Here is a 144,179-nt window from a genome sequence, read left to right as displayed (position 1 = left end):
ATATTGACACAGTATTTTGTCTACAATTTTAAAATAAATAAGTATACATATAGTAAAAAAAAAAAAGAATATCTACATCTTCTAATTATCTGTGTGTGTATAACAGTTGATTGAAGCCTTATTAGTTCTAACAATTTGCCTGTTGCTTTGAATTTTCTGTGTAAACAATCATATCAAATAAATACCAGTTTTAGTTTTTCCTTTTTAATCCTGAATATGCTTTATTTCTTTCTGTTTTCTTCCAGTGCTGATTAGCATTCTGAGGTCATTTTACCACTCTTCCTGACTTGAAAGGAATTGTTTTTTTGCATAAATATTTTATTTCAGAACAATTTTAGTTTACAAGTTGCAAAGATAGGACACAGAGTTCCTGTATACCCCCACCCAATTTCTCCCACTGTTAGCATCTTACAGAACATGGTACCCATGTCAAAACTAAGAAGCCAAAACTGGCACGTTGATTTGAACTAAATTCCAGATTTTATTCAGATTTCAGGAGTTCTTCCATTAGTGTCCTTTTCTTGTCCCAGAATCTGAGGCAGGAAACCACACTCTGTTTGATTCCTATGTCTCTTTAGCCTCCTCTGGTCCATGATAGTTTCCCACTTGTCTTTCTTTGTCATGAGCCTGACAATTTTGCATACTGGTTGGGTGTTTGGTAGTGTATCCCTTCATTTTTTTTCTTTATAATGTATAATTTGGCTTTACAGTTGAGTGATTTGTCTAAGGTCAAAGAACAAAGTGTTCTGGAAACATCTTACTTTTTTCTGATAATAAAAATTAAAACAATGCTGAGAGAGAAGAAGGTGGCAGAGAAGTAGGTGGACATGGACTACATCTCTCTCCGTGGATACATCAGGAATACACCTTCAGACACAGACGTGCATGCCGAACACCTGCATATCTCAGCTGAGAGCGGACAGGAGTACCTGGCTAGTGGAAAAGAATATATAGAACCACGCAAAACTCGGCCGGATGAAGGAACTAGGTGCCGGGAGCCAGCGTGAGGAACTCCACCCATGGCAAAGGTCATGAGGAGGGAGGCTTGGCATACGCAAAGGCGTGATCAAGCCTCAGGAAACCGCCTGTTCCCGAGCATCTACCCCAAAACCAGAGTCTGTTTTATGCTCTCCCCCATAACCGTTTTTCTTGGAGAAGGAGTAAACGTGCAGCTCCAAGGCAATAAAAATTCCTGAGCATGACAAGAGTGTTTCAGCTTACGGACTCCTCTGAAGGTTATCTAGCCCACCTGTATAGGTCCGTCCAGCCACATGTGATTGTTTACAGCCTCCCAACCTGAGAGGCATGAGATGTTTTAGACTTACTAAAGGCAAATTCTTTTGGGGAGTTGGAAATTATTAGTATAGTGGGTTGGTAGGAATTATATTGGTGAAGGGTTTTCCATTTGTTGTGTCAATAATTGCTGCTAATTCCCTGCTCTGGGTGGGACAAGGATGTCTCAGGTCAAACCTCTCTGCTGACAGACTAGCTTGTGTGACAGGATTATCCATACTCCTGCCACATGATTGTTTACTACCTCTTAACCATAAACAGCACAGAGAGTTTGGGAGTATTTTGAGAGTCTTAATTAGCATAGGACTTTTTCTTCTTCTTGAGTCAATGATTGCCGCCAGGCCTCCATATCCTTAGGCACCTGGGAATATATTAATCAATGTATTTGGACTATAGAAAAGGAAATATAGTAGTTTTTAAGGTGAGCAATACTGGACTTTTTGGGTTAATGGATTTTCTCTTTTGTAATATTTCACTATACTTTGTTATAAATCACTGTGTCCTTGCTACGTAAAAATGTAACTTTATCACTATCTTAAGACTAAATAGATCTTAAGGGGAGCATTGGTGAAAGGATTTTGATTTGTTGGGTTGATGTTTGCTGCTAAATCTCCATGTTCCCTACCCTTATAATGAATATAACTAACATATAGGAGAAATAAGTATTAACCTTTAAGCATACAGGAGAAATAAGCATTAACCTTTAAGATTAATCATGTTAACCTTGGGTTAAATAAATTCCTTTCTTGATTGTAACTCACTACACCCTCACGCTATAGGAATGCAACTTTATTTGGAGGGTGGTGCCTGGTTTAAGAAAAAACACCCTTGGAAAAAATAAGTTTTTGGTTATCAGAAAGAAAGGATCATAAAATCCCTAAGACCTTTTTTTATACATTTATGTGAAGCACCTGATTTTGATAAAGGTCAGGACTGCTGACCCCCGCGTGACTCCATATTCATCCCTATGTGTAACAAAAGGTATATAAGCAAACCCCAAAATAAAGAAATCGTATCAGTTTCCAGAAAGACTGATTCCCCCATGCCGCTTCTTTCTTGCTCCCGTTTTTCTGGCTGAATTCCCATCTGGAGCATGGATGCTATTCCATGTAATCCAAGTTATGCAGCCTCTTTTTCTCCACTAATCTTCCTACTACACTATCCATTTCTAATCTCTCTATATCTGTAATTAAATATGTATTTTTTCAAAGAGGCTGACTCTGTCCCCCCACCTTCGAATCACCCTGGATCCACCACGGCTGGACCCCGGCAACTAGGGGAAAAAACAAGAGTGTTAGTAGGACTGAACCTCCCCTTTGCTGGTGGGGAAACTGAAGCAGGAGTCTGATCCCCACATGGGGGCAATTGTCTGAGTCAGAGGAGAAACATTTAAGGCTGAGAGTGAAACAGCTGATCTGTGGCAGCCTAAATGGAATGAGACTCAGACAGTCCTTGCCGCAGCCATATATACCCCAGACAGGAACGCTGGTCCCCTGGCAGGCACAGTGTCTGGGAGCTGGAGTTTAGGGATTGTGAAGCAATCCCAGGGCGAGGGCTGCTGTTGTCTGCGGAGAGAAGGATCGAGGGGATGTGAGGAAGGAAATTGTGGGGGGAAATGCCTGTGGAGGAAAGCCAGGCAGCCATGAAAGCAAGGTGATACTGCTGAGCCACACATAGGGGGTGGAGGCACCACCATAGCCTCTCTCTCCCTGCGCCAGCGTGGGCAGCTGAACAATAGAGAAGCTGGCCCATCAAGTTCCTGGCACTGAACTACAGAATAGGACCCCAGCCGGGGACCCCCACTATGTGTCTGACACACCGAACAACAGAGAAGGACCCCAGGCAAGGGAACCCTCTAAGTGCCTGAACGGGCAGAGCTATGGAGAAAGACTGGCCAAAGAGGCCTCCTGATCACCAGCTACAAGAGGCTCGAAAAAAAGACTGATAGGGCCATAACTCCTTCGGCAGAGGCAATCCATATCCCTGCACACTTGGTGCCGCCAGGGTCCCCGCTACCCAAGCAGCTGCACCACCTACATGCTCAACTCTCACTGGGGCAGAGCTGCCACAGGCAAAAAAGCCTTGCATCTGTGCACGCAGGGTTGCTTTGGTTGTGTCCGACTCTGCAACCTTGTAGACTGTGGCCTGCCAGGCTTCTCTATCAGGGAAGGGGGATCTCCAGGCAGGAATACTGGAGCATATTGGCCAATACTGGTTACCATACCCTTCTAGAGTACTATATTTCCTGCTGCCCTAGCCACCAACCCCCCCTGAGTACCTGGTGCTGCCAGAACCCCTGCAACCCAAGCAGCTGCACCACCTCCACACCTGGCCCTCACAGCGGCAAACCCAAGTCCTCCAGGAGCAAACCCCAGTGAACGACCCACTTGTAGAAGTGGAAATAAGACCACAATTGAAACCCAGGGGCAGTGTAGCTAAGGCAAGAGACCCAAAACCTTCCCACCAGCTATACAAGCTGCAGATTAAATCCACACAATCAGCTAGGCAGACTCTGTGTCTATGGAATATATAAAAGGTCATTGAGAGCTCCCACAAAAGAAAACACACTAGTTCTGATAGCTGCGGACAGGAGTAGGACCAGATTAGAGTCTGAGCTGCCCCCCCAGCAGGTCCAGAGATCAGCACAGTGTTGGAGGGCTTCCTAGGGAAGTGAGGTGGACTGTGACTCCCAGCGAAGGAAAGGACTCGACAGCAGTGACTTAAGAAAAACATTTATTATTCTTATGTTTTGACTTGTTCTGTAGAATCTTTTGGATTTTTTCCTTTTTTCCTCCCTGCCGCACCCCCCCACCCCAATTGTAGCTGTTGATTTTATTGTCACTCTGACATCCAATTAACCTTTTGAGCTTTTTTTCCCCTCAGTCACACTTTTTATTGTTGTTATAAACCTTTGCCTCTACATTGGGCTTTTGCAGTTCTGTGGAGTTTTCCTTTTTTCCCCCTTTTTTTTTTTCCATTCTTTTTTCTTTTCTCTTTTATATAATTTTAATTTTTTAAAAGCTATTATATTTTTTGACATTTATTCATTTATTTGCCTTTCCTACTCTTCTTTTCCCCTTGCAATTAATCTTTAATGTAAATAAGTCTTCTTCATCTACCTCTATGTAACTTTGCATATCTATTCTTTCTTTCTTTTCTTTCTTTCCTTTCCTCTCAACATATTTGCTAGTTTGGTATTCATTGCTTTATTCCCACTTGGCACCTTGCTTTAGTTTTGTTTTCCAGTTTGTGCTTTAGTTAGTTTTGTCCTTAACTGCTAAATATAAGTCTTGATTTCCTTTGTTTGCCAGGTCAATCTACTGTACTTTATTTTTGTTGGACTGCTTTGACTTTGCTCATGGGTGTATATGTATACATATATATTCCATTATTTTAATTATTATTTGCCTGATTTTGTAACTGCCATTTGTCTGGGGTTCATCTTTGGTCTCTCGTTTTTGGATATTTGTTTTAATTTCACTTAATGCCATATCAAACCACTTGTTGAATCTTCGTTCCTGACTAGAGATCAAGCCCTGAGCCTTTGGGGTGGGAGCACTGACTCCAAGACCCTAGACTACCAGAGAACTAACCCTAGGGAGTATCAAATAGTGAGAACTCACACAAAGGAAACCACTTGAATATGAGACCCGGCATCATCACCCAACCACCCGTAGCACCCTGTGCAGGATGCAAAAACAACAAACAAGACAAAAATTCAAACCAAATCATCAACAGACAGGATTACCACCTCACTCAGCCTTGCCCATCAGAAAAAAAATAAACAAAAAATCAGCACAAATCTCACATTATATGAAGCTTTCACAAACCACTGGACCAATCTTAGGAGGGCAGAAACCAAAAGGAAGAAAGAATTCAACCTTCTTCAAGGAAAGAATTCAACTTTCCTTGAAGCCTGGGAAAAGGAGACCTCAAAAACAATAGGTTAAAAAAAAAAAAGAAAAGAAAAGGCAGAGAAATACTACACAAATGAAGGAACAAACTAGAAACACAGAAGTTCAAATAAATGAAGAGGAAATAGGCAAACTACCTGAAAAAGAATTCAGAATAATGATGGTAAAGATGATCAAAAACCTTGAAAACAAAATGGAGAAAATGCAAGAATCAACTAATAAAGGCCTAGAAGAATTAAAGAATAAACATACAAAGACAAACAACACAATTACTGAAATTAAAAATACTCTAGAAGGAATCAATAGCAAAATATCTGAAGCAGAAAAAATGAATCAGTGAGCTGGAAGATAAAATGGTGGAAATAACTTCTGAAGAGCAGAATAAGGTTAAAAAAAATGAAAAGAACTGAGGATAGGCTCAGAGACCTCTGGGACAATATCAAAGGCACCAATATTTGAATTATAGGGGTCCCAGAAGAAGAGAAAAAGAAAGGGTATGAGAAAATTTTTGAAGAGATTATAGTTGAAAATTTCTCCAACATGGAAAAGAAAATAGTCAATCAGGTCCAAGAGGCACAAGGAGTCCTATACAGGATAAACCCAAGGAGAAACATGCCAAGACACACACTAATCAAACCAGCAAAGACTAAACACAAATAAAGAATATTAAAAGCAGCAAGGGAGAAAGCAACAAGTAACATACAAAGGAAACCCCATACACTTAACAGCTGATCTTTCAGCAGAAACTCTGCAGGCCAGAAGGGAATGGCAGGATATATTTAAAGTACTGAAAGGGGAAAAATCTACAACCAAGATTACCGTACCTGGCAAGGATCTCATTCAAACATGATGGAGAAATAAAAAGCTTTTCAGACAAGTAAAAGTTAAGAGAATTCAGTACCACCAAACCAGCTTTACAACAAATGTTAAAGGGACTCATATAGTCAAGAAATACAAAAGAAGAAGAAAGATCTATAAAAGCAACCTCAAACAATGAAGAAAATGGCAATAGGAACACATATATATAAATAATTATTTAAATATAAATGGATTAAATGCTCCAACCAAAAGTCATAGACTGGCTGAATGGATACAAAAACAAGACCCATATATATGCTGTCTACAAAAATCCCCCGTGGGGTCACAAAGAATCAGACATGATTGAGCAACTGATCTAAAGACACATATAGACTGACTTCAGACCTAAAGGCACATATAGACTGAAAGTGAGAGGATGGAAAATTATATTCCATGCAAATGGGGAGCAAAAGCAAGCTGGAATAGCAATCTCATATCAGACAAAATAGACCTTAAAGTAAAGATTACAAGAGATAAGGAAGGATACTACATAATGATCAAGGGATGAATCCAAGAGGAAGATATCACATTTGTAAATATCTATGCACCCAACATAGGAACACCTCAATACATAAGACAAACATTAACATACATAAAAGGAGAAATTTAGAGTAACACAATAATAGTAGGAGATTTTAACACCCCACTTATACCAATGGACAGACAATCAAAACAGAAAATTAATAAGGAAACACAAGTCTTAAATGATACATTAGGTGAGATGGATCTCATTGATATCGTCAGGACATTCCACCCAAATGCAGGAGAATACACCTTCTTCTCAAGTGCATATGGAATATTCTCCAGGTTAGACCACATCCTGGGTCACAAATCAAACCTCAGTAAACTTAAGAAAATTGAAACTGTATCAAGCATCTTCTCTGACCACAATGCTATGAGACTAGATATCAATTACAAGAAAAAGAAAATGTAAGAAACACAAACACATGGAGATTAAACAACACATTTCTAAATAACCAACAGGTTGCTGAAGAAATCAAAAGGAAAATTTAAAAACTTCTAGAAACAAATAACAATGAAAACACAACAACTCAAAACCTATGGGATGCCACAAAAGCAGTTCTAAGAGGGAAATTTTTAGCAATACAATCCTACCTCAAATAACAAGAAAAACATTGAATAGACAACCTAACTTTACACCTAAAACAACTGGAAGAAGAAGAACAAAAAACTGCCCAAATTAGTAAAAGGAACAAAATCATAAAGATCCAAGCAGAAATAAATGAAAAAGAAATGAAAGAAACAATAGTAAAGATTAATAAAACAAAAAGCTGGTTCTCTGAGAAGATAAACAAAATTAACAAACCTTTAGCTAGACTCATCAGGAAAAAAAAGAGAGAAGAATCAAATCAACAAAATTATATATGAAAAAGGAGAGGTTACAACAGACAGTGCAGATTTATAAAGGATTATAAGAGACTGTTATGAACAACTATATGGCAATACAATGGATAACCTGGAAGAAATGGACAGATTCTTAGAAAAGTTCAATCTGACTGAATCAAGACTGAACCAGGAAGAAATAGAAATTATGAACAACCCAATTACAAGCACTGAAATTGAAACTGTGAGCAAAACTCTCCCCCAAAACAAAAGCCCAGGACCAGATGGCCTCACAGAAGTCTATCAAACATTTAGAGAAGAGCTAATGCCTATCCTTCTAAAACTCTTTCAAAAAATTGCAGAGGAAGGAACACTTCCAAACTCATTCTGCAAGGCCATTATCACCCTGATACCAAAACCAGACAAAGACAACACAAAAAAAGAAATCCACAGACCAATATCACTGATGAACATTGATGCAAAAATCCTCAACAAAATTTTAGCAAACAGAATTCAGCAACATATCAAAAAGCTCATACACCATGATCAAGTTGGGTTTATTCCAGGGATGCAAGTATTCTTCTATATATGCAGGTCAATCAATGTGATACACCATATTAACAAACTGAATGATAAAAACCATATGATAACCTCGATAGATGCAGAAAAAGCCTTTGACAAAATTCAGCACACATTTATGATTAAAACCCTTCAAAAATGGGCATAGAAGGAACATAACTCAACACAGTAAAGGCAATATGTGATAAGCCTACAGCAAACATTATTCTCAATAGTGAAAAGCTGAAAGCATTCCCCCTAAGATCAGGAACAAGACAAGGGTGTCCACTTTCCCCACTATTATTCAGCATAGTTCTGGACGTCCTAGCTACAGCAATCAGAGAAAAAAAAGAAATAAAAGGAATCCAGATCAGAAAAGAAAAATAAAGCTCTCACTGTTTGCAGATGACATGATACTGTACATAGAAAACCCTAAAGATAGTATCATAAAATTGCTAGAGTTAATCAGTGAATTTAGCAAAGTTTCAGAATACAAGATCAATACACAGAAATCACTTGCATTTCAATATACTAACAAAGAAAAATCAGAAAGAAAAATTAAGGAATCAGTCCATTCACTATTGCAACAAAAAGAATTAAATATCTAGAAATAAACCTACCTAAGGAGGCAAAAGAACTGTACACAGAAAATTATGAGACACTAATGAAAGAAATCAAAGACAACATAAACAGATGGAGAGATAGATATTCCATGTTCCTGGGTAGGAAGAATCAATATTATAAAAATGACTATACTACATGCAATCTACAGATCTACAGATTCAATGTGATCCCTATCAAATTATCAATGGCATTTTTCAAAGAACTAGGACAAAAAAATTCACAATTCATATGGAAACACAAAAGACCCCGAATAGCCAAAACAGTCTTGAGAAAGAAGAATGGAGCTGGAGGAATCAACATTTCCCGACTTCAGATTATACTACAAAGCTACAGTCATCAAGACAGTATGGTACTGGCACAAAATCAGAAATATAGACCAATGGAAAAAGATAGAAAGCCCAGAAATAAACCCATGCACCTATGGGTACCTTATTTTTGATAAAAGAGGCAAGAATATACAATGTTGCAAAGACAGCCTCTTTAATAAATGGTGCTGGGAAAACTGGACAGCTACATGTAAAAGAATGAAATTAGAACACTTCCTAACACCATACACAACGATAAACTCAAAATGGATTAAAGACATAAATGTAAGACCACAAACTATAAAACTCTTCGAAGAAAACATAGGCAGAACACTCAATGATGTAAATCTAAGCAAGATCCTCTATGAGTAATGGAAATACTCCTAGAGTATTTCCTAGAGTATGGAAGTACTCCTAGAGTATGGAAATAAAAACAAAAGTAAACAAGTGGGACCTGATTAAACTTAAAAGCTTTTACACAGCAAAGGAAACTATAAGCAAGGTGAAAAGACAACCCTCAGAATGGGGGGAAATAACAGCAAATCAAACAACTGACAAAGGATTAATTTCCAAAATAAACAAGCAGCTCATACAACTCAATACCAGAAAAACAAACAACCCAATGAAAAAGTGGGCAAAAGACCTAAACAGACATTTCTCCAAAGAAGACATAGAGATGGCTAACAAACACATGAAAATATACTCAACATTGCTCATTATTAGAGAAATGCAAATGAAAGCTACAATGAGATATCACCTCACACCAGTGAGAATGGCCATCATCGAAAAGTCTACTAACAATAAATCCTGGAGAGGGTGTGGAGAAAAGGGAACACTCTTGCACTGTTGGTGGGAATGTAAATTGATACAGCCACTATGGAAGATAGCATGGAGATCCCTTAGAAAACTAGGAATAAAACCACTATAGACCCAGCAATCCCACTCCTAGGCATATAGCCTGAGGAAACCAAAATTGAAAAAGACACATGTATCCCAATGTTCATTGCAGCACTATTTACAGTAGCTAGAACATGGGAACAACCTAGATGTCCATTGACAGATGAATGAATAAGGAAGGTTGTGGTACATATACACAATGGAGTATTACTCAGCCATAAAAAGGAATGCATCTGAGTCAGTTCTAATGAGGTGGATGAACCTAGAATCTATTATATAGAGTGAAGTAAGTCAGAAAGAGAAAGATAAATATTGTATTCTAACACATATATACAGAATCTAGAAAAATGATACTGAAGAATTTATTTACAAGGCAGCAGTGGAGAAACAGACATAGAGAATAGACTAATGGACACAGGGAGGGGGAGGAGAGGGTGAGATGTATGGAGAGAGTAACAGGGAAACTTACGTTACCATATGTAAAATAGATGGCCAACGGGAATTTGCTGTATGGCTCAGGAAACTCAAACAGGGGCTCTGTATCAACCTAGTGGTATAGGGTGGGGAGGGAGATGGGAGGGAGGTTCAAAAGTGAGGGGATATACATAAACCTACAGCTGATTCATGTTGAGGTTTGACAGAAAACACCAAAATTCTGTATCCTTCAATAAAAAATAATTAAAAATAAAAACAATGCTAAAAATGCAATGAAAATTTAGGAACTAAAGATAGCAGAGACATCACTTTGCCAACAAAGGTCCATGTAGTCAGAGCGATGGTTTTTTTCAGTCATCATGTATGGACATGAGAGTTGGAACATAAAGAAGGCTGAGCACTGAAGAATTAATGCTTTTGAATTGTGGTGCTAGAGAAGACTCTTGAGAAGTCCCTTGGACAGCAAGGAGATCAAACCAGTCAATCTTAAAGGAAATCAACCTTGACTATTCATTGGAAGGACTGATGCTAAAGCTGAAGCTCCAATACTTTGGCCACCTGATGCAAAGAGCTGACTGGTTAGAAAAGACCCAGATGTGGGAAAGATTGAAGGCAGGAGGAGAAAGTGATGACAGAGGATGAGATGGTTGGATGGCATCACTAACTCAATGGACATGAGTTTGAGCAAACTCCAGGAGATAGTGAAGGTCAGGGAAGACTAGCATGCTGTAGTCCACAGGGTCACAAAGGGTCAGACACAACTTAGCAACTGAACCACAACAACAAGAGATAATCTAAAATTTCATCACCCCAGAGGAACGCTCACTTTATATGTTGGTGTATATTTCCAGATCTAGTTTTAGCAAAGAGCAAGTTTAGAAGTTGAACCCAGACCAGAATTAAGGCTTCTCAGTCCCTTTTAAGAGTATTTGCTTTTATTTATTGAGATATATTTCAAATCACAGTAAGTATAGACAATAGTACAAAAATCCGAGAAGTCAAGGCCCATATGTAACACAAGTTTGCATAAACTTCAGATACCTTTCGTTTTAGTAAACATGATGTGGCCGAGTTTTGATACCCTTCCCCGCCCCCAATCCTTTCCTCTCTTCTGGAGATAACTTCTCTCCTGAGGTTGAGTTTCTTTCCCATGTGTGTTTTTCTATTTTTCTATGTGTATTTGCATACTTAAACAATAAGGTATCATTTTAGTATTTTTTAAGATGGACACAAATTATATCAATACCCTTCACTTTCTTTTTTTGCATTCACCATTGTATTTCTTGCTTTATTCACGTTGACACATCTGTATTATTTTAGTTGCTGTATAGTAGCCCATTGTAGCAAGCATGCGTGCATTGCAGAAGGAAATGGCAACCCATTCCAGTATTCTTGCCTGGAGAATCCCAGGGACAGGAGCCTGGTGGGCTGCCGTCGCACAGAGTCGGACACGACTGAAGCGACTTAGCAGCAGCAGCAGCCCATTGAATGAATAGGTCAGAGTTCGTTTATCCATTCCCTTGCTGATAGGTTTTTAGGTTGGTTCTAATGTTTGGCTATTTCAAGCAATGTTGCTGTGAATATATTTTGGCCTCCTTGTGAATACCCATGAGAATTTCTAGAAGTGGAATTTTGCTGTTATAGTATAGGCACATGTTCAACTTTGTTAGATGTCACCACATTGCTGTCTAAGATGAGATTCAGGTATGAGTCCTCCAGGTCTGCACCTTCTCCCTGCATTTGGGCTGGAGTTGGAGTAGCTGTCACCACAGCTTGTGCTGTTCCATCTTGGAGCTGGGTGGCTGCTGTGTCTCCACCACTGCCCTCGGCCCAGGGCGGCTTGCGGGCATCAAGTGACCATGTGCACTCCTTATAAAGAGGGCGGGAATTATTGCTTCCCTGCCATATCCACACCCGTTGCCATGTGCCTGTCCTGTCCCTCCCATCCAGAGGCCTGTCTCCCCTTCCCTGAAGCCCTTGTGACTTCTTTGACTAATAAAATGTGTAGGAAGGACTTGTGTGACTCCTGAGCCTCAGCCCCAAGAGACCTTGCAGCCTTGTCTCCCCTCGTTAGAGCTCGATCCTGCCATGTTGGGAAGCCCAGGCTGCCCCCTTGAGGGTGAATGACCATGTACAGAGAGAGGCCCTGCCATCAGCCAACAGCTAGATGACTGAATGTAGCTGTCTAGACCACTCAGCCCCAGGTGAGCCCAGGTGAGCCACTGGATGCCTGTGGTTATGGAGCAACCCCTGGCAAGACCAATAGCGGAAACACTCCACTGCGCCCAGCCCAAGATGCTTGCCTGTAGTGTTGTGCTCTCATGAAAGCACTGTTGTTTTAACCTAGGGTGGTGTGCTCTGCAGCAGCACACACCTGTCACAGTGCCCTCCCACATGCCAACTGCCCAGTTCCTGCCTCTACCTGCTGAGATGTGGGAGGCTACCGGTGCCCATACACACACACCCAGAAATGGCAACTGGGATGCCAGGACCAGTGGAAGACGGGAGCTAGAGGTAAGTTCATCTCCCTTCTTCCCCTCGGGGGCACTGTCTGAGGATGGGTCTCACGTCATGTGGTCTCTCCACAGACGTGCTGCAGTTCTGAGCAACTGCTTTCTCGAGAAGCCATGGGCAACTTGGTGACAAGCCTCCTCATGTGTTTGCCTTGTCTCTTCCTGTTTCTCTTATCTTCAGTTCTGCTTCCCCCATTTCTAAGGAAAGTCTTAGCATTTAAACTTGGCTCAGTCTCTGTTTTCTAGGGATTCTGGGCAGAGACAATTCCCAGTGGGGCCCTAGAGAGAAGATCCTCAGGATGGATTTGGGAGTTGAATCACCTCCTGGTCTGAAAGTGCTGGACCCCCATCGCTCGTGGGAACAACCCTGACGTGCCCTGACATGCAGTGGCCACGCTAATACTTTTGCAGCACTGCAGGGAGATGCGAGTCAAGGTGCCCGGATATGCCAGTAGTTTCCAAACTGCTGCATGCTAGAATCATGCGGGAGAGCTTTCAACCCCCCACTTGGCCCCACCACTTACTTATTAAACCAAACTGTCTCTAGGTGGAAGCCAGGTGTCGAGAATTTTTGAAATTTATCAGGTGATTCTTGTAGGCACCAAAATTTGGGAACCCTTAGACTATGCATGGGCTTCCCAGGTGGCACTCGTGGTAAAGAACCTGCCTGTCAAAGGAGGTAGACATGGTTCGATTCCTGGGTCAGGAAGATCCCCTGGGCCTGACAACCCACTCCAGTATTCTTGCCTGGAGAACCCCATGGACAGAGGAGCCTGGCAGACTGCAGTCCATAGAGTCACACAGAGTCAGACACGACTAAAGGACTTAGTACATGGTCTATGCATGCACCATGGCTCTCAACTGGTGAAATGGGATAATTATAATGGTAAGGATTGAAATAGGTGCTGGCTGCTTTGGATGGCATTGCAACACTTGATTTAAAAAAATGTTTGGGACACTTTACTGCCAACTTAGAGCATGCTGGGAAAGCCAGGGTCCTCTGTGGCCACCCGTAACTCTCATCTCCTGAGTCCATGGTGCAAATTGTGCTGAAAATCAGCCCTGAGATCTGATCATGGTAGAGGCAGAGTTGCCAAGGACACTGAGTGGACAACCTGAGGTTTCCTGCAGCTAATGCATGGTTCTAACAGTGACAGAGTGGGACCCTGAGACCTGGGATGGAGACATTGACTGGAAGCATCTGGGAATCTTCAGCCCCCCAGTTTTCCTTAGTTCTCCGGGTCAGCAGAAGCAGGCCCCTCTCAGTGAACAGAGGGGTTCCTTTTGCCTGGAGACAATGTAAAGTCTTCCTCTGAAGCCTCACAAGCTGGTCCATGGACTCTTCGAGATCTGCCCCCTCCCCCTTACCTCACTCCAGGCCCTGGCTGCCTCCAGGTGGATTGCCAGGGGCAGATCTCAGCAGAGCTAAGTGAGGACACACAGCCCTGCTTCAGGAGGGCATGTTCACACACCATGTCATCCGGGACCTGGTGAACGTCTGCTGGCAGAGCAGTGGGTGCACACGTGACCGTGAGTCTGCAGAGGTGGGCCTGATGAGAGCAGACTGTAGCCGGACAAGGAGGACTCAATCGACATGGGTCACTCACCAGCGCCACGGGATTCAGTGTGCTGGCAGGGATGTGAGTCCCGAGTTTGCTTGAAAGTTACACACCACGAGGGTCTACAGTAGAGGATAGAGCACATCGGCTGGGAGTGCTGTGTGAATGTGTAACAGTTGTTGAGTGTATTTTGAGTGTGCGGATGTGAGCACATGTGCTTCTACTGAGAGAAGGCTTTAGCTTGCCTTCCTCCAGGTGGGCCAGGTGACAAAAACCGAAATTTCCCTCCATTCTTGTGCTTGGCGTTTTGACAGCTTTTGAGAGGTTTATATTCATAGTCTCTGAGAGAAGGGAAAAGTTTCCTCTAGACTGAGAACAGGGGTCTGTGAGCTGGTTCTTGCCTAGGACAGAGGTTTAATCACCAGACCCGGGGACCCAGCCTCGATTCTCACGGAGAACAAAGGCCTCCCAAAGGACAGAGCACCTCGGGGCACGCTCACCTGGCCTTCCAGGTGCCCACAGAGCAGGGTGGGTGGAGGAATAAGCCACGTGTTCATGTGAGGCACCCAGGGCTGACCTCGACTCTGAGCAGGAACCGAGGGGTGCCCATACCTGGCCTGCTGCAGCTGGAGCTCCACAGCCGCCCTCCCAGGCCCCGAGCTTGCTAAGGCCCTGCCTGGGAGGTTGCTGCAGGCTTTGGTTGCACACTGGGAACTGGCCTCTTGGAGGAGCCGCCGCCCAGCTGCATAATCAAACATTAGGAGCCCAAATGAGAAATCACAGCTTAGAATTACATCCAGAGCCTCCACCAGCTTCTCAAGTCATAAATCAAAGTCAGTTCTCCAAGAACCATGGGTCATGGGGCCCTCAGGGCACCTCACAAAAGAGCGATTTCAGCAGCAGTCAGAATGTGAGCAATGGGTAGGAAGCGAGGCGACACCCCACGGGGCTCAAATCCTCCCTGTCCGGGGAGAGAGGGGGTCTGTGTCGGTAAAAGCGGAGGGGGAGAAGCCCAGAGCACTTGGTCCTGGCCTTTCCCAAAGCCCAGCCCCCCTCTCCAGCTCTGTGCAGATGGAGGCCCACAGGGGACTCTCAGAGCTTTTACTGGAGGCCTCTCTAAAGTGTCTAATTTTAATGAAGAAATCTTTCATCTGCCGTCCTGTTTCCAGGAGACAAGTTTGGAAGGAATTTTCACAAGTCACTGAGGCCCTTGGAAGAGTGTTTGCGGGTGGAAAATGTAAGGCAGTGAGACTTGCGCAGGGATGGTCTTGCTGGGGTGGGGGCAGAGGAGGCAGAGGAGGAAACAGAACTCTGAGAAAAAATGCTCCGAGAGCCAAGAGGGGGAAGGATGCAGAGGTGCAAGCAAAAGGCGAAAGTGTTGGACTGGAGATGTGTAAAGAGTCATTCAGCCAGAAAACACAAAGTCCCTCCCAGGGGAAATCACATGCAGCGCCAAGAAATGCTGGGGACCAGAGGATGCGTGGGAAGGGGTGGGTGAACGGAGAAAGGGTGGGAGGGAACGTCATCCACAATGGAAGGAGGCAGAGAGCCTTCATGTGTAAACATAACACACCACACACACACACCACGCCCCAGAAAAATTCTCAAATTCACACCCTCTGGAGCTTTTTGAGCCAAAAGGAAAAAAACCAACCAAACAAAATAGCTGAACTGGAAAGTGGAGCAGTGTGGCGAGGGCATAGCAGGTCGGCTGGGTTGCATCTGTGAGTGTCAGGGAGGGGCTGAGACACAGCCATGCCCCTCTGGAGATGAGGCTGAAAGTTCTCCCGCCCTGCATTTTGCATGGAGGAAATGGCTCCCCTTGCCTCCATCTCTCCATCCCACAGTGCCTCCCAACAGCTGGAGGACACACTCGCCAGGACCCCGCCTCCCAATCCACAGGGGATGTGATGCCATCTTCGTAGGAGGTCAAAGCAGATGCCAACATGTTTAGCACCACCTGGTCCTTCCCCAGGCCTGTGGGGAAAGGGATGGGTGAACCTGTATGAATGCACACAGAGGAAATTTGGCAGATGAGGCTCTGAGATTTAAACATCAGCAAGAGCTAAGGGTGGGGAGGTATGAGGAGACAGGGAGACAGAGCTCAGAGCCCTGGAAGTGAGAGCTGATGGGGGTTTAATGGAGGTGGTCTTGCTGAGGCCAAGTGGCTCTCCTGGATCACTAAATCACAGGAAAGTCTCCTTCAAGGCTGAGACCTGGACTTGGCATTGACTTAGGCTTTTGCAAGCCTGTGAATTTAGTCTCAGTGGACACAAGAGTGTGTTTCCTTCAGCTGGTGGTGAACAAAGGAGCTGCTTCCTACCTTTTTCTGATTTACACTCCACACCAGCACCAAACAATGGGTGAGAAGGGAAGTGGCAGGCTAGCACGACTATAAAATATTTGGATGAAAGCATCAGTCTGATTTGCACACAAATAGCATTTTCAATGTGCTTCTGTTTACCCCATTTCTGCTAACGAGATACTACTTGTAGATGCAAAATTTCAAGGATGTTATCTCCAGCCTGGAGAGAAAGAAACTGTAATTTGCAGCTTTTGCTAAGTGATAACCTTATTAAGTAATGGGATTCGCTGATTAACTGCTGCTAACAAAACATCCTTGCCAAACCTGTTAGTCTGAAACCGGCAACAGAGCTACTGTCAGATCCACTTTTTCGTCACCTCCCAATCCCGGGAGATTTTACAGAAATATTTAAATAGCCCTTGCTTCTCAATAGATTTTTTTTATTGCTTCCACTAATAGGTTAACAATAAGTTTCCAGCTACTCCTAGATGGATTTTTGAATCAACCTTGGTGAAGAGTTCAAGGAGAAAAGCAATTTTCCCTAAAAAATTATTTTTTTAATGAAAGGGGTAATTGGAAAATGTGCAAGTTCATTGAGCACTAAAATGAATGGAAGTTCTTAGCCATCAGAAGGCAAGCTGTGTCCGCCCTCAGTGTGATGGTACTTTACCTTCCTACAGTGGAGCAGTATCTCTCTCACTATGTGAATCACTGTGATTCACATGGTGTACAGGAAATTCTCTTTTCTGGGAACTTGTCTGAGAAAAATCAGCTCCATTCTGTTCTCAAGAATAACTTCCCCTTGTCGATCCTTAAGGAGAGACCCTGACATAAGTTATCATCTTGGTCCCAGCTAATTAAACTCCTCTCTTCTCTACAGGGCCCCCACGGGTTTCCCACCAGCTCAGGACTCTCAAGATCTTGACAGGAGAATCTAGGCACACAAGGCCTTTCTATGACCAAGCCGCAGGCTCAGGGCGGCTGGAGTGGTCAGGGTGAGAGTGGGAACGTGGACCTTGGCTAGTCTAACACCCTTGGGGTCTGGAAAGTTGAAGTCATTTCCCCAACATCCGCAGCTGGTCGGTGGGAAAGTCAAAACTAAAACCCAGGCTGGGGTGGCTTCTGGTCCAATCTACTGATGAAATAAAATCCATCTTTTATGGCAAGACAAAAATTTAAATAAAATGTTTCTCTGCCTGCTTGGGTCTCCTCCTTCTCCTTTAGGTGTGTTTGTACATCTGCATTACCCGGACCTCCTTAGGGGACGACATTCCTTCTTCATTTCGTAAAGGGCTGTGATGACCCACTGCCTGCTTTGTACGTGCAGCTCTGGATTGTGTAATCTGTCAGAATGTCATTGGATGCATAACCTTTTGTCTCAAAAACGTACTGTTTTGACCTCTGATGGACAGACCCGTCTTCAGAGCTTCCTGGATTATAATACTCAGATTGGCTTGGATAAAAATTTTCCATTTCTTCCTTAGATTGACTACTGATTAATTTTTTTCATTAACAGTATCTTCTGGCCCTTAAGAAACAGAGAATGAGGCAGGGGCTGTGCATGCATGTAGACGCATTCAGGGGTTTACACGCCAGCTTCAGACCTGACCATGCACACCTGCTACACTGATCCTGCCCTGCAGTGATGTCTGCACACCATGTAGCTGCTAAAATCCCAGGCAAGATGCATCCCTCCATCGTGAAGTTCCCTCCTTGCTTTCCAGGTCTGGAAGTGTTCAGCTGGTCAAATCTATGTTCAGATTTGACAGAAAAGCATTTATTTCAGGATTTCTTCTCCACACGGACAGTTTATAATTAGGATACTACAGCTGGTACAAAATAGGAAAAAGCTAGTCGTGGAAGGTGGGTTTTCAGAGCTTTCGTTTAACAACTGGGGAAGAGCAGGCTCGGGGAAGGGATCCTTAGGACCTGGGTGCCTGGGTTTTCCTGGGGTAGCTCAGGGGCTCATGGACATGTGAGAAAGGCCACCTAGCTTGGTCTTGGACTGGAGGAGAGAGGGGAGAAATGAGTTTGAAAATGGTTGTGTTCAAGGCAGGGCAAATAGTAAGGTTAATATTTTCAGAGGCTGTTAAGTTTTAAGCAAACCCATGGCAGATAGTGGGAGAAGGCTTTGGAGGTTTGCACCCCAACCCTTCCCAAGAGCTGTCCCCAAACCTTTCTTGCTGGCTTTATCCAGCCTAGAGAACACTGACATGAGAGGATTCCCCATCCTGGATTGTTTCATTGAGAACCACGTTGCCCTTGTCAAGGATTATTGCAAAGCACCAGGGATGGGTGGAAGGCCTCTGGGCAGGGAACTGGCCACTCAGGATGAGGGTTGGATCAAAAACCAGGAGGAGTCATGATCCCCAAACAGCTACAACCAATGGGAGTAAACAGCCTGGAACAAGGGTTCCAGATTCAAAGGATGCTGTTTGAGGAGCTGTCCAAGCATTGCAATTTTAATCTTCCTGACTGTCACAGGAGGCAGCCCTCTTGTTCCTGATTACTGACCTTGAAGAAGATCCTGGTCTAAGAAGACCCCTGGGGAACCCTCACTTTGAGGCTCCGACCAGATTGAGTTTTCCTTCCCTGCCCAGGGGCCGCCCCGTTGTAGTCATGAACTGGAATTGGAAGGTCGGGGAGATATGAAGTGTACTCAGCAGAGACCCCCAGGCTCCTGTAACAAGTCCCTCCTGCGAGGTTGTGGGGCTGGGCCTCAGGCAGCTGGTGGGAGTGGCTTTCCAGACAGCTGTGAATCAGGCCTTTGGGGTCTTGGCTGTCAACAACCTTCATCTGAAAGACTTTTCCTTGTTAGCCACTTACAGGAACTAGTCCTAATGCAATAATAATGAACATTAAAAAGTTGATCAGATAAAATATACAGAGGCTCATAGAAATTCCATTCTTTATTAAAAATACAGAAATACTTTTAACAGCATGAACAGAAAATACTGCATTGTCTTGGAATCTTAGGATTTAGAAATTTTATTGAATCAGTCCCAGGTCAATGATACACTGTGCTAGAAAAAAAAAAATACTGCATCAAAAATGGGGGAAAAAAGCACCTGAAAATATTAAAATCATTAAGGCCAGTAGTGTTTATGTAATGAAACTGTACGTATCTATTGTGTACCTGTAGTGATCATTTAAGGGAATACATTAAAAACAGACCTCTAAATAATGAAAGAATTGTCAAAGGCAAAAAGTTACAGATAACCAAAAGGTTTTGAAAACTTTAAAGCACATTTTGATATGGTGTCCTACATGACAGTCCATTTGTTAATAGTCCATTTGCACTGTACACTGTGACAATTAAGCACATCAACTCACTCCTGAATGCGGTTCATCGGAGCCTGCATATTACAAGCAAGAGAAAACCTGTATAAATATGTGCGGTAAAAAACCATATATGTTCATACACAGATAATGCGTCTGTATGGACAATATGTGATGAAATTAAACTAGAGGACAAATAACTTTAATAAGATCTACACTTTGAGGCATGTGAGGAATAAAATTCATGTTCTTTCTAAGTTATGGACACACCGTCTTTTCTCCCCACATGTTTTTGTACCTTAGTGTAATGCTTATTGCATTTAACCTAGTTATCTTATGTTTGCATGCTTTGCAAACTGAATTACAGAACCAAATTGCCTATTACAATTTCCCACCATGTGACACAATTACACAGGAACACTTTGAGGTGAGAGGATTGTCCCAATGTCAGGAAACACTGATCGCAGCATGCTCGCAAAGAGCAAAAATTAAGGAGCCGCTCTTTCCCCAGGTGATAGAGCCTACCGCTCTAATGTAAATACTGTTCCCCATTACAATGAGTTCCATTCACTGATTTCTGGTCTACAAATTTAGATCCACTAGTATCTTAAAAATAAAAAAGCCAGATCCTAAGACAACATCATTTCCTAATCGAAGCTCTACATTCCTTGCACACTTCTAAATAAAGCAGTAAGTTGAAGTAATGTTCCAGAATTAACTTCTAACCATAAAAAGTAAAAGCACAGTGGATTTTCAAGTAATTAGAGTATCTGCATCACACTCACCAGGCCCTTCTTGCACACATGCCTCGGCACAAGCAAGTGCTGCAAAAACTTCCATCATCCAACAAATGCTGGATGAACTTTGCCTCAAATTTACAAACTCAGTCACAAGCACTCATGTGAATATCCATGCAAATGCACCCTTTCACAATCTTTCATTAGAAAGGAGGAGAGACCATCTAGGTAGAGAAAAGGGATGGAGTCAACCCTCTTTCTCTCTTACTGAGACGAGGGGATGGCCTACTTGCCACTACATTAAAAACAGAACTTCACCAGAGAAAGTGAGCAGCTGCAGCCAGTCTCCCAGGTGGAGAGCAGAGGGCCCCCTGTGTTGGCATACGGAGGTCCAGACATAGAATAAGGAGGTGGAAATGTGAAATTAACTAAGGCTGAGTTGAAAGAAAGAATCTGAATATAAACCCGTCAACTTACCAAACAACATTTCAATCATCATCATTCAATCTCGAGAGCTTAGTACACATAGATTTCCACTTACTCAGAATTCCTCATTATTTACCTAGAGCCTTGTCAGATAATCACAACCTAGCATAGCAGTAAAACACAAAACTTTCAGCCTCACGATGCTTCGTGATGTTATAAAGGACCTTAATGAAAAGTTCTCATTGTCAATGTGGAGAAAAATTTGCAACAGAATACAATTATGATGAAATTATTTTATTTCATCTATTGATTTAGTTTTCATGTGTATAAAATAAAAAGTCAATTTATCTATGGATGTACTTTTAGTATAAAATCTTTGTATTAATAAAATTATTTTATGTATATACAGGAGAGAAATAATCTAATCAACCGGTAATTATAAAATGAAAATATACACTATATAAGACAACTGCTATTTCAAAAGATCTGGAGGATGAGATAAAGAAGAGCTCATTTTAAAAAAATCCTCATGTGATCCAAGATAAAGCTGGAAGATGACAGAAAATTAAGTACTGTGACTTAGTAAACAGTGGAGAATGAAAGAAATCAAAGTTCTCCAAACTCTTTCACATTTGAGCAGAGACACTTTCAGTTCCTGGGGAGGCAAACAAGTTTGATTTCTAGAAAGACCTTGAGCGGGTGTGACAGTGCTAGATAAAGGCCAGGAGCACAGCATCCTTGTTCCAGAATTTTGCTGCCTTTCTCCCCCGTCGAAACCACATTTTCCTTTGGGAAATATGTCACCATCTTCCCCTACCGAGACACAAGCCCCTTAACACTGCACACATCTCATCAGACTTGTAAAATGCCTAGAAACAACCCGCACCCTAGAAGTGCTTCTGATGTAGGTCATTCTGCTTCTCCTCTCATCCTGGCCACCCTCCTCATTTAAACAGAGACCCTGGCCTGGCTCTGGTTGCTGGGAGCTGCAGTCCGTGCTCAGTGGGTCTGGACAAAGCTACATGTGCTATGAAGAACGGTAGGATGGCCAGAATTGCTTCTGGAGGGCAGAGTGACTCCATGCAGGCTACAGGAGCCAGCACAGCTGGGAGAAACAACTCATGCTTCTCAAGAGGCATGTGTGTCCCAGCGGCTCCAGGTCACTTGGCTCTGACCTTTGCGGCGGAATGAGGAGGGACACCTGACAGGGTGGGCACGAGGGCCGATGCTGGGCGAAGGCTGAGGAGGCCCAGGAGGGAAATGTCAGGGTGAATCACAAAATGAAGCCATTAAAAGGGACAGGACTCTTGTTCCCACACTCAAGGACAGACTGAGAGGGCAGGACCTTGAAGAGTGGAATGAGCAGGTGGAGATCAGGCCAGAAGCACCACAGAGCCAAGGAATGTTGTAGGTGGCTAATGATGGGATGGTGGGAGCCAGGCAAGGGCCAGGATGGCCCAGTTAGGCAGGGAAGAGGCTACTTGTTAATTCTTTATTTCCCTGTCCATTTCTCCTCTCTTTCCCTCAAGGCACTGGAGCTGATGGAATGAAGAAAAACAGAAAAGAGGAAACAAAGAAAGCACAGAGGCAGGAAAAAAGAAATGGAAAGTAAAAATAATGAGAAAGGATAGCACAGTCATACTTCAGTGGCTTTGAGGAAGAGCCATGGGACTGATGCTGAGGCTGAAGCTCCAATACTTTGGCCACCTGATGGGAAGAACTGACTCATTGGAAAAGACCCTGATGCTGGGAAAGATTGAAGGCAGGAGGAGAAGGGGACAACAGGGGATGAGATGGTTTGATGGCATCAGTGCTTCGATGGACATGAGCTCTGGGAGTTGGTGATGGACAGGGAAGCCTGGCTTGCTGCAGTCCACAGGGTTGCAAAGAATCAGACATTACTGAGTCATTGAACAACCACAATGGGCCAGTGAGAGAAGAGAAGGAGAAAACATCTAGACAAGGTCAGACAGGAGGAGAGGCAGAAGTGGGAAATCGTAAAACAGAATATGGAGGAGCCAACAGCACCACTGGCCTTTGCTGGAAGTAATAGCTGTAAATGCCTTTGAAGGACATCTGGATCCCACTTCTTTTCCAGATGAGGAGATGGGGCATGAGGCAACTCGGAGGGCTCATTTCTTTGCACTGCACCATAATCTGAACCAGTGGAAGAAGGCTCCCCCCTGGAGGTGAGCTGTCCAGGTGTCCCCCAAGGCTTCTTCCTCCCAGTTCCCCTGCCATTTGAGGTTGTAGGGACACTCACAATATCCTGAGCTTACAATGCCTAGAGATACAGCGGCGAACTACAAACGAGCTTTACAACAAACATTTTGAATGTTCATTCAGGTGATGTTGCCCTCCATAGCAGTCTCTGCAGTGCAGCTCCTTATATTAATATGTTCAAGTTAACAAATGAGTTGTGGCTGTTATTGTTCAGACCATCTGCATCCAGTAAGGAAATGTAAGCAAAAGACAAACTGATGAGTATGGAGACACACTGCTTGACATCCCAAGTCGATCAGCTGTGCTGCTGTGCAGACATGACCCCAATGCCTTTGACTCCAAAAAGAAAAAAGAATCCACCCTCAAGTGATGACAGTGGGCTTTCCACTTTGAAGAGAATGTGTTCTAGCTTCTAAAGTGAAAGTGAAAGTGAAGTCGCTCAGTCATGTCTGACTCTTTGCGACCCCATGGACTGTAGCCTACCAAGCTCCTCCCTCCATGGGATTCTCCAGGCAAGAGTACTAGAGTGGGTTGCCATTTCCTTCTCCAGGGGATCTTCCTGACCCAGGGATCGAACCTGGGTCTCCTGCATTCCAGGCGGATGCTTTAACCTCTGAGCCACCCCCAAAAGAGATGCACTAGTATGGGGGGGCCTGGTGGGCTGCCGTCTGTGGGGTTGCACAGAGTCGGACACGACTGAAGCAACTTAGCAGCAGCAGCAGAAATATTCTAAGCAGTGACAACATCCTTGGGACACATGCTCAGGCTTTTGAGCTGATTTCTTTGAAAGTGAAACACTCCAAAATTTGGTGTGGTTGTGGAAAAAAAAAGTCAGTCACATAGTTCTATTCTCAATGCTCCTGTTAACTATGTGGGAGGGAAAAAAGAAGCCCCTGATCTCTCCAAATCAGCTCTCAAGGGTGAAGATGGGTGAAGAGTGAAAAGGGCAGGAGAAGGTGGTCTCCTACCACCTCCTGTAGGGTGTGGCTTCCCAACCGGGCCACCATCAAGAGATGACAGAGTGGCTTGTGGGGGGCTTGTCGGCTCTGCTGACCTGCAAGGCACCGGGAGTGCAGGGCTCAGGGGACGTGCCCTCTGACTCCTGGGGATCCTGACTATCCTCGAGTGATTAACCAGCCCACGGAAACCCTACTCAGTGCTGAGAGCCATCACGGACTGAGAAGGAAAAGATGTCTTATTAGCAAACCTGGAAAGAGCCTATTGTTATTCTCTGATACGTTGAGCAGAACATGAGGCCACTGAGAATGTGAGATCCTAAGACGAAAAGAGGAGTGAGATGCGAGTCCACAACTGAGGGGCTGACCTCCCTGAGCGTTTGGGAAACTAGAGGAAACGAAAGGCTTCAGCTCTTCTTTTGGCCTCCTCCTTTCAGCACTTCTCCTTTCAGTAAAGATATGGTGTCCAAAAAGAAAATCAGTGGCTTTCTTGAATAAAATATGAAAACTAGTCAAGCATTCCTTCTTTCAGCCAATGAATATTAATAAGGTAACTTTTATATGGCAGGTGCCATGAGGCAAGGTGCTGGATGGTAGCTACTTTTTCCAAAGACCAAGTTTTAAATATTTTCGGAGAATCTGTTCCATTATCCAGAATTTTATCTCAGCAAACTACATAAACTATATGTTACTTTGGGATCTGATTTCTAAATCATTGCTCAATAGTTCTCCTGAATAAGAATGCTCTAGAAAGCAAAAGCTCCCTTTTGCAATCCCTTCTCATACCTTCTCCAATTCCCACCTCTTATCTCACTAGCTCACAAATACACAGTCGCTGGGGCATGCACACACAAGCATGAAACCCACTTGGGCTTGGCGTCATAAACTCCATCACTCTTGCTTCAATTCACAGCAGACCATGTTTACTTTTCTGTCATCAATTACAACTTGTTTTTGTCTAAACTAAAGCTTCCTTAGTTTATTATATTACCAGCGAGTACAATTAAGAGGTAGGACCTCCACGTCTTTTCCAGTTATTGAGGAACACGGACTTACAGATTTGTTCATGCAATCTTTTCTAACTCACATGCTTATGTGACCACAGCCAGATTTACAACTACAGTAAAGATTCTCCCAGGACACCCTCTTCTGTGTGTGTGAGGCCGCAAGAATTTCGATAGCTTTTCCTGACAGGGCTGATGACTCTGATGGCCATGACCTATCTGGGTCCCCCATTTATACACAGTGTCTGCTGCTCTACACTAATGTACTGGGGCTGGGGCCGACTTGCCAATGTCAATTTGTATTATAGGTGTGGTTACTGCACGGACAAGCTCTGTTGAAAAGAGAAAGATTGCAGAGTTGGCTTCGTCTCAAACGTCTGTGTCTGATTCACAGACATCTGTGTCTCCCTGAGAAATAACGTTTTCACAACCAGAGCCATCCAACAGAGAAATAAGCCACTTCCTATGGGACTGAACTCCCCCTAATGGGAAGTGGTCAGGCAGGGCCATTTCTCAGGGGTGTAGGGAAGGCATTCCAGCACCGGAGGGGGAGGTGGAGCCCACCTGAGGTTTGAGGATGCTACATTTACGGTGGAGGTAGCCTCCGGTCACATATGCTTACTGTAAAATGATACCCAGCGAGGGTCTGCTATTTCTAGTGAGCCGCTTGGAGAAGCAAGGCTTTGGTTGTGTGCCAAAGTAGCATCCAATAGAAGGCGTTTGTGTTGGCCTTTACAACAAGCATCTGATATGGGGAACAACACAAAGGCTCGGGCCATGCGATGGAGCTACAGAGCAGAGAACGGTGGGCCCGCAGCCCGAAGAAGGTCTGAGTGGTACGTCTAGACCCTTCAGAGGGAAGATGCCCACACTGTCTGGTGTCATCACCTTATCCACTCTGAGCATAGCTTGGCTCTCAGACGCATCTCCCCCCATCTTGGGCCTCGTCTGTTGATGGAAGCCCAGTGGGGAAGGCACAGCCCACACGAGGTGGACAGAAGACCACCTTCCACTGCCTTTTTCACTCCTGACTCTCTATTCACTCTGGGCACCGTGCACCGACCTGGAGCAAGGTGTCTCTCTTTAGCTCTGCTGGCTGTGTTTCCTCTGGAGGAGATCAAGCTCATTGCTGAGAGGGAGGAGAATCCCAGGCTCTCTAGGTGGGACTTGAAGAGCACAGGTCTGCAGCCCTGTTCAAGAGCGGAGAGTGAAGGAAACACACACCCTCCTCTAAAAAATGCTTTGCCCAGAACTGCTTCTAAGTGAGGGGAATTTCCTGCAGCCTGGGAGAGCCGGAGTGAGTGTTCTTCTCAAGTTCAGCGATTTGGTGAAGTCCGTGTGTGATAATACCACTGTAACCACAAAGGAATTCACCACAGGAAGTGTCCCAGCTGTTGCTTATTAGCATTAGAACAAATTACACGAAGCAAATTGTTAGCAGACATGTTTCCATAATATTTAACTGGTGGCAATAAATAAGAATGATTCTCTTTCAAGTAAATGCTAGATTTCCAAAAAATCCAGCTTCCAATTGTCCGTGAAGGAATCGTCTTCGATTAGGATAAAGGTTGGAGGGAAGGGCACTCTGGAAGCGGGGGCTCCCAGCCCTCTTCCTGGGGCAGTGTGGCCGGAAGTCACGTGAGAGGAGCCGCTGGGGTGACGTCACGAGATGGGAGCGGGACTCTTTGTACCGCTAGATGGCTGACCATCTGCGAGGCTCAGCACCCGTCTTCTCAGCACAGTCTTCCCCTGCCACCGGGGCTGTGGCATGCGGCAAGACTACAGCAGGGCTGTGTTAATTCTTGGAATGTGTCAGTAACTACAAACAAGCCTCGCCCACAGACAGGTGTTCATCCCTCTCCTTAACCAAAAATCATCTCCTCCTTCCCCATCTTCTGTCTCCCCCTCCTCTATGCCCATCAGAGAAGAGCTGAAAAACCACCGGTCAGAGCAAACATCACAACTCAAGTTTCTCACACGGATGGAAACCTCTCTGGTTCTTTAGAAAGATAACAAAGTGTCTCCATCTTTCGAGACCTTCTGACAATGACTAAATTTGGGTCCCTGGTCACTTCTGGGCATTTCCAATCATCTTCAGAGCTATAACAAAATCTTAAAACAATCTCAGAAAGTAATAAAAAAATAATTTTAATTAAAAAAGAAATATTCCATATTCCATACAGCACATAAATACAAAAATAGGTAATTGTAGCTGAAAGAGTTGGGCCTGTTAGAAGAGGTGTCTGCTTTCTAAGACTGTCACTTTTGGCTTCCTCTCCTCGCTGTTTCCTCCTCATGTACACCAACCTCAGCTCAGTCTTCCTTCCCAGTGTATTTTACTATCCTCTTTGTTTCTCTTGAGGAGCGTCCCATTCCTTTCTCCTGCTGTAAGGGAAAATACCAGACAGCCCCGCTGCCGGGAAATGATGGGAGTGCGTGGAGCTCTGGTGGGCACCGTACCAGGTGCTCACGATGCTCATTTCCTGCCCAGTGGGCTCCTTGGCGAGGCCAGTCCTCTCAGTCATGGGGAGCAGAGCCTGGGCTGGCTTGGCACGCCCAGTCAGTGCCTGACAGCGGGCAGATCTAGAACCTCAGCACCGCCCCCCAGCTGCCTCCCCGGTGCACCCTGCTGCCTGGGGTGGGCTCTAACTCAGTGCTGAAAACTGGGAAGGCATTAGAAACAAAGCAAATACAAGAGCGGATACATTCCCAGCTGCTCTCAAAGGCTCTTCCCACTTCACTGCCAGGGAGTACGCATGTGCCTGCGTGCATGTGCGCGCGCGTGCACGCACGTACACACACACATGCACACACACACACGAAATGCACATCTTTCACCTAAAATCTTCACAAAAGGAATAATGTGCTTTATAAAATATTTTATACGCCTTAGGCAATAATATTATCTCAGATTTTTAAAAAAGTGTTTAACAGACAAGTATAATTGGAAATGTTTCGAACATGAACGCACACGCCCGCGCGCACACACACTCTAATTTGAAATTATGCAAAACTATATCATTATTCACCACAACCTGAAGCGAAGCTACTGCCATGGAATAACAAGTACCACATCTGTACAAGTGCAAGGCCTCCCCCCATATAAGCTCCCATTTGGATTAGAGTGACACACACGGCCTGACTCCGTAAGGTCCGTGTAGAGGAGGTGGCCCGGCATGTTTTACATTTGCTAAGCTATTTATCTGCCTGGTTTGACAAGATTTTTGAAAAGGGTGAAAATTAATTATAATTGCAGGATTGGCAACAATAATTTGGCCGGCTAATTGCATTTCAGTGTAAAAACAGGCAAGGAAGAATTTCCTCCCTGGGTTATTCTCTAATGTGGCAGCATTCATTTTAAGAGTAATGAGATTTTTTAAAAGTCAAACCTTAAATATCATGGCTGCAGCAATCTGTCCTGCTTAAAGTTTAAAACAAAATAAGACAGCACCTCTGTGAGAGCAGATCCACGTGAACATGGACCCAATTTTCTCAAGATGGAAAAATCTCTCTCCCCTGAACACTCCTCCAAGCATCTCCTCGATATTGTTTGAGGATGATTTTCACTCGGCGGCACCAGTGTTGGTATTTTTGTGACAAGGGAAGCACTAGCAGGAATGGTAGAAAGTTTTGAAAGTTTCTGTATGAGGTACAGGGCTTCCCAGGTGGCTCAGTAGTAAAGAACCCGCCTGTCAATGCAGGAGATGCGGGTTTGATCCCTGGGTGGGGACGACCCCCTGGAGAAGGAAACAATGACCTATTCCAATATTCTTGCCTAGGAATTCCCATGGACAGAGGAGCCTGGCAGGCTACAGTCCATGGAGTCATAAAAGAGCTGGACATGACTTAGCAACTAAACAACAACAGCGCACGGGGTATATGTGGATGGAGGAGGCACCACAAGTCTCAGAGGGTTTGGACTGAGGAATATGGGTTGTTGTGGAATTTTTCTGGATCTCACTGCTTTCATACTGGCTGTTCTGAATATATACACTCCCCATGGTTTTCTGAAGGAGACTAATTCCAGACCAGCTGTGAGCACTTCATGATGAGCAAACTTAGAGAGACAGAGTCAGTTTATTGCTTCAAAATCTTGAAGACACTGTCCCAAGGCCCAATTCAGGATAGTTTAGTCACCGGCCGGGACCGACAGACATTCAGCTCTTCTGTAGCCTGATAACTCAAGCTCGGCTTCGTGGGCAGTTTTAGGACATTCTCCTCTGTCCCTTCTCTGTCGCACTTTAAGTCAGCCACTGTCTAAAAAGGATTCTGCTCTGATGTGCTTTCTCAAATATCACTCATTAAAATGGGTCTAGGAGCATGGCATGGGAGGTTTCTTCGGAATTTTATCCGTGGGATTTTTCAGACGAGAATACTGCAGTGGGTTGCCATTTCCTTCTCTAGAGTATCTTCCGACCCAGGGACCGAACCCGCATCTCCTGCACTGGCAGGTGGGTTCTTTACCACTGAGCCACCGGGGAAGTCCCAGTAGAGGGGTGAGAGGCTGCACTCACCTCCTGCTCTTCTCACCGGAGAGATACCCGTCCAGGTTGCATCCTGAGGGCGGTGTGCCTTTTCTGATCTTTGGGCCAAGTTAGGTCTGGAGTTATCGTTGATCCTCCCCCTCCCAGGGAACACAAAGTCTAGGATTCATCTCCTCATGTCCAACCACGTGGATTTCTTTTTCTTTTTTGTTTTTTACAGAAGAGGATATGCCCATGGCAAAGGTGAATTCATTTTGAAGATATGTTTCCTATTCAGTGAGAGAGGAAGGAAAAAGGAGACAGGAAAAGAGAGAAAGGAAAAGATAAGAAGAATGGAGATACGGTTCCCCTTCTGCCTAGTACATTGTGGATTCATTGCCCTTCCCTGGACACAGCTGCAAAGGGGTAGAAATCAATTTTTTTCTATTATTCCAGAGTGAGAAATGAAAATCGATTTGTAAACTGAATTAAACCCAATAATACCATGTCTGTGTACATGCTATTATTATTAAAATTAGCCACAGATACAACTATATAATCCCACAATGTAAGTAGAAATCAACACCTTCCGATTTCAAAGCTTAGTTGAGATATCTTTTTTCCTTTTGAAAGAAACGCTGTGGCTAAATGTCACTAAGAGTCTCTGGTGCGCCAATACATTGACGCCTCAGTAAGGACTCTGGAAGGGAAGAGACTCCAATGCCCCATCTGGGAAGAATGTGCTTCCAAATTTTTTCCTTTGCTGCCTGTGCATCTCAGTCAGTCGATAATGACTGGTTATGAACAAGAACTTTCTAGAAGATGGTTTCTTCCCACATTGCAATCTGTGGTGCTGACTGTGGAATAAATTCTCTGTGTCTGTGTAGGCTAGATCTTGTTCCCAGAAACCCTAATTCATCCACTGGGTACTGAATATCAGGCTGCTGCAGTGAGGGTCCTGAAATTACATTGGCAGTCTGCCCCCTAGTGGGGAAACACAGTACTTCAGATAACTAGGAATAGAAAAGATTTTTTTTCTTCTTCTCTTTCAGAGAGCAAAAGAATTCAAGTTTTCCGGATAGTGCAAGGTGAGGCATTTACCCTCAGAAGACAGCTTCCAGAGCTGAATCAAGCAAGGTTGACAATGATAGGTCTCCAGGTCAGAGTTAAAGACGGGGGGCTGCTGTGGTGGGCATCCCCACAGAGCCTGCAGAGACAAAGGTTCTTCCCACATGCTTGGAAATCTCCAAGGTCCTCCTTGGGTGATAGCCTTCAGTTCCCCAAATGCTTATTATAAAAACAGGACCTACCCTAAGAGCAACCAACCAACTAGAATGTTAAAAATAATGGGCCTTTTTGGGGTAATTTTTTGGCAAATCGTTAAAACAGAGGAACCTTTCAAAAGGGCCATGTTAAATTTTTTAAAAGGTCAAGAACTATGAATTTTATTAAAAAAAAAAAAAAGACCAAGTCTTTGTGATGGTTCTTTTTCAGAAGAGAGTCCTTGTGATGGTGGTGATGTTGGTAAGGCAGATGGTCTGGAGATTCTGCTGTCTGGACTTTGCTTGTATCTTTTAAACACCTTCAGAACTTGTCTTGCTTCAGTTTATCAATATGGTAGCAGAGTTTCAGTGCAGGCCCCAGCTTCAGGCCCAAGTATTTCATGATCATGTCACTCTTCAGCAACAAGAGGGCATTGCCATCAATCTCCTGGTGGAACAGGATGAGAAAAGAGAAAACCCAGAAGGTGGTCAAAGTAATCAAACAGTGGCCACGGCTAGATTGTGGTCAGGAAATAAGGTAAGGGAATATGGATTTACTTAGATGTATATTCTCCTGGTCCCACAGCAGTATCTTGAAAAAACAAATGAAAGCCCACAAATACTACGTGCTCCTCATGCCACATTCTCCCTGGGGTCATGATCCACTGGATCCTTCATATTACTGCTCTCTCCTGATAGAAGGAATCTAACCTAATCCCAGCCATATTCCCAATTCCATGCATATGTTGACCTCTTTATCCAATCTAGGGCTGTAGGAGCGAGAAAGCTTCAATGGACTGAATGTGTCCTCCCCACCTGCTCCCCAAATTCATATGTTGAAATCCTAACACTCAAGTGATGGTATTTGGAGGTGTGAGTTTGGGAAGTACATAGGCCATGAGGGTGGAGCCCTATAGAATGGGATTAGTGTCCTCGTGAAATGAGAAGACAGCAGTCCAAAACTGAATGAGGGCTCTCACTGAAAGCCGACCTTGATGGCGACCCAACCTCGGACTTCCAGCCTCCAGAACTGAGAAATGAATTGCCATTGTTCATAAGCCACTCAGTCCCTGGTACTTTGTTACAGCAGCTTGAACTGACTAAGACAAAGTATCATCTCGTGAGACCCTGAAACTAGTGGTTCCCTTTCCATTCCAGGTACCGGCATAAGGCCCTGCCTTCCATTCATCATCCTGATTGCTGGTTTCTTTTCTTGGTAAGCCCACCAGCTTTCAGCTGATTATCAAATTGCTAATGACAATCTAAAAGGGATTTCAGGTGCTTTTTGACCCTGTCAATAGTACTAGGTGGCACACAACTAAAAAATGCACCTGCTTCATCGAGGGTTTAGCACAAACACGTACTAAGGGAAAGCCAATCCTTTGAGATCCTGAAGTTGCTCCCATTTGTCTCTGAAAACGGTAACCCATCCAGACTGCATGTTGAATTCAAAAATTTCGTAAGGCTGTGTTTCCTCCTTCATCTATAGTGCTACTTTCAGATCACTAGAGAGAGAGGGTGGAGATTTTAGGTGCTCTGGTGGGAAGAAGAGGCACGTACAGGAGTCACATAATGTCAAGTGTTATCAGCCCCTCCCATTCCTCTAACCAGCCAGCCGTTCAGCCTGAGAAGCACCTACTCTGTGTCACTCACACTCCATGTCCTTCGTAGCAAGGCAAAGCTCATCTGTGAGCCCTCCCAGGGGCCTCATTGCCTAATGTTCTCTCTTTACCCACTGCCTAGACTTCTGCTGACTCCTCTCAAGCTGGAAGGAAGCCAGAGTCCTCCCACTCAGATCTGTCTAAACAACATCCCTCTGCGGTCCCTGCTCTCAAGGCCTCACTGTTAGCTGAGGTCAAATATATCCCTAATAAAATATGAGTGTTGGGTTAGACGACAATCCTCTCCAGGTCCGAGTGTATAATTTTTGTGATCTTCATTTCAAATAAAATAAAAGACAAGGAGCAAAAAAAATGGTAACACTGGTAGACAGAAGAATGCTCCCTCTCCTTCACATGAGATGTCTACATCCTAGTCCCTGAAACCTGTGAATATGGTAGGTTACCTGGCAAAGGGGAATTAAGGCTGCAGGTGGAATTAAGCTACTAACCAGCTGCATTTAAAATAAGAAGAGTGTCCTGGATTATCAGGGAGGGAGGGAGACAATACAATCACAGGGTCCTCAGAAGTGGAGGAAGAAATCAGAATAAAGAACCAAAGAGCTGGCAGCTTGAGAAGGACTCAGCTTGATGTTGTTGGCTCCAAGGATGAGGACGGGAAGGTAGGAGCCAAGAATGAAGGTGGATCTCGATGCTGAAAAGGCAAGGAAATGAATTCTTCCTAAAGCTTCCAGAAAGATGTCAGCCCCACCAACACCATGGTCTTCTCTCAGAGAGACCCCTGTCAGACTTCTGACCCACTGAATTGTAAGATAATAAATTTCTGTCGTTTTAAGTTACTGCATTTGTGGTAACTGGTTACAGCAACAGTTGTAACCATGACAGAGAAGGCTTGGCAGATAAAATACTAATTATTACCAGCAAAAAAAATTTACCATCTTTATGTATTTTAGAATCTCCTAAATAATGATACAAATGCCTGCTAACCAAAGGCCATCTTCAAGCCAGGCATTGTGCATTTTTTCATTTAATCCTCAAAGCAGCTTAAGAATAGGCACTGTTAGCTTGCTGGCACGTTGTAGGTGTGTCACCAATGTTTGCTGAATGCACAGACAAATAGATGGGCGAGGAAACAGGACTCCTGATAAAGACCAACTGAGGGAACAGACGGGACAAACGTGCCTTCAGTACAAGACTAAGTGGCTGTTCTGCTCTGAGAAACCTCTGGTCCCATCTGGCCTCCCTTGAGTGGAGCCCCCAGGGTGTAGTGCAGATGCTCCCCAGCCCCACAGCTCCCTGAACCCCACCCCCAAGGCCCACCACGGTGCATACGTGCTTCCGGAAGAGCTCCACATGGGGCCCCAGAGCCTGCGGGTCTGCGTCTTTCAGGAACCAGACCACATCCTCCACGGACCAGCTGGAAGGGTTCCTGCTCCTTGGCCGCCGGGCATCCTGCCTGTCTGGAGAAAGGTTTGAGGCTGGAGGGGAGAGCACAGAGAGGGAGGCCGTGAGGCTGCGGGCTTGGGCTCGATGCCCACCTGGTGCCGCCTGCCCCCTTGCCTGGCCCTTGAGTCCAAGGTGGCCTGAGTGATCTCCTGTGACCGAGTGAGGCTAGAAGCGCACCGGACACGGCTCACAGAGGCAGCCCTGCACCCCCTCATCTATACAGGGGAGAGCACTAGAAGAGGGGTCTCCTCCAGCAGTGGAAATGCTGACCCATGCTAGACTTCAAAGATCCCTCCTGACCACTTGTCTCTGTGGGCCCCAGACCTCCTGTGACCCAGGCCTTGGTGGCCAGAGAATGCTTATTATGATAGGCTCTGGAGTGCTGTGATGCCAAAATGACATCAGGTCCTGTGTGACTCCACTGGCATCACCCTGAGATGACATGGCAGAATGGCGGGCGCATGTCGGTGCTTGTCCTGGGTCTCTACTGCTGTGGTCTTGGAAGCCCTGTCTGTGAGAGGTCTGTATCCTGCGCCCACACTGAGCACCTCCCCAGCCCTCGGTTCTGCCAAAGCACTCACTCCAACCTCCCCACTAGATGGGGTTCCTGGACAACAGGAGCCTGGTCCCGTGCCTGGTCCATGCTGGTCAGGGACATGAGTTGCATTGTGGCATAAATGCTTTCCCCCCAGGGCAGATTAAAAGATGCAGGATCAGTGAAGGAGAAAGAGAGTAGGGGGTGTATTTGGGGGTGGTGTGTTTTTTTTTTTTAATGTCCCAAACTAATCCATTCTCTTTCTCTAGAAGCAGCATCTCCTCCTCTTCATGCTTCTGAAACCTCAGTGATCTCTCCTGTCCTTTATCTCCTGCTCGAATTTAATTATTCTGAAGCTCTTAGAAGGATGCCTCTCACAGGGATCTCCTGTCTTCCATCCCTGCTGATTACAGCATGGGATTCATCCAGCCCGGCATTTCACATGATGTTCTCTGCATATAAGTTAAATAAGCAGGGTGACAATATATAGCCTTGAGGTAGTCGTTTCCCAATCTTGAACCAGTTTGTTGTTACATGTCCGGTTCTAACTGCTGCTTCTTGACCTGCATACAGGTTTCTCAGGAGGCAGGTAAGGTGGTCTGATAGTCCCATCTTTTTAAGAATGCTCCACAGTTTGTTGTGATCCACACAGTCAAAGGCTTTAGTGTAGACAATGAAGTAGATGTTTTTCTGAAATTCTCTCGATTTTTCCATGATCCAACGGATGTTGGCAATTTGATCTCTGGTTCGTCTGCCTTTTCTAAATCCAGCTTGTACATCAGGAAATTCTTGGTTCATGTGCTGTTGAAGCCTAGCTTGAAGGATATTGAGCACGACCTTGCCAGCACGTGAAATGAGCACAATTGTGCGGTAGTTTGAGCATTTTTGGCATTGCCCTTCTTTGAGATTGGAATGAAAATGACCTTTTCCAGTCCTGTGGCCACTGTTGAGTTTTCCAAATTCGCTGGCATATTGAGTGTGGCACTTTCACGGCATCATATTTTAGGGTTTGAAATAATTCAGCTAGAATTCCATCAGCTCCACTAGCTCTGTCGTGACGCTTTCTAAGGCTCCCTTGACTTCGCATTCCAGGATATCTGGCTCCAGGTGAGTGATCACACCATCGTGGTTGTCTGGGTCATGAAGATCTTTTTTGTACAGTTCTCCTGTGTATTCTTGCCACCTCTTCTTAAGCTGTTTATCCTTCCTCCTTTCCAAAGAAGTTCTACTAGCCATCAAAGCCCAGGTAGACCCCTTCACAGGCAGCATTTCCATGTCCTGCCATCTGGAAGTCACCTTCCTCTACTTTTAACCCCCAAATCTTTGTTCTTCTCTTAAAGATGCTCTCCACATTCTGCTTAGTATTACCATTATGCACGTGCTTGCCTGTAACCTCCAGTTATCTTTTAATTCTTGAGGATGATCTTTTTCATCTTCCCCCTAGTCATCCACAGACACCTAATGAGCATCTCTTCTGTACCAGGTCCTGGGCTAAGAGTTTGGTGAAAAATGTAATCCTCCCATTATGTGCGTGCATGCTAAGTCACTTCAGTCGTGTCTGCCTCTTTGCAACCCTGGACGGTAGCCAGCCAAACGCCTCTGTCCACGGGATTCTCCAGGCAAGAATACTAGAGTGGGTGGCCATACCCTCCTCCAGAGGATCTTCCCAATTCAGGGATCCAACCCGTGCCTCTTATGTCTCCTGCATTGGCAGGCAGGTTCGTTACCACTAGTGCCACCTGGGAAGCCCAGAATCGTCTCATTACAGGGTTTATAATCATTGACTCCTCCATGGCTCCAAGCAAATATATTTGTAATATGGGTTCAATGAATGTAAAACAAATCAATACATTTCGCAAAAACAGTATTAGTAATTTACACAAAAGCTTTGTGTGTGTAATCCTTAATCTTATTTTCAGGCTCTGAACAATGAGGCAGCTTCCCTACAGAGTAATTCTAAGTTCGTAGTTGAGAAGACTTCCTTTCCGTTTATGTTCTTTAATCTCAGGGTGCAGCGGTTTTCTGCTGTCTCTTTTTTCCTCCTCTTTTCAATGTGCTTGAGAAGGGCACAGCTCTGCATTGGTGCTGAGAAAAATACATTATCACATTGCTGTGTCTATCCTCAATACAATGGTTTGGTTGAGAATTGGATTTTCTTTGAGATTTTCCCTGCCTTTTCCTTGTTAGACCTGGAAGGGTCCCCTTAGGTGATCTGGCATAAGGTGGGGGGGGTGCATTTTGCCAGGAAACTGTTAATGTACCCCGGGGCTATCTGAATGTGGATGCATGCTTATTAGAGATGATTTCATTGCATTTAAGGACATCTGCACTCAACAAGGGGAGGAGGAACCACGGAAATCGCATTTGCCTTTGGAGCCTGCCCCATCGGAGTGTCGGCAGTAATCAGGGTGATAATAGATGCTCTGATTACAAAGGCGGGAAGCCTTCAGTGCCAAGAATGATTTTTAGAGTGATCAGAGCAGAGGTCAAATCTAATTTCCCATGTTTGACAGGAAGGAAAAACACCAGACCGACTCACAACACCATCCGTGGGAGCCTAAGGTCCTCTGAGCAAGGCCAGGGAAAGGCTCTCTCTGTGAGCCACAGCCATGGGGTTGAGCAAGGGGTCTGGCTTGTCTTTAGGGTGAAGCTCTCCAGGCAATGAGTGTGGAGGGAAAGGGGCTCCGCTCCTGGCACCTGGTCCTAGCTGTGGGCATTTTCATGTTTCTTCTCTGAGGGGCCTTAGAGTCACACAAGACAGAGAGGAGCAGGAAGCTGTCACACCTAGAGACCAGCTCAGGATCCAAAGCGAACTAGCTCTAGCAGGGAGAGGGAGCTTTCCAGCCTCTGCCAGGCTCACACAAAGATAATAACCACACAGTCCCTCCAGCTGCTGTCAGACTGTCAGAAAGACACATGGGGCTGGGCTGACACAGCCAGGCTAGGCGGATGTGACTGCACAGTGGTCAGACATGATGGATGTGAAAAAAATCTTGTTCCTAAAAGAACAGAGCGTGCAAAGCACTTGCCGATTGCCTTTGTGAAAGGGGGGCGTTCTCCAGTGTGGAGAACTTGGTGCACGGTCAGGTCTGTTCCCTGGGTGCTGCTGGAGACATGTGCAGAGTGAAACCCAGCTGTGAATGGATGTAGGATGAAGATGGTGGTGGCTCTTTCGAATGCTGAATTCACACCCACCAGGAATGGAAGACTGTGAATCCATCTAAAGTAATTCCGGACACCTTCACAGCCCGGTCCGCCTGCGGCTGCCTGTGTATGACTCTGTCTCACACAGGCCCACAAGCACACGCATAATTTCCTTTTGCTCACTCATAATCCAGAAGACACTTTTTAACTCATGATAGAATCTGATGAAAGAAGAGAAGGATCAGTGAGCCAGGAGTCAAAGGCCCCTCCACCCACCACCGTGTGAGTGTCTCTGTGCTCCTCTGCTGGGAAATGAGGAGTTGGGAAGGATCACCAAGGTCCCCTCAAACCACAGCCTGTCCTGGGCAACATGAAGGCGCTACATTCTCACACCTCTGAAGCCTTATCAGCGTGTTTGTGTGCAAAGCGCAGTGAATGAGAGCCGGTGGCCAGGTTTCCAACCCCTTCCTGGACCTGATCATCTTATTCTTCATGGGCTTCAGGTTCTTCATCCTGTTTCTCAAGAGTATGGTAAGAATCATGTGATTCTGTGGCTTTGGGCTGGAGCCTGACAACAAGCATCCTGAGGGGAAGCCCATCTGCTTCCGAAAGGGGCCCCTCGGTTTTGTTTGTTAACCGTCTGTCTCTCTGCAATTGAAGACTGTCCGAGAACAGGGCCCATAACTGTCTTGCTCACAGCTCCACCCTTAGACCTTAGACAAGCATATCGTGCTCCGTGAGTAGCAGCCCAGGGTAAGTGTTCACGTGATACCTACCTTCTCACGCGGTCTCATACCAGTTTCTGATCTCTGCAGGTTTAACATTAAGGTTAGCACCACGGGGGAAAATCCATTTCTAGGTCCCTTCCAGTTTTATGACTTGGGTCAAACCCTCTTAAAGAAATATGGTTTCTTAATACCGACTGCTTCCATTTGGGATGCAATTTCAGAGCAATACCAAGCACCTCTCTGGGCAGGGGGAAAACTTAATAGCCCTCCAGAGGGCCTGCAGCAGCACCCAAGCTGGCTGCTAGGTGACAAATGTGTAGGATTTTCTCTCCTATTTTAAGCTACTGTCACTCAGTTTAGCATGGTTTATCTCTACGGTTTCCACATGTGTTTAGCTGCGTAAGCTCTGTTCAAGCTACACAAATGAAGAACCCCACTCTGCAAATGTGAAGAGGCCCTGGTTACAGAGGGTGGTGTTTGAGTCCTGTCTGCTCCCATCCTCTCCAGCCTTCCCCTAGAACCTCAGAGGGACCCACTGAGGCCCACTGAACATGTGAAAACCCCAGGCATAGTTTTTGAAAGCCAGATTTGGAGCCAGCTGAAGTCAAATCCTGGCTCAATGCTTGACTGACCTCTTGATCTTCACATGCTTTATTTGTAAATCTAATCTAATAATGCCTACAATAATAATATACGCCTGATATAATAATAGGGCTTCCCTGGTGGCTCATTTATAACTCATAAAAGTCATAAATAATGTGTGGAGAGTGTCTGGCCCATAGTAGGTGCTCAATACATAGCTATTTAGGCTATGCCTCAGACAGACCACTTTTCTGGGGCTGCAGAGGATTCAAATTAGAGTGAGAGACCTCATGAAGCTGAGAGCTTGGCTCCTACTGTGAGATGGAAGGGGAAAAGTACGAGAGATGAGGAGACAAAGCACCACAGGAGGAAACAGGCAGAAGGAAGGAACGTTTCTAATCAGCAATGGCTGAAAACTGCCAGTTACTGACCCAATCCACCCGCTAGGTGCACGGGGCATGGAGGCCACAGGGCACAGCAGAGCCACAAAACGGATGATCCTGGGTCTCTGAATTGTGATACACACACCAACTATAAAAACTTCTATTGTAGCTGAGCCACTGTACATTTTGGATTCTGCTTCTTCCTATAGTTTAGCCTACTCTCATACACCATTGTCTTTGCTTGTGGTCAAAGGTTGAAGTCAGTTGCCTTCAAGAACAACAAATTTCCACAAAGGGATTTGTGGAAACATCTAATTTCCCTGTGTTCCCACATTCAAACAGCCACAGTCCCCAGTCCCTCTATACTCGGTGGTCTCAGGGCAAGGGGAGAGGAGGTCAGGTCATGGGGAAGCCAGCCCATGCGTTACATTACCACATCTGTTTCCTTCAAGAGAGGTCCCATTCCTCTTGGGGCTGGAGCCAGGAGGCCGTAGCCCAGGTGCCGAGGGGCCTCCGGGGGACATGGGGCTGGTGCGGGGACCACCGACTGTGGTGGCTGAGCCAGCCCCAAGGTGGCCGTCTCCAGAGTTCTGCCGCTTGCAGTACAGCGAAGAGGAGGTGGGCAGGGAGCTCCTGTGGCTAAAGGTGGGGGAGGAGGGGTCCACGCCGTAGCGGTTCATGCTCGCAGGGTTCGCCAGGCACTCCTCGGCGGTGACTGTTTTTGCTAGGCAAGAAGGCAGAGCAGAGAAGCAGAGATTAGAGAGCAGTCAAGAGGCCACCAGGCGCTGGGTCTTGGAAAATCTTTCCCCAGCAGCACGGGTGCCATTGTGTGTGGGGATGACAGAGGAGAAGGAATGGACCCCAAGGAGTACACCCCAGTAGCTCAGCTCTCAGCAGAATGACACCTGCCTCTCCAACAAAGCAGACTTTAGTAGGGGTTAGGACATGTGGCCCTTCGTGTTCCAAGGAAAATGGGGTCATCTTGGTTATTGATGAAGTGTAAATAAAATTCAAACAAAGGTCTTTCTCCCTCTGTGGCTCTGCTCCTCCAGGAGTCTCTGCCAGCTTGTTGGAATCTCCTGGCTCCCTCTTCTTTCACCCATAACCACTGCCTTCCTCACCTGGCCCATGATTCCTGGGAGAGATGAAGCCAGAGTCACGGTGTCCCAGAGTCAGGAGAAGCAACTTTGGCTTGCGTTCTGGTACAGGTGTGGTGGTGCTTCCTCCCCACACTTTCAGTTCCAGTACACAGGAGGGCACTAACCTTCCACCAAGGTGAACAAACTAAGGACATAAATGACGATGTGGCTGGCCCCGTGGTCCTCCCCAAACCGTGCAGATAAGAGAGAAAGAGCCCATCCAAAGAACAGAGAGAGAAGAGAACCTGAAGAGTCTGCCAACCTCCTCCTCAGCTCCCTCACCCAAGCAGATCAGGACTGTCTACACTTTTAAAGCTCATTCTTACAGCCTGTTGAACTCTATCTGTGAGCTATACAAATGGTGTGGGGTGTTTTGTTTTGTTTGAAAAGACAAGGCCTAGAGGAATTATAGGGATAGAAAGAGGAAGAAAAATATTCTAGCAATTCCTTTTCTTCTTGACCCTAGACAAGACATATCTGTCTAACTCCATCAATAACCATCCAAATACCATACAGGACAAAAACAGATATCAGTTCAGTTCAGTTCAGTCACTCAGTCGTGTCCGACTCTTTGCAACCCCATGAGTCGCAGCACGCCAGGCCTCCCTGCCCATCACCAACTCCTGGAGTTATGGACATCCCCAAAGTGACTGTAAAAAAGAAAAACTAATGGACCCTCACCCCCAAGGCTGGTGATAAGTAAGCACATCTGGGACCACGAGATCCAGATATCTTCTTCTGTAAACAAGTATGGATTACTCCCACAATATAGGTATTAAAAGATAAAGACTTGATTTAATTAGGGCAACTAGCAGGTCTTTGATGCATATGGAGCTTGCCTAGAAATAAAAACCACTGCATATGGAATACAGCTAAAGCAGTGCAGTGCCTAGAGCAAATTTATATCTGTTAATATTTATACTTAAAAAGAAAAATCTTAAATTAATAACCTAATCTTCCTCAATAAAATACTGGGGTAGAGGAGGGCAAACCAAATCTAAAGCAAGTACAAGGAAGAAAATAATAAAGACTGAAGCAGAAATTAATTAAATAGAGGACAAAAAAATAGGGAAAATCATGAAACCAAAGCCTGGCTCTTTGAAAAGATCAACAAAATTGACAAACTTTTTTAGCTAGATTGGCTAAGAAAAAAAGAGAAAGGACTCAAATTACTAAACTCAGAAATGAAAGAGATGACAATAACACCAAACTCAAAGAAATAAAATGGATTATTTAAAAATATTACAATTATTGCCAATAAACTAGGTAAATGGACACACTGACAGAAAGAAATAGACAATCTGAATAGACATAAAGCGAGTAAAGAGATCAAATAGTAATCAAAAAACAAAGAAATCCCAGACTTATATGGCTTCAGAAATTAACTCTATGAAGCATTTAAAGAAAAATTAAAACCAGTTCTTCACAAAGTCTTCCAAAAATGGAGCGCTATGGACTGAATTGTGTCCCCCTCAAATGTTCATATATTGAAGCTCTAGCCCTGCCCCGGGGAACTATACTTGGAGAGAGGGGCCATAATGAGATAACTGAGGTTAATTAAGGTCTTAAGGGTAGGACCTCAAACCAATAGTACTGATTAAAAAGAAAGTACTGAGAAGAAGAGGAAGAGACATGAGGGAGTCTTCCTCTTCATATACACGCACAGAGAAGAGGCAACGTGAGGACACAGAGAGAGTGGCTGTCCACTAGCCAGGAAGAGGGGGCCACTCGAAACTAACCCTGATGACAGCTGGATCTCAGACTGCTAGCATCCAGAACTGTGAGAAAATAAAAAGTTAAAGCTACCAAGGATGAGGTTCCTATTAGGGAAGCCGGGCAGACTAATATAAGGAGGGAATATTTCCCAACTCATTCTATGAGAACACCAATACCCTGACACCAAAACTAGACAAAGACATCCCAAGAAAACTAGAGATCAATGCCTTATTAATATGGGTACAAAAATTCTCAACAATATACTAGCAAAACAAATCATAACATACAGAATAACTTATACATCATGATCAAGTAGGATTTGTTTCAGGGATGCAGGGTTGGTTTAACATCTGAAAATCAATTAATGTAATACATGACATCATCCATTAATGTAATACATGATGATGTCCTGCAGATGGTGACTGCAGCCATGAAATTAAAAGATGCTTACTTCTTGGAAGGAAAGTTACGACCAACCTACGCAGCATATTAAAAAGCAGAGACATTACTTTACCAACAAAGGTCTGTCTAGTCAAGGCTATGGTTTTTCCAGTGGTCATGTATGGATGTGAGAGTTGGATTATAAAGAAAGCTGAATGCAGAAGACTTGATGCTTTTGAACTGTGGTGTTGGAGAAGACTCTTGAGAGTCCCTTGGACTGCAAGGAGATCCAACCAGTCCATGGTAAAGGAGATCAGTCCTGAGTGTTCATTGGAAGGACTGATGTTGAAGCTGAAACTCCAATACTTTGGCCACCTGATGCACAGAGCTGAGTCATTTGGAAAGACCCTGATGCTGGGAAAGATTGAGGGCAGGAGGAGAAGGGGATGACAGAGGATGAGATGGTTGGATGGCATCACTGACTCGATGGATATGGGTTTGGGTGGACTCTGGGAGTTGGTGATGGACAGGGAGGCCTGGTGTGCTGTGGTTCATGGGGTCACAAAGAGTTGGACACGACTGAGCGTCTGAACTGAACTGAACTGACGATGTCCATTAATGTAACATACAACGTTGATAGAATGAAAACCAAAGATCATATGATTATCTCAATAGATGCATAAAAAGCATTTGACAAAATCCAACATTTTTTCATAAGAAAAACAACTCAACACACTAGGAATGGAAGGGAACTTCCTCTAACTGAAAAAAAAGGCATTCCACAAAAAACCCTACACTTAACATTATAGTTAATGGTGAAAGACTGGACACTTTTTATTCTAAAATCAGGAAGAACACAAAGAGGTCTCTATTCTTGCTACTTCTATTCAACACTGAATTAGAGGTTCCTACCAGGGCAAATAGGTAAGGAAAAGAAAAGGCATCTAATTTGGAAAGGAAAAGTTAAATCTGTTTATGTGGAAAATTCTAAGGAATCCAATAAAACACTATTGAAATTAAGAGATAAATTCAGCAAAGTTATAGGATACAAAATATGTAAATATCAATGGTACTTTAAGCTACAGTTTTTCCAGTAGTCATGTATGCATGTGAGAGATGGACCATAAAGAAGGCTGAGCACTGAAGAATTGATGCTTTTGAATTGTGGTGCTGGAGAAGACTCTCGAGAATCCCTTTTATTGCAAGGAGATCCAACTAGATCCTAAAGGAAATCAACCCTAAATATTCATTGGAAGGACTGATGCTGAAATTCCACTACTTTGGCCACTGGATGTGAAGAGCTGACTCATTAGAAAAGACTCTGATGCTGGGAAAGATTGAAGGCAAAAGGAGTAGAGGGGTGGCAGAAGATGAGAGACTTAGATAGCATCACTGTCAATGGACATGAATTTGAGGAAACTGCAGAAAATAGTGGAGGGTAAACGAGCCTGGCATGGTGCAGTCCATGGGGTTGCAAAGAGTCAGACACAAAGAGAGAGAAAAGCACACACAGAGAGAGAAAACTGGGACCCTCACACACTGCTGGTGGGAATGTAAAATTGTACAACATCTTTGGAAACATCCTGGCTCTTTCTCAAATGGTTAAAAATAAGTTCACCATATGACCCAGCAATTCTACTCCTAGGTATATATATTTCCAAGAAAAATGAAATTTCCACACAAAAACTTACACATGAATGTTTCCAGAAGCACTATTCATAAGAGCCAAAATGTGGAAACAACCCAAATAACTATCAACTGATGAATAGATAAACAAAACATGGCATATCCATACAGCGGAATATTATTCAGGCATAAAAGGGATGAAGCATTGATCCATGCTTTGAACTATTATGCTAAGTAAAGAAACCAGGCCACAGAATATCACATATTAAATGATTTCATTTGTATGAATTGTCCAGGATGGGCAAATCTGCAGAAACACAAAAGTAGATTAGTGGTTGCTGAGGACCTGGGGATTGGGGACACTGGGGGTCCTAGCGCCGCCTGCGCTCTGTGCGCAATCGCAGCCGCCCGCAGCGGCCGAGAGTGCCAGGCTGCGACAGCGCAGGAGCAGCTGAGAGGAGCTACCCCACGTCTGAGGTCAGAGGCGGCGGCGGAAGGAGCTACCCCACGTCCAACTAGCGGTGCCTGCGCCAGCGCAGGAGGACCTAGAGGAGCTATTCCACGTTCAAGGTCAGGAGGGGCGGTGGTGAGGAGATACCCCTCGTCCAAGGTAAGGAGCAGCGGCGGCGCTTTGCTGGAGCAGCCGTGGCGCTTTGCTGGAGCAGCCGTGAAGAGATATCCCATGTCCAAGGTAAGAGACACCCAGGTAAGATGGTAGGTGTTGCAAGAGAGCATCAGAGGGCAGACACACTAAAACCATACTCACAGAAAACTAGTCAGTCTAATCACACTAGGACCACAGCCTTGTCTAACTCAGTGAAACTAAGCCATGCCCATGGGGCCACCCAAAACGGGCTGGTCATGGTGGAGAGGTCTGGCAGAATGTGGTCCACTGGAGAAGGGAATGGCAAACCACTTCAGTATTCTTCTCTTGAGAACCCCACGAACCGTATGAAAAGGCAAAATGATAGGATACTGCAAGAGGAACTCCCCGGTCTGCAGGTGCCCAATATACTACTGGAGATCAGTGGAGAAATAACTCCAGAAAGAATGAAGGGATAGAGCCAAAGCAAAAACAATACCCAGTTGTGGATGTGACTAGTGACAGAAGCAAGGTCTGATGATGTAAAGAGCAATATTGCATAGGAACCTGGAATGTCAGTTTCATGAATCAAGGCAAATTGGAAGTGGTCAAACAGGAGATGGCAAGAGTGAATGTCGACATTCTAGGAATCAGAGAACTAAAATGGACTGGAATGGGTGAATTTAACTCAGATGACTATTACATCGACTACTGCAGGCAGGAATCCCTCAGAAGAAATGGAGTAGCCATCATGGTCAACAAAAGAGTCCGAAATGCAGTACTTGGATGCAGTCTCAAAAACAACAGAATGATCTCTGTTGGTTTCCAAGGCAAACCATTCAATATCACAGTAATCCAAGGATATGCCCCAACCAGTAACACTGAAAAAGCTGAAGTTGAACGGTTCTATGAAGACCTATAAGACCTTTTAGAACTAACACCCCAAAAAGATATCCTTTTCATTATAGGGGACTGGAATGCAAAAGTAGGAAGTCAAGAAACACCTGGAGTAACAGGTAAATTTGGCCTTGGAATGCGGAATGAAGCAGGGCAAAGACTAATAGAGTTTTGCCAAGAAAATGCTCTGGTCATAGCAAACACCCTCTTCCAACCACACAAGAGAAGTCTCTACACATGGACATCACCAGATGGTCAACACCAAAATCAGATTGATTATATTTTTTGCAGCCAAAGATGGAGAAGCTCTATACAGCCAACAAAAACAAGACCAGGAGCTGACTGTGGCTCAGATCATGAACTCCTTATTGCCAAATTCAGACTTAAATTGAAGAAAGTGGGGAAAAGCGCTAGACCATTCCGGTATGACCTAAATCAAATCCCTTATGATTATACAGTGGAAGTGAGAAATAGATTTAAGGGCCTAGATCTGATAGATAGAGTGCCTGATGAATTATGGATGGAGGTTAGTGACATTGTACAGGAGACAGGGATCAAGACCATCCCCATGGAAAAGAAATGGAAAACAGCAAAATGGCTGTCTGAGGAGACCTTACAAATAGCTGTGAAGAGAAGAGAAACAAAAAGCAAAGGAGAAAAGGAAAGATATAAGCATCTGAATGCAGAGTTTCAAAGAATAGCAAGAAGAGATAAGAAAGCCTTCCTCAGCAATCAATGCAAAGAAATAGAGGAAAACAACAGAATGGGAAAGACTAGAGATCTCTTCAAGAAAATTAGAGGATACCAAGGGAACATTTCATGCAAAGATGGGCTCGATAAAGGACAGAAATGGTATGGACCTAACAGAAGCAGAAGATATTAAGAGGTGGCAAGAATACACAGGAGAACTGTACAAAAAAGATCTTCACGACCAAGATAATCACGATGGTGTGATCACTCACCTAGAGCCAGACATCTTGGAATGTGAAGTCAAGTGGGCCTTAGAAAGCATCACTACAAACAAAGCTAGTGGAGGTGATGGATTCCCAGTTGAGCTATTTCAAATCCTGAAAGATGATGCTGTTAAAGTGATGCACTCAATATGCCAGCAAATGTGGAAAACTCAGCAGTGGCCACAGGACTGGAAAAGGTCAGTTTTCATTCCAATCCCAAAGAAAGGCAATGCCAAAGAATGCTCAAACTACCACACAATTGCACTCATCTCACACGCTAGAAAAGTAATGCTCAAAATTCTCCAAGCTAGGCTTCAGCAATACATAAACCGTGAACTTCCAGATGTTCAAGCTGGCTTTAGAAAAGACAGAGGAACCAGAGATCAAACTGCCAACATCCGCTGGATCATTGAAAAAGCAAGAGAGTTCCAGAAAAACATCTATTTCTGCTTTATTGACTATGCCAAAGCCTTTGACTGTGTGGATCACAATAAACTGTGGAAAATTCTGAAAGAGATGGGAATACCAGACCACCTGACCTGCCTCCTGAGAAACCTATATGCAGGTCAGGAAGCAACAGTTAGAACTGGAGATGGAACAACAGACTGGTTCCAAATAGGAAAAGGAGTACGTCTGGGCTGTATATCGTCACCTTGCTTATTTAACTTCTATGCAGAGTACATCATGAGAAACACTGGGCTGGAAGAAGCATAAGCTGGAATCAAGAATGCCAGGAGAAATATCAATAACCTCAGATATGCAGATGACACCACCCTTATGGCAGAAAGTGAAGAGGAACTAAAAAGCCTCTTGATGAAAGTGAAAGAGGAGAGTGAAAAAGTTGGCCTAAAGCTCAACATTTAGAAAACGAAGATTATGGCACCTGGTCCCATCACTTCATGGGAAATAGATGGGGAAATAGTGGAAACAGTGTCAGACTTTATTTTGGGGGGCTCCAAAATCACTGCAGATGGTGACTGCAGCCACGAAATTAAAAGACGCTTACTTCTTGGAAGAAAAGTTATGACCAACCTAGATAGCATATTCAAAAGCAGAGATATTACTTTGCCAACAAAAGTCTGTCTAATCAAGGCTATGGTTTTTCCTGTGGTCATGTATGGATGTGAGAGTTGGACTGTGAAGAAAGCTGAGCGCCAAAGAATTGATGCTTTTGAACTGTAGTGTTGGAGAAGACTCTTGAGAGTCCCTTGGACTGCAAGAAGATCCAACCAGTCCATTCTGAAGGAGATCAACCCTGGGATTTCTTTGGAAGGAATGATGCTAAAGCTGAAACTCCAGTACTTTGGCCACCTCATGCGAAGAGCTGACTCATTGGAAAATACTCTGATGCTGGGAGGGATTGGGGGCAGGAGGAGAAGGGGACGACAGAGGATGAGATGGCTGGATGGCATCACTGACTCGATGGACATGAGTTTGAGTGAACTCTGGGTGTTGGTGATGGACAGGGAGGCCTGGCATGCTGCAATTCATGGGGTCACAAAGAGTCAGACACAATTGAGTGACTGAACTGAACTGAATTAACTGGGGGTCCTAGCTAAGGGGTGTGTTGTGTTTGAGGTGTGGAAAACGTTCTATAACTGACTGAGGCGAGAGCTGCACAAATCTGTGACTATACTAAAGCTGTTGAATTTAAATGGATGAATTGTATGAAATATGAATTATATCTCAATAAAGCTGTTTTTAAAAACATCACAGAGGCCCCAGTGTTTGGCTGTGAACAGATTCCCGAGAGTCTGTGCAGTCCAGTCTGACAATGCCTTGGCCACTAGGACATGGACATGAGAAGCAAAGGGGAGGCTTGCGCGCCCCGTGCTCATCTTTTGTGGCTAACACAGTGCTGCAAGAGGTCTGCAGGAACCTGGAACCCTGCACCTCTGCCTGGATAGCCTCCATTTCATCATCCCTCCTGGTCAGAAGACATCAGTGGGAAGGAGCTGGCTATGAAGCTATGTACTAGGCTGCTTCTTGAGTGGAGTGCTGAAGAGGAAGACAAACATTTTTGAGAATCTACTAATATGGCCAGCACATTCCTAGCCAGTCAGCAGCAAGGCTGCCATTCCATTCCCTTTATCGAAAAGTATTCCTAGTCTGGGATACTAATCCTTTCTGTGGCCCCAGTAGCAGGTGCTTTGATGTATGTGAGGAAGCTACTCATAATGTCTGGCATGATGCTTGGCATACAGAAGGTGGTCAATAAATATTTATTAAGTAGACATTTGGGCACTAAGGCTGCTATTACAGAGAAGATGCATTAAAATTCATATTATTAAGAACTAAATATGAATGCTTCATGTGGATGCCTGACAAACAATGAAAAACTCTAAAACATTTATTCTGTTTATTAAGTATTTCAAATCCAAATTAAATATGCCTGTGGAAGTCTGACAATCTACAGTAGTGAATGCAGATAATTCACCAATCTGCAGTATGGCTGAAAAATACAGATGCAGATGGAATATTGTTCCCCTATGACAACGTGTAGAGATGCGGAACAAGGGAATGTGGACTGTATTGGTTTAAAAACTGCTGACAACCATGGGTGAGATCGAAGGTAATAAAAGTCAGCTTCTGGGCTATGATCCAAGTGAATTCATCATGAAGTAAAACTGACTTGAGAGAGCATCAAACAACAGCCCTCTACCAGGCAAAGGCTGTGCCAGTGACTCCGAAGGCGGTCAGGTGGACAGTCGTGGAGACGGATCACTAAGCCGCGGCCACGGTCCCACACAGCCTGAAGCTCCCAGGAGGCCCGGGAGCGCGCAGCATGCTCAGGTCACACACCAGGGCCGTTCCGAATTGAGGAGATGCACCTGCTCCAACCCAACTAAAACAGCCTTTTCCTCACCTTTGCAAATAGGGGTGCTGACACATCACACCTGAGGGTAAAACTAACTGATCCAGTGAAGGCCATCTTTCAACCACAGGACTGAAAAGAACCCTCACTGAGCACCCTGCCCAACATTTCCTCAAGTGTTAAAATGTGTCCCACTGACCCAGCAGGGGCTGATTCTTGGTGGTACTTAGGTGTATTCATTTCGGAAGGCTGCAGATATGACCACAAATCTGGTGACTTCAAACAACAGAAATCTATTGTCTCCTAGTTCTGGAGGCTACAAGTCTGAAATCAAGGTGTTGGCAGGGTCATGCTCTCCGAAGGCTCTAGAAGAAGATCCTTGTTTGCCTCTACCTGCTTCTGGTGATAGCCAATGACCCATGGTGTTCCCGGGCTGCAGACACAGCACTCCAACCGCGGCCTCTGTTGTCACATGGCATTTTCCCTGTGTGTCTGAATCTGTGTCCAAATTTCTTATAAGGACACCAGTCATTAGATTGGCACCTATAATCCAGTGTGACCTCATCACAACTTGATGACTGCAAAGACCCTATTTCCAAAGAAAGTCCCTTTCACAAGTATCTGCAGTTAGGACTTGAACGTGTTTCTCTTTGGAAGACACAAAAACTGGTGAGCGTTATATTTTTATGGCCATGTATTCTAGTGCACAGCAATAAAATATAATTAACCCATCAAACTGTGCTTCCACTGATAAGATATCACTGCTTGAGATGACTAAAGGCTAAGGTTAAAAGAAATGAATCCATTTAAAGGAATATCTTGAGTAAATACTTCTATAGGTTTCCTCAAACAAAGCAAAAATTACGAAGGTGGTAAATTAACGGAGGAACACCTGGAGCTCACTCCAAATTCTCTCTTCAGGCAGGGGTGGTGTTTGGAGAGGAAAATAAAGTAAATAGCTGAGCCTCTTATTTAAAAGCTTCCCCAAAGAGATTTTACAGTCTGCTCACAGTTAGGTCATTATGCCACAAATCTCACTGCCTAAAACTTCTTCCTTATATCTAACCCCAGTTCCTAGTGCTTCAGTTAAAAAGATGACTTCTGGATACATACAGTTTATACTCTTAAAACCATTAAGCCATGCAACATACAGGGAAGATGAATTACAGGTAAGCAGAACTTCTAGTAGTTTAAGAATTTAATGAAGTGTGGCTCATGAATTGTTTGTTACAAAATGCCTATTTGAAAAAGAAGAAGGACCAAACCTATCCTTGGAGACAGAACTATACTTTTCAAGCAGTTTTGTGGATGACTGGGGAGTGAACAGCAGATGGGGCCAGCAGACCTGGGATTGTCTGGTGAGAGTGCCTTATGAAGACCCAGCTCCCGCACGCAGACTCACGGCAAACCAGAGGGCTGACAGATCAACACATTCCTGGTCCTTTTCTCCCAGATGAGATGAGAGAGAAAATTCCTTCTCATCTGAAATGAGTTGTCTTGTCACCCTGGCATCTCTCATTAAACAGGAGGCAACAACCCAAGCCTCTAGTTAAAGCTGTTTCATCGCTGTGGACACCAGCACAGTAGGGTGAACAAGGGGCACTTGATGTACTTCTCTTCTATAAACCGTGCCTCTATCCAAGACACTAAGGATGCCACTTGTAAATCATTAAGTCTTTCCTCCCAGAAAGGGACTGATCTGCTTTTGTACGATCACAAGAGTGTGCTTAAATAGAAAGGCACAGGCACAAATGGCTCTCACAGAAGCCTGCCACATTTTCAGGATTTGGTGTCTTGGAAACTTTCAAAAGAGGCTGGTGTGCCTTTTTCACTGAGGCTAATCTGTGGACTACAGTTTCCCTCAGCTGCTACATATAAAGTCTGCCTATTAGGCCAGAGAATACTCTGCGTGCTGTGTGTGTGTGCAGTCGCTCAGTTGTGTCCGACTCTTTGTGACCCCATAGACTGTAGCCCTGAGACCAAACTATGGTGGAGGTAAAGAAGATGAGAAAGACTTCTGCTTTATTGACTACGCCAAAGCCTTTGACTGTGTGGATCACAACAAACTGTGGAAAATTCTTAAGGCGATGGGAATACCAGACCACCTGACCTGCCTCCTGCTAAAACTGTATGCAGGACAAGAAGCAACAGTTAGAACTGGACATGGAACAACAGACTGGTTCCAAATCAGGAAAGGAGTACGTCAAGGCTGTATATTGTCACCCTGCTTATTTAACTTGTATGCAGAGTACATCATGCAAAACGCCAGGCTGGATGAAGCACAAGCTGGAATCAAGATTGCCGGGAGAAATATCAATAATCTCAGATACGCAGATGACAACACCCTTATGGCAGAAAGTGAAGAAGAACTAAAGAGCTCTTGATGAAAGTGAAAGAGGAGAGTAAAAAGTTGGCTTAAAACTCAACATTCAGAAAACGAAGATCATGGCATCTGGTCCCATCACTTCATGGGAAATAGATGGGGAAACAGTGGAAACAGTGACAGATTTTATTTTGGGGGGCTCCAAAATCACTGCAGATGGTGACCATGAAGTTAAAAGACGCTTGCTCCTTGGAAGAAAAGCTATGACCAACCTAGACAGCCTATTAAAAAGCAGAGACATTACTTTGCCAACAAAGGTCTATCTAGTCAAAGCTATGGTTTTTCCAGTAGTCATGTATGGACAGTTGGACTATAAAGAGAGCTGAGTGCCGAAGAATTGATGCTTTTGAATTGTGGTGTTGGAGAAGACTCTTGAGAATCCCTTGGACTGCAAGGAGATCAAACCAGTCAATCCTAAAGGAAATCAGTCCTGAATATTCATTAGATGGACTGATTGCTGAAACTGAAGCTCCAATACTTTGGCCACCTGATGTGAAGAACTAACTTATTGGAAAAGACCCTGATGCTGGCAAAGATTGAAGGCAGGAGGAGAAGGGGATGACAGAGGATGAGATGGTTGGACGGCATCACCAACTCGATGGACATGAGTTTGAGCAAACTCCGGGAATAGGTGATGGACAGGGAAGCCTGGTGTCCATGGGGTTGCCAAGAGTTGGATGTGACTGAGCAACTGAACTGAACTGAGACTGTAGCCCGCCAGGCTACTCTGTCCATGGAATTCTCCAGGCAAGAATACTGGAGTGGGTTGCCCTTTCCTCCTCCAGGGGATCTTCCCGACCTAGGGATTAAACCCAAGTCTTCTGCACTGGCAGGCAGATTCTTTACCACTGAATCACCTGGGAAGCCCAAAGAATACTCCAGAAGAGTTCAAATCTGCTCAGCCTCAAAGGATACCCCTTTGCTCCTGAATCTGCACCAGGTCTAAGCCTCCTCGTTCAGGAAACACAGCTCTAGGGTCTGAGGAGTGTGGACTCCTCCTTCTGCCTGCGCCCCTGCAGAGGCTGGGGTGGGGTTTGGCGGGGGGTGGGGGCGGGGGGGGGGGGGAATGCCTCTGGATCCTCAGCTTCCAAAACACCCAGCACAGCACAGCCTGCTGCATTTCCAGGTCAACTGAGTGCCTGGAATGTGGAGAACCTCTGAGGAGAAGCAAGAAAAGGCAGAGGGACAGGAGGGACAAAGCCAAGAGCCAGGAGAGAAAGTCCGAGAGCAGCGGGAGTGGCCAGGGAGTTCTTTTGGGGGGTGTTGACCCATTTTCATGTAGGACACAAGACCCAACTGCTCACAGTTAAGTGAGCTTGGACTATTTAATTTATTTAAAGAATTTTAATGGCACTTAACTTGGATTCTCTAGCCAAACAAAGCCTTGAAAAGTGGCGAGACCACGATCTGCAAAATTATTCTCAAATAGGATCTCTACATGCAATAACAACCCTACACCCCAGTCTCAGACCCTGTTCTTCCCAGCACTAAACAGCTCTCTCTCTCCCCACCCCCTCTCTATGTCTCTCTCTCTCTCTATCTCACACACACACACACATACACACACACTCACCCTCCATTCCCCATCTTATTTCCCCACATCAGTCACAACTTTCCAGCCGAAGAACAGCTGCACAGAGTGAACCCTTTCTTCAGTCATCCCTGCTCCTGGCAGACTGATTGCCAGCAGGTCTGCCCTGCCCAGCCGGCCACACAACTCTGCCCAGGCTGGCAGGAAGGTCAGACCACAGGATTGTCCAGAGGGCTCCGTGTGTGCAGCCTTGGCTCTGCTGCATAACGAGATGGCAGCACCACGGATCCCTAGCCCTGAACCCCAGATTAGAAGAGGAAGTGATACAGTCAACCTGATTACACCGCCTCTTGAATCTGTGTGGTAACTATTCCCCTCTGCCTAATCAGGTGCCACCACCTAAGAAGCACAGCCAGTAAGCTCTGAAAAGCAGGGGAAGAGACCTGCAAAAAGAGAAACAGAGGTGGGGAGGAGGGCCAGGAAACCACCGCAGGTCCCAGTAGAGCTGCCCTCCCCGGCTCAGAGCCCGACACCTGGGTTCCTACCTTGAGTGGCTGCGTCTCCGCCCCCAGGTGCCTTAGGCGTGCTCCTCTCCAGCACCGCAGGTGCCCAGCACGTGCTCGGTGCTGTGGGACCTAGGGGGTACCTCTGAGGGACTGCCTGGTGTCAGATACCCCCAGCTTTCCCCTCTGCCTTCCTGCCGCCTTTCGCTGAGGTTCTCGCGGAGGTCTGCAGGTTTCCTTCTCTCCGGCTTGGTCCCGCCCCTTGTTCTTGCTCAGAGAAGCTCGTCGTGTTTTCCCTCAGGGCCCTTTGCAGCCTCTTGTCCCAGCCTTCCTGGTTCAAAGGGCACTGGGCCTCACCACCTATGAGGCTTAGCCTTTCATTCCCTCAATTACATTTTCCATTAACTTGGTCTCTGGCCAGTATAGATCTTCCCTTCAAGCTTGTCTCTAAGTTCAGATCACTCAGCCCTCAGAATCACCCTTATGACTCCCCTTGGGTCCATTCAAGTACATTTATACTTTTCCTCCCTAATGAGAGGTACAGAACCAACCGTAATTTTAATGCCTGGCACCTGAACTTCTTTAGTCCTTTCGAATGTTGCTGGTTTGCCTGAGACTTTGTTCGTTATGATTTAAGATCTCCTCTCACGGAAATTTTGCCCAAAGGCAATTTTGCCCAACGTCGGCCGCTTTAGAACAGTGAATGCCCTTTCAGCCTCCAGAGAACAGGTTCCCTCTCTGTAGTCTTTTCTTTGCAGCTTTGCCAAAGCCTCTACCTGGAGGCTTCTGGGAATTCCCAGGAGGAGGCGGAGGGTGAGAGTGGGGGGCCTTTTGCTGTCAAGCTCTGTTTCTTCAACAATTTTTGGGTCTTTCATAGGAAACTGGGGAAACTTAGAGTGACCCTTACTCAGGAAAATGCTGGAGTCCCTGGAATAGAGGACACCATACAAATTCTGGTTCCAAATGGACATCCTGACTTTCAGGAAGGCATTCCAGTATTTTTCAAGTGGGTGAAGTAGGCTGCCATGTTGTGAGCATCTCTGTGGACGGGCCTACGTGGCAAGGAATCAATGGCTCGTGGGAAGCGGAATCCTGCCCACAACCATATGAATGAGCTGGGGAGTGGGTCCTTCCTTAGCCAAGCTCTGAGGTGCTTGCCACCTTGTGAGAGAGCCACAGCTGGGGAACACAGTCAAGCTGCACCTGAATTCCAGATCACAGAAACTGTAAGATGATACATGTTGTTTTAAGCCACTAAATTTTAGGGTAATTTGTCACATAGCAATATATAAATATTACAGGTGGGAAAGGAATAATACATTCCTCTTGACTCTGCATATCTAGGTTGGAAGTTACAATTATTAATTCAATAGCAGTTAGGGTATATATGCTATAGAATATCTAAGTCTCTGTCAGGAAGTTTATGGAATTCTTTTTTTTGTTTTTTCAATAATCAAAGGGTTTGCTACTTATGTCTGAGACCCAGAAATGACCCACTAATAGGAGAAAGTCTGTGGAGTTTATCTTAGATGCCTGCTGGTTTCCAAAGTTGCTTCAGTTCCTCTTGACAAGGTTTACCATTTTATTCCTAGTTCTGATACATGGTCAGGACATACTTGTGTGGATAACCTGCAGCTATTACCTTAGAACATACCACAGAGGGTCAGGGTACAGGTCCAGAGGAGCAGCCCAAAAGATAGTCTCCAGTTACAGCTCCTGTGGGCCCTGGAGATTTGGGGATGGCCACATCTCATATACTCTTCCATCACAGGCAGGAGCCTCTTTGGACAGGCCTGCCAGAGACACAGAAGGCCTTCTGCAGCTGACCCAGATGTCCCCAGCATGATCTCTAGTTCTAGAGTGGCTCATGGGGGACTAATGGGTAGGGTGTCACCTGAAGGACAGTTAGCTTCATGGAACAAAGGAAAAGATTTCCAGTAGATTTCATTATTTGAAAAGAGGCATGGGGTTGGGGTAGGGGTATCTTTTCGAGAATTCCTGAGGCCAGCCTTGTGGGAAGAAAGAATCTACACCACCTCTTTTTTGACAGCCTCTTTTCTCCTCCTTACTCCCTCTTGGAAGGAGCTCTCCCAAACAGAAGAACGCCTACTAGGGATTTACAACCATCATCATTCTGCTCCTCAAGTCTTGGGTGTCTTTAATCCACAACATGACTTCATTTGTGACCTTGAAAGAGGAGCATTATCTTCATTTCTTTTTGTTTCATTTTAACATTAAAATTGGAGAAGGCACTCCAGTACTCTTGCCTGGAAAATCCCATGGGTGGAGGAGCCTGGTAGGCTGCAGTCCATGGGGTCGCGACTTTACTTTCACACATTGGAGAAGGAAATGGCAACCCACTCCAGTGTTCTTGCCTGGAGAATCCCAGGGACAGGAGCCTGGTGGGCTGCCGTTTATGGGGTCACAGAGTCGGACACGACTGAAGCGACTTAGCAGCAGTAGCAGCAGAAACATTAAAATATTACCAAATTGGTCAATGTGATTCAATACTGGGTTATTTATGTCATATTGAAAGTACCTTGAGTGACTTCCTTGGTGGTCCAGTGATTAAGACTCTTGCTACCAATGCAGGGGGCTGGGGTTCCATGCCTGGTCATGGAACCAGATGCTACATGGTGTAACTAAGAGTTTGCCCGCTGCAACTAAAGATCCCACATGCCAAAACTAAAAGAGACTGCGTGCCTGAACAAAGCTCGAAGATCCCGTGTGTCACAATGAAGACCTGGTGCAGCCAAATAAATAAGTAAAATACCTTGGGAGGTTCCAACAACTTAATTGGAGCATTCATTCATTCCTTTAACCAATAATTATTGAATCTTTGTGCTTCCTCAATATCTGTAGGATTTGAAAGAGAATCTAAGCCTTACAATGCAAAACAAATTGCTGAACATTGTAAAAATCTATTTAAGATTCTACAAAACCCAGTGTTTTACTTAGAGGTTACATTTTTCCCTTTTAGCTCAGTGTTTTAAAAAGTACAGACAGTATATTTTCATGAATGATATCATTGAAAATAGAATAAATAGCTTTTCCTAAACGAACTCATATAGGCATACAAGCAGAATTATGATCAGGAATTCTACACTGGCAATCACTCCCTCCCATGCTGTAAGAGCTCTGGCTGGGCTTCTCCTGGACATATCTGTCTAAAAATATAGGAAGACCTTTGTATTTTCTGCAGAACTGGTGGACATTCTATTTTTTTTTTTCCTGTGGCATATGGAACTTCCTTGACCAGAGATTGAATCTATACCTCTTGCATTGGAAGTATAGAGTCTTAACCACAGGCCTGCCAAAGAAGTCCTGGACATTCTCCTTTTCATGTGTCCATCAAGACTCTCTCAAAGATTTTTAAAAACTGAGCTTGGCACTGAGACTCCTTTCTCCTTCCAAATGACCCCAATTTCAACACATGGCTTGAAAATCAAACCACTCATTTTGTTCACATAGCCCATGGCTATAACAGGATGAACATAGCTCTGCAATATTCTGATCATTGGCCTGCGCATGCCTTCCTTCATTTCTCTTTTTTTAACCCGATCACTTCATGTATTATTTATAATATTGGGTTAAACCATGCCTGGGGCTTCCCAGGTGGCTCAGTGGTAAAAAATCCACCTGCCAATGCAGGAGATGCGAGAGACACTGGTTTGATCCCTGGGTTGGGATCCTCTGTAGTAGGAAATGGCAACCCACTCCAGTATTCTTGCCTGGGAAATTCCATGGACAGAGGAGCCTGGTGGGCTGCAGCCCATGGGGTCACAAAGAGTTGGACATGACTGAGTGACTGAGCACGCAAACCATGCCTAGTGTTAGTGGAGTAGGCCACTTTGTGTGGATTTTGTAGGGATGAGGAAGTTCTCCTGGTGTCTAGGATGATAGGTTCTGCCTGTCCTGTGGATGTCACCCAGCAATGATGCAACTAGGGCACGAGGATAAGGATGAGACACTCCTTGTGGCCAAGATATTAACCCAGAAGGAGAAAGGATAACTGATCTACCTAGAGTTCAGTTTCTGCCTAGATTTTGCTAAGTGGGCATTGGTGTTTGTTTTGTTCTTTTACATCTTTGCTAGAAGAAATGGCACAAGGGTACCACAAGCCACTTGTGAACATCCATTTTGTGTGGTCACACTTCTGAGCCAGGAAACAGGACATATACCCCACTCAGTGAGTGTTGGGTAATGAGGCCCTATCAATAGGCTTGGAAGGAAAAGCAAAGGGCCAGGGAGGAGACCTGGGCTCAGTTTCCACTTTGCTGCTGCCTTTCTGGTTGGCTTTGAACAAGTGGCCTCAGCTCTGCAGGCATCACAAGTAGAAGGAACTCAGAAAACATTTGCTGTCTGACCATATGGATGTTTCTATATAATGGAACTCATGCCACTTGGTATGCTCTATTGCCTTTTAGAAATAAACAACCTTTTGGAAAGAGATATTCTCTAGATAGTCATTCTTTTGTAGAGCTATTACATTAGACAAATTTGTAGTTCAACAAGGAAGCAGATTTGATTTCTGGATGCTGGGTATGCAGAAGGTACTGTGCGTGTCTGTTACTCCAAGAGTTTTCTGGTGCCTGTCTCCAAGACCACCAGCCAAGGAAGAAAACATCAAGCATCAAGAATCAATGGCTTTTCTCATCTCCCACCCTCACCATTTGTGTATCAAAAAAGCTACTCAACAAAAAGTAAACAATTTGTTCCCATCAAGTCAAAACTTCAGAAGGCAGGAAACCAATCACTAAATTAGATCTCGCAAAAGACTTCAGCTATCACATTTGCGGTTTCCAAAGAAGATCTCCCCAGGGCTTGGTGAGCACAGTTTGTTCTGTTGTGTCACACCGAATTGGAGTCAGTAAAATATTTACTGTGGTCTTGTGTTTCAGGCTTTCCACAAGTTCCCGCCCTCAAGTCTACCTAGGGAGATGAGGTCTGGACCTGGATTCTAGCAGTTTCAGGCAGAATTAAAAGCCATGTGTGCTGTGCAGACAAGGGTCTGAGAGAGTGGACCCCCAGGGTCCTCTAGGAATTCAGAAGCTTGGAAGGCAACAAAGACCCTCCTGCCAGTGCTGCTGGGGCCACACTGAGAAATGTGCCAGTCATCATTCTTTCCTTTCTTTCACCTTCTTACCCAGCACTGCAAACCTCCCTTTTCTCACCTGCATTTTCACCTGTGCCACTTTGCCTGACCACTCTGCCCCCTCACACCCATGGACATCTCATCCAGCTCATCCTCAGTGCCAGTGTTTCTACAGGGTGGCAGCATCCTAGAGTAGATAGGTATATTTTACTGAAAACCTGACATAAATTTCCCTCTGTGAGCAGGACTCCATCAGCACACATCTTCTCATTCCTTGTGTTCCTAAGCAGCAACGGCACAGGACATCCCTTGGGAGCCTGTCAGGAACACAGGCTCTCAGCCCACTCCAGCCATCCTGAGCCAGAGTCCATATTTCATCAGGATGCCCAGGTGGTTCCAGGGCACAAAGTGGAGAAGCACTGGCTAAAGCTTACTTACAACTGAGACCTTTTTTCCCCAACATTCAAAGTGAAGTTGCTCAGTCATGTACAACTCTCTGTGATCCCATTGACTGTAGCCTACCAGGCTCCTTCATCCACAGCATTTTCCAGGCAAGATTACTGGAGTTGGTTGTCATTTCCTTCTCCGGGGGATCTTCTCGACCCGGGGATTGAACCCAGGTCTCCCGCATTGCAGGCAGACGCTTTACCCTCTGAGCCACCAGGGAAGCCACCATTCAAAGGTAAAGTAGAATTGTTATCAAATCCAAATCCAGAACCAAAAATGTTATCAAATCCATGTTTTTGCTTCCACTTTCCTAAAGCACCCAGAGAGCTGCTCTCCACCCGATAACATGAACATTTGGCTGTCAGTTAATAGACATAGAGGAAAATGACTGAAATTCCCAATCTCAAGCCAAGAACTCCACGGTCCAGACTGAATTCAGGCAGCTGATTGGATCTGAAGCTTGTTTTCCCTGAACACAAGAGAAAGGTCATTTGATGAGAGAGTTTATGTTTGAAAGGTCTGAGAAAGAGACTTGGGAGAAGCATGCTCTCTGCTCCACTGTGAGCCCTTCTGCCTTGGTATCCTCATCCTCCCTTCTGGGGGATCCCACCCCAGGACTCCTGGGGGGCGCTCACCTCTTACTGTCTGTGGCTGCTCTCTGCCATTGCCAGCTGTGACTCTCAGCTTGGAAGGGACCAGAGGGGACATCTTGCCCTTACATCCTCTGGATGCCCGAGTTCAGCCTGATGGCCCTGACAAGTAGACATCTGCTTTGTCACCAGTAATGAGGAGATCACACCATCCAAGCAGCTCCATCTACTTCTACACAGTTTTGACTTTTCAAAGACCTTTACAATGTCAATGCCACCTGACTCCCGAGGAAGCCATCTTCTGAGAGTTCCACTTTGTTATTCAGCTGCCAGGTCTAGGAGAGTATTCCTTACACCCATACTTCTCAAGCTTTAGTGTGTCTTTAAACACCTGGGATCTGTTGTGAAGGAGTGAGGGAGGGCTGTTGGGCTTTTCCTTTCTCAGGTGATGGTGATGCTCCTGACCAGAACTTGAGTGACAAGACTTGAAGGTTAATTAGCTATATCTTCAGGACCATAGAGAACAAATCCATGTAACCTGCTGTCACATCCTAGAACAGAAAATCATTTCTTTCCCAAATCATCCTTTAAAAAAAAAAAAAAACCACAAACATCTTAGTTTCTGTGACAGTTCCTTGTGTGTCCTGGTTTTGTATTTTCTTAACTGTCTGATTTACTGTCTTCTGGAAACGCCCTAATGAATGCTGACAAACCCTCTAACTGTGTGGCACCAAGCCTGGAACACTCCAGCTTTGAATGAACAACTTTGGGGCAGAGCAGGATCTGGTTCAAATGAGTTCAAGACTGTATGATCTTGTTTAGGAATAACATGGATATGAAGCCTTAAGTCAACAAAGACCTCAGCCCTTGCCTCATAAATACACCTGCCTTTCTTGCCACAATGGTGGGAAAGTGGGTAATAAACTAATTCCTCATCCAAGGTAATAATAGCTTGATATGTTATCCTTTAAGGGAACTTTGGGGCTTCCCAGGTGGCACTAGTGGTAAAGAACTCACCTGCCAATGCAGGAAACATAAAAGACACAGGTTTGATCCCTGGGCCAGGAAGGTCCCCTAGAGAAGAGCATGGCAACCCATTTCAGTATTCTTGCCTTAAGAATCCCATGGACGGAGGAGCCTGGTGGGCTACAGTCCATAGGGTCACAAAGGGTTGGACATGACTGAAGTGACTTAGCATGCACACAAGGGAACTTTGACAAGGCAGTCCTAAAGAGGCAATGTCTTATTCTAAAGGCAAACTCTTTAATGGTATCATCCTAGGCCCCACGCAGACAGGTAGGAGAGGCATGTGCCAGGGGGCTGCTCAGAGCAATTTCCACAAGTTGGTTGATCTGGAGCAATTCATTTTTTCAAAGCATCCATGGGCTGGGGAAAGGTTCTTGACGACAACTGAAGTCATTGCTTCCAAAGCCATGACACCTAGGAAGGAAATCAGCTTTAGGTAGAAATACCTGCCCCAGTCAAGGAAAGAAACAAGGTGGCTACTTCCAGGAAAAAGACAGGAACTTCACTCAGCATGGTGGGTTTGGAAGGGGAGAGAATATGGTGGAAATCAAGGCAAGGGTTTCCTCAATGATCACTTAAGGAAAGCTGGAGGGTGGGTTCCTGGGATAGGATGTTAAAATGAAACTGTTTTAGTTTTGGCTGAAGTTGCAAGACAGTAGGATCCCCATACGACAGTAAAGTGTGGAAATCTTGCAAAAAGAGATGGAGGTGGTGGGAAGCCAGTGTAACAGCTACAGATGACCACCCACACACAGCGGCGCACCCAACTGCAGAGGCTGAAACGCAGGTTGAATAGAAGATGACTTGTGTAGGAAAAACTGTCCCATCTTCCCATGGGCTTCAGTGTGGCCCTGTGAATAGCTTGATCTCTGACCCTGGAACTCAAGAGACAGAAAGTATTATTATTTCATTTCCATGAGAAAAAAAGTCTGATGGAAGAACAAGGGAGAGGTGGTGCAAAGATCAGCCCGCAAGCCCGGAGTTTGTTTGGGCAAAGGATGTGTGAGTGTTTCTAAGAGACCAGATCTGAAGTGAGATTAGCTTAGATCCTTTCTATGGGACTATCTGGAGGCACAGGGGGCCTCAGGAAAGAGAAGCCAGAGATTTACCTGCAGATGCCTTGAGGCTGTGGGAAGAACTGTAAGTGACCAGCCAGAGAAGAGTCTTCGACAAGGAATGTGCAGATGAGAGATGGGGGAATCTCCAAAGGACCCATGGAAACAGTGTCAGATTTCATTTTCTTGGGCTCCAAAATCAATGCGGATAGTGACTGCAGCCACAAAATTAGAAGATGCTTCCTCCTTGGAAGAAGAGCTATGACAAATCTAGACAGTATATTAAAAAGCAGAGACATCACTTTGTCGACAAAGGTCCATATAATTAAAGCTATGGTTTTTCCAGAAGTCATGTATGTATGTGAGAGTTGGACCATAAAGAAGGCTGAGCACCAAAGAATTGATGCTTTCAAACTGTGGTGCTGGAGAAGACTCTTGAAAGTCCCTTGGACAGTAAGGAGATCAAACCAGTCAGTCCTAAAAGAAATCAGCCCTGAATATTCATTGAAAGGACTTATGCTGAAGCTAAAACTCCAATACTTGGGCACCTGATGTGAACAGATGACTCTTTGGAAAAGACTCTGTTGCTGGGACAGATAGAGGGGAAGAGCAGAAGGGGACGAAGCAGGATGAGATGGTTGGATGGCATCACTGACTCAATGGACATGAGTTTGAGAAAACTCCGGGAGACAGTGAAGGATAGGGAAGCCTGGAGTGCTGCAGTTCATGGGGTCGTAAAGAGCTGGACACGACTTAGCGACTGAACAATAACAACAAGAGCCCACAGGATGAAGAATCAGCTTGAAACACCCGCCAGAACCAGGGAGCCTCATGCCAGCTCACAGTGGGATTAGTCAAGCAAACACTCTCCTACCTCTTGTCTCTCCTCCTTCCCTCACTTTGATCAAGAAGGATTTGGAATCACTGCTAGCTCCATACAGAAGGGGCAAAAACACAGGACTAGGCAGGTGAAGAGAAGCCAACCATACCTTCCTTTTCTGCTGCAGGCAACTGGCCCAAAGCAGGGCTGCGCTGGGAATGGGGAGTAGTTACATCTTCGGGTGAAACTTAAAGTTTGATGATCACACTGACCTGGATATTAACTATTCACTAAAGAATGTTTTGTTTTCTGAAAGGAGCCAGAAAAGGCAGGAGATCTGCCCTAAATTTCATCCATGAACATGGAATAAGTGGTCTCACAGGCGACATTTATTTCAAGGAGAATGGGAGACATGAGTTCTATGACTTTATGATTATGTCCCATAGGTCATTGCTTATTCAATGTAACGATGACTTCGGAGTTTGTCAAATGAAATCAGTCATCTGCTGTTCTCATTGCAAGATTCACTGGAAGATACCTTAGCTTTACAAAAAGTTTCTGAGTCAACCAAGGTTTATAGGAGAGGCCAAATTCATAGACTGTCAGAACCAGAAGGTTATACATGAGCAACTCAACCCCTTATTTCACACAGGAAACTGAGGCCCAGAGACATGAGCAGACTTTCTCAAGTTCAGACATATAGAGACATCAAGAAAACACAGAAGTATATAGCATCTGCTCACACAGGCTATATTTAATTAGGTACCTTTCTTTGTAAAGGACAGATTTCTTCCTGTTTCCCAGGTCTCAGAGAGTTTAAAGTAAAATTGTAGACAAGGTTTTTGACATTATATGAGAAAAATCTATGCTAAGAATCTTCCCTGATGTCCTCCTAGGTTTAAAATATAGCCACTCTGATTATAAGTATCCTTCTACTGAACTCTCTAAACCTGTCTGTGAGCACATAACTGCAAATGTATTGGTTTTTTTAATTATTCACACTGGTCACTCAATACCTCAAAAACTTCCTAAGGTTACATATTTGCCTTATTCCAAGACAGGGTCTCACAAGGAATAGGAAAGGGGTCAGCAAATGTTTGCAGAATGACATAATGGCTAAATTTCAGTTTCACTATCTGTTTTCTTTATGTATCAACAACACTGCTTCCAGAGAGAGAAAACAGGCGACATGTCTGCTCATCCTTGAAACCTGAAATCTAGAATCTGGACTCGTGTTCAACTCTTTGCAAATCCATAACTCAGGGCCACTATGTGGGGGATGAGCAGCTCCCACTGGCACCTAGCCTATTGGGCAGACAATGGTGTGGCAAGTTTGTCCATGTGGCCTTGCCCTTCCCACCGACCACTTCCCTACACTGAGCTATTCTGGAGCTGGTGGTACAAAAGGCATTCAGCTCCTGGGATGCATTCCGTCCTGTGCACTGGAGGACATATATGATTTACAGCCAGGTCAAATTCCTGCCGTGATAGACACTCGATTACACCTTTTATTGACCTGGGTAGGAACCTGAGGCCCCCAGACAGGACCAATGTAATCAATTTGTTAGCCCTTGTTTCTTCAGGATTTCTTTGTTACTTAGGTTAGTAGTCCTTCAATTATTTGACAATGATGAATAAATGCCCAAGAGTCTAAATTAGAAGAGAGGAAAAAAGATCACTCATTACAAGTGATGCGGTCTCAGTGTCTACATTCTAATAACATAGGCCTAAAAGTTACAATGTCAGCCCTCAGTAGCTGGAGCCATCTCTTCCACTGCAGCCTGGGTGGGGACCATCAGGGTGTCCTTGGTCCTGGCTGGCTCTCACTGTGCCTTAGATGCCCAGAGGGGCAGCTCATGAACCTCTAGTGGAAGGAGGGAACCTTTAGCTCCTAGAGCTCCCAGGAGCCCCCTCAGTGGCAGCCTCCTCTGCCCTGGGAGGTCAGGGACACCTGGAACCACTTGCAGGCCCGGAGGACAGACGGCAAAAGCCTACCTGACTCCATCCTGCCTTCCTGGCTCTCGGGGGCATTGTCGGAGGCGCTGGTGCCCCTGGGGAAGGGCTGGTGGCTGAAGAGGTCGTCACATAGGAGACTTCGGCACAGCTTGGTGAGGAAGCGGAGGACGTACCCGACGCTATTCACCACGGGCAGGCTCCGCAGGTGCTGCTTCCCATCAAAGGAGGCGGAGACTGGAAGAGCACAGACACAGCTACTCAGAGCAGGACTCTGGAGAAAGCCACAAGCCCATCAGCTCTGGGGAAAAGGTCTTGGTGTGGTCAGTTCTGCTGTGCTTTTAACCAAGTTTTATTCGGATTTCACCTGTTTTTTCACTAACATCCTATTTCAGTTCCAGGATCTCATTTAGGAGATCACATTGGCTGTACCTGTTGTGTGAACTCGGTGTCCTCGGGTTTGTGACTGCTTCTGTCTTTTCTTGTTTTTCATGATCTTGACAGTCTTGAGTACTGATCACATATTTTGTAAAATGTTCCTAAATTTGGTTTGTTTGACGTTTTTCTCATGATTTGACTGGGATTATGGTTTTTGGGGAGCTTCCCTGATGGCTCAGACAGTAAAGAATCCATCTGCAATGCAGAAGACTGTAGTTTGATCCCTGGATTGGGAAGATCCCCTAGAGGAGAGAATGGCAACCCACTCCAGTATTCTCGCCTGGAGAATTACATGGACAGAGGAGGCTGATGGGCTACACTCCAGGGGGTCGTAAAGAGTTCAACACAAGTGAGCAACTAACACTTTCACATGGGTTTTTGAGGAGGAAGACTGCAGAGGCAAAGCACCCTTCTTGCATCAAATAGACACATGACATCCCTGGGATGTTAACCTTCATCTCCTGGCCAAGAAAGTGTTTGCTGTGTTTCTCCACTGTATTCTTCATATTCTGTTCCTGGGAAATAAGCCACATGGTCCTACCCACATTCAAGGGCAATAGAGGGATTAAGCTCTACCTCCTGAAGAGGGAAAAGAGGGAACAGTCCCTATATAATCTGAAATTCTTTCATAAGGAAGACTTGTCCCTTCTCCTCCACTTATTTATTTGTTTATTCATTAATATCAGTGTAGGCTCAATATATTTATGTTGTACTGTGGGTTGTCCAATACTATGTTATTTATTTTATTGCTAAATTATTCCAGTTTGTATCTTCTGGGAGCTTGCAGATTAACTCCTGTATCCCTATGACACACCCTCCTTTTTTAAGCAACTCTAGAGAAACAGACTTGGTTCAAAGGTGGGTCATGATAAATGTCTGTATCTAGATGTGTGTGTGTGTGTGTGTGTGTGTGTGTGTGTGTTCAGTCCCTTCAGGAGTGTCTGACTCTTCGCAACCCTATGGACCATAGCCTGCCAGGCTCCTATGTCCACCGGATTTTCCCAGCAAGAATACTGGATGGGTTGCCACGCCTTATTCCAGGGTATCTTCCCGACCCCGGGATTAAACCCACGTCTCCTGCACATCTCCTGCACTGCAAGCAGATTCGTCGTGCCACTGGGTATATATGTATATTCAAGTAAAACTGAGTTCATGCTGAGGTGTCCCACTCTAACCCAGGAGTCTTTATAAAAGAACTCCAACGGTGTTCTCTCCCCAGTGATGCTGGGTCACACTCAATTTCTCTAGGGTTACCAGAATTTTGAAGAAACACCCAGTTCCTCCAGCTGAGAACTTGTGTCTTTGTGTAATCCTCCTCACGGAACTCTGTTGCCACATGAAGCTCACACACCAGCTCCAGTGTGGGGAACACCTGAGAAGATCCCCAGCAGGACGTTGTGCTCCCCTTCTCCCGCAGGCACTGCCCTCAGTGCACACGTGCAGAAGGCAATCTAGACTTTTATACTGTAGCTCCCAAAGGCTAGCACACTGCAAGGGCTGGGACAGGGTGACCAGAGCTGACTTTGATTTCAGAACTGAAAAATAAACTCTCTCTCTCACACACACATTCAAATTAGAAATAAAAAGAAACATTTCTTTTATGTAACTTTTTATAATTTAACAAGAGCTTTCATGTCTATCACCTCATTTATGCTGTCTGACTGTCCTGTGAAGATAGTGGAAAGAAGGTTATGATCCCATAATGTAGACAAGGAAACTAAGAAGGCCTGGAGTGTTTTTCCAGCTCCTGTGGCCTCTAAGTGGCATTTGCCTGTCACTTTAATACTCCATAATAATGCCTCTGATTGGGAGGGTCAGCAAAGAGCGGCCAAGGTGCTCAGTAAGGAGGATCTTGACCTCTGGGACATGCTGGAAATTCCCTCTTGGGGGGAGGGGGAGCATGGAGGGGTGGGCACCACTGCTCTTCTCATACCTTAAAAGACTAGGTGAGATGGAGACTGACCACACAGCAGGAGGGTCTGGGGCATCAGGCCTGTGCCTTAGATCAGTGTGTCCACATTCCCAGAGATTCCTGAAAGCTCACACAGCGGGAAAATCCCACCTCCTGGAAGCAGACGTGTAATATGTGAGATCACAACAGCTACCCCTCTGGGAAAGCATGGCTAAGGTGGAGCATCATAACAGGTGTGCTGGGACTGGGCCGTGGTGCTGTGACATGGGACCTCAGCCTCTGGGATGGCCCGAGGCCCAGTCACGGAGGTTTCAGTTCTTCGGGTCCACGACGCCCGCACTAGTGTCACCATTTTCTACATGCTGTGCCCACGAGGATGTTTAAAAAGCAGTGTCTGAAGGCTCGGGTTCTAGGTGGAGAGCGGGGGAGCCTGGGTCTTTCTCCTTAAGCCCCTCTCTAAACCACCTTGGAGCAATCGTCATCTTGCTGGGCTTCCACATCACCACCAGAAAAGTGGAAGACCACTGAGCCGCTTCACAACCTCAAGGAGGAGGCTCCTCAGTGCCACTGCATTCTCCAAGACCAGGCACTCCACTCTGGCCTTCCTGGGAATCCCTCGGCCAAGGGAAACTTGACAGGGCTCTGCCTGCTCGGGCATTGGTGCCAGGCTCTGCAGAACCTCCTTACCAGTGCAGAGGCCCCTGAGGCCACAGAAGGGCTGAGCAGCAGACCAGAGAGTTAGGGGTCTGCCCTCCCAGCCCAGAGGGCAGGGCCACAAAGAACCTGGCTGGGGTTCACTCAAGAGGGAGGGGCACAGAGAGCAGGAAGAGCTTTCTCTGAGCACTGGTCTGTGTCTTGAGCACTGCTGTTTAGCCAGGAAAAGGACAAGGCTTTCAACCTTGGAGAGCAGTCCAGGTTCGAGAATCTGGCTCTCAGATCAGGAAATAACAGCCAAAGCCCACAGAGGTCTGACAGTGGGACTCTCCTCTTGGGCCCCTCTTGGTGCAGTTCTTCCTCCTCTCTTCTGCCCGCATCTGCTAGAGTCTCTTAGAAGTCACCCTGGGTCAGACACATGCACACGGATCTTGCCAAGTTCTGTTTTAATCAGTTACCAGCAAGACAGACCCAGCTTCCTTCTCAGAGGGAGCTCCAGAAAGAGGGCTGAGTCAGGATGAGCTGGTGAAGCTGTGCCGCAAAATCTCCCCACCTGCAAACCATGGTTATTGACCTGGAGTCCAGTAAAACACTCATGTTTTGGTTTTGCAGGACACAGCCACATTAGAGGCCCCTCTCTCAAATCCTCTCTGAGCCAGCCAGCAGGGTCACCTGTACTGCCCTGTGAATGGAAAGTTGTCTCCCTTTTGCCTGGGCATATGGAGGCTGTGTCTGTGATGCTGGGCCAGAGAAGACACCAGGCTGTCCTCTTGGATTCAAAGCATCTTGCAAAGGTCTGGAGCTCCCAGGGCTTAAGGGCAAGTGATGACAACCACTGTACACGTGGAGAGGACAGACAGAGTCTTGGTCAGGGGAGCAGCTAAAGGGGGCAGAGCTCTGAAGTCTGCCTCTGCCTGTGGTGACAACTTCCCCTCCCTCTGGATGCTGTTCGGTCAGGGTGGAACCTGGAGGAGTGTGCTGACAGTGGGAGGTGGGATTGAGCTCTTGTTAAATACAAACAAAAACATATCTAGTGAGATAGGTTGAGACCGTGGACTTCCCCCACTTCCCTGCACAGTGACAAGCGCTATGAAAAAGGAATGAAGTGGAGGAAGGGAGAATAAATAATGACAAAGGCTGATACGTCAGAGAGGGTGGTCAGGAAAGGGATTTTTGAGAAGGTGGCATTTGACTATAAATCTGAAGGAAGTCTAGGAGCAAGTCATGTGGACAGTTGGAGAAAGAACATTTCAGAAAGAGAGAACAGCAGGTGCAAATGTCCTGAGGCGGGAGGAGCATGGTTGGAGGACATAAGGAGGAAGCCACTGTGGCCAGAGTCAAGCGGGGGACTTAAGAGAAGTGATGAAAAAAAAGAGAAATGACCAGAGCCAGGTCACATGGGGCCTGGGAGCCCTTGTAAGGATGTGAGCTTTTTCTGGGAGTAACATAAGAGTTGCTGAGGATTTGGAGCAGAGGAGGGGCATGATCTGGCTTAGATTTGGAAAGAACCAAAGTGGTTACTGTGGGTCATGAAAAGTGGCTTGATTCTGAATGTATTTTGAAGTTAGAATAATAGGATTTATTGATGAGCTGGAAGTGGAGATGAGAGAAAGGGACAAGTCAAGGGTGAGGATTCAGATGTCTAGTCTTCTTACCCAGGTCCAGGAGCCTTTTCTTCTCAAGCCCCTTTGGCACACAGGCTCATTAAGGCCCCTGGAGCCCAGCAGATGGGGACAGACCCTGGCCACAGTCCCCCAAGCCTGATTCAGCTGCTTTCCTCTTTGGTATACCCATGGATGCCATGCTTAGTCGCTCAGTCATGTCTGACTGTTTGCAACCCCATGGACTGTAGCCTGCTAGGCTCCTCTGTCGGTGGGGATTCTCCAGGCAAGAATACTGGAGTGGGTTGCCATGCCCTCCTTCAGGGGATCTTCCCAACCCAGGGATTAAACTCAGGTCTCCTGCATTGAAGATGGATTCTTTACTGTCTGAGATACCAGGGAAGCCCAAGAATATTGGAGTGGGTAGCCTATCCCTTTTCCAGGAGATCTTCCCAACCCAGGAATCGAACCGGGGTCTCCTGCATTGCCCTCCTCATACAGCCCACTCCAGGGCCTTACCTGACACCATCTCGCCACCATAGCCCTGCTTGACCAGGGAGAAGACCAGCTTCTGCTGGTGGGCACAGTCGATGCACGCTTGCACAGCCTGCTGCAGGACTGCCGACGGCCGCTCGGGCCCGAAGTGCTCAGGGAGCTGCTGCACCTTCCTCCTCTCCAGGTACGGTCCTGCGTTGGCTTGCTTGTTGATGTAGAGGCAGACTGTGGAAACAGACCCACAAAGCCCTCAGTATCGAAGCACATCAGACCTGGGGTGGCTCCTGTATGCGGGGCTTGGGTGGGGGGCGGGCACGAGGCGGGAGCAGGATGCCTCAGCCATGTCCCCTTGGCTCTGGCCTTGGGAGAGCTGAAAAGGCCAAAGTGGCACCAATTCTGCCCAACTTGACAAGTAAAAGAGACAAGAGAGTCAATCACCTCCAACTGCCAGAGCTTGCTCTCAAGACAGTCTCCTGGTTGGGAAGAGACAGACAGGAGTATCCCCTCCGAAGTATTCAAATCTGAATCGTAGACAGTTATGGACCGTGTGTACAAATGTATTTCTATGCTGGGAACATACACATATAAAATCTTCCCTCTGGGCAAACTGAGAGAGTAGCACTGAAACATATGCATTACCATATGTAAAATAGATAGCTGGTGGGAAGTTGCTGTATAACACAGGGAGCCCAGCCTGATGCTCAGTGATGACCTAAAGGGTTGGGATGGAGTGGGAAGTGGGAGAGAGGTTCAAGAGGAAGGAGACAGATGATTACTTATGGCTGATTCATTGTGTGGCAGAAACCAACACAACATTGTAAAGCAATTATCTTCCATTTAAAAAAAGAAAAAAAAACCTTCCCCTCCTCCTCTCAAGAAGCTCACAAGCTATACATAATGTTTGGCATTTGCCATCATTGTTGTTAACCTTCAGTTAAAAAAAGAAAAAAGAAATCAACATGCTGCTAATCGATGAGTTCTAAAGAGAATTCTATCAACAATCTCAGGGATAATGAACACTCGGTAGTCCATTTAGGTGAGCCCAACCAAAAGCCCCTGTAGTTTTAGTTGTTTTTAAAATTTTTTCCTTTTTATTTATTTTTGGTTGTGCTGGCTCTTTGGTGCTGCATGCAGGCTACCCTCCAGTTTCAGTACACTGGCTTCCCATTGTGGTGGCTTCTCCTGTTGTGGAGCACGGGCTCTACAGCATGGGTTCAGTAGTTGCGGCACACAGGCTTAGTTGCCCCGAGTCATGTGGGATCTTCCTGGACCAGGCATTGAACACATGTCCCTTGCATTGGCAGGTGGATTCTTAACCACTAGATCACCAGCGGAATCCTCCCTGCAGTTTTAAATACATCATACTGGTAAAAAAAACTTTGGAGCATGTGTCCCCAAATGTGTTTATGTATTTATAGGTTATAGACATTCTCAACCATATTAACGTATTGCATACATTTAAAATGCAACCAAAAAATAGAAAAATTTAAAGGGTGATATAAAAAGAAATATTAATAGTAGGTATCATCTTTTCTTCCACAGGATGATGACTCCTCTTATGTCTTCCTATGTCCCCAGCCCAGGTATGAGCATCTTACCTTGGGGGCCACTAGTGCAGAGGAGTGTTGAAGAGAGACTTTAAGAGGAAACCAAACGAATTTTGGAAGGATTAAACAGTAATAAAGTTGGAGAAAATTAGTTTTTACTGAGCAGCTACTATATAGTCCAGGCATTGTATATACTTTATCTTGTTTGATTCTCAAAATAAACCTGAGAACTAAATATTATTATTTTGTTGGTAATGAAGAAACTGAGGTAAAAAGTGGCTGCTCAGAAAGTATAATTAGTGATGCAGCAGGGATTTGAACTCACTTCTTTCTGATGTCATGACCTGTGTGCTCTTTTCACTCTACCAGGTTTCCTTCTCCCCTACTAAGCCCAGATGATTCAGTAAAACCGAGTTGACAAGGGACCTTCATGCCAGACAGTAGTATGCTAGGCCCTACAGAGAAAATGGTGAACCGAATCTACACGATCCCTGGCTTCAGAGAGCTTAGGGCCCAGCAGAGGAGATAGATCTACTCAGAGAACTACAGAAAGTGATGTGGGACCTTGGCTGCAAAAACACTAGGGAGGGGCTAGAAGAGCTCTTCCTGGGAACCCTGGCAGGAAAGTCAGTGAGGGCTTTTTTGAGGGCAGTGCCTGAGCTGAGATGGGGCTTCTCTGGAGACTCAGATGGTAAAGAATCTGCCTGCAATGTGGGAGATCTGGGTTCCATCCTTGAGTTGGGAAGATCCCCTGGAGTACTAAATGGCTACCCACTCCAATATCCTTGCTTGGAAAATTCCATGGACAGAGGAGCCTGATGGGCTGCAGTCCATGGGGTCGCAAGAGTTGGACATGACTGAGCAACTAAACCACCACCACTACCTGAGCTGAGATACAAGAGAGGGTGACCAGAGGAAAGGTCATTCCAGAAAGAGGAGAGAGAATATGCAATGATCCTATGGTGGGCCCTAAAGACTAAAGCAGGGCCTTGTAGGCCGTACTGCAAAGTTTGGTTTTTACCTAACAGTATGGGGAGGGCACCAAGGAATTTAAGTGGGATGGGGCTGGGGGTGGTTTGTGATGAGGGGGATGTGTGTGTGTGTGTGTGTGTGTGTGTGTGTGTGTGTGTAAGAGAGACAAAGAGACCATCCTATTGCTGTTACTTTTGGGATGGAACTGTCGGTCCACTGGTGGACACCCCATCAGAGAGACTGGGCAGAGCTCTACCCTGACTGGACTGGCTGGTGCTAGGTGGGACTGGGGGACATCAGGATCCTTAGGAGATCTGGAAGCACAAACACAGGGACAGAAACTCTTTGAGGTGAGCAGGCTTGCTATTGGTACAAAGTTAACCTGTCTCTGAAGAGAAGAAGCTGGGCCAACAACCACTGTTTCTAGTCCCCATCCACCCACAGCAACCAGCTGAACTCAAGATGCACTGAAAAACAGTTGCAAATAATTCAGGCTGTGAGACATTTAAATAGATGTTCTCAGAGAATTTGGTCATCCTATGTGTTGTCCAGCTAACACACATTAAATCCTTCATTTGAGCCATCAAGGTGGTGGCTCACTAGTTCACAAAAGAACTTTAGCTTGTGGACAAGTCATCACAGCCTTGGAGTTCATTCACCTGACCTACCTGTGAGAGCCTGTGAGGCTGCCAAGCTGGGTACGGTGGCTGCATCCTGAGGGATGGAGCTGAGGTCGGGCTCCGGTGTGCTCCGTGGAGGAGACAGGGCTAAAGGAGTCATGAGGACCCGAGACTTGAGCTGCGAGAGAGAACCCATGGAATCTGTGAAAAATCTGGAGATGCCCCCTACACCTTCCCAGGCTCATTCCTGAGCTCAGTTAACCACCGCTACTCCATCATGTTTCCACACCTTTCTACTGTGCTGCTTTGGAAGCTGAACTTCAGATTCAAGTTCATGATCTAGATTCAAGTTTGGATCACACCCAGAGCTGAGCTCTGCACCCCGTCCTTATAGTAGAGCCGCCCAGGAAATGACTATGTCAGGCAGTGGGTGTGAGACACACAGAGGTGTGAAGAGTTGAAGCCCGTAAGCCTCCTGAGGGCAGGGTGCAGAGTGTGGTCAGTTCCCCACCTGAGCCCCTGTGCTCCTGAGGTTCCTGCAACAGGGTTTTCCAGCCAGCCAGCCAGTGAGCAGCACTGAAGCTCTGTCTACTCTGCTGAGCTTTCTGCTTGCTGAGCTTTCTGCTCATGGAGCACACTGGATCCTGCTGGCAAAGAGAGCAGGAGCTGGTCTTCCAAATGCTTCTCAGGGTTTTTTCCCTGCAGTGGAGCCTAAGAGTGCAGATGAGTGCATTCTTTGGTAGTGACAAGCAGCCACCTTGAACGTCGCTCACTTGAAACCACAAATAAGGAGCTGAAATTGGTTGTTACGGATTAAGGGAGAGATGACTGGGTGATGGATCAATACCAACAAATCACTCTTTTTACCACGGTTCAACAGACAAGTTTCTAATTTCAGTTCTCCACCCTAAAAATATGAGTAAGTCAGTTACTTCACCTCTTCACTGCTGACCTGTGTTTCAACCCTGCTCCAGATTGCTTTTCATTGCTGCTTTCTTTTTTAATGGCTTGTTTTGTTTTTTAATGGATAAAATAAAACAAAATGCTGCTATCTTGATTTCTAATACCATTCTTCAATCAAAAGAACCAGGTATCCTTGGAGAAATGGCTGATTCTAGGGCTTGGGCAGGAAACATACAAGATGAGCCTGGGTGATCTTACTGTGCCAAAAAGGAGGAAAGTATTAAATTAAAAAACCACCTACATACACAATGAAAGGGGTAGGTCACAGGGACACAGGAGTCATCTGAAAGAGTTTCAATGGTCAAACCAGTAGCAACACGAGCAACAGATAAAGAAAGTAGTAAACAAACAAACAAAAAAAGTCTGTAGTGAATATCCATGACTCCATACTCACATAAATGAATGACTGACTAAGTAAATATGTGGGGAGAATAGACAAATCTCCCAGGTACAACAATTCTAAGTATTTTATTGTGAAGCATATCTCCTCACTCCTGAGTGTGGGCCACGCATAGTGACTTTCTTCCAAAGAGGACAGTATGGAAATGGGGGAAAAAGTATCTTTACAGGAGATAATCCGGTCAAACACCACCTCAGTTAGGGGAGCCAGATCGCCATCCACAGTGATAAACCATGTCAATAGTATGCACCCTTGATAAGACATGATGGTAATGGCACCTTACTTGTGAGACCTCTTTTCCAAAAACCCATAATCCCAATCTAATCATGGGATAAACTTCAAACAAGTCCAAATTGCAGAATATTTCACAGAATGAAAGTGAAAGTGTTAGTCACTCAGTTGTGTGACTAACACAGCTTGCGACCCCATGGACTGTAGCCTGTCAGGTTCCTCTGTCCATGGGATTCTCAGGCAAGAATACCGGAATGGGTTGCCATTCTCTTCTCCAGGGGATCTTCCCAACCCAGGGATCAAACCCAGGTCTCCCTCATTGCAGGCAGATTCTTAACCATCTGAGCCACCAGGGAAACCCTTACAGAATACATGACTGATACTCCTCAAAACTGCCAGTGTCATCAGGAACAATAAAAGCTAAGCAACTTTCACAGCCCAGAGGAGACATGGTGGCTGAACGTGTGATGAGGTATCCTGGATGAATGCTGTAACATAACAGGGGAAAAGGAATGAATCTCATTCAAATAGTGATATGATTTAACAATATATTATTATTAATTCACTAGCTGCGACAAATGTAACAATAATGTAAGGTGTTAACAATAAGGGGAACTAGGTGTCTGGTATATGAGAATCCTCTGTTATCTTTGCTGCTGCTGCTGCTGCTGCTGCTGCTGCTGCTGCTGCTGCTGCTGCTGCTGCTAAGTCACTTCAGTCATGTCTGACTCTGCAACCCCATGAATGGCAGCCCACCAGGCTCCCCTGTCCCTGGGATTCTCCAGGCAAGAACACTGGAGTGGGTTGCCATTTCCTTCTCCAATCTGTATCTTTGCTACTCTTCTCTAAATCTAAAACTATTCTAAAATATAGTTAATTTTTAAAATCTTAAAAAACAGAATCTGGCAGGATAAACTGGGTAAAACAAATAGGAAGGAAGAAGAGGAGGCCTCTTTCTTGGCAGCATAAGACTGCAAGAAGATTTGCTGCCCAGGACGCCTTGCTCTGACATACAAGAGCTAACCCTTGGCCTTCAAAGCCAACAGCGCCATACAGATGCTGTCAGCTTTGGCACCTTTACCTGAAATTCAAAACCATAATCAAAATGGGTGTGGCGATTCCTCATCCAGGGCTTGGTTGCCAGTGGCTGTGCTTTGCTGTGTTAAAGTACAGTATAAGGACGAAGCAGAAGGGCAGAGGCGGCCCCTGCCAGCTGGAGCCTCCACCGAAGGGGCTGGGGAATCTGGGAGCGGCTCATCTTTCCTTTCCATTCACAGATCCAAAGTGAGGGCCTGGAGTGTTTCTTGTTCCCACTGTCTTCAGCGGAAGACCTTCTCTAAGACATTTGCTATAGAAAATCACTGACAGCTGCTGGGAAGGGATTCACTTACACACCGAGATGTGTGGCCAGGGCATGCTACGGGAGAAGGGGTCAGAGTGAAAAATTCAAGTATTTTTCTAGAAATATGCAAGTGTGGCAGAAACAGATGTACTAACTAAACAGTATGTGTTAGGTTGACAACAAGAGGTGGGTAAATGAAGGATATGCAATGTGATTTGGGGGGTATACACACGTGTAGAGGCTTCCTTGGTGACTCAGATAGTAAAGAATCTGCCCACAGTGCAGGAAACCCGGCTTCAATCCCTGGGTCAGGGAGGGATAGCCAGGAAAAGGGGATGGCAACCCACTCCATATTCTTACCTGGAGAATTACGTGGACAAAGGAGTCTGATGAGCTATAGTCCACGGGGTTGCAAACAGGTGGACATGACTGAGCGACTAATGCTGCATATCAGCAGAGGATGAAACAGCAGAGCAAAACTTGAAAAAGTCCAGGCACTTCCCTGGTGGTCCAGTGGTTAAGAATTCACCTGCCAATGCTGGGTGCATGGGTTGGATCCCTGGCCTGGGAAGGTCCCACATGCCGTGGGGCAACTAACTGACGTAACTACTGAAGGCTGTGCCCTCTGGAGCCAACAAGAGAAAGCACCACAATGAGGAGCCCATGCACCGCAACCAGAGCGTACCCACCCCCCGCTCGCCACAGTGAGAGAGAGCCCGCACACAGCAAAGAAGACCCAGCACAGCCAAAAATAATGACGTCCAGGTAGCAGTGGGCACATGCAGGGGGGCACTAGCTTTTGGATCTCGGTTCAAAACCCAACTCAGTCACTCATTAATGCTGTGCTAAGTCTTGTTACTCAGCCTTCAGAGTCTACCTTTTCTCATCTGTAAGGTAAGGATGATACCTTCTCACAAGGATGTGGTAAGAATGAAGTATAAACATTTAGTACAGGGCTAGTGCAAAGTGAGAACTCGGCAAACATTTATTATCATTATTGCTGCTGGTATTATACTTTTATTATTAGAAATTCCAGAAATACAAATGAGTTCCAAGTTTCCTGTTCCTGTAGCCACAGCAGGAAAGGGAATTGTCCACCTTCCTCCTAGGACCTATGTACATTTTCTACACCTATCCACTTGGGACCATATCTCCCCAGTCTTTGAAGACCCACCCTCTTACCTTACAACTTGCACATGATCCCCTTTAAGAAACATGTTCCCAACACATTTTGCAATGGTCCCTAAGTATTGCTTAGGCAGGAGCTGCTCTTTCCAAGTTGCATTATTTAAGCTAAGTCTGAAAAGGGAAAAAAATTCATTCCATGAGGTAGTCATTCACTCAACAAATATTCATTGAGCACCTACTGTGTGCAGGGAACTGTTCTAGGTGCTGAGGATACAGCTATGAATGGGGAAGATAAGGTAATTGTTCTTGATGAGCTAATATCATAGCAGGAAGAAACAAGAAACACACAACAAAAATGTCACATTGTGATAAGTACTACTCTGAGAGGTAAAACATGGTGATGTGATAAAAGGGAACCGGGTGACTGGGGTAGGCTGATAAGGAAGTGACACCTATTTCAAGATCTGAATAACAAGAGGGAGCTTGGGGAAATAACTTTCCAAGCAGACAGAGTGGTCAGTGTAAACCTCCTTATGCTTGGCTGTTTCAAAGTACAAGGAAGCCAGGGTGGCTGGAATTGTAAGCAGGGCAGAAGGATGTAAGATGAGGTTAGCCAGGTCATCAGGGCCCAATCATGAGGACTTTCTAGGTCAGTGCTGTAGACTGAATCCTGTCCCCCTCAAGAAGACATGTTCAAGTCCTAAGCCCCAGTACCTGTGAATGGGACTTGACTGGGAAATAGGGTCTTTGCAGATGTAATCAAGTTAAGATGAGGCCACACTGGGTTAGAGTGGGCCTTAATACCAATTTCTTGTGTCCTTATAAGAAGAGGGGAATCTGAACACAGACACACAGGTAGAATGCCATATGGCAATGGAGGCAGAGATTGGAGTGATAGGTCTACAATCAAGACCTATCAAGTGATAGGTCTACAATCAAGGAACACCAAGGATTGCAGGCAACCACTAGAAGCTCAGAAGAGTCAAGAAACTTCAGAACCACTAGAACCTTCAGAGAGAGCATGTCCCTGCCAGTGTCTTGATTTTGGACTTCTAGCCTCCAGAACTCCTGTTTCAAGCCACACAGTTTGTTACAGCAGCCTGAGTAAATAAATAGAGTCAGATTAAAGAGTTTGGATTTTATTCTAAGAGGTATGGAAAGAATTAGAGCATTTTAAGCAGAGAAAGACACATCCTAGCTTTTATTTGATAAAGTTCAATATGGCTGCTATACAGAGAATAGATGGAGGGGTACAAAAATAGAGACAAGAACTCTAGTGAGGAGGTTATCATATGGTGCAGGCAAGAGGCATAGGTGGCTGAACTAGGGTAAAAGTAGTGAAGACAAATAATTGGTTGGATTCAGGTGCATTTTGGAATTGAAATTAACGTGATGGGAGAGAGAACACGCAAAAGCAAAGATAACTTCCAGATTTATTGACATAAACTTTGTTTTGATGATATGTTTCTATTACATTAGTTTAAAATATTAGCATTTTACTTGTTGCAAATTTAGTTAACTTTGAGGAAGACTCACTTGTCTCTAAGATTCTAAATATTCCTCCTCTACTACTCAAGCAGTAAGCCTGCAAAATACCACACAATAGGTTCTATGTAGAACTTCTGGGAGAAGACATGAAAAGAAGCTGAGCATCCACATTTCCTCATCTGGGAAACGGACACTGAGAACTGACATGATTTCATGTTGCCCAGCAAACTGCAGCAGAGTGAAGAGAATACAGGCCTCAGAGAGGCTGGAGTTCTAATCCAGGTCCTGCCCCCAGTTCCTGCGGGACTCTGAGGAAACCACTCAAAACTTCTGGGCTTCATCTTCCGAATGAGGGTGTGTGCCTGCCAAGTTGCTTCAGTCGTGTCCAACTCGTTGCGACCCTATGGACTGTAGCCTGTCAGACTCCTCTGTCCATGGGATTCTCCAGGCAAGAATTCTGGAGTGGATTGCCATGCCCTTCTCCAGGGGATCTTCCCAACGCAGGGATAGAACTTGCATCTCTTACGTCTCCTGCATTGGCAGGCAGGTTCTTTACCACTAGCACCACCTGGGAAGCCCTAAATGAGGACAGGGTTGTTGGGTTGATTTATTTATTTTTGGCTGTACCACACAGCATGCGGGATCTTCGTTCTCCTGACCAGAGATTGAACTCATGCCCCCTGCAGTGGAAGCACGGAGTCTTAACCACTGGATTTCCAAGGAAGTCCAGGTTGTTGGTTTCTAAGTTCTCTTTCAACTCATAATGTTATTTATGTACCTTGCATTAGACCACTTTTGAAAACAAAGAGTTTGAGATAAAACCAGTGTCAGTGCCATATTTTGAATGTTGATTAGAAGAAATGTGACATTCTAAATTTCTCTGGAGCTTTGCTTCTGGGCATATAGAAAACTATGTTATTTGGATCAACTGAAAACAACTACTAACAGTGGATAAAATATAAAATTAGTAAAAATAGGAGGGGCTAACAATATATAATATAAAGAATAATTGGGCCCAAATACAGGTGAAATCTAGGCCTTGGAATTGCCATAGAGCTCAGGGTTCACCCAAAGGGTTAAAACCTCTGGATAAGGGTAAGCCAGCGGTAAACTTGTCCTGTTTTATCACACCCACACCTGACTCTCAGGAAAGTTGCCTTGACACACGGGAGGGGGTGTGCAGAATCCCTGGGAAGATATTGCCACAAGCTAGAGCTCATATAGGTTTGCAGCCCAAATTCACAAGACTTGGGTCACCAAGAAAACTTTAGGCTGTGAAGTTAGTTTGAAAATTACCCAATCTGGCAATGCTCCCAGATTACCAGAAAAAACAAACTCAAATCATCACTGGAGAAAGGTCTCAAAGAAGTCTCCAAAATAATTTTTCAAAGTCAATGAATAACACAGCTCAAACACACAAGAAAGCAAGGAACCAAGCAAGAAGGAGCAATAAAAACACACAGCAATCAAACTCTAGAAATACTCGAGATATTTCAATTATCAGACTGAGATCATAAAAGCAACCCTGATATTCTATATAAAGATATAAAAAACAAGTTTGAAGATATGTCTGGAGAACAGAAAACTATAAAAATAACAGCAAAACTACAAAAGAACCAAATTGAACTTCTATACAATAACTAAAATTAAAGACTAAATAAACAGACCTAACAGCGTACTAAACACAGCTTCCAGGTGACTCACGGGTAAAACTCCACCCGCCAAGCAGGAGACATGGTTTCAATCTGTGGGTCGGGAAGATCCCCTGGAGAAGGAAATGACAACCTGTTGCAGTATTCTTGCCCGGGAAACCCCATGGACAGAGGAGCCTGGGGGGATATAGTCCATGGGGTCACAAAGAGTTGGACATGGCTTAGCGACTAAACAACAACAACAAATATAGCTAAAGAATGAATTGGTGAGCCAGAAGATATGTCAGAAGAAATTCATTAAAAAGTAGATAAATGCATAAAAACTATGGAAGGAAGGTTAACAGACAAGGCAAATATAGACATTTTAATGTTAGAGTTTCAGAAAGGATGGAACAGAAGTTACATTTGAAAAGATAATGGCTTAGAATTTTCCAGAGCTGATGAAAATTCTAATACACAGATTCACGAAGTCCAACAAATTCTAAACACGATAAATAAAAAAGAAATCCACACGTAGACACAACAGAATAGTGTCCATATTTTTTCTGGGTCTGATTGTAGATTTCTAGGTTTTTATTTCCTTGCAGCACATTGAAGATAGTATTCTGTTTATCTCCTGGGGTACATTGTTGTAAAGAATGTATCCATCAGCTATCCATCTGACTTACTGGAGCATTCCCTCAAATAAGGTTTTGTATTTTTAAGCTAATTTTAAGATTTTTTTTCTTTTTCTGCAAAATTCTACAATTTCATTCTGTTGTGCCTACCTATGGACACAACATAGTCAGATGGATAGTCAGACGGATACATTCTTCACAACAATGTACCCCAGGAGATAAACAGAATAATATCTTCAATGTGCTGCAAGGAAATAAAAACCTAGAAATCTACAATCAGACCCAGAAAAAATATTTTTTTCCAAAAGTGAAGATGAACTAAAGGTAATTTTAGATAACAGAAGCTAAGAGAATTCCTCACTAGAGGATCTAAAAAAGAGACTTCTAAAAGACATACTACAGGCAAATGGAAAGTGATTTTGGGTAGGATGTATGATATGTAAGAAAGAATGAAGAATTTTTGAGTGGTAAGTAAGCAAGTGATTCTAAATGAAAATGACTCTACAAAACAAAAATTATTGTTTTAAGGGGATTAAGAAACAAAAAATAATTAAGATGTATGTTGACAATAATATTCAAATATGGTGATAAATCGAGTTAAAAGTATTCTAAGGTCCTTGTATTATCTGGGAAGAAGCAAATGTAATATTAACTTTAGAAAACTCTACTATGTAAGCATGCTGTAATTTCTAGAGCAATCAGTAATATACTAGAAAACACAGTGCTTAAACTTCAAGGAGTAGAAAAGAAAGAATTATATACTTAAAAATCCAAAAGAAGGAAGGAAGACAGGTAAAAGGAACACAGAATGAGTGGGATGAATAGAATACACAAAATATCGATTTAAACCCAAATTTTTCAAGAATTACTTTAAATATAAATGGACTAAATGTCTAGTTAAAAGATAAAGATGATTACACTGAATGCTATGGATTAAAATGTGTCTCCCCACAAAAGATGTTAGAGTCCTAACCCCCAGCACCTGTGAATGTGATCTTATTGGGAAATAGGGTCTTTGCAGATGATCAAGTTAAGACGAGCTCATTAGATTGGGCCCTAATTTAGTATGAGTGTGTCCTTATAAAAGGGGGAAATTCGGGCACAGAGACAAACATGCACAGAGGGAAGACAATCCACAGCCAAAGAACACCAGAGGCCCCCAGGAGCTAGGAGAGAGACCTGCAAAAGGTCCTCCCTACCAGCCCTCGGGAAGAACCAACCTGGCCGACCCTGATCTGATTTCCAGCCTGCAGAACAGCGAGTCAATAAGTTTCTACTGTTCCATCAACAAACGAATAGATAAAGAAGATGTGGTACCCAATGGAATATTATTCAGATTAAAATAATGCCTTTTGCAGCAACACGGATGGACCTAGAGATTATCGTCCTAAGTGAAGTAAGTCAGACAGAGAAAGACAATATATACATGTATTCTACCCAGGGATTGAACCAGGGTTTCCTTTGTCTCCTGCACTGCAGGCATATTCTTTACCTGCTGCGCCTTCTGGAGGAGGAAATGGCAATCGACTCCAGTATTGCTGCCTGAAAAATCCCATGGACAGAGTAGCCTGGTGGGTTACAGTCCAAAAGGGTCACAAAGAGTTGGATACGACTGAGCGACTAAGCACAACAACAACATTATAACATAATGTTATATATAACATTATATATACAATTACAATATATATGCTATTATATAATATTATAACTATATTATATAATGTAGAATAAATATTTTCTTATATATGAAAGAATACATATATATGTCACTGATTCAGTTTGCTGTATACCTGAAACTAACACAACATTGTAAATCAACTATATTTCAATTAAAAATAAAATTTTCGTAAAATTTTGTATTTTTTAAGTCACCCAGTTTGCTGTATTTTGTTACAGGAGCCCTAGGAAACTAATATACTAGGTTCTATTTTTTTTAATCATGTTTTCCCTCCCTTCACTTTTTAATCATGTTTTCCTCTCTCACTCCTTTGGGGGATAGCTTTGTCCACATCCCTACCCACAGCTTTCCCTGGGGACACATTGCTCATTTAGGTTCGCTCTATTTCTTTACACAAAACTCCCTCAGGGTTCTGCAGCGATGCAGGAAGCGGGGTTGGGGAAAACTGAATGCCTCACCGTGTTTAACCTCAGACTTCAGTCTAGAAAAACTTGCCTGTTGGAAACGCAAATCAGCTCCAACAACAAGAAGTTTGTGGCCAATGACCTAATTCCATTCCGAGGAGTCAGTCTGTCTGAGTCTACCCACACCTTTTTCTTCTTTCCCTTGGGAGAGATTAAACATGCAAGGGATGGAGGGGCCAGTATCCTTTGACCTTGGGACCTGCTTTGGCAATATGCCCCTCAGTCAAATCTGAGATCCCAGTTAACCAATCTTTGCACAAACTTCTCAAGGAAAATAAAATTACCTCAATATGATACACTGCCTACATAACAATGAAGACAGAAGAGGATGCTCAGAGATGGGAGGGTAATGGTCTAGTCTCTTGTGTTTTCCAGGGGAGCAAATGGGATGGGAATAACATGAGGATGCTGGAACTTTCTCCCACCAACTCTGTGTTGGGTTTAGATTCTCCTCTGGGCCCATAGAGGCAGTGAAACTGGTGAAGTGCAACAGGATGGGCGGAGGTGGGGGACATGGTGGTGCTACTATTCTGTCTGGGTGGGACTGAAGAGAATGACTTAAATTCCTCCTGACAGAGGGGATCTGGAGAAGAGACAATGAAGCCAGTACTCCATGAGTTATCAGGAGACAGAAGGAAGAAACAGGAAAACAAAAATAACCGTCACTGGCTAAAGCAGAATTCAGAAAAACAGATCCATACATGTGAAATAGTTAATGGAGTGTCCACTCTGTCCTGTGACCCCAACAACCTTTAGTAGAGACCACACACTTCAAGGAATGTAAATTGCTATGACTGAGTTTCTTACAGAAACGGGGGAGGCAGCTAAGTTCTATGCATCAGCAGGCACGGGGTCAGCCCTGCAGATAAAAGAGGGGACATGGAACATGCAGTTACAGGCATTCTGTGCATAGCAGAGGTCAGAGCAGTGGCGAGATGGAGCAGCTTATATCAGTTCACAAGATATGATGGTTAAATTTTCAGGAATATTGGAAGTTGTTCGCAATATCTGTGTTTAAATGCAGCAATTATTAAAAACTGAAGTGCATGTACTTACAGAATACTAATGAAATAAAATATATTGAAAAAAGGCAACAAGACACTCAAAACTCACCACTTTCTAATTATTTTACTGCCGTATCTGTGTGGAAATACAGTTACAGGAGTGACACTGCAGCATCCTTTACCAGCTCCACGTTCTGGAACATTACATTTTTGCCTCGAAATTGGCCATGCTGGGAATATTTACACCTTGGAAATTGGCAAATAGGGCTGGATTTACTGTTTTGTTGACTCACAGGTTTAAGAAAGTAATGGAGAAAATACTTAAAATGCAAATTAAACTTAAAGTGTGCCCTGTCTGTAGCCATTACACAGTGCACAGCATGAAAACAAACACTTTTTGTTTTCACCAACTGGTATCCGATTCAGCAAAGTCAATCACATCCTTGACAAATGAGTGAAACTTAAACACACAGCTTCATTGTTTACATTTCTATTACTCCTCAAAATAAGCGAAAATACCAACTAACATTCATTTCTGAGTTACACTCAAAATGCTGATCAGAAAACATTCACCAGGTACTGCTGCCCCTGACCCACTGCTGAGCCTCACCTCTGATCACTGCTCAGCCCTAGGGTGGGGGTGGAGATGTCACAGAAAAACCACGGGAGAGACGGTCCCTGCCCTAGGTGCTGCACACTGTTCAGCCCAAGGGAATGGCCCCTGCCTTGTGCCCATGTAGTCATTTCTCTCATGGCTGCAGGTGTACATCATACACACCATCAGCAGGTGAGGGACAGGAAGTAGGCACAGCAAGAGTTAGATGTTGATTCTTCCCTTCTATACTATTAGACTACATTTAGTGTTCATAACTATTACTCTCAAGGCAATACAAGATCTGGATAATCAAAGAGGCATTGAAACCCATTCAGCATTTACAACGAAAACACATTTTAGAAAGAGGCTTTAAAGAATTTTGTTGAAATAAACAAAATCCTTTCTACTTTCAGCTTGAGCATTCTCTTAATTGAGATTTCTGGGAATTTGACATCCTTGTTACAGTGTCAAGAACACACACTTTTTCAGTGGGGAAAAGGATGACAATAAAAAAGGAGGAAAAAAACCAAATGTTGCACTTACCCATGTTCTTTAGAAAATTACTTTCTTTATAATTTTCCAGTTAATGGAAGACTGTCCTTTAAATTCTTAGCAGAGATTGCTAGTTCTTCCCAAATGTCCATGCCCCTTTCTTCATTAATTAATGAGATCCCTGAATTTTAGCTCATCACCTTGTCACTCAGCACTACATTTTGTCACTGCCTGTGGAGCTAAGTGTGGCCAAGTGACTCAGTGAGTTCTGGCCAGTGAGTTCAAGCGTGAGGGTTGTATGCAATTTTGAAGCTTTCATCCTTAAAGAGGAACAATGTGCCCTCCGCTACCTCTGTCCCCATTCTGCTGGCTGGACTAGTCGGCTTGTGGGACCTGGAGGAGCATGAAGTAGAGACTGTGTCTTAGGATAGCATGGCTATGGTCGCCTCAGTCCTGCGACCCCATGGACTGTAGCCCGCCTGGCTCCCCTGTCCATGGGATTTTCCAGGCAAGAACACTGGAGTGGGTTGCTGTGCACTCCTTCAGAGGATCTTCCTGAACCAGGAATTAAACCCACGGCTATTACATCTCTTGCATTGGCAGGTAGGTTCTTTACCTCTAAGCACCACTTGGGGAGCCCATTAGGATAGCAAAGCAACAGTATAACAGAAGCCTGGGTCCGCAACACCAAGGAAGCGTCAGATCAGCCCCAGATGGCCTTCCCAGACAGTAACGTGAGAGAGAAATTAGTTTCTACCATCCTTAAGCCACTGTGCTTCACTCGTTACAGCAGCTGAATTTGTTTTTAATATTTTGGGGATGATGTTCTTTCTACATGCTACACTTTTCTCAGCTTGTTAAACAGAACAAAGTAATCTACTCTTTTTTGAATCAGGAAACATAATATTATTCTGAACAATAATGCAAAGAGATTGCTGAGGGTCTAGAGTGCTCCTGACCTGACAGTTATGTGGCCTCAGACTGCAAGGCGTGGTTAATCCATGCTTAATTCCTGGCACTTTTCTGACTCCTCTCACTATTGAACTATCAAGGATATACAAGAAACATATATATATATATATATATATATATATAGTGCTTAGGCTCAGAGACTCAAATGTAGAAAGTGTTCAGTGTTACTTATGACTATTATAGCTATTAGTATTGATTATTGTTATCGTGTATTGGGGATAAATGGCTATCTTAAAAACCCAGCACTTTTTCTCCTGCTTAAATTATAAAGACACAGAAGCTGACAATTCTGCTATGTGGAACCATTATAATCAGCTATGTTTACAGAATGGAAGCTGGGATTTGTCCCTGGAGCAGACCCTCTCTCTTTATCTTCTTAAAAAGGCCTCTATGGTCTCCTTAGTCATGAAATGTAAGGAAAGCCTACCTGTCGGCCTTGGGGAGTCTCTGAGCTGACAACCTAAATCAACAGCAGATTCTTCAAACTGAGGTGTAAATGTTCTATTTGATAACGAGGAAGGTTGTTTTTTCATGGCTCTTACGGAGAAATTATGATGTTAAGAGGTTTTTCCTTCCTTTGACGGAGATGAGAAGGGGGCAATAAGGCTATAAAATGATGCTCTCACAGTAGTGAGCATGCCCCAGCAAAGTGGCTGCAGGCTAAGGCCAAGAGACATAGCCAGATGGGCCCTGGGACGAGGGCTGACCCATGAACTCTGGAGCACTAACATCTGACCGCTAGTTAGACTCTTCCTTTTCTGCCTGTAATTTACTCATGTTATTCTCAAGACACAGAGAGAGGGTTAAATGTCACAGCCTGTGTTCAGCTGTGCTTGAGTCTCAAAGGGAGAGGCTTGTCCTCATACTTGGACCTGAGAGATTTTCCATGTCTGCTGGGACCCAGAGGTGGTTGACTGAGCCGCTTGGGACAGCACTAGGCAGGAAGTGGCAAATGTCAGTGAATACAAACCGGTGATACAGTCGCTACAACAAGGCCTCCTCAGACTCTCCTGGGGAAAAGCCTGTCAAAGGCTCAACAATTGTCATCTTATGATAATATTGCTAACATAAATATATCATGATAATGTACTGATATAATAAAAGTTATATTATTTATTACTTTATAGCATTGATAATATTATTGTTCTAAATTATTAATATGAAATCATATAATTATACTTTCAGTATCCAGCTGTGTATGCTATCTTCCCCAAATATCTTCCCCTTTAAATCGAAGGCTATTAAACTGTGATAATCAAGCTTGTAAGAAATATGTCTACAACAAAGGTAAATAGACTCTGAGGGAGGGTTTGGAAGCATTTTCATAGTAATAAAGTACAAGATCTTTAAGGGTAGACCAAGTAATATCTTATTTCACTTGCTCAGGAGTTTTTATCTTTAACAACTCTGGCTCCCCAACTGTATCCCAGATAGTTAAATTCGCCAAAATGAGTGGCCATTCGGTAACTGAAATCAAACTGTACAGTTTCCTTGTTGAATTCTCCACAATTAAAACCATTTTGTTAATGGTAAAATGGGGCTTCAGGGTCGAAGAAATTGCCAAAATAAAATCGGAGCGACTTAACAGGTTGCTAACTTTATTTTGCCAAGTAAGGGCATTTTTTTTTTTAAGATTACCAAACCCTTGCAACATACGGCGCTTTATAAACTTTTAACAACAAAATAGCAAGAAGCAGATATTTCAGAATAAAAGATGTTCCTTTAGTCTGTGAGGACTTTTAGATATTTTTCTCCTGTCACCATTAACGGGTCAGGACTTCATGCAGACTGGCACCTGGTTTGGAGCTGTTTTTCTAGAACATGAAGCCCATGGCGTGGGGAGCTATCTGGGAGCTGCTGGCCTGAAATAATTCCCACAATTCCTTCAAACATATGGGAGATGGACTAAAGGAAGAGCAGTGGCCTGTTATCCCCCAAAAAGAGATCTTATGAGGCATGGGAGATTTTATGAGACTTCCCTGGTGGCTCAGACAGTAAAGCGTCTACAATGCGGGAGACCCGGGTTCGATCCCTGGGTCGGGAAGATCCCCTGGAGAAGGAAATGGCAATCCACTCCAGTACTATTGCCTGGAAAATCCCATAGACAGAGGAGCCTGGTAGGCTACAGTCCATGGGGTCGCTGAGAGTCGGACACGCCTGAGCGACTTCACTTCACTTCACTTCATGAGGCATGGGAGTCAGATTCACCTGCTGTGTGTCAGCTAAGTGTCCCCAAAACTTTCTTCCTGCCCTGAGTTGTCCCTGAGCATTGGGAGCACTGAAAACTGCCCTTTTCAAGATACGGGAAAACTGCAAAGTTGGGCTCATTCCACAGAGTGAATTTCCATTTTTCCTGGCCGCGTAAATGCTGTGTCTGTCGGTAATTTTCATTCTTGGGTCACAGCTCCCAGGGGAGCCGGAGAAAGGGCAAATAGGAGAGAAACGTCTTCTGTGTGTTTCTTCAGTTCCTAGATTCCCTCCCTGGGTCTAGCATGCAGAAGGGCTGCCCTGCTCCAGCCCTCCAGGTGCCATTCCCAGACCCCAGCAACTGTACAGGTAGCTGAGCAAAGAGACCTGCCCTGGGCCAGCTTCAGAGACACAGTTCTGGAACCGGCGTGTCCATGAGAAAAAGGAAGCTCTCTTTGTTAGGAAAAGAACCAGTGATGGAAGACTTTGCTGCAAGAGCTGGCCAAGTAAAAGCTTCTTTTACTAAAACCAGTGACCCCAAAAAAACTTTGAGTCACCTTCCCCCTACCCCACTGCATCTATTTCTCAGCAGTTGGAAGAACTATGGAGAGCCAAAGGGACAGAGGTTGAATTCATGACCGATCCTTCCGGAAGCTTTGTCTTTCTGCTGACCAGAAATAATTTCCATACATTTTCCTAAATATATGAGAGTTAATTGCCAATCTGCATCTTGGTTTGAGTATTCAGATCTCAAGATGGAAACATAAGCCCTTTATTTCAAGAAAAATAGACAAAGGAAAATGTCTGAAGCTCATTTTCTAATGCCCAAAAGGCTCATGGAAAACAACTCAGTGGTCTTTCTTCTCTAGCAGACTCTTCACAAACATCTTGGAGGAGAAGCACTCCCTCGGGTTTGAGTTGTTTTATGTGATTTCAGTTACATCAGAGAATTTATTCTCCACCCCCTCCAGCCTTGCCAAATCATTAATTCTTGAAAGAGTAACAGGATTTTCATTTCGCTTGATGTGCCTCCTTGTAGCCAAACTTGACGTCAGCACATTTTGTAAGCAGGAAACTATGAATTAACACCCTGCATTTTCATGATGAGTCCCCTTATTGAGGCTCTGTTAGGGAAAATTCTTCACATCCTTTGACACTGCTCGCATTATTAATTTAAATGTCTCAGGAACATCATCTGCTTCTACTAAAATTAATGACAAATGAGTTCTGGAAAGTGGCTTCCAGAGCCGCCCTCATAAGAACAGTCAGGGGAAAGCTCAGTGTCTGAAATGCTAATTGAGATGCGAAGCTTAATAACGTGTGTTTAGCTATGACCCTAAAATCTGCTCGCCTTACAACTTTCCCCATCTGGTGTGATTTGCTTTCTCTACTTGTAAAAATGCGCACGACAGCAACAGCATGTATTGTGTGCCATGTTGCAACAATGAAGCCTCGTCTGTCACATTCTTCATCAAGAGAAACTTATTTCTCACCCTGTCTTTACCCAACTTCCAACCTTTCATTACACTTTGCATTGGAGGTCTGCCCAAGCACCATGCCCCGGCCCAATCCCACTTTGGAGAAAGGAGATGATGGAGCCATACCTTGTACCCGGGTTTCCGCCCTCTTTTCTTTGGGATCTTCACTGCTGGTAAAGAACCAGCTGAAGCAGAATAAATGTTATGAACTGCCATCTTCACAGGTGTCGAGTGAAGTGGGGGTCGGCCTCGCTTTCTCCCCTGGATCCTCTGAGACTGCATTTCTGCTGGTGCCAGTCTTACAGAAGGAAGTGACAAATCGCTCACAGGCAGAAGAGGTGCTAAGAATTAGTCCAGACACAAAGCAAAACAAAAACAGAAGTGTTTGTTTGGTTTGCAAGGCAAACATGGATCTGGTTTGGTGATTTTGGCCATACCTACCCCTAAGGGAGGGGAAGACCAAATAGGAGAGAGCCAGACATTAGTCGGAGCTTTTAAAGTGCTTTTGGGCTCCTGGTATAATTTCAAGGATAGTGAATTTCCATGGGACTATAGTGAAGTAGGGAAGATACTGGCTAGGTGAAGAGGACAACAGATTCCCAGCAACCAGTACAACCAATAGTGTCATCAGCAAGGAGACAGTTTTATCTATGTGCCTCAGTTTCCCCGTTAGTTCAACTTTGAACTGAAATAATAATAGCATTAAATAATTACAATCAGTTTTTTCTCATATTCATTCCTATCCCTTTGGCTGGGTAACAAATACTTATACCTTTTTTCCCCCATGAAATAAATTTTAAAGTTGATTATGTTCCTCAATCAAAATGTGGACAGAGATTTGCATACAGAGGTGTTCATTTTTACATTATCCAACTTCCAAACTCTCAGAAATAAAATGAATAGAGCCCAATAACAAGCAATCGGGGAATGGTTAATACATCTAAAGAATAATACAATCAGCTAGATACAAGCCTTTAACAATACTCTTTAATAACATGAGGTTGAGTGAAAAAACATCCCACAAAGTGCAGGTAAAAGTTATCTCAACTCTGCAAAATTTTATGTGGTGATAAAGTGGCCAATAGCAAAGATGGTAGGACTGTGGGTAACTGTTCACCATGTACAAATCCTTTCCCCCTTATACTACTATGCTCAGCATTAAAAATACTTAAAATAAGTGCTCCAACCAAGGATTGAACCCACACCCCCTACTTTGGAAGGCAAAGTCTTAACCATTGGACCACCATAGAAGGCCTACAAAGCTCCTTTTGTTGAATAGGTTTTGAAGATTAAAGAAAGGGTAACAAACTAATTAGTACGTTACCCTAAGAATTCGTATTACTCAAAATTACACTCTAACTATCCCCAAATCTCAATATGCCAGAAATAACTTCCTAAGGAAAAACAGTCATCTTTTAAATTGAATTCTTTTTTTCTACTTCACTCTTCCTAGAGGGAGAAAAAACTAGGATTTGTGCTGCTTTCCAAGCCCTTCTATAGAAAAGCACATCAATCTCAGGAATATGAAGACCTTTCCAGGTAACTAAATTAATCAACAGACTTCATGCCAATGGAACAACAGTAAAGTATTTTTAGTGGAATACTAAGTACCTCCGTGGTTGGGGAGATGCTTGGAGTCTTCTCACAGTCCTCTCAGTTCACAAAACACCTGATGATTACATATTGTATTTCATCCATCAATCAGGAATATGCTGTTCCCCAATTTCTTGTCACAAATATAGACCATTTTAACACAGAGTCAAATCCAATTTTAAGTAATGGGATAGAAATTTTTAAAAAACTAAATAGGTTATTTTAACCACTGGGGAGTCTCAAAATAACTTCTTGGAATAATTTCAGAGAATTGGAGGAAAGTATATACAAAATGGTCCTTTTAGTAACAAATCCAGACATTCTGGAAAAGATGGTGTCAAAAGTCCGGGGTCCCCCAAATCTCCCTTTCCATGACCAAGATATGAACAAGGAAAAGTAAGAATAGCAAATATGAATACTTTTTTTTAAAAAATACCAATATTAGAATACAGTGGAAACAAAAAAGATGCAAATTTTTTAGGGAAAATGTAACTATGGATGATAGACAACCATAATTTATCAAATGTTTAAGGATAAGGTCAAAACTAATAGCAAACTAAAATACTCAAAGATATATTAAGAGGCTGTCATCAAACATAAAGAGTTTCTATGTGTCTTAAAATTTTTTTTTTAAGAATGAACAGCAAAAAATTCCTAAAAACAAACAAAAAACACTCAAAAGCAAAAAAATCTATAAGCGTTTAGGCAGAAAAAACAGATAATTTACAGTGGGAAAAATAAAAGAGCTAGCTATCTTCAGCACCATTAGCCAGAAGATAATGGAATCAGTATGATGATCATTTTTCCAGTTATTTATAGTCTCCAAACTTCCTCCTGTCACAGGGACTTTGCACATATAGTTCCCTTTGCCTACATTGCTCTTTCCTCTTGCTCTGGCTTAGTCCTCTCATTCTTCATCAGCTAACTCAACAAAACTCACCTTGAGCTCTCATTAGAGTTTCCTAAGCTTAGAGTTCCTCAGCTATGACAACTGCATGTAAAGCATCCGCAATGGAACTTGGACAAAAGAAGCAGATTGGAATATGAGGATTATACCACCTGCAATACCTCTGACCTAGCAGTTATCTTTTTTTCTGCCAACATCTATGACCCAAGGGTGGGCTAACTTGTTTGCTTGCAGCGGATAAAAGTTCAGACCCTTCACTATTTTTCATACAGAGTTAATAAGAAGTAGAAGGATTCATCTGATGAAAATAATAGTTTTTGAAATTATAATTATGCCCTAAAATAAGACTTGAATAAAGAAAAAGTTTATCATTGGACAAATGGGTATTTTTAAAATATAATTTTTACCTAAATTATTCTATAAATTAAGTGCAATCACATTAAAAACCCAAACTAATTTTAGGGGAAAAAAAGACAAAACAAGTCTCCGGACAGACTTGCCCTTCTGTTTCTTAAAATGTGTTTTTTGTTGTTGTTTAGTCACTAAGTCATGTCTGACTCTTTTGCTACCCCATGGACTGTAGCCTGCCAGGCTCCTCTGTCCAGGGGAGAAAACTGTAAAAATGGCAGTAGTCTGGGTACAGAAATAAGCAATCAGATCAATAGAAATGTTAGTCCAGAAATTAAACTTATATTAAGTTTTCATTTGTTTGAAATTTAGGATCATTTCATATCAATGTAGACAGCTCAATAAATGGTTCGTGGACAAAGGGCACTTAGAAACCAATAGAATTTTACTATATTTATAAATCCTAGAGATATCCAAGACTAATACATACAAAAATAAGAGAAATATTAAGAAGTGCTGGAGACAATATAAGTCGATATTTTTATACTCTTGGGATTGGAAAGGACTTTCTAAATATGATGGAAAACTTGGGAAGTGGACATGGAAAGGCTGACAGGCATGCCCACAGATGTCTTCACACAGGAAAAGTAAAATCATGGAGAAGGGTGAAAATAAATGAAAACCTGAGGAAACTATTTGCTACATATGGAACCAACAGAAGGTTAATATAAAGAACTTTTAAATTATTAAAATAAAAATGACACTCCAATAGAAAAATGGGCAAAGGACACGGAAAACTCACGAAAAGCACAGGCTATGTTAGAGAAGGCAAGAAAGAACAAGAGAAGAGTGGGGTAGAAAGAAGGAAGAAAGAGAGAAAAATAAATGATCTGTTATTAAAAAAAAAAAAGATTCTGAACTTTACTTGTTATTTCCCAAAAAGCAAATCATTTGTCATTTATCAGACTGACAAATGTGAATAACTCTGACAATACTATACGTTGGTGAGGGTGTATAGAGGACATTTCCATTTATTGTTGGTAGAGTTAGAAACTGGCTAACTTTTCTGGAGGGCAATTTGAAAATCACTTACAAACTTTATTGCTGTGGGGTAGCTCAGTCAGCAAAGAATCTGCCTGCAATGCAGGAGACCTGGGTTTGATCCCTGGGTTGGGAAGATTCCTTAGAGGAGGAAATGGCAACCCACTCCAGTATTCTTGCCTGCAAAACTCTACGGAAAGAGGAGCCTGGCGGACTACAGTCCAAGGGGTCACAAAGAGTCAGACACAACTTAGTGACCAAATCACCACCATTTACAAACTGTATACATGCATGCTCCTATTCTAGCTATATCACTCCTAAGGATTTGTCCTAAGAAGATAATCTGGGGGAAAAAACAAAAATATAAAGCTGAGGATATTCTTCAAACATTGTTTATATTAATAATAGTAAAATACTGAAAGCAATCAAAATATCTCTCAAAGCAGCCTCAGTTTAGTAAATTATTTCATAAAATGGAAGACTTGTGTGTATATATTAATACACACATACATATACATACATGCATCTATAAAGACTATAAAGTAGCATTTATAGTATGATTCTATTCATAACCTTTTTATATACACAGATTGAAATAAATCTGCATGTGCTCAGGCATAGAAAGAGGTCTGGGAAAGATGATCATCAAAAAAGCTGATAGTAGTGGTGTCTGGGCAAAAGAATACTGAAAGATGTTTTTGCTTTCTTTTTTGTACCATTCTGCATTGTTTGAAAACTTTAAACCATAGGTAGGAAAACAGTTTAAAGGGAAAAATAAACAATGAGCGACTAATTCTCATTCTCTGAAAGTTTCTATTGGAAATTTCTGTTTCTTTCGATGGCCTTTTGTTGTCTTGTTTTCTAATGGTTTGGGCTCCAAAGCCACAGAACTTCACTGGCTGCTGCTTTAGCATCTCAAATAAATTGTAACAAAAGGCAAAAACACGTTATACCCAACATTACAGAGAAGGTTGTTTCAGAGCTAAGAAGACTATCCATAAACAGATGGTGGACAGGGTGCTTTGCTGGGCCCCTAAGAGAACCAGCTCACCACCCTTACCCACCTTGATACCACCTCCTGCAGGCTTTTCTATCTAGTTGGCTCCTCGGTTACTGCTCTCCACCGAGAGATTTCCATTCCTCTCCAAAGACCTTCGAAGACCTCAAATGCTGTCCAAGGACACTTGAGCCATGGACACATAATCTGATATCACCAATCATATAAATCATTTGAGAACTGTCAAAATCTCAAGGTGTATATGACACCTCTGAATTTCTCTGCTTTCTCTTGAGGACTTCAGTGAATACAGATGGCCTCTGTTCACTTCAGAATCGGAGCCGTCTTGGAGCAAAGAGGTTTAGTAAACATTAAAAGATTCTGTCCCTAGAACAACATAACATTCAAGTTTCTAAATCTCCACGTTATAACCCCTTAAGTAGTTGTCAAATCCTGGTAACATATTAAATCAAGTGATTTGCTGCTGGTTTCCTAAGTCTCCTTCATCTTATACCCCCTTCCCCACCCCCCCCAAAAAAAGGCTTGGCTAGAAATATTATAGCTGAAGCCAAGAGAAACTAAGATCCGGTCTATGAATTTGGGGATGACAGTTTCCCTGTTAACCTTGCAAATATAATACATATACATCAAGATCCTGGCTAATGGTGCTTCATCAAGGTAAAGAAAAAGGAATTATCAAATTCAAAGCACACACCAATCCCATGGGACCTCTGAGGCACCTAATTCAATCCTGAGGCATGTGTTATATATTCACTCATTCATTCACTCTCTCATTTATTTATTTATCCAACAAATATCTGTTGAATATGCAGTGAGTGTCGAGTATTATGCATAGGCACTTGGATTACAGATGAGAATAAATAATTCACATCTCTTCAGATATTCACTGTGGAGAAGCAGACAAGTAAGGAGGCAACAGTGATACATGGAGTAGAGGGTATAACAAAGATTTCCTATTAAATGACATGTAAACATCAGGGATGAAAGAAATCATTCTTTTAACTGGGTTGGAAAGAGTGGAGGCAGGAGAAGCCCAGAAAAGGTGACATCGGAGCCTGGCTTTTCCAAGCAGAAGAAGCTAAGCGCACAGAACTGGCAACAGAGTAGGTATGCCCAGGGATGCTTGGTGGTCCCTGGAGAAGGGATGGGCCAGCCAGACCGGAGGCAGGGGCAATGGCCGCCTGTTGTTTCTAGAAGTACTGAGAGGAGGTAGTTACAAGGCTCTCTAGCCTCCTAATGGACTTGAGATTATTTCCTTCTGCATGGGATGGGTCCCTGACCTTAGTGTCACGCTCTTTCTCACTGTCACTTTAGAAGTACAACCAGAATCCTATTTTGTCTCGTTCTGGGGAACCAGTTGAATTCACCATAAGCCAGAATTTCTAGTGTCTTTTTTTTTTTTACCAGCAGCCTCGTATGCACCTTAATAGCCATGGCTCCCCACTCTGTTTAGGTCTGTATGTGAGGTGGTTTCAAGCAATTAAGATGCGCCTTGCCATCTATCTAAAATTCGGCTGCTCTCCATGGTGGCTGCTCTCCAAGTCTTTCTGCCTCAGAGACTTTCCCTTCTACATGCTGGCCTCTCTCTTCTCTCAACTTTCTTACTGCCTATTGCCTGCACCACTAGTTTCAGCAGGCACTGATTGAATGACGGTTTATATCATTCTCTCATTGTTTCATGCACATAAGTGATTTCTGTGCACCCCTGGAGGCCAGGGGCTATGTTTCTTTCATCTGCCATTCTGCACTTCAAAGCACCTGGTACAACGTTGCCCCCACAGAGTGCACCTGGCACCTGGGGCAACGCTTTTCACTGTGGAGTCTGCCATCTCACTGAGGCTCACGGTCCACCGTCAGGGTCAAAGCTCTGCATTCAAATGTTTTAATTTTGGATAGAAATGTATCAATATAATAGAACACTTTGCTGGTCAATGAAAGCTTCCTACCATAAGAAGCAGGACAGCAATATAATCTGTTGAATGGAAAAGTATATTCCCTTAAGATACATTTTTCCCCCAATTCTGTCACAAGAATTGGGCCAACAGAAGCCAAAACCAATACTCATGTGGACTCACTCCTAGCATTCACTTTTTGCTCTCTGATACTATTTTCCACTTAGAACAAAACCAACACTCCTTAGAAAGTTGATTCCATATCTGGGGGACATAGAAAGGTCAGAATTAGCTTGGAACATCATATTATTATCAGACAAGGATGACTGCTAAGAGGACAAAGAAGCAAGTTGTAACAATTTATGAATCAACAATAATAAATGGTGATATAGTAAACTGGAATGATTGTGAAAGGCTATGAGTTCTTTATGATATTCAGAAGAATAAGCTAAGGTGCACCAAACTCTACTTGTAATTTTTTAAATGCAATAGAAGTAAGAATACAATATAATATAATTTATATTTCTTTTGTTGATTTTAATAAGTATAGGAGAGTTTTGTTGTTGTCATTGTCGTTTAATCACTAAGTTGTGTCTGACTCTTTTGCAACACCAAGGACTGTAGCCTGCCAGGCTCCTCTGTCCATGGGATTTCCCAAGCAAGAATACTGGCATGGGTTGCCATTACCTTCTCCAGGGAATCTTCCCCACCCAGGGACTGAATTCACATCTCCTGTGTTGGCAGGCAGGTTCTTTACCACTAAGCTGCCAGGGAAGGATTTATCTACAGGTATTTTTGTTCCATTGATTGCATACTGATATGCCCTTGTCTTTCCATGTTTAAATACACATGGAAATGATAAATGTCTTTCCACATCTAATACAAAGAAATGATAAATAAGTCAATTTGTTCTGGAAAAATAGGAACCAACTTAGGAACAAAAAGGACTGGGTAGCCCCAGTTGTCACACATAATAACCAGGTAAAAAGTGGGTTCAACAGAACATTCTTAGGCCATGAGTCTGTTAAATGTCTTTAGAGGGGTTACAATGTGCAGACTTATTCCCTCAGTCCCCAGACATGTAGCTTCTAGATGCAGATAGTAAGTATATAGAGACTTCAAGGCAGAAGTGTCTCCTTGCCCACAGCCAGAACTTCCAGCTGTGCTGCTGGGTAGGTGAAGGGCCTTCCCACTCCCTTGCAACTAACTGGTCATTGGCTGAGAGGGCAGATTCTAAAACCTGTCACATCCATTCCACCCTTGGCCAAACTTATAAAAGCTCTTCCCTTGTTAATACTGGAACCTTCCTTGTATCCAGTAAGGGTGCAGTAAGGGTGCAGTAAGGGTGCAGGGTGATAGAGAGCCAAAATTTATATATTTAAGGAGGAAAGATACATGAAGCAAGAGCAGAGTATGTGCCTCAAAGTGGGGAAAACACGCATCCTGCTCTTCAGGGTTAGGGAAAACGTTAGAACACTTGAAAACATGAGACATAGGCATGCTACAGAGTGACAAATTATTTATCGACTGGGCAGTAAATCAATCAACTAATTTCTGGGTCTCACCAGCCCCCTCAGCTGGCACAGGAAGAAGAGAAATTTGCTTCTAACTCCAGCACTGCCGTCTGGCCTAGAGCTGCTCCTAAGAGGTGTACTTGAGAGAACAAGGGAAAGCAGAGGCCAAGCCCAGAAGGCACTGGCTGCTACCTTGTTAGGGAAATGAACATGAAGGAAGTCTTGTTTGGGTTTCAGAAGCAGGAGACCAGGCCTCTGACCTGCTTCTGATCCGCCTGGACACAGACCAGGTTCTGTGCATGCCTGCAAGCATAGCAAATCAGGTGGCACTTTAAAAAGAAAGGAAGGGAATGGGTCTTGGAAGTCTTAGGCCCCTGGAAGTCTGGCCAACCCCACCCCCCCACCCTGCCTGGGGTCTAAGGAAATCCTATGACTCACAAGCTGAAACAAACAGCATTATAAAAAGTAAAATCAGAGCTGCATTTTTACATGCAAACTAATGGTAATATCAGTATGCAGCCTATGATTAGAACCAGGAGCCCCCAAACTGCAATTTGAAGTCTCACCCATGGGGTGTATGCACCGCCCAGAACCGTTTCCCAGTTGGGATTCCCGACTGCTGTTAACAAGGGACTTTCCCAGCGCTGTTAAATCTGGATGTTGGTCAACCCAGTTTGGTGAGGTATGTGCTATAACTCTTTTCTGTTGTTTCTATTTCTCTTCTTTTAATGACTGTATTTTGAAATTAAGCCAAATAATCCTCTATTAAATATTGAAATTGTTTATTTTGTGTGATGAGTGATTTCTTTTGTTAATGAATCTTTCAAACCTAAAACATAAGTAAAATTTTGGGCAAAACACATCTTCTTGTTTCAAGTGTTCATCTCTGTTTTAAAAAATCAAGTTCCCCACACTGAGAGGCTTTTCTTTCCTTTCAGTGACATCCTTACAGAAAACAGCTTTCTGGAGATTCTGTGGTCCAGCCCTTGGCCTATCTCCTTCAAGTTCCATCCCTCACACTGCCCAGCAATTCTCTACATGAGAGGCCTGGTATCCAAAGTGGTTTTCCAAGGTTGCCATGACAGCTGACTGCTGGCTGGGTTTGCCCAATGGGAGGTGCCAATCTGAGTTTGGAGGGTGGCTGATGGCATGGGCGAAGCCAAGGGCTCTATCATCCACCGTCTTTGCTTTGCTAGGCTCTGCCAGAAACCGTCTATGCTCTGAGGCTCCAGCTCCCACTAGACAGGCCCACACAGCCCCACACTCTGCAAAGTGGCCTGGCCCTGCCTGCAGCATCACCACCTCCTCTCTAGCCTACAGTAGTACCACTGCAGGGACTGCAGCTAATGGTCCAGCCTCCTGGATTGGCCCATCCATCCCTCTACCTCCATTTCCCTGCATGACATGCCCAGCCCTTAAATACTAATGAGATTTCCTAGTTAGACCCCTACAGGCAGACATGGAACGGCAGGTCAGTTAGTGACCAGGCAGAACTTTGTAAGAAAGACTCCTTTGGGAATTTCCCATCTTTCCTGCTATCTCAAAGAATGGAGTCTGTCTTTCTGTTGCCATATCTGGAGCTCTGCATAGCTGCAAACCCCTGGGCGGTGTGGAGGAGGGAGGTGATAGAAGGCTTTCTGCCATTGCTGTGGTCAGCAGAATTGTGGTTCAGAAAAACAAGAGCACATAATGTTCAAGAGAAATGTTTAAGTTTACACAGTAGCATGGATAGCCTGCTATCATATGGTAGGTGAGGAAGATATACTTACATATACAAATATTCATAGATATATATATACACTTTCATATGCATAAAATATCTCAGGAAGTATTAAAAAATGGCAGCAATCATCTGGAAGCTGGTAGCAGGGGGACTGGAACTTTTCTCTGCACAGTTTTCTGCCTTTTATATTTCATGTCTATTCAAAGATAAAAATAAAATAAATTAGCGCATCTACAAATTCTTACTCCAGAGAAGAATAAGTGAGTGGCTGTGCCATCCACAACCACTTAGCAGCAGGGCTACCTGCACTAACATGTGGGGGGTAGGATGGGGCAGGTGCCCTGGACTCTTCAAGGGCCACAGATCACAAGTCATCCTGTGGGTGCCACACTCATCAGCGCCACCGTTGTGTGCATTCACACTGACCAGCAGCCATTTCAGTGGGCATTCATAAATTCACCAATTCCTTCAGCTGCCTCCCAGGGTCAGCCCTGAGTAGCATGCCAGGAGCTGGCAATGGAGCTTGCTAGAGGGACAAGGAGGGAACCTGACCTTTCAAGATACATTTCCACATCTCTATAGGCTCTAAAGAGATGGCACTGACACAAAGGGAAAGCTTAAGTGGTACTCAGTTCAGTCCAGTTCAGTTCAGTCACTCAGTCGTGTCTGACTCTTTGCGACCCCATGAATCGCAGCACGCCAGGCCTCCCTGTCCATCACCTTCTCCAGGAGTTCACTCAGACTCACGTCCATCGAGTCCGTGATGCCATCCAGCCATCTCATCCTTGGTCGTCCCCTTCTCGTCCTGCCCCCAATCCCTCTCAGCATCAGGGTCTTTTCCAATGAGTCAACTCTTCGCATGACGTGGCCAAAGTATTGGAGTTTTACTAGGCAACACAATCAACTCACTGAGTGTGTGATGACTGGAGAGACACAGGAGCACACTTATTTGGCCAGTGCCTGTGACCCACGGGCTGATCTAAATACTTTTAAAGGATTATTATAGTTTCAGTAGCAGTAGGGCAGCTTGTACTGGAACACATCGTCTCTGCTGGGAGGTGGAACCAGTGAATTTCTGTCACTTGGGCTCTGAACTCAGTCTACAGTGTAAGGAAAGTCACTTTTTAGGGCAGCTACAACTATATCTCTTTTTTTGCAAACCACGATTTCCTGTTTTGTTCTCTATTTATACTTTTCATTTAGTTTTAAGAAAGCACTAGTGGTTTGGTGTTTTGGTTGTTTCTAGTTCAATCTTTATCAACAAAGCAAACTTTCTTTTCAAGACTATGTTTTGTAATATAAGTGAACTGTAGACCTAGATTCCTTTAAAATACTTTGCTCAGAAAGATTCTTAAAGCTTTAATAATAAGACAAATCACAACTGTCTAAATCAATGTCTCATGAAGCAGGAATCCACTCAGCAGTCTTGAGGGTTGTGAATTCCTCAAGGATTTCACACAGGGCTGTTTTAGACAGCATCCTTTCAACACAAATGTTTTCTCACAAAATTTCAGGCACATAGTTGTTCAGGTTGAAGTGTAGAAATGTGTGACTATGATATCTGCATTATGATACTCTTCACAAAACACTAAAGCATCCAAGACACTTTGTTAGTTGTCTCAAGACTTAGCAACTCAATGTTTGCCCTTGAAGAATTTGTTGTCTAAGAAAGATACACACCTTGGCTCCATGTAGGCATGCTACATCACTCAATAGATTACAAATACGAAAACAACTCAGGAACCAAAGCCCTCGCCTCTTTGCAAGTCAAGGAAAGATGTATTTTAGAGATGAATGGCAACAGCCCTTAAAACTGATTTTGGTCCTCTGTGTTCACTGGCAGAGCTTTGCTTTCCCAGTATACAAGGACCATGTGTGTTTCTTTGATTGTGGGGCTTATAGGAGGAGCTGGCATGGCCAGCGAGCAAGGATCAGGTCTACACACACACTACCTTCCAGGGGGCCCCTCTGGCATGTTGTGGTGTGCAGAGCACAGCCAAATTCTCAGTCCCGTCTTCCAGGATGGCTCAGAGCCTGATGACACTCTCAGGTCACTGGAAAAGGAGAAGCGGTCACAGCACACACTTGGGGTCCACATAAGAAGCGGTGGCTGGTCACCCCAAGTACAAAGCCTCTGCAGAACAGGCCTGCCAGCCCATGGTCCAACAGCCAAGTTTATGTTCAGGTTTTCCCTGAGCAACTCCTGTTCCCTTGGGACACACTCCCCATGGAGCATGGGATCCTAGGTCCCACCAGTCCCCGTAAGCTGCTTCCCTCACATCTGTGCCTGAGATGCTGCAGGTGCCGGCCCTGGTAGACATGGCAACACACAGGACCAACAAGGCAACAAACAGGATGAACCAGTAAATGGATGCAAGAAGCATCTGAATGTGCACACATTATTTTGTTAAATTCTCACTATGAGGCGTTAAGGCAAGTATTATTATGTACCCCCATTACACAGATGAAGAGTCTGTCAAATCTACATAGATGACGGCTCAGAGAGGCTCTGTGTCTTGTGCCAGACACAGCCTCTCCCAACCAGCACCTGGTTAACAAGATGTTAGCCATTGAGACCCAAGGGGGTGTCACCTCTCAGGGCTTTTTGCTTCGGGCTTGAGGTGGAGTGGGAGATGTTGCATTTTAAAATGTCTGACCAAAAAGTCTGGAAGCCTCGCATACAATTTCAGAGAAATCAAGGATGTTATTATTGTACCTGGGCTGGGTAAAGTTAGTGTGACCTCCTGGGCCCCTGCAGGCACTGAATCCTCAGCAAATATGATTTGATTGACTCATAAAAAGAAAGGGAGGGAGAAGAGCACACAATGACACAATTGTGGCCTTCCACTGCTGGGTTGTGAAAGAAAAGGTCAAAAAAAGAAAACAAATAATGACTTTCATCCTGGCCCCTCTCCAGTGGGTTAGCAGTCAGCAAACAGGGGCCTCCCGGATAATTTTCCAGATCTTCGCCCCTTCTCAGAGGTCTCCTGAGGCTGTGCAACAGCAGTTAAATCAATTCTTAATTAGCTTTCAGCATTTATCTTTTGAAAATCCAGACCTGTATGAATATTTATTGAACGCTTATGACTTACTAGGTGCGGAGCATGTGTGCCAGGTCCTGGAGATACAAAGGGGGATCGGGACAAGCCTACAAATGGAAAAGTATCTGCAGGGGCAGATGCACCTGGTCTGGGATGAACCTTGCATACTTGCCGCGGGAAGCAGGAGGACAAGTCTCTGCAGGAGTCAAAGCGCAGAAGGAGCTGAGGAGCAAAACGTCCTGAAGAGTACAGGGGGGCGCCACTGGGCTAACTTTTATTTTTCAGAACAAGAAGAACAAGGATGGGATTAGCCTACTGCTTAAAGTAGACTGGAGGGGTCACAAGTGACAGTGAACTGATACAACAGCTCAGGAACTATTTGCTTCTATTTAGGATGGGAAGGGGAAGCATTTCAAACTGGGAGATGGCAGAACACAGAGTTAAGAGAGAGGATGGCTGCCTGGGGCCGGGGCAGAAGAACTGAAAACTGTTCGTCACTTTCATGAGCGCAATCTCTCCGGGCTCAGACAGACCCTTCCTCTGGGGCAGTAACAATTTATGCATGGGGTCTCAGAGCTACTGTTAGAAATCTCTGAGGACTCATGGAAAGAGAAGTACTAGAAGAGCAAAGAGGCATATTTTATCCCAATTTTCAAAACTGTTTGAATTCTGGGTGTGAATAATCCATTACCGAACTGATTATTAAACAAGTTGGTAAGCTCTTATAAAAGAATGAGATCATCGCTAACATTGGAACATTGGTTCACTAAGCTCAAATTCCCTTAAAGTTTAAGGGTTAACCTAACTGGATTTATTGGTGTGGTAAGGGGGTGAGATGGGGAAGTAGAGATTAGGTGGAAATAAGGAACACTATAACCATGGGCTGTCTTGATGTTGCAAAGTATTTGACAAAATTTCCCAAGATTATTTCATGGATCAAGATAGTAAATGTGAGCAGAGGATAATACTGTTGGGCAGAATTGTAACTAGTCAGGTTCCAACTTGCATAATTAATGAAAACACCAATCTGCCAGTTGCCTCCACTGGCATGCTACATGTCTCTAGTTTTATTAATAGTTATTAATACATCTCCCTGATGACATGGATGAGGATCCAGAAAGCAGGCCTATCAAATAAAAGCAGATAATACAAATCTGGGAGGGACAGCTAATGCAACACATTACAGAGTTAAGATTCAAATTTTTTCTAGACAGTAGACCAAATCAATGAAATAGAAACATTAAAAGATGAAATATTTAAAATCTTTATTTACAGATGTAAAGGAGAGATTTGACAGGAAAGGTTTCCTATGTGGAAAAGATCTAGGAATTTTAGTTAACGACAATAACATCACATTCTGAAGATCTACATTGACATGAACTTTGGGGGAACACTATCCAGACCAGTACAAGTACTATATATTGATCTTTGATTTGGGGAAATCAATTTGGGCTTCCCTGAAAGTGAAAGAGGAGAGTGAAAAAGCTGGCTTAAAGCTCAACATTCAGAAAACGAAGATCATGGCATCTGGTCCCATCACTTCATGGAAAATAGATCGGGAAACAGTGGAAACAGTGTCAGACTTTATTTTTGAGGGCTCCAAAATCACTGCAGATGGTGACTGCAGCCATGAAATTAGAAGACACTTACTCCTTGGAAGAAAAGTTATGACCAACCTAGACAGCATATTCAAAAGCAGAGACATTACTTTTCTGACTAAGGTCCATCTAGTCAAGGCTATGGTTTTTCCTGTGGTCATGTATGGATGTGAGAGTTGGACTGTGAAGAAGGCTGAGTGCCGAAGAATTGATGCATTTGAACTGTGGTGTTGGAGAGGACTCTTGAGAGTCCCTTGGACTGCCAGGAGATCTAACCAGTCCATTCTAAAGGAGATCAGCCCTGGGATTTCTTTGGAAGGAATGATGCTAAAGCTGAAACTCCCGTACTTTGGCCACCTCATGCGAAGAGTTGACTCATTGGGAAAGACTCTGATGCTGGGAGGGATTGGGGGCAGGAGGAGAAGGGGATGACCAAGGATGAGATGGCTGGATGGCATCACCGACTCAATGGACGTGAGTCTGAGTGAACTCCGGGAGTTGGTGATGGACAGGGAGGCCTGGAGTGCTGCGATTCATGGGGTCACAAAGAGTCAGACACGACTGAGCAACTGAAGTGAACTGAACTGATGGTTCAGTGGGTAAAGAATCTGCCTGCAATGCAGGAGACACAGGAGACTTGGATTCAATTCCTGGGTCGGAAAGATCCCCTAGAGAAGGAAATGGCAGCCACTCCAGTATTCTTGCCTTAAAAAATCCCATGAACAGAGGAGCCTAGCAGGCTACAGTCCAAAGGGAGGAATGGTGCTTCTGTTTAAAGTACATGTTCAAGTCTTTTGCCTGAATTTTATTGAGTTATTTGCCTTTTTTATTGTTGAGCTGTATGAGTTCTTTATATATTTTAGATACAAGAGTTGGACATGACTAAACAACTAAACAACTAAGCACAAGCACTGTCTTTATCTTACCATCTGTGGTGGCATGTCAACTAGAATATGAATTTCTTATAGAAATCTTTTGCTATACTTTAAGGCATTTTCATTCCTATATCGCCTGGGAAGAAGAAGGAAACCTGATAGCCCTTTTGTAATTTAATCATGATTTATTTACATTCAAGCTAACTTGTGCAAGTAAAGTTTTCCATTTTAAATTTAAATTTCCCAAGTACAAATATCTGTTTTAATTGAGTCACAAATATATACAGTGAAATGCACAGGTCTTAAAGGTACAGCTTAATGAGTTTTGCCAAATGTATATACCACTGTAATTCATATATCCCCAGCAAAATACAGAACATTTTCTTCAACTCAGAAAGTTCCTTTATGCCTCTTTCCATCAATTGCACTCCTCCAAAGCCAACCATTGCTCTGATTTCTATCACCATAGATTAGATTTGTCTGTTCTTGAGTTTCATATAAATGGAATTATACACTATATATTCCTTTGCATCTGGCTTCATTAGTTCATTAAGTATATTTTTGCATGTATCAGTAATTCACTTCTTTTTATTGCTGATTAGTATCCTGTTGTATGAATATTCCAGTCTGTTAATCCATCCACCTGTTTATAGACATGTGAGTTATTTCTGGTTTTAAGCTATTTTGAACAACTTTGATGGAAAGATTCATGTACAAGTCTGTTGTGGGCATATGTTTTCATTATCCAAGGTAAATACGTAGGAGTGGACTATCTGGTTCATGGGATAGGCTTATGCTGAGCTTTGTAGGGAACTGCCAAGCAATTTTCCAGCGGTTGTGCCCTCTTCACTCCACCAGCAGTGTGAGCATCCATGTCCTTACTTGCAGTGTTGTCAGTCTTTGGTTTCAGTCATTTTAGTGGGTGGAACTTGATCTTCATCTCTTAGATGAGTAGAGATGTTGAATACCTTTTTTATATGTATACTGGCTGTTCACGCATCTTCTGTTTAAAGTACATGTTCAAGTCTTTTGCCTGAATTTTATTGAGTTATTTGCCTTTTTTATTGTTGAGCTGTATGAGTTCTTTATATATTTTATTTTTTTTTTAATTTTTATTTTTACTTTATTTTACTTTACAATACTGTATTGGTTTTGCCATACATTGACATGAATCCACCACGGGTGTATATGCGTTCCCAAACATGAACCCCCCTCCCACCTCCCTCCGCATAACATCTCTCTGGGTCATCACCGTGCACCAGCCCCAAGCATGCTGTATCCTGCGTCGGACACAGACTGGCGATTCGATTCTTACATGATAGTATACATGTTACAATGCCATTCTCCCAAATCATCCCACCCTCTCCCTCTCCCTCTGAGTCCAAAAGTCCTATTTTAGATACAAGTCTTTTGTCAAATACCTGTACTACAAAACTTCTCTCAGTCTTGCCTATTTACTCTCTAACTAGTGTCTTCTAATGAGCAGAAATTTTGGTTGTCTTTTTTTTTTCCTTGAAGTCCAATATAGCAACCTCTAGTTGATTAGTGAGTTTTGTGCCCTCTCCAAGGAATGTTTTTCCACCCCAAGATCATGAAGTTATTCTTCTGTTTTCTTCTAATTTAGAAGCTTTGTGATTTTACTTACTACAGTTTAGGTCTCAGTTCAGTTCAGTTGCTCAGTCATGTCCGATTCTGCGATCCCATGGACTGCAGCACACCAGGCTTCCCTGTCCATCACCAACTCCCAGAGCTTACTCAAACTCATGTCCATCAAGTCGGTGATGACATCCAACCATCTCATCCTCTGTCATCCCCTACTCCTCCTTGCCTTCAATCTTTCCCAGCATCAGGGTCTTTTCCAGTGAGTCACTTCTTCACATCAGGTGGCCAAAGTATTGGAGTTTCAGCTTCAACATCAGTCCTTCCAATGAACACCCAGGACTGATCTCCTTTAGGATGGACTGGTTGGATCTCCTTGCAGTCCAAGGGACTCTCAAGAGTCTTATCCAACACCACAATTCAAAAGCATCAATTCTTCAGTGCTCAGCTTTCTTTATAGTTCAACTCTCACATCCATACATGACCACTGGAAAAGCCATAGCTTTGACTAGATGGACCTTGGTTGGCAAAGTAATGTCTCTGCTTTTTAATACACTGTCTAGGTTAGTCATAGATTTTAGGTCTATGATTCATCAAATTAACAATTGCGTTTGGTGTGGAGATAAGATTCAGAATTCATTCTTCCCCATACAGATATTCAGTTATCCCCAAAACAGTTTGTTCAAAAGGTTTTCTCTCTCTGTTGAACTGCTTTGGTGCCTTTGTCAAAAATCAATTTACTGTATAAATTTGAGTCTATTTCTGGACTATCCTGGTGCCAATGTCAAATTCTTTTGGTTACTATAACTTTATAGTAAATTTTAAAATCAGGTAATGTGAGTGTTCCAACTTCATTTTCCTTTTTCAAGTTTATTTCGTGAATTTCCACATAAGTACAAAAAAAAAAACTGCTTTTTTTTTTTTTTTTGGCTGTGCTGCATGGCTTGCACATTCTCAGCTCCCTGAACAGCGTTTGAATCCAGGCCACAACAGTGAAAGCCCAGAATCCTAACCATTAGGCCATGAAGAAATTTCTGCTAGCATTTTAATTGGGATTGCATTGAACCTATATATCAATTTTGGAAAAATTGAAATTTTACTAATATGGAGTCTTATAACATGTATACAGAGTATATCTCTCCATTTATTTATGATTTCTTTGATTTTTCTTGGAAATGTTTTTGTAGTTTTTTGGTGTAGATATCTGGTCATTTAGAAGTAGCTTACTTCTAGTAGAACATATAGTCAGTGTACAAAAGTCAATTGTATTTCTACGTAAAAGCAATAATTGGAAAACGAACCATTCCAGTAGCATCAAACACCAAAATATACATAAAGATATCATGCACATGTTTTATTAAATGTAGCATTAAATATGCTTTGGTTTTTGATGCTATTGGAATGGTTCTTTTTCCAATTGTTACTTTTGTATGGAAGTACAATTGACTTTTCCACAATGACTCTGTATTCTACTAGTAAACTACTTCTAATGACCAGATATAGTAAGGGGTTTTTGTACATTCCTTTAGATTTTCTTTATACATAATGCTGTCTGAATTTAAAATTACATTCTTTCTAATTTTTTAAAAATTTCATTCTCTTGCCTTCTTATAACAGCTGGCACCTCCGGGATAACGCTGCACATAAACAGTGAAAGAGGATAGACTGGTTTGTTCCTGATTGTAGGGGAGAAGTTTTTTAATATTTTATCCTTAAGTGTAGTGTTATTTCATTTTCCAGCATTTCAAAACATTTACAACTTCATTTATAATCTCTTATTTAACATAATGGTTATTTGATAGCATATGTTTTATTTTCACATATTTAGGATTTTCCTAATGTTTCCATTATTGACTTTCAAAACATTCTGTATGGCTTCAATCCTTTGAAATTTGTTATTATTTTATAGACCAACTTTTGGTCTATCTTGGTGAATGTTCCGTGTACATTTGAAAAGAAAGACTATTCTGCAGTTGTAGGGTATAGTGTTCTATAAATATTAATTAGGTTCATTTGGCTGATATGCTGTTCAAATCCTCTATACTTTTATAAATTTTTTCTCTACTTGTTGTTCTACCAAGTATACCTGAATGTGCAGTATTAAAATCTGCAACTTTCTGACAGATCTTATAACATGTACTTTGAGGCTGTTGCTGAGGTACAGATACATTAAAGATTTTAATGTCTTCTTGATGATTTGACTGTTTTATCATTGTGAGTATCTCTATTTCTGATAAAACTGATTGTTTTTAAGTCTACTTTGCCTGATATTAACATAGTCACTCCATTTTCTTATGATTAATGTTCATGCAATTTATATTTTATTGATCTTTTACTTATAACCTATCTTCAGTTTTATATTTAAAATGTGTCTCTGGGGCCAGCTTGCTAAGTTTGTTTTATTATCCAATCTGACAAAATTACTGCCTATATGTATGAGGTATTTGGTCCATTTGTATTTAATGTAATTATTGAAAGTGTTGACTTTGGGTCTACCATCTTGCTATTTGTTTACTACTGGTCCTTTATTTCTCTTTTCCTACTTTATTTTGTGTTAATTTTCAAATTTTATTTTACCTTTGCCTTTCAATTTTGAGCTATTTGCTTTCTTTCTTAGTTGTTTTCAAGTTCACTTACCATTTGTTCTTCAATGGCTAATCTGTTGTTAAGGCCATCCAAGCATGTCTTGTATTTTATTTTTTGTGTCTTGTATTTTATGTCTTATATTTTATTTTTGTATTTTATCTTATATTTTATTTTACTATTTAGCTCTAGAATTTCAATTTCCATTTATTTTTATTTCAGTTTTCATTTCTTTCCTGAAATATCCTTCTCTTTTCCTTACATTATTTAACATATTTATAACAGTTATATAATTATCAGTACTTATCTGATAACTCCAATACTGAGTTCATCCAAGAATATGTTCCTATTGTCTCTATTTTTTATCAATAATGAGTGACATTTTTTCTGCTTCTTTACATGTCTCTCTCCGTCTCTGTTTAAAAGTTATGCTTCAGAGAATTGTGTATAGAAAAATAGTGGAGAATGGAACATAATTTTTGGCTTGCTTTTGTTTATTTCCCAGGTTGCACGCCCTTTCCTCTGCCGGGTAGCTATTCAGGTTTACCTAGAATTCAGTTGAAATGGTTCTGGTGCAGCTTTATTTAGACTGAGTGTACCTAAAGTTATTCAGATTAATTTGCCCAACTTCCAGCCAGTTTCCTTGATTTTTTGTTTACCTTTGAACTCTTGTACAGCCCCCAGAACTTAAACCCCAGGAGAATGTTTCAAACCATGTGGTTTCTCTCTGCCTACAAGTCACTTTTCCACTGGTGCTGTCCCAAAAAATTTAGAAAGGGGGAGATAATGATATTGGGGTTTTTGCAGGTTTTATGAATATATTTTTGTGCCACTTATTAATTTATTGCTTCCCAGCAACAAATGTGTCTTTCTTTGCTCTATTCCATGATACCAGAGCTGGATTCTACAGACTGTATTTCGCCTTTGCCAGTTGGCTTGATGTTAGCCCCTGTCAACAGACAGAATTGGAAAGACATTGCAAATCTGGAAGAGAAAGACTTTTTCTCCTTCCAGTGTTTTACTTTTCTACATGGTGGCAAGTGGGTCAGTATGCAGGAGCCCTGGCAGTGTTCCTAGCATGAAAGATGGTTCTTGGGTTCAGAAGCAGGCTCTCTCCAACACACGTCAACACACTGTCTCCATAGGCAGAGGTCTGAATCCTAGCCTTACAGGGGCTTCTTCCTCTGAGTTTCTAACTTTCTTTATTAATCACTTATCCTTCAGCTTTAGGGATAGTTACTGTACTCCGCAGTTACTACTTTAGAGTTCTTCTTTACCTCTCTCAGTAATTAACCATCTTTTACTTAGCAATTGTTTATATTAAATCTTTCCTACTAAAGTTGCTGGTGTGGTTTATACCTTGGACTGATCCCAGGGGTCTGTTAGTGCTTCCTACAAGCACACACTGTTATATAAAGTCCAAAAATTGTTTTTTTCTTATAAACTCTCTGTCTTTCACAGGCCTACTCCCAAACTTTCTCTGGTCCCCACACAGTGCTATCTATGCACACACTATTCTCAGTTCTTGATATCCCTTCCCCCACCTCCCTTCCTGGCCTGGTGCACTCAAAGTCATCCTTCCAGATGGCTCAAAGGCATCTCCTTGAGGAAACTCTCTACTTCTACATCTACCTATACCTGCCCACCCCTTAGGTATGGAAGCTAGAGTTCTCTGCTACACCTAGGAAGGGCTCATTTCTCTCTGGAATATAGTTCATCAAGGTATCTTTGCATCCTTCAACTTTTTGCTAGTCTCATTGAAAAATTTGGATTTTATTTTTTCTAGCTTTTTCTTGTTGCTTCCCATGACCAAAAATATTTCACATTGTTTTTACATCCTAACTGGAAGTAGAAGCCTCTAGGTATTCCTGCACATGCAAAGACAGTTTCCAGAAGTATATGCTAATACAATGCCAAGTGTGGAATGGGTTTGAGAACATAAGTGGGTAAAGAGAGACATCTTTTACTTTCTACTATGATGTTTGTTAATTCATTCATTTATTCAGCAACTGTTTATTGAGCACCTACTATATGCCTACTGTATGGGAACCTACTTCTGAGCCCTAAGAATATAGTATTCAGTTCAGTTCAGTCACTCAGTCATGTCCAACTCTTTGCAACGCCATGAACTGCAGCACACCAGGCCTCCCTGTGCATCACCAACTCCCAGAGTCCACCCAAACCCATGTCCATCCAGTCAGTGATGCCATTCAACCATCTCATTATCCTCTGCCATCCCCTTCTACTCCTGCCCTCAATCTTTCCCAGCATCAGGGTCTTTCCAAATGAGTCAGCTCTGTGCATCAGGCAGCCAAACTACTGGTTTCAGCTTCAACATCAGTCCTTCCAATGAACACTCAGGACTAATCTCCTTTAGGATGGACTGGTTGGATCTCCTTGCAGTCCAAGGGACTCTCAAGAGTCTTCTCCAACACCACAGTTCAAAAGCATCAATTCTTCGGTGCTCAGCTTTCTTCACAGTCCAACTCTCACATCCACACATGACCACAGGAAAAACCATAGCCTTGACTAGACCGACCTTTGTTGGCAAAGTAATGTCTCTGCTTTTAAAATCGCTATCTAGGTTGGTCATAACTTTTCTTCCAAGGAGTAAGCGTCTTTTAATTTCATGGCTGCAATCACCATCTGCAGTGATTTTGGAGCCCAAAAAAATAAAGTCTGACCCTGTTTCCCCATCTATTTCCCGTGAAGTGGTGGGACCAGATGCCATGATCTTCGTTTTCTGAATGTTGAGCTTTAAGCCAACTTTTTCATTCTCCTCTTTCACTTTCATCAAGAGGCTTTTGAGTTCCCCTTCACTTTCTGCCATAAGGGTGGTGTCATCTGCATATCTAAGGTTATTGATATTTCTCCCGGCAATCTTGATTACAGCTTGTGTTTCTTCCAGTCCAGCGTTTCTCATGATGTATTCCGCATATAAGTTAAATAAGCAGGGTGACAATATACAGCCTTGACGTACTCCTTTTCCTATTTGGAATCAGTCTGTTGTTTCATGTCCAGTTCTAACTGTTGCTTCCTGACCTGCATACAGATTTCTCAAGAGGCAGGTCAGGTGATCTGGTATTCCCATCTCTCTCAGAATTTTCCACAGTTTATTGTGATCCACACAGTCAAAGGCTTTGGCATAGTCAATAAAGCAGAAGTAGATGTTTTTCTGGAACTCTCTTGCTTTTTCCATGATCCAGGGGATGTTGGCAATTTGATCTCTGGTTCCTCTGCCTTTTCTAAAACCAGCTTGAACATCAGGAAGTTCACGGTTCACGTATTGCTGAAGCCTGGCTTGGAGAATTTTGAGCATTACTTTTCTAGCGTGTGAGATGAGTGCAATTGTGTGGTAGTTTGAGCATTCTTTGGCATTGCCTTTCTTTGGGATTGGAATGAAAACTGACCTTTTCCAGTCCTGTGGCCACTGCTGACTTTTCCACATTTGCTGGCATATTGAGTGCATCATTTTGACAGCATCATCTTTCAGAATTTGAAACAGCTCAATTGGAATGCCATCACGTCCACTAGCTTTGTTCGTAGTGATGCTTTCTAAGGCCCACTTGTCTTCACATTCCAGGATGTCTGTCTCCAGATTAGTGATCACACCATCATGATTATCTGGGTCGTGAAGATCTTTTTTATACAGTTCTTCTGTGTATTCTTGCCACCTCTTCTTAATATCTTCTGCTTCTGTTATGTCCATACCATTCCTGTCCTTTATCGAGCCCATCTTTGCATGAAATGTTCCCTTGGTATCTCTAATTTTCTTGAAGAGATCTCTAGTCTTTTCCGTTCTGTTGTTTTCCTCTATTTCTTTGCATTGATCATTGAGGAAGGCTTTCTGATCTCTCCTTGCTATTCTTTGGAACTCTGCATTCAGATGCTTATATCTTTCCTTGTCTCCTTTGCTTTTCACCTCTCTTCTTTTCACAGCTATTTGTAAGGCCTCCCCAGACAGCTATTTTGCTTTTTTGCATTTCTTTTCCATGGGGATGGTCTTGATCCCTGTCTCCTGTACAATGTCATGAACCTCAGTCCATAGTTCATCAGGCACTCTATCTATCAGATCTAGGCCCTTAAATCTATTTCTCACTTCCACTGTATAATCATAAGGGATTTGATTTAGGTCATACCTGAATTGTCTAGTGGTTTTCCCTACTTTCTTCAATTTGAGTCTGAATTTGGCAATGAGTTCATGGTCTGAGCCACAGTCAGCTCCTGGTCTTGTTTTTGTTGACTGTATAGAGCTTCTCCATCTTTGGCTGCAAAGAATATAATCAATCTGATTTCGGTGTTGACCATCTGGTGATGTCCATGTGTAGTCTTCTCTTGTGTTGTTGGAAGAGGGTGTTTGCTATGACCAGTGCATTTTCTTGGCAAAACTCTATTAGTCTTTGCCCTGCTTCATTCCGCATTCCAAGGCCTAATTTGCCTGTTACTCCAGGTGTTTCTTGACTACCTACTTTTGCATTCCAGTCCCCTATAATGAAAAGGATATCTTTTGGGGGTGTTAGTTCTAAAAGGTCTTGTAGGTCTTCAGAGAACCGTTAAACTTCAGCTTCTTCCGCGTTACTGGTTGGGACATAGACTTGGATAACTGTGATATTGAATGGTTTGCCTTGGAGACAAACAGAGATCATTCTGTCCTTTTTGAGATTGCATCCAAGTACTGCATTTGACTCTTTTGTTGACAGTGATGGCTACTCCATTTCTTCTGAGGGATTCCTGCCCGCAGTAGTAGATATAATGGTCATCTGAGTTAAATTCACCCATTCCAGTCCATTTTAGTTCGCTGATTCCTAGAATGTCGACGTTTACTCTTGCCATCTCCTGTTTGACCACTTCCAATTTGCCTTGATTCATGGACCTGACATTCCAGGTTCCTATGCAATACTGCTCTTTACAGCATTGGACCTTGCTTCTATCACCAGTCACATCCACAGCTGGGTATTGTTTTTGCTTTGGCTCCGTCCCTTCATTCTTTCTGGAATTACTTCTTCACTGATCTCCAGTAGCATATTGGGCACCTACTGACCTGGGGAGTTCCTCTTTCAGTGTCCTATCATTTTGCCTTTTCATACTGTTCATGGAGTTCTCAAGGCAAGAATACTGAAGTGGTTTGCCATTTCCTTCTCCAGTGGACCACATTCTGTCAGACCTCTCCACCATGACCCGCCCATCTTGGGTTGCCCCGTGTGCATGGCTTGGTTTCATTGAGTTAGATAAGGCTGTGGTCCTAGTGTGATTAGATTGACTAGTTTTCTGTGAGTATGGTTTCAGCGTGTCTGCCCTCTGATGCCCTCTTGCAACAGGGTGCTATTTTATATTGATGGCCTGGGAAAGCCTCTCATCAAGGTATATTTGAGCAGAGACCTCGAACTTGGAGAGTGAGCCCTGAGGATATGTGAATGAAGAATGTACCAAGCGGAGAAAACAGCAAGAAGCCCACAGTGATTACGTACTTGGTGTACTAGGACAGTGAGAAGGCCAGGATACTCGGTGTAGAGAGTCTGAGGGGAGGGGTGGGAGAAGAAGTGATAGAGAGAATAAGGAGCCAGAGAGTGCAGTACCCTGTAGATCACTTATGAGTGTTGGTTCTTCCTCTGAGATGCAGAATCACCAGACATTTCTGAGCCAGAGAAGTAATGTGAGTCACTCTGGCTGCTGTGTGGAGAACACAGCTATGTGAATTCCATACCAATTTACTCATTTTCATTTTAAACATGAACATGTGTGTGTACAACTTGTATAACTCAAAAAAAAAAATAATAATTTAAAATAAATAAATAACCCTCAACAGCCTGCTACAAAGTTAAACCCTGGCAGAGTGTCCACCACTGCCTGAGGCCAGACCCCCTGGGAAGGCAAGGTGGGGCCCAGGGCTCTGCTTCTCAAGTTTCATTTCAGCCTTACAGATGCAGGATACCCAGAGGGGTGTACAAATGAGACAGAGAAAATGGAGCCAGATTGAAATTGCAACATGTTGATGAAGCATCCAAGGACCTAATATTGGAATCCAAACACAATATTTTATACCTATGTATATGTGTATACACACACAGACACATAAAACCTTTTAATTTTAAAAGTTGGCCAGCCCTCCATATTTCTCCTGCTAGCAGAGGATATTAACCAGCTGTTTCACTTTTTCTCGTCCCTTAAAAAGAAAAAGTGTGACAAAACTGAGGCCCTTGAGGCAACCCAGAGCTGAGCTGGACACACAGCCCTTACCTGGGAGGAGGCCCTGCTCTCATCCTAGCCTGAGGCGTGAGACTAGCACCGGTCATCTGAGCAGGGTTGGGTGAAGGTGGAGTTCAAGTTCATCTCTCCCTCTCACCCCATTTATGAATTCCTCCTATGTTTGACAGAGGAGCCAATCCCCACATTTCCTGCCCTCATTCATATGCCATGGGCCTACACATGGTCTACATATAGAAACCTGCTCCATTGCTAGATATGACTGATTGCAAATTCTTCTTGATCTTGAGCTGAACCTTGCCCTCCAGAAACTTCTCTCCCTTGGTCCTAGCTCAGTCTCTGGATTTACATGGGGAAGTCCACTTTCCCCTCTGTATGGAAGCTAATTCTTTGTTTCTAGAGGAAAATCATGGTGAGATTCACACCTTCATCCTGTATTTCTTATCTTGTCTCTCTCCATTCCAGACTCAAGGCATGCTCCCCCTGATCTACAGACAGACTGTCTTGTACACAGTTTCACCTGTGCAATCCCTTACCACCTCCCTTCTCTGCCCTGGCACACTGAAAGTCATCCTCCCAGAAGTTTCCTAGGTCATTTCTGTGTCAAGACTCCTTACCTGTCCAGCAATGAGGACCACCCCCTTCTTACACTCCCATGGCACTTTGTAGGAACTCCTACAGTGGACCTCTCAGTGTCTGGTAATGATGGCTGCATGTGACTTGCCTGGCTTGCTTCTCTGCACCTCCAACCAGACTGAAAGCTTCTCTCAGGCAAGTGCCAACTTTTCATCCCCAGGACTTTCATAGGGATGAATATATAGCTGATGATGAATAAGTATATATTGAGTAGATTTATTATTTAATGAAATTAACCTGGGAAATAGATGGGGAAACAGTGGAAACAGTGGCAGACTTTATTTTGGGGGGCTCCAAAATCACCGCAGATGGTGATTGCAGCCATGAAATTAAAAGACGCTTACTCCTTGGAAGAAAAGTTATGACCAACCTAGATAGCATATTCAAAAGCAGAGACATTACTTTGCCAACTAAGGTCCATCTAGTCAAAGCTATGGTTTTTCCTGTGGTCATGTGTGGATGTGAGAGTTGGTCTATGAAGAAGGCTGAGCACCGAAGAATTGATGCTTTTGTACTGTGCTGTTGGAGAAGACTCTTGAGAGTCCCTTGGACTGCAAGGAGATCCAACCAGTCCATTCTGAAGGAGATCAACCCTAGGATTTCTTTGGAAGGAATGATGCTACAGCTGAAGCTCCAGTACTCTGGCCACCTCATGTGAAGAGTGGACTCATTGGAAAAGACTCTGATGCTGGGAGGGATTGGAGGCAGGAGGAGAAGGGGACAACAGAGGATGAGGTGGCTGGATGGCATCACCGACTCGATGGATGTGAGTCTGAGTGAACTCCAGGAGTTGGTGATGGACAGGGAGGCCTGGCGTGCTGCGATTCATGGGGTTGCAAAGCATCGGACACGACTGAGCAACTGAACTGAACTGAACCTGGGCACCTATGTATTTTCACATGACCTGAATCCTATGTTGCTTTCTTCCAAGTCTTAACAAAGATGGGGGAAAAAGATTAATAAAAGAAAATCATCTAGGCCTATTTTCCCAAGTCAGAAGACTGTATTAGGTATTGTTGAGGAGAGTAAACAGCCCCCTCTTCCCTAAACCAGCGAGGACGGAGGCCCCTGCCCTTCCTTAAGCAGCTGGTGGAGGAGAAAGAGATCTATTGGGCGGCACTTGACGCATGCCACGTGCTGATGCAGTGCCTCTCACTGGTCTCCTTGTTGAGTTCTCATAAATCCCTTCATGAGGGAGGTCTTGCTGTTTCCATTCTGTAGGTGAGATTCTTGGTGCTATGTAAGTTGCCCAGGCTCTGAAACATTACAGACGGTGATGTGGAAAGTGTGCTTGACTCTAAAGCCCTCCTTTTCTACAGCTCAATCTGTCTTTAAGCGGGGAAAACATAAGGAAGAAACAGAAATTAACAAAGAGATGATGGGAAAGTTAAAGTAGCTGGAGACCAGTTGGATTGACAAGAAAAAGAATGGTGGCTGGAGGAGATTGCTCCTCAGCTCTACTCCTTTAAAGCCCTCTTTAAAGAGAGGAGACCTAAGTGTGCTTCTCAGAGAAAGCAATGGCATTCCACTCCAGTCCTCTTGCCTGGAAATAATCCCATGAATGGAGGAGCCTGGAAAGCTGTGGTGCATGGGGTTGCTGAGGGTCAGACATGACTGAGCAACTTCACTTTCACTTTTCACTTCCATGCATTGGAGAAGGAAATTGCAACCCACTCCAGTGTTCTTGCCTGGAGAATCCCAGGGATGGTGGAGCCTGGTGGGCTGCCGGCTATGGGGTCGCACAGAGTCGTACACAACTGAAGTGACTTAGCAGCAAGTGTGTTTCTGGGCAAAGTGTAACAGGACAGAGGGATGGTAAAATGTTCAAGAGAAAGAGCTGTATGGATAGCTGTATGGAAAGATGTTTGGGTTACAGTGGGGCACGAGTCAATGATCTAACCTAGGAGAGGGGAGGGATGTTACTTTCTCAGATTCCTCTGGAAGGAAGGGAGGCAGCTAGAGTCTGAGTGAGAGCTTTACACTGTCATCTTGGTTCATCCTCACAATCAGCCTGTGCTGGAGATCCTGCCAGCTGTCTTTTGGGTGAGGAGACACGGGTGTTCATAAGGTGAAGAGTGAGGGTCAGCAGGCTGAAGGGAGGGAGGTGGGACTAGAGAGCTGAGGGCCCTGGAGAAGGCACTATTGAGGGGCTGCAAACAAAATGGCCCACATTCTAAAACATCTGGCAGTTTTGTCCTTTACAGAAAATGCTTGCTGACCCCTCCAGTATATCATCAGCTCCGTGAAGGCTGGGACCATGACTTAACTTTTTTCTCATATTCTAGAATAGTGCCTAAAATGTAGAGCTGCTATTAGATGTTAAAATATGAATGGATGGGAAAACATCAGATACAATCTATTTTTAACAGCATGCTTTTTCTCCCTCATTGTGAGAACAATTGAGATTGTGGCCTTTAAAGCAACACATCATGCCATTAGCATACCCTCATTTTCTAAAAAGTGAGGGATGGCAGCCAGTGCAGGAATATTTAATAGAGTACCTGAAACTCTGACATTGGACTGATTTTATGAGCCCTGATGTTTCTGTTAGATGAAAGCTGCCAAACTACACCTGAAAACCCCAATTACGCCCAGACCCAGCCAAAGCCATATTTTCAACCTGACTTTGTGTTCTCCTGAACTATAAAATTTCCCACTTAGCTAAGCAAAGAGTGACGTCAAGTTTCACATGTATGGTGAACAGTTTTATGGGCCCTGAGATGTAAGAGCACATGATAGCTAGAATATTGGAGACCTGAGAAGTTAGCCTGGGTCTGAAATATAACATTCTTAATTATAGTAGGAACAATGCCATTGAAATGGACAAATGTTATCTCTGAGGAGAACCAGGATTGCTGGGGATCAGAGAGCATGAGAGCCCAGGCATTCATGTGGAGAGGGCCACGGTTATGAGTTCTTGATCTATAGATTTCTGTCAGCTTCAGAAGAATATCTAAGGAGAAGTTCATCTTCTTTTCCTTCCTCCTTGAATAAAATACGATTTATCATAGGGACAGGAGACACATAGGGAGTTCTGGGCCTACTACCATCGCTACTTCTTCCAAGCAGCTATCAACTTAGAGGGTCCCCTATCAACTCGATAGCTGGAGAAGGCAATGGCAATCCACTCCAGCACTCTTGCCTGGAAAATCCCATGGACGGAGGAGCTTGATAGGCTACAGTTCATGGGGTCACAAAGAGTTGGACACGACTGAGCGACTTCACTTTCACTTTTATCAACTCAGAAGGACAAACAATCAGAAAGAGACTGTGTCTTCACAAGCGATGAACAAAAAGGGGCTCAGTTGAAAATCCATGTGCTAAGACAGACTCACGTTAGCTTCAACTTATTGCACACTCCCTGTGGCCAGGCAATATGCTAGTGTTATACCCATCTTACCTTGTTTGTTTCCAGAGCTACCTGTGATACAGATGTTCATGTCTGCAGAGCAGTGGGCCCATCAGAGGTCAACATATGGAGCAGAACCACCCAGCTGTGCCCTGGATGGTGGTTACTAAGTCTCACTGCTAGTAGTGAAGTAGAAACCAACTGGTGTAGTTACTTATGTTTGTTACTAGTAGTTAATTAGTCAACTTGACAAAAAAATTACTGAACCCCTCTTGATGGGTGAGACACACAGTAGAAACTTACTCTGGCCATTCAGAAAGACAAAGTCAGACCCACTACCACCAGAAGTGAGTCTCCTGCCCTTCAAGGACGACCTCCTTCAGGAAGCCTCCCTGCCTTCACCCAATTCTTGTACTTTCTCTTAGAGAGCCATTCAGGTCAGTACCTCAATCCCCTGCTCCCTTAGGCTGCTAAGTCTGCTAAGTCGCTTCAGTCGTGTCCGACTCTGTGCGACCCCATAGACGGCAGCCCACCAGGCTCCCCCCGTCCCTGGGATTCTCCAGGCAAGATCACTGGAGTGGGTTGCCATTTCCTTCTCCTCCCTAAGGTTGGAGGTTATCTATTTCATGTGTGTGACTGTGACTTGTCACTGAGGGAAATCTCTGAGGACAGCTGCTGCCTCGCACTTGAGGCTATGATGCAAGACTGTGTCTGAGCAACCCAGGATTTGAATCCCAGCCCTGCCACTGCCGAGGTGATTAGATCGCCTCTTTTCATCTCTGACTCATGCATCTCCAAGGCCGAATCACTGACCTGAGGGCAGCTGCCATATCTTTCTCTTGGTTCCCTGGCTTTTTGCCCATATGGTGCTGGTAGCTGGTCAGAGCTTTGACCTCCACCCTGCAAGAATCCCCCAGCTTGTCTGATGGCAAAGAACTGGCTTCCCCAGCGTAGGGCTCAGGCGCTCCTCTGTGATGAATCGCTGGCAGCCAGAGCACGTGCATCAGCAGCAGGGGAGGGAGCGGAGGGAAATTTAAATAAGTCTTAGGGGATTGGAAAATTATCTGGTGAAATGTTCCTAAGCTTTTTCTACTTAATACCCATAAATTTCAGGGGCCATGTGCGCTAACAGCTTTTGATTTACAATGTCTTTATTCTTGCATTGTATTTATGCCAAATTATGAAAAGGTAGCAAGAGTCAAAAGAACCTTTTAAAAATGCTTGGGGACCCATCATGGGGTCGAGCCATTTCTGTCAATCTTTGCCACCACTTGGTTAAAATGAGGGCTCTGGGTGCTGACAGCTGAGTAGCTAATTGGTGTTGGACGCCAGCCCACCAGGAGTCCTTCTCTTCATAGAAACTTTTTCCTCCCTTCCCCCAGCTCCCTGCCTTGGGTGAGACCTTTTAATGGCTGCTGAGGGCAAGGAGGAAAGCCCGCCTTGGGTAAACTTTGTGGGGCCAGGTTTCACTCAGCTACAACAGCAGAGAAATATTCCCAAGACCTCTAATTAAAATGCCTACAGTCAACCAGTATGCTCCTGTTTCATCGCCCAGGGGTTGCAAAGCTCCCTGCTAATGCCGAACACAAATTAACTAAATGCTGTGTCAGCCTTTCTTGTCCCATTACAATGTTATTGTCATATTTATTAGCACAATTCCCTGTTGGACACTGGCTGGAATTTCTGAAAAGCGAGTTAAGCACTCTCCTTAGCTAAATGGGAAAAATGCTTGGCCATTTCCCTGCACACACATCAACTCTGTGATTTGTGTTCACAGCAACACCCCACCAAAGACAAACCACCCTGCCCTGCTGACATTGTCTGCACTGGATGGAGACAGTTCTCCAAACCTGATGGAGACAGTTCCCACAAACTGTAATTGTCTTTCATTCACATGACTGTAAAACGACTAGGTTGTTGCCACTGATTTTACTTCAAAGAACAGCTCTATTACCTGCTTACTAAAATTTAACAATCTATAGTGCTTCCTTGAATTAATTACAGTGTCAGGGGAAAACAAACACACATCACATTCAACATCACTCCAAATCACATCAGCCCAATTGCGTGATATTCAGAATTCAGTTTACTTTTGCACATCTCCCTCAGACTCCCTCCTGCTTTGTCAGTCTGGCTGCACGCCTCCACACTCATCCGTGGGAGACATATTTTACCCAGAGTAATAGAGAAGCTGGATGAAAAATTAAAAAAAAAAAACACCTCTTTGGGATGTTTGACCCTGCTACTGTCACAGACACTGCAGCAAGAGCGCGTCAGCCTCCTTGCAGCAGAGCCTGTTAACCACATGCATCCGAACATCCATGTCAAATTCAGGCCACAATAATTATCATTCATTTTCAACAGGCTAATCTCTCAAGAATAAGAAAGAACTACTACATTGAAGAGTTCAAGAAAATCTAGTTAAAGGGATGAAATGTAGATTAGTAGTTTTCACTTAAGGAGAATCTGTAACTTCAAGACTCCCCCCACCCAACTGGTGCGCAAAGCATCTTAGGATGTCTCCCAGGACATCATCTTAGGATGTCTTGTGTCCTATTGAGAGGGGCAGTGTGCACTGTGGAAAGTTCCATCTGTCTCGCAGACACAGCACCTTGTGTGAGTGAGGGCTGTCCAGAGTACCCCCAGTCGAAGGAATCCGCCTGGAGAAAAGGATGTGTCTTCTTCAATCTCACTGAGGTACCCACCTCTGATTTTCTGTTCTGCTATTAAACTAAGTCAAAGAGGCCAAAGAGATAAAAATGTTGTCCTAAGGACTTTTCATCCCACCTCCAAGGGCAGTTAGAACACAAATTCTCAGAGAGAGGACAGGAGGTAAGTGAAACTGATGGTGTCACACAGCATCATCCAAACAAGCCCAGCGCAGAGAGGCATATGAAAATGTCCAACTTCCGTCATGGTCATGAGACATCGACTTATTATAGCACCTATGATGTCACACTGTATACATCACATCTGAGCTCCTTGTCTGAGCCAGACTTCACATTTCATATTGAGACAGGATGCCCAGTGACACTGTCTTACCAGAGGACCAAGCTGCCTGTGACATACAATTCTGTGCAGGAGCTGGCAGGGGTGGCCCGAGGCACCTACAGAAAACAGGGCAGCCAGCTGGGGGTGCAGGGAATGGTCATTCCCAGGAAGACAGCTGGAAGTCTGAAGGGTGGCTCAAATCTCCCCAGAAGAAGAGTCACCAACAAGGACGTTCTCTGACCTAAAATCTCCTCTGAAAGCCAAAGAATAACTTCTCCAAGACACATTACAGGGAGGATTCAGAGGATCACAGCCTCTATAGGTGAACTAAGCAATAGCACCAAGAATTTTAGCTCCAAACTCTCAGACCCTCAATAGGGATGGCCCAGGGCACAATACAGTGCTTAGCCAACTTTAGATCCTTAGCCACAACTTTTGTGATATCTGTCATGTCTGAACATCTCCTATGGTGATGGTGAACTCTGTGTGTCAACTTGACTGGACTGTAGGACAACCAGATAATTTGGTCAAATGTTATTCTGAGTGTATCTGTGAGGATGCTTTTGGATAAGATTAACATTTGACTCTGTAGGCTCAGTAAGCAGATTTGTTCCCTCTAATGTGGGTAGTGAAGGCCTGAATACAACACAAAGGCTAAGTAAGAGGGAACTCCTGGTGCATGATGGCCTTTGAGCTGGGACATCAGGTTTTTTCCTGCCTTCAGACTTGAACTGAAACATCAGTTCCTCTTAGGTCTCAAATCGGCCAGCTTTCAGACTGGAACTACTATTGGCTCTTTTGGGTCTATAGCTTGTTGACCAGAGATCATGGAAATTCTCAGCCTCCATAATCATTTGAGCCAAGGTGGGAGTGGGAGGAAGGCGCAGGGAGCCACGCTGCACAGCTTTCAGAATCTTAGCTCCACAACTGGGCACTGAACCCAGGGCACAGCAGGAAAGAGCCGAGTCCTAACCATTGGACCCTGCCAATTCCTTATAATAAATCTCTATCTCTAATCAGTCTATCTACCTATCCTCTTGGTTCTGTTTCTCTGGAGAACCCTAATAATATACCTCCTGTACCATGTTTACCTAATAACTACTAACATTTAAACAGCCTATTTAAGTAAATGAATTTTAAAATGCAACTCTGTCATATTGATGTTTAAATCAAAATTTTTTATTAAAAATATAAACATATAAGCTAACTGTAAGATTAAATACACACATTAAAATAATAGCTTCCCTGAAAACACACACTTCTGATGGTAACTGTATATGGATCAAACTTCTCTCATTTCAATTCCTACCAAATGGAAATCAACTATATTTTATAGTGAATCTTACCCTCCTTTTTAAGTGGAAAATCCTTCTCTCTTAGGCACCAAAAATAATACCCAACACACAGTACAACACACAGAGTGACATTACTATGTGCTTAACGTGGCTACACTTGAAAACTACTCCAAACTACTTGTGGCTTATTTTGTCCGTCTCATCTTTTTGTGGGTCAGGAATTTAGGAAAGGCTCAACTGAGCAGTCTGTCTCTGCTCTTGAGGCATCAGCTGGGGAGGCTGGGACAGGAAGACCCACTTCCAAGATGGCATCTTCACCCACATGTTTAGTGACTCTATGTACTGTCTCTTTCTCTCTCCCCTTGGGTGTCTCATTCTCCAGGGTCTCCAGAGCTTCCTGTGGCCTGGCAGGCCTGGGGCAGTCACGTTTCTTACGTGGTGTCTCAGCGCTCCAAGCGTGAGCTTTCCAAGAGTCCCAGAGGCTCTTTACCTCTGTCCTGGAAGTCACATCCTATGAGCCAAGCAAGTCACTTAGGACAGGCCAGAGTCAAAGAGAGGGAATGAACCCCTACAGCTTCATGGGAGGAATGTCAAAGAATCTGTGCCAGCTTTATTCCTTCACCCCATTCCCGTGTACAGAAGAAGGAGAAAGTACTCAAACACGAGGTTTCCCCATCATGGATAAAAGTGTATCATGTATCCAGAATGAAGGCAGGAGCCAGATCACATTGGAGCAAAGGCATCAGTTTGAAGTCAGGCACAGTCAGCTTTGAGACCATATATACCACTGACTGGGTGATCTTGACCTTAAACTCACTGAATCTCAGGGGGTATGGATTGCATGGGGGAGTCTTGTCTGTAAAGTGGAATAATGGTATGTTCCAGGGCTATTGTGTGGATACCTAGTAAAAAATGAAAACTTTAATCAGTAAGAATTAATGAGCTTAAGCAAATCCAGGAAAACAGTGATGATTTTACAAAGGTATTTATAAAATACTGTATTTACCATAAAACCTACTCACTCTCTGAAGGAAAATGAGACATAATAGAAAGAGCCTTCTTACTTAGCTTAAAAGCTGCAGTTTTTGGAGGAAATTCACCAGCAAGCATCTTCTCAGAATGTCAGTTACCCCCAAATTCCTACCATGATACCTGAGATGGCTCTGCTTAGTAATCATGTAGGGAGCTGGCAAAACAGCACCATCTTCTTTCTAAGCCATAATTGATCGAGTGTTTAAGGAGGTAGGAGACAGTGAAATGCACAGCAACTTGGCAGGCTCTGATCCCTCCAGGTGCTTGGTGGTGGGAATAACACCCCTTGTGGAGGGGCATTTTAGAAATGTGTGGGAGATGCTTTTATCTGGCCCACAGCTGGGGGCAGGGTGAACATTACTGGAGGGTGGCGACCAGGAAGCTGAGTGCGCGGAGCTGTCCCACATAAGGTAGCAATGTCATACCAGACAGTCACATAAGGGAAGACCTCGTTTTTCTGAACCTAGAACTAGCTTCATTTACATGTAAACATAATGTATTTCTATTCGGCTATGATATTTTCCAGGCGTTCAATCAGTACGTAAATCAAGGAAAAGACTCTTCTCTGTTTTGTTCACAATTCCCAGAGTTGTTTACCGCTTTGGAAAATCCTGTCACTGGCAGCAGTGTGAGCTCGTACTATCCAAGGGCCCAATCCCACCCACTGTCCTAGCTGCACTGGAGGTGGCAGGTGTCATGCACCTGATCTCGTCACTGTGGTGGCATCCAGAGCCGGGCACCTGCACTGGAAGTATTCCCAAGTCATGTTGCCTTCATTCCTCTTTGTAATACCTCACGGTGACATCAGCCTGACTTTTCTTAAATTATGAACGTGGGTGGGTTATATTATCTGGGAAATTTACTTCAGCATTGTAAGTGAAAGTCGCTTAGTCGTGTCTGACTTTTTGTGATCCCATGGGCTATACAGTCCATGGAATTCTCCAGGCCAGAATACTGGAGTAGATAGCCTTTCCCTGCTCCAGGGGATCTTCCCAACCCAGGGACCAAACCCAGGTCTCCTGCACTGCAGGCAGATTCTTTACCAGCTGAGCCACAAGGGAAGCCCAGGATTGTAAACAGGGTGTTAAAAAGTATTTGTAATAAAAATGAGAGTTGAGTTTGACAAGCCCATTGCTTTAAAAAAAAAAAAAAAAAAAGTTTGCTCTGGATCAAAAATGGCTTTCCAAATGGAAACACCAGGGAATCATTTCCTTTTTGGAACCTGCTGGACCTAGGAGCAGCCCAGCCAAGCTGAGCAGGAGCAGCTGGCACTAAGGCACGAAAGAACTCTTTCTCTTCACCCTCAGTGGTGAAGAGACACGGACCCTTCATCAAGGCTCACCAGACTTCACAGGGCCATGTGACCCATGACAAGTTAAGCCTTGGTTTCCTTATCTGTGTAATGAAGGTAAAAGCAGCCCCTCCCACACTGACTTACTATGTGGATCAAATCAAACAGATGAGATAAAGCATGTTTCGTGCTTTCCCCAACACCCCTGAGCATATGGGGCTCAATAAATGGAAACAGGCATTTATTACTGGGATAGGCTGGGACCCAGCACCCTTTGCTTCATGCTTGCATCTGGACAAATGTCTCCTGGAGCAACAGAAGACAAAGAAATGATATGGGACTAAAAATAGCTATGTGCATGTGCAGTTGAGGCAAATTATGGACAATGAGATACAGAAAAACCAAAAACCCAACTGCCACTTCTTAAAAGTGGGAAGCAAAAGAAAGCTGCTGGAAGCAAAAGCAGGGTGCTATGCATGGCCCCTGCACACAACATCACCAAAGGGGTGGGCAAACCCCGCTCTGCCCAACCCCTGAACACACCCCCTGCAGCTCACCTCATATAAGCAACCAGCTCAGCCCTCCTCAGGGAGCAAGCAAGGGAGCAAGGGAACCTGTTACTTGTCCTCGCTCCCTCCTGCTGCAGGAGGGGCCCCAGTAAAGCCTTGCCTGAATTTCTTTCCTGGCCTCTGATCAATTTCCATTGATTAAGGAGGCTAAGAACATTACCATTTGTACAGCACTTTATAGTTTATAATGCCCTTTTCCGTATGCTGCCTCCTTTGAACTTTATGTACATTATCCCAAGTACCCTTCCCAACAACTTCTGAAATATTGGGGAGAGACTGAGGCTTGCCCTGGGAGGGAGACCTTCAAAACCCATTCAGTCAAAGAATCTCATGATCACTTAGAGACCACTTCTCAGAGTATATGTTTTCACTTTTAACTCTTCCCTTCAAATGTCAGATGTTTTTCCCTCAGTATAATTATTTAGGCTATTATTTTAACATTCCAGCTTCCACTGAGGGGTGAGCTAGCTAGAAAATGGTCCAAGACTGAAGTGGATCCACGGTCTCAGTGTAAATTCTTCTTATCCTGTCCCAAATCTAGCAAGTGCACAAGCAGAATATATGAAATCTCAACCAAAGGGCAGCTGGTCACTGCTTAACTTTGTCCAGGAAGCCACCTAAACCACCCTGTCCACTGCTGGAAATCTACAAAGACCAGCTAAGTCTTGGTCCCATGGCAATATTTTTTCCTTGGGCTTAGAAATGTCAACTATAGTCATAAAAGCAGTGGCCTAAGAGAAACAGATTTTTTTTTTAATGACTGTGCTGTTGCTGTGCTTAGTTGCTTATTCGTGACAGACTCTTTGTGACCCCATGGACTGCAGCCTGCCAGGCTCCTCTGTCCATGGGGATTCTCCAGGTAAGAATACTGCAGTGGGTTGCAATGCCCTCCTCCAGGGGATCTTCCTAGCTCAGGGACCAAACCCAGGTCTCCTGCATTGCAGGTGGATTCTTTACTATCTGAGGCACCAGGAGAGCCCAAGGAGTAGAGTGGATAGCCTATTCCTTCTCCAGTGGACCTTCCCGACCCAGGAATCCCACTGGGGGCTCCTACATTGCAGGCAGATTCTTTACCAGCTGAGCTACCTGAGAAGCCCCTTAATGACTGTACTTCCAGTTTATCCTACACTACTCTGGTCTCAAGCCAACTAGTAGGAATTCAGTTTCTCCACACTTGATCCTAGCAGATTTGGGCTGCTTCCAGGGAAATGTGTGTAAAAGACAAACTTTTCTGAATGTATTTTTTCTTTACTCTGCTATCAGAGAATTTTAGGTACTTTATTCTTTACTGGGTTCATGCCAAATAACTTCATAACTAAAAGAAGAGCAATAGAAAGAAAGGACCACCCCATTTACGGCATCGTGTACCCTTGGCCCCCACACCTCACCACACACACTGCACCCGAACTCCAGTTTCTAACTTCGATTCCCTGGAGAGAGTTTATATTCACTCGGCCTCATTAACACAAAACAGTTGTACAGCTTCTCACTGTGGGACCAATTAACTATTTCCACATTAGGCACCAACACAGTCTCACCTTACAGTCTGCTCTTATTATTTATGCTAAATACTTAGTATTAATTACATTGCAAACACTCAATACAAGGGCTATATTTTCACACTGTAGGTGATGATTTCAGGCATTAGAGCCAGATGGATTTTTTTCCCACTGTTCCTATGCTTTATAATTATGTGCACCAAAATTTAAAGCTTTCTACAGCTTTCCACTTGAAGCACCTTTACAAATGAGATTGTAAAGTGGTGAAATCAAATGTGCCTGAGTATCTTTTGGCATCTGTAAGGGGGAATGCTCAATAGAAGTGTGAACGCACAGATGGCTGTTGACCCCCAAATCTCACAGCAAAGCCCCCCAGCACAGGCAACAATGGCAACAGCATGAATCACACTAGTGACCACAGGTTTCTTTGGACTGAAAAATGATTGAACTGCATTCCGACAGTGGAGTTCTTTCCTGGTCAAGAAACCCAATGCCTCACCCAACATTTTATTTTCACTTTAGGATAAAGTTATTCACTTTAGGATAAAGTGAATTTAGGAGTTATTCACTTTAGAATAAAGAGCATATCTTAAAAGTTAATGGTTTTATTAAACCTTGACATCACCATAATTTCCCAACAGTGAGGGCACTAAATCCTAAAGGCTGTGAAGACAAGAGGTCAGTCTCTTTTCTGGAAGGCCACAAAGAATGAGAATGATTCCTCCTGGCTTGTAATAGTTTAGAAATTGTTATGTTAGGGGAAGCACACTGATTGAAACCGCCCACCCTGGCCAGGCACCATACTAACCATTTGCATGAGTTGTTTTATGACAGGAGATCCTGATAAGGAATATGGAACTAATAAGCCACCACCAATCGGAAGAGTTCGGGAAAGGTCTAAAGGAGACACCGCGTGTCCGTCCACTTCCCGGAATCCCTCTCGCTAGCATCCATCTTGGCTGAGCCATGCGTGCACCACCAGGAAAGACTCTGAATTAGAATGATTGGCCAAAGACCACCCAGAAACTAATCCCATCACCATAAAACCCGACATTGCGAGCCACGTGGCAGAGCAGTTCTCCTGGGTTTCCTTACCCTACTGCTCACCACCTAGGTGCCCTTTCCCAATAAAATCTCTTGCTTTGTCAGCACATGTGTCTCCTCGGACAATTCATTTCCGAATGTTAGACAAGAGCCCAGTTTTGGGCCCTGGAAGGGGTTCCTCTACCTGCAACAGTTAGACCCAAAGGAATTAAGTAACACAACCTCCAACTACCAGCTCCAAAACAAAAAGCATGAATGGCCCAAAGTTGTTTCGTACCTTGGGTTTTTCTCAATTCTTCCTTTTTTCTTTTACCAAAACTCTGTCAAAACAGGATTCAAATCCTGATGCCAGCCCCAGTCCTGCTCAAAGGCTGCATTCAAGGCAGACCCCGACACATGGCCGCTGAGTGTTAACGTCAGTCCAGCAAGAGGGCTCAAGGCCTGGCTCGGGACACCAGAGAAAAACACACTCCTTGGCGTTCCACCCTGGTTTTCTCATCAGAACAACCATGTCTCAGGATGACTTGTGGACAAATGTGAAAGGGAACATAGAAAATCTTTCCTTCCCAAAGAAAACGAACGACCCATAAGCTCTGTGAGCTGACAGCCATGAGCTACTGTTGGCTCTTACTGACTCCTTTCTGAACTGCACCGAGGGATGCAGGAAGAGAGGGTAATGGTCAAGTCCTCGTTGGAAGAGAGATGAAACAGGCTCTCTCTCTGGTTTTTACCTTGGTTTGGAGCTATTTTCCCTGGGATGGACTAGGACCCAACCCGTATAATTCTTTGCTTTGCCCAGATCAGCATTTGCTCCCAAGTTTGCCCATTTTGATGAAAGGCTGTCTATTTCTTTAGAATGAATTTCAGCCATATGTTTCTGCTTTGAAGGAACGGGGGCTTTTGCTTTAGAATGGTCAGCACAGAGAGACAAAAAGGGCAAAGGCTTTTGTTACCAAAGATTCAGCTCCCAAATGTTGAGTCACAGTCATAGAGCTAACCAGACAACATCATTGCCTTTCAAAGTATAGCGATGACACTATTTTTTCCTGGCATGTTAATTTTCTCGTAACAGCCAACTCCACTCCTCTGCTTCTGTGCTGAATGCCCTATGGAGACAGGAAGGCCACCACTCTTCAGCCCAACCCCTTCCCCAAAGGGCTCAAAGGAGGGTGCAATCTTCCTAAAAAGTACTAACATGAAGGGGGGTGGGGGGAAGCAGCAACACTGGGACCAGCTTCCACTTACGTAATCAATAAATGCAGCTGATGACAAAGAAATGCACACCTACCTCACCACAAATAAAAATTCAGGGAGAATGTGTCTGAGCTGATGGGATGGTAAAGAAGCGTTTCTACAATTCTCTATAAATCACAACTGGTCAAACAGTAACGAAAGCAATCCCAGGGAAGCCCCTGTTGTGGATCTCAGAATACACTCCAGTTACTCAAGGTGTCACACAGACTTGGTGGAATGACTTTTCAGCTTAATGCAAAGTGAGAACTGCCACTGGGTAATAAATTCCTTTCTGGGCTAAAATAGTAGTTCATGAAGTAATCACTGCAAGAAGCAAGAGGTGTTTTATCTCAGTGGTGGCAAAGTGCCTCTTCAGATTGAAAAATGCTGATTTATTCCAGAATGCACAAATTCTGCTGGTTGTTCCTCTCTATTCCCCACCCGCCAAGGAAGGAATGTTCTTGACTGCATCAGAACTGCCAGCTTAACCCAGCAGGAAGCTTTGTCTCCAGCATCCGGTCCTATCCAGCCCTCTTGACTGAGAGAAGTAACGGCTCACCGATGCTAATGTTTAAAGAACCCAGAGGGTGAAGAGAGAGGTCTGACTCCTGGAAGGAGTCTACACCCATCACCACTTGCCTTCCAGCCTCTGTGGCCGGATAGCAGCGTCCCTCCTCAGGCTGCCCCTGAATGCCATCCACAAGTGACCAGCAGCCCCGGGAGTGTGTGGTAGGGGAGGGTTCGTGGTAGAGCAGGCTGCTCAGGGCTCCCCTGCCTCCTCAGACGTTAATCCACATAGCTCAGAATAAGCCAGATTTCAAACAGCCCTGAGCACGTCGAAAACGGCCTGCAGCTCTTCTCATCAGTCTCAGTCAATCTCGGCATCGGACAAACCGCGGGTGAGAGTTTGCAGACACATTGAGGAACGAACCCTTGCCAGAACTGAAACCGAGATGAACGCAACAACAATGAAAAACACTTAGAACCACATGGGCTCATAGCCAAACACTCGAACTTGGTCTGTACGTAGCAACAAACGCAGGCTTCACCACATAGGTTTACAGCAGAGATTCTAGCAGAGATTTACAGCAGAGACTAGCTTGTGGCGTTCTTGCAAATGCAGAAGGTTTTTTTTCGGGGGAGAGGGGGCGGGGAGGGGGCGGGCCGCGGGGGAAAGGTAGAAAAGGAAAAGAAGAAAGAGCGACAGATGCAAAGGCAATCCAAACACTGAGCCACTCTCAAACTTCAGAAATTGTGCCACAATTTGGGTGATCCTAATGGTCTCGGAATCACGTTAGAAAATGTCACAATAGACATTTGAATTAAAATCCAGTAGGTTTGCCAAAAGACCAATTGTTAAAACTTGGCAAGTTTCCAGAGAATTTACTAGGCTGCATACTGCCCGGGGCTGAGAGAATTGCTAATTCCAGAGAAAGTTAATTATCACCTTATTGATAAAGGGGTAATTTTTAAAGCTTATGGTGTGGCTTTTGTGACTCATTAATTAAAATTTAGAGTAATTTACTAGACACAGTGGTGGCTTCTGTTACATTATATAGGTACCAAACCATTTGATTTTTCTCCCAGTGGCTGTTTTTAATCCCCCTTGCCTCTCCTCACCTGTCTGCCTTTGAAAGCAACAAAAGCATTAAAAACGTGTAAATCTTTAAAAAGCCTTTTGAGAGATTGCAGGATTAAGAAGTAAGATGTCCAAGGGGGCACTCACACAAAGTTCTCTCCTAGAAATGTCAGATTTGCCCACAGAAATGAAGAAGCACATGTGCTCACACCAAAAGGGACTGCTTTTACAAACTTTGATCTCCAAAATGTTAAACCGAATTGTATGCCCTTTGATAATTTGATGGAAAAGAGTCTTTCCTCATCTCTTTTCTTTTCTCTCCCACACCATCCCCAAATAAAAGCAGCGGCTCGGTGGAGCAGAAGCCTCAGGGAATGAAACTGGAGGTGTCTGGGCTCTTAAGTTCCCAGGCGGTGTCGCCTCCTGCTCTCTCCGGGACAGCTGGATTGCGGTAAGCACGCCGGGCCACCTGGCGTTGGGGTGACGCTGCGGCTTCCAGGGGTAAAGCCTCGGGAGGAACCTCAACCCGCGGAGCTCTGCCGGGGGCCCCAGGGTGCCAGTTCTGAGCCCCGCCTCATCTCTGCCCGACCCGCGTTGGCTCTAAAGCGTCGTCAGGAGCGAGTGAACATGTGTGATGTGTCCGCCCACCGCGCCAGACTGTAAACAAACCTACCAAACCCTGTAAAATCTACCTCCCCACGTGTGCATAAAGATGATTTCTCTCTGGACATCCCTTGTTTAAAGGGCACTTCAGCAATGTTTCCTTAAACTTGTTGAAGTGTTTAAGGTCCAAAATTGAGATTTAAAAATACATAAGCCGCCACAATATAAGAGGTTTCTGCTTTTGATTTTTCACACCAGTTAAAGTTTAAAATTAAAAAAACAGAAATCCTATCTTTGTACTTTGGGGCATCGCTTAAATTTTTATAATAAGGAAACATTTCACATTTTAAAAGTCATTATTTTTTGAATTTTCAATACAAAAGCTTTAGAGCAGAGACAGTACCTGGGGCTGGCTTGTGTTTTAGCAGCTCGACTGCTTATATTACCTGCTGCTGGAAGAACCCCTGCGACCCCAAACCCCAGAAACCAAGAACTATAGAAAGTGAAACTGCTTCTGCTGGTTTCACTTGCCTCAAAAACACACCACAAAAAGCAAATAAATGATCGAAAGCAATTTATTCTTGTTTTCTATTATTGTTCATTTACTTGTTAGGTTTTTGTTATTGTTGTTGTTTCGGGCTGTGGGAGCTGGCAGCAAAATAAAAGTTATTGAAGTGGCACAGGGAAGAAATTTAAACATGTTAAACATAAAAGAACTGGGTATTTGTGGAATTTTCACTTTTCTTATAATTCCACAAATCAAGCAGACATTAATTTACCAAAATAATACATAGCCTCTCCATAGACACAACTTACAGAGATAAAGTACATTCATATTTTTAAAATATCTGTCACAAATATGTTTGAAAGATAGACTGTTAAGTCAGCAAACAACTTCCCTAAAACCGAAGGTTCTACATTCACATTTTATTTGAGTTTAGACGATTCATTACTGCTTTTCTAGGTAATCTTCACCGAGTGCTGTTGCTCAAATACCCGCTTCATTTTTTCAGGCTAGTTTTACCAAACAACACACACAAAAAATTGCTGCACAGGAATATTGCACCCTAGGTAGTTTACTTTTCCACACTGTAAATTCCTTCAAAGCTATTTTATACTTTCACTCCAAATAGCCTATTAAAAAAAAAAAATCCGTGTGGATGAAAAAGAACTATGTTTCTCAGTTTTCAAAAATGGTTCCTCCGAAAAAGAAGAAAAACAAAGTATACAACAAATGTCTGGATTCTGAAGTGACTGGATTACTTTCTCAAATACCACAATTTCTGAAACTAACCAAAAGCCACTTTCTCAGGAAGCTACTAATTGTCTTGACACTCTTGAGTATCATTGTAGAATCCAGAGCCTCTTCTCCCTGTTACAGGTAGTGGAAAGAACTTTTGACTTTGTACCTGAACCATCAATGAAATGATTCCCTTGCAGCTGGCACCTCACCCTCATTCACTGTCCTGTCCTGTTCAGCAAACAACCTGGATAGGCAGCTTCATGCTGCTGGATTCAAGTCACAAAAAGCCCCACCTGGAAGGAGGTGACTCTGTCTTCGAACTTGGGTAAACTGTTCCTGACACTCCACAATCACCTGAGGTTTTTGTTTTGTTTTTTTGCCAAAACTAACCAACACCAGCAGATAGCAATAAATAGTACTCTTGTCTATCCTGGTAAATTAGGAAAAACCAACATAAAGACATATGAAATATTCCATCTGAGATATAAAACACAAAATTCAATGTTAAATACCACTTTTGCATGTTCACAACATATTGATTATAAACATTAAATTCTAGGCTAATATATTTTATCCCGAGATATACTGTAATTTTTTATAATTAAAAAACAAAAAAAGTGAAATCACCATGCCAAAAAAAATTCGAACCAATTATTTGAGTTCACATTTGGGAAAAACAGTAACTCTCTACATTTTCAAAGGCAGAGTGAAAGTAGTGTATGCACACCAAATGGATAGACTATATAATTCTATATCACATCTCCCCCTCTGAGATCTGGCCAAGAAATCTCTGTATTCTGAATAGGAGGAACTAAAGTTTACCTGCCAGCCTCAGCAGTTTTAGTGCAGGATGCTTGTGCATTGTCGTAAAGGTAGACATGCAACCCAGGAGATCTGAAACAGGTAACCTGTCACGCTGATAGTGAAAAGAGAAGGACCCTGTGTCAGTGGCACACCCACCGATTGGGCATCTCCCTTACCTACAGTTCGTGCACCAGAGCCCTGATCAGGTTCTTCACCAGGCCAGGAATGTTGACTCAGAAGAGAGACGACTTTCAGTACATGCAAACCGAGTGTTGCAAAAGCTAATCTTCCACCCGTGTGTTAGTAGCTCATAGTTAGTCTCCAGCAGCCCTGCTCTCCGGCTGCAAACATCTCATTAGACTAATGCATTCAGCACAGGCAGAAAACTCGATTTACCATAGCTACAGCAATGAATTTCCATTACGATGACAGCTTCAACCACATCATGTCCGGAAAACCAGCCAACCACTGGCTTTTAAAGAACACACACATTTTACATGCAGAAAACGAGGCGCGCGCGTCTGTGTGTGTGTGTGTGTGTGTGTGTGTGTGTGTGTTTCCTTCCTCTTAGCAGCCCAACTAGAGAAATGTGCAGTGTAGCTTTTTTGCCTACACGAGCTGCAAGGTAATGACACTTCTGCTTCTTTAGTAGTTACATCCTTGTAATAACCTGAATTATGTTACAATTGTCAGAATGGGTGTTTCCAACATTTCGGTTTTCATTACCCCTCCTCTGTTGCCATGGAAACCAGACTGTAACATCATCTCTTTGTCCCAGTCCTGCAGCAGTGTGAGCCAGCACCGGGCTTATAAGATACCAGTGATCTGAAAGAGTGAATGTTTGACCTTGGACAAATAAAACAAAAAGAATTATTCTAATGACATCATTGTTTAGGAGACTGCATTTGCCAGAGGAGTGTGCCAGAAGGTGAGCATACCATGGTCATATGTATACAGCTGCATACAATGCATATGGTTAGTTCTTTTAAACAGGGCACTGACCTGGGCCCTGGACCTGCGTGTAAATGCAGAAGTGTAAACATGGTTTATACGCATAAACATGATAGGGGCCTCATGGGGTGGAATGGTCCTCACATGGGAGAAGGGCTGCTATGCACCCTCCATTCCCTATTGTATTCTCTGTGGCAAATCAATTTATACTGGTAAAGGGACTTTTTCTTCTTTTCTTTGTTAAGTGGAGCAAGGCTCCCCATTGCCCACCTCTTTCACCCCATTCTGACGTTTTATTCCCAAGTATTTCCTACAAAATGAAACATCCATTTAATGTGACCACCCACAGGCTTACTCCTGGGGATAGGCAACAAGCAAATTTAGCCAGGACCAAACATCAACCAGGGCTAATTAAGGTTTAGGCCACAACTTGGACAGTTACTGAGAGTGAAAAAATGAAATTACAACTTGAGGTTTTTCTGAATATATATACAGAGTCCCATAAGAAAGAAATAAGAAATCACCCTCCTCAGATTATAAACATAGAAAAAAGTTAAATTTTTCTGAAATCAAAGCATTGTACTTATTGAGCAAGAAGTAAATTCACCACTTTAGTTTACTTAATCATGTAATTTTGTTGTTTTGCTTTGTGTGGGAAAAGGCAAGTTTGGTAGTTTTTCATTTTGCTCATTTAATACAAGTTTATTTCATTCAAGGGGGAGAGGAAGAGGAGGAGCAAAGAAAACAGGACCCAATGGATGATTTCCGTTTGGCCAGCAGTGGTAGTATTTTATGCCCATGGCCTTGAACATAATCCTACACAACACTCAGCAAAGTTTGTTGGCCTGAGATGACCAGTCTTCACTTTAAAATGGTTCTTCAGAGAAGTCAAATAAAATTTTCCTAAATAATCGAGACTATTTCCCAAATCCAGTAAAAGAAGAAAAAGGCTTGGCAGGATCTGCCTGAAATAAAGGAATTTTCAGTTGTCCTACCCAGTTCTGTGAGGGTGATTCTGGTCCTTGGGGCCCACAAGACCTGACCTTGTCAAGGGTATCTGGGATACAGTCATTGGCAGCACAGGGAAATTGCATAATGAGGCTTAAAATAGAAATTAGCTAAACTTGATTTGCTTTAAAAAACTAGATAGATGGCAGCTAGATTTTTAAAAATTGGTAATTTTACTGGGATTTCTTTCTTTACGCAACCATGACTATAGGTCTTAAGTAATTAAGTTCATGTTTTTAATTCCAAGAAAAATTTATGTCAAACGCATAAGAGAAAAGAAATTTGGTAGGATGGTTGCAGACAAGCTCAGGAGTCTGTGGGAAGAAAAGGGCCCCTTCTGAGCTAATGTATCTCCAGGTCTTGGGCTACATCCCTGGGCTGTGATCAGGAGGCTTAGGCTGTGCCATGTTGTCAATTTTCTTTAGTGCTGTGGTTACATTTCTGTCTCAGACCACAGGCAGCATGCTCCACTGTTTCCATACAAATGCTACTGGATTTGTGGTAAGCAAGAAGTGTCCAGAGGGAGTAGGCTAATTTTAGGGCCTCCCAAACACAAACTTACTTAGAGTAGCCTCTATCTGAACAGTAATCCTTCTCTGTCAGCTGTTGATGGAGAGCTGTGGTTCCAACACAAGAATCAGGTAAAGAGCTAGGACTTGGTCCTGGACAAGGGCATCAGTGCTATAGAAAACACAACCCTTGTTTTCATAATAATAACCAACATTTACTGGGGAAATATTATGTACCAGTCCTTTTATGTATTATGAGTATCACCCCCATTTTACAGATAAGGAAACTGAGACTTGAGGATTTTAGATAAGTTCCTCAAGTACATAGCTCAGAAGTGTTAGATTCAAGACTGACCCAAGCTGTTTGTCCTAAAGACACAGTGCTCAGTCATCCGGTCACACAGCCTCCTGGCACTGCTCCTGCTTCAGCTCTGCCATTAACCAAATAACACTGGGCGAATCACTCTATAACGTGGGGATGGGGTTAGGCGACTAGAACACCTTTCTGGCCTCTTATGGTCCTAACCTTCCACAGCCCGATGAACTGCTTCACCTGCTGGTCCGGAACAGACTGATACTTTGGATTGGACGTGAATTCAGTTGCGGTTGTGGCTATGGCCATGACTGCTAACGGGGAAAAAGCACCCTCTCTTTCATGAGAATAAGATCTGATAAACTAGTGCTTTGAACTGTCAATTTGGAATGGTGACAGTGGGGGAGAGAGCATGGAGAAAAAACAGGGAAGTTTTAAAGGCCAAGATTCCATCCCTAAAGTAACAAAAGGAGTCCCGTTTTGCATACTCAAGAGGCCCTGTGACACTGCTTCTACATTATTCAAAGCAGACTTTTCCCTAAATGTTCCTGAGAATTTAAGAAATTCAGCATTATGGAAGGCATGAGGCTCATGATCACATTTTGCCAGAGGGGGAGTTGAGGCAAATGGTTAACTTGATTAGTCAGACAAGAGAAACAATTTGTAGACCCAGATTTCTTGGTTTCTCCAAACTGCCTTCCACAGGGCCAGATCTTTGTTTAAACTATACAAGCAGGGATCTTTGGAAATGAAAAGCAAAACTGTTCTTTGTAGTGAGGTTAAACAGGAAACAACCTCAATGACCAATTAAAAGAGATTAAGTTAATGTATCATGAAGACACTTGCTCCTTAAAAGGAAAACTATAACAAACCTAGACAGAGTATTAAAAAACAGAGACATCATTTGTTGACAAAGGTCCCCATAGTCAAAGCTATGGTTTTTCCAGTAGTCATGTACGACTGTAAGAGTTAGACCATAAGGAAGACTGAGTGCTGAAGAACTGATGCTTTTGAACTGTGGTGCAGAAGACTCTTGAGACTCCCTTGAACAGCAAGGAGATCCAACCAGTCCATCCAAAAGGAAATCAACCCTGAATATCCATAGGAAGGACTGATGCTGAAGCTGAACCTTTAATACTCTGGCCACCTGGTGCAAAGAGCTGATTCATTGGAAAAGACCCTGATGCTGGGAAAGATGGACAGCAAAAAGAGAAGGGGGCAACAGAGGATAAGATGGTTGGACAGCATCACCTACTCAATGGACATGAATCTGAGCAAACTCTGGGAGATAGTGAAGGACAGAGGAGCCTGCATGCTATAGTCCATGGGGTCACAAAATGTTGGACATGACTTAGTAATTGAACAACAGTCACGTGTCCACACTATAGAATATACAACATAATCATCAAAAAGGATGCCACTGAAGGCCATGACATGAAAAAACACAAGTTACAAAAGAATATGCAGAATAGAATCTTATTTTGAAAAGCAACAACTTGCAAATATTGAATACATCACTACAGTAATAGTGATGATCACTTGGTGATAGGATTATGAGTAATTTCTATCTTCTTAATCTTTCTTTTTTATATTTTCTATAAAGGAAGATTTACTTTTGTGGTAATAAAAAGTTAATGTGAATTAGTTGATTAGTGATAATTTCTCTTATCACATCTGCAAGCATATTTGCTTATAATTGATAAATCTTAAATCTCAACTCTTTTTCATCAATGAAATAATAATTAATCCTTTGCCTGGTGGCTGTAGGCTACCTTCAGCCACGGCCTCAGCCAGTGCTTTAAGCTTGAAGACTGCTCCTCAACTCATTCAGGTTATCCTCCTGTCCCCACTCAGCTTCATCATCACCTCGTATCTTTAAGCCCATGCATCGTGCTCAGTACAACTAACACAAAATCAGGGACAGACTCTCTATCCTTCCATACCTAAGAGCTTCCACAGTCTATGGGGTCCTTTTAGACCTGATAATATGTAGTCTTGTTTTATTAAAGCCAAATTTTACAGATAAAAGAGTTGAGGAAGGGGAAAGGTGATGAAATGAAGTTAAAATCACTCCCATTCAAGGAAAAAGTGACTCATTCCAATTCTCCTGGGCCTAAAACATAGTTCCTTTCAGATGGGGCCTCTGACTCTGTGGCTCTGGGCCTGTGGCCTTGGCTGATGTTCAGGGATTGACTTAGTGGAAATATTTGTCTCAGGACCTGGCAGTTTTGATGGTAACAAGTCTGGCGACCCTCATCCCAAGGGCAGTGTCTGGTAACAGAGCTGGTACAGTGACGGTGTGTGCTGCGGGGGACAGCAGCCAGGGCTTTTTCTTTGGTCACTACTTTGTAGATTGTAAGCTGCCAGGGAAGTAGGCTTGCTCTCCACTAAATGCCCACCATGTGTCTGGTCTGTAGTAGGAAATCAACAAATAATTTAAGCTTAATGAATAAAAGAAATTAGGGGTTAAAAAAAGTGACCTAATTTTAATCAATATTAGCATAGTCCTTTACACCCAATTCCATCCTTTCCCCCACTCCAAAAAGGATTGATTTTGGATATCAGCCATCAGAAAAAAAAAATCTTACTTTGTTAAAATTGAATGGATGACTTCCATTTCCTGTCTCCCACCTCCTCTATGTTCTGAAAATGCTGTCTCCTTGGGATCATTACTGCTTTGAACCATATTTGTTTGAAACTGATGAATTTTTATTCAGAATTCACACAGGTGCTCTCCAACACTTTTGGCTATTTTCTAGTTTTCCTTTTACCTCCTAAAATATTTTCCTGAAGTTAAATATGAGAAACCAGTGTTGGAGTGCTAAGAAACTCCTAGAACTGGAGAAAGCGAGCTTCAGTGAAGTCTGTCTATATACTCCAAAAAGACAGAAAAAGGGACTTCAAATAAAATAAAGAGTGTATGCAATATTCTCTTCTTCCTTTTTAACCTGAATAGCCAAAGCAACCTTGAGAAAGAAAAGCAGAGCTGGAAGAATCAGTCTCCCTGATTTCAGATTATACTCAAAGCTACAGTAATCAAAACCGTATGGTACTGGCATGAAAACAGAAACATAGATCAATGGAACAGGATAGACATTTCAGAAATAAACGCACACATCTATGGTCAATTAATCTATAACAAGAAAGCAAGAATATACAATGGAGAAAAGATAGTCTCTTCAATAAGTGGTACTGGGAAAACTGAATAGCTACCATGTAAAAGAAGGAAATTAGAACATTCTCTAACACAATATACAAAAATAAATTCAAAAAGGTTTAAAGACCTAAACATAAGACTGGATGCTATAAAACTCCTAGAGGAAAGCATAGGCAGAATACTCGTTGATATAAATCACAGCAATATCTTTTTGGATCCATCTCCTAGATAGAGTAATGGAGGTAAAAAATAAAAATAAACAAATGACCTAATTAAACTTAAAATCTTTTGCATAGCAAAGGAAACTATGTAAAAAATGAAAAGATAGCCTACAGAATGGGAGAAAATGTTTGCAAATGATGCATCTGACAAGGGATTAATTTCCAAAATATACAAACAGCTCATACAGCTCAATATCCATAAATAAATAAATAACCCAATCAAAAACTAGAAAAAAGATGAAAATAGACATTTCTCCAAAGAATACATACAGATGGGCAGCAGGCATATGAAAAGATGCTCAACATCGCTAATAATTAGATTAATCCAAATCCAAACTACAATGAGGTGTCACCTCCCTCCAGTCACAATGGCTATCATCAAATAGTCTACAAATAACAAATGCTGGAGAGGGTGTGAAGAAAAAGGAACCCTCCTACACTAGTGGTGGGAATGTTAATTGGTACAGCCACTATGAAAACAATATGAAAGTTCTTTAAAAAACTAAAAGTAGAGTTACTAATACCATTTCATCCTGCAATCCCACTCCTGGGCATATATCCAGGGAAAATCCTAATTGAAAAAGACACACACACTCCAATATTCATTGCAGCAATATTTATAATAGCCAAGACATGAAAGCAACCTAACTGTCCATCGACAGATGAATGGATAAAGAAGATGTGATGTACACACACACACAAAGAAATATTACTCAGCCAAATAGGAAGAAATAATGGCATTTGCAGGAATATGGATGGACCTAGAGGTTATCATACTAAGTGAAGTACACCAGACAGGGAAAGACAAATATCCTATGATATGACTTATATGCAGAATCTTTAAAAAAAAAAGATACAAATGAACTCACAAAACATAAATAGACCCACAGACATAGAAAACAAATTTATGGTTACCAAAGAGAAAAAGGCAGGAGGAAGGATAAATCAGGAGTTTGAGATTAACACGTGAACATTACTATATATAAAATAGATAAACCACCCAAGCTAGGCTTCAGCAATACTGGAAGTTCAGTGAACCGTGAACTTCCAGATGTTCAAGCTGGTTTTAGAAAAGGCAGAGGAACCAGAGATCAAATTGCCAACATCTGTTGGATCATCAAAGAAGCAAGAGAGTTCCAGAAAAACATCTATTTCTGCTTTATTGACTATGCCAAAGCCTTGACTGTGTGGATCACAATAAACTGTGGAAAATTCTGAAAGACATGGGAATACTAGACCACCTGACCTGCCTCTTGACAAACCTGTATGCAGGTCAGGAAGCAACAGTTAGAACTGGACATGGAACAACAGACTGGTTTCAAATAGGAAAAAGAGTATGTCAAGGCTGTATACTGTCACCCTGCTTATTTAACTTATATGCAGAATACATCATGAGAAACATTGGGCTGGAGGAAGGACAAGCTGGAATCAAGACTGCCAGGAGAAATATCAATAACCTCAGATAGGCAGATGACACCACCCTTATGGCCAAAAGTGAAGAGGAACTAAAGAGCCTCTTGATGAAAGTGAAAGAGGAGAGTGAAAAAGTTGGCTTAAAGCTCAACACTCAGAAAACTAAGATCTTGACATCTGGTCCCATCACTTCATGGCAAATAGATGAGGAAACAGTGGCAGACTTTATTTTTCTGGGCTCCAAAATCACTGCAGATGGTACTTGTAGCCATGAAATTAAAAGATGCTTGCTCCTTGGAAGGAAAGTTATGACCAACTTAGATAGCATATTAAAAAGCAGAGACATTACTTTGCCAACAAAGGTCCATCTAGTCAAGGCTATGGTTTTTCCAGTGGTCATGTATGGATGTGAGAGTTGGACTATAAAGAAAGATGAGCACCAAAGAATTGATGCTTTTGAACTGTGGTGCTGGAGAAGACTCTTGAGAGTTCCTTGGACCGCAAGGAGATCCAACCAGTCCATCCTAAAGGAGATCAGTCCTGGGTGTTCATTGGAAGGACTGATGTTGAAGCTGAAACTCCAATACTTTGGCCACTTGATGCACAGAGCTGACTCATTTGAAAAGACCCTGATGCTGGGAAAGATTGAGGGCAGGAGGAGTAGGGGACGGCAGAGGATGATGAGATGGTTGGATGGCATCACCAACTCAATGGACATGGGTTTGGGTGGACTCCAGGAGTAGATGATGGACAGGGAGGCCTGGCATGCTGCGGTTCATGGAGTCGCAAAGAGTCGGACATGACTGAGCGACTGAACTGAACTGAACTGAGACCATAAGGACCTATTGTATAACACAGGGAACTTTACTCAATATTTTATAATTAACTATAAGGAAAAAGAATCTGTAAAAGAATTTATATATATATACACACACACACATAACTGAATCACTATGCTATATATCTGAAACTAACATAACATTGTAAATCAACTATACTTCAATTAAAAAAAAAAAGGAATGTATTCAATTTAGCTGATAACAGTTACTGCTTCTAGACTCAATTTCTATAGAAAAGGGCGTGTGTGTGTAAAGTAGGAAGGACATAGCAGGGGGCCCAGCTAAGAGAAACTACATTTTTAAAATGTCGCTTAGAGAATAGCCTGTTGTGCGTTGCCTGCAGTTTCAGTTTCTGGAATAAAGTCATTGATCATGTGAGGCTCCATCTCCCTTTACTTGAGGGACGATCTCCAAGATGGGACCTGTAGTCACGAAAGGGCAAGAATACAAACATTGTCCTTGAAACAGAACTTGAATGAGATGATGCAGCCTAAACTTTTTCACTGTCTTTAGATTTAAAAACAGCTGGTTGGTGAAGAAGAAGCAACTAGTTGACGAATTCGCTATAAGGATAACCAGCTTTACCATGAGCCATGTTTTGACAAGCCTACTTTTGTTAGAAGCTGAACCCAGAAAACGGAATCTGGAGCAAATAAGGAAGAGAGAAGTAAAGTTACATCAACAGAAAAGAAAAGAAAAAAAAACAACCACCTCAGATTGGCTTTAAAATAGAGCATTCATTGGCAGGGAGTCCAGTGAGTTTTCAGTGAAGCTGACCCAACTCAGTGATATAACCAAAAGTGAAAGTGAAAGTTGCTCAGTTGTGTCC

General features: G+C 43.6%; 1 protein-coding gene across 1 annotated transcript; it reads right to left on the bottom strand.

The window, feature by feature from the left end:
* Positions 1 to 31,277: 31,277 nt before the first annotated feature.
* SCML4 (Scm polycomb group protein like 4) lies at positions 31,278 to 90,132 on the bottom strand. Its single transcript, XM_052646024.1, has 7 exons — positions 89,962 to 90,132; positions 73,193 to 73,322; positions 70,030 to 70,230; positions 64,948 to 65,142; positions 39,826 to 40,116; positions 33,907 to 34,052; positions 31,278 to 31,403 (listed from the first exon to the last, which is right to left on the bottom strand). The coding sequence occupies exons 1-7, from the start codon at positions 90,115 to 90,117 to the stop codon at positions 31,278 to 31,280; spliced, it is 1,245 nt and encodes a 414-aa protein (XP_052501984.1). The 5' UTR covers positions 90,118 to 90,132.
* Between the last annotated feature and the right edge of the window lie 54,047 nt (positions 90,133 to 144,179).

Source organism: Budorcas taxicolor, chromosome 9 (genome assembly GCF_023091745.1).
Source record: "Budorcas taxicolor isolate Tak-1 chromosome 9, Takin1.1, whole genome shotgun sequence".
Lineage (NCBI taxonomy): Eukaryota > Metazoa > Chordata > Mammalia > Artiodactyla > Bovidae > Budorcas > Budorcas taxicolor.
The sequence above is the reverse complement of the archived record's forward strand: the minus strand, read 5'-3'. Positions and strand labels throughout refer to the sequence as shown.

Bases quoted from the DNA above. Each gene is read 5' to 3' on its own strand.
- SCML4 (XM_052646024.1), bottom strand. From the start codon at position 90,117: ATGCAGTCTCAGAGGATCCAGGGGAGAAAGCGAGGCCGACCCCCACTT. The intron at 73,323-89,961 runs GTATGGCTCCAT...TCTCTCTCGCAG, and splicing joins GGCGGAAACCCGGGTACAAG to CTCAAGTCTCGGGTCCTCAT. The intron at 40,117-64,947 runs GTAGGCTTTTGC...CTTCTTGCCTAG, and splicing joins GGAAGGCAGGATGGAGTCAG to CAAAAACAGTCACCGCCGAG.